We start from the raw sequence: 108,362 nt of genomic DNA on the forward strand, positions 1-108,362 counted from the left end.
GGGAAACTCGATTGGGGTGTCAACGGAGATGAGCTGAACAAGCTCAGGAAATCTGCTTCATTTGGGTTCAGAAACAATGGGGTAACTGCTTCGCCCATGGCTCAGCACGAACATGTTGAGCCAGATGTGTCATGGGTTCATTCGTTGGTTAAGGATGTTCCTTCTGAGAGGTCGGAGATGTTTGGTGGTGATCTGAGTAAAGAGATGCTGCCACCATGGGTGGAGCAGCTGTACATAGAGCAGGAGCAGATGGTAGCATGAGCAAGGGCTGCTGCCATGGCAATGCTGACAAGTTTATTTATTTATTTAATTATTTAATTTATTTGAACTGCCACTACTATCCAACATTACACAGTATAGTTAGTGATAGAACATGTTGCAAAGAACAAAGTTCAGGTTAATCCACAGATTTGAACGGAGTTCCAACTTCTAGATGAGGGAAGAAGACTTGGAAGAAACGTTGAAGAAAGGATGCTGAATTTTTTATTGTATAATATAGTTTATAATCAATTCCCCCTATTTCTCTACGGGTGGATGATGTATTATTTTCTCTATCAATTGGACCCAAACTATTTGTCATTATTGATTAAGTCTCACAATTCTTTCTATATATATTATGCCATTTCATCAATACTTATCCATTCTTTCAACTACTTTTCCTCTCAATTTCTTATTCTTTCCGACATAAAATACTTGATTCCTTTATAAACAATCATGCGTCAAATAGGTGGATGTGGGCGGCGGCACCAATGAGCTGCTCAAGATTACAACCATGAATCGGTCAAATTATTCACAAATGAATCTTGTTCGTATTAAATTTAATTAATTCACATTTTATTGTCAGGCCTTCATTGTTATGATATTTTATAGATTAGAATTATTTTTTCCTCGTGTTAAAACTTGACTTGACTAATTGTACAAGTTAATGATCATTGAAAATTCAGTCAAAGATTATGGGGATTTTTTCTTATCAAAGGGGTAAAATAAAATATAAAAAATGTAAATTGACATTATATATTTGTCCTGCAAGTTGATTATTATTATTATCCCTGTTTTGGAAAGCTCTTTTGCCAAAAATTCCGGAATTGAGAAGTTGTCAATGGGTTATTTAATGATTAACTTTTAGAAGTATAGTAATTAACAAGTGATAAAACGTTTGAAAAATAATTTTGAATACCATATCTAAGGGATATAAAAGAAAAAATAGAGTGATTGCCCCTTTAATTGGTTGTAGCAAAACCTAACAATTAGGAAAAGAGGTTGCTTCCTTTTCCGGAGCATTGGTTGACACTTGGAATGCAACAGAGAAAAAAATAAAAAAAAATAAATACATCTCATTAAATTGCAGTTAGTGATTTTATAAGAGTCATGCATGACGACTGAAGAAAGAAAATGAAAAAGAAGGTGTGGAATAAGTCTTGTAAGGTTTAATTTATTAAGAAAATGAAGGCATATAAGAGTTGATTGATGAAGGTAATGTCTGAAACATTGTTATCCAGATTAATAGGTTGTGTGGCGGAAAGGAAGTCCAATGGTCCCCTTAAGGTTGTTGAATCCTTGGTTGAGTGAGTTGGTTTTGGTTTCAGTTCGTTGTATGAGTTCAACAACCCACGCGCTTAAATTTCTCAAGGATAATATTCAACCATGTTACCAAAATATCAAAGATTAAATAAATTACATTTATAACGATATATATATTGTATGTTTATTTAAACTGATATGTTTTTATTTTTTAACTTTTTTTTGATGAAAATTAAAATGATTTTTATTTTAAATCTTATTTTAATTTATACTTTCAACTTTAAAAATACATAAATTTAATTATTTTAATTAAATTTTATTTAATATTTTAAACATATTTTATAATAATATTTGAATTATTTATGTTAAATAAATTCTTGTTTTAATATTAATATAAACATGTTTAAAACGTTAAATAAATTTAATAAAATTTGATTTTATCATATTTAATCTTTCACTTATAAAAGTTAGATAGTTTAGATTGTGAAGAAATAAATTTTAAATGATTTTTTAAAGGCTTAAACCCTTATTTGGTCCTCATATTTGTGTGTCAATCTCAAGTGGGTCATCATGTTTTTTTTTGTCTCAATCGGGTCCTTAAACTTGTTAAAATGAACCAATTAAGCCCTTTCCGTTAATTTATCAGTAACGCCGTTTGCATTTGCTTACGTGGTGCACAGATAATGAACTGAGTTTAAAAATTGAAATAGGTGGATAATAGTTATATGAAAAAAATATATACATGGCAGAGAATACGGGAAGTAGTTATTTTGAGTGAGAATTTTTTTTAAGTTAAACAGAAAAACTGAAACGAGAATTAAGGATTTCATGAGTTAGGGATTTTGCTGTGGTGAGTGAGTGTGAGAATTAGGGCTTGGTTGACTTTGCGAAGACGAAGACAATCACGTGGTGGTGGAGGAACGAAATTGAAAGTGGATGCCAGTTACAGTTAGTATCCTATGTTTTACGCTTTTCGCCTTTGCGAATATGTAGTTAGGTTGTTTTGTTTATGCTTTCTTGTGGTCCCGATAATGGTATGTCTGTGTGTTTAGGTTATAGTTGATTTGGTACTATTATTGTGTGATGGGTCCCGAGATTGGTATGGGTTATGGGTCTCGAGATTGGTATGTCACTGTTTGTTGAAATGTGTAGAGTGTTGTGGTCCCAAAAGTGTCTTTATGAATTGTTTAATAGTTGTGGTGACGTTTTCTGTCTGAGTGTTTCCTTAGTGGGGATGTTAGTTTGTTCTTCTGTGTCATTGATGTCTGACTGTTTGCTTAGTTAGTAAATAGTGACAAATAATAATATTTCCCCCCCAATGTACAAGTGTTAAAAGCTTATGGTTGAATTATAATATTGCATGGCTGAACATATTAAAGTTTTGGTCCATCATTGTGGCCATTTTGTTAGTGATGAGAATGGAAATTTAAAATTTGATGGCGAAATAGCAGAATGGTCTTGTGATCCAGACCTGTGGTGCTATTTTGGAATATTAGCTTCAGTGAAAGACTTAGGTTATATAGACATAAAAGAACTTTGGTACAGTTTAGGAGGTCAGTCAGTAGTGCCAGATAGGTTAGAATTATTGACTGATGATAGGGGTGCTATGCATATGCTGAATATAACAATGTTAAATGATGAAGTTCATTTGTACGTGGTTCATAATACCATGGAACCACAAATAATAGAAATGATTGATTGGGTTGATGGTGATGTTAATGATGAAGTTCATGTTGCAAGAGAGGTGGAGGGTCAGCCTGATGAAGTTGGTGTTGCAAGAGAAGTGCAGGGAAACGTGAGGGTGAGGTTGATGGTGATGTTGAGGGTCACTGTGAGGATGAGGGTGAGGTTCATGGTGATGTTGAGGGTCACTGTGAGGATGAGGTTGAGGGTGAGGGTGAGGCTGATGTTTAGCCTGAAGTTGGAACAGAAATGGAGGAGGGTCACTGTGAGGTTGAGGTTGAGGCTCAAGTTGGAACATAATTGGAGGAGGGTCACTGTGAGGGTGAGGTTGAGGGTCAAGTTCGAACAGAATTGGAGGAGGGTGAATGTGAAGTTGCAAAACAAATTGAACATGTGGAGGATGGTCAAGTACATGACGTAGATGAGGTTGAGGTACATGATGTAAATTATTTTGAGCTGGAAGATGTAGAAGAGGATGAGATTGAGGATGATCATGTGGCTGAGGAAGAGGCTGGAGATGATGGTGAGGATGAAGAGGTTGGAGATGATGGTGAGGATGAAGAGGCTGGAGATGATGGTGAGGATGATGAGTCTGGAGATGATGGTGAGCATGAAGAGGCTGGAGATGATGGTGAGGATGAGTATGTGAGTGAACATGGTGAAGATGAAGGTGTAGATGAGTCTGGGAGCGAAGATCTAACAATGGAAAAGAGTTTCTTCTTAATGAATGTTACACTACCAAAGAAATTTTTCATGAGACTACTTGTGTTTCTACTCCCCAACAAAATAACATTGTTGAAAGGAAACATCAACAAATAATTAATGTGTCGGCCTCTCCTCTCTCAATAAAAAATTCCAAATATTTTTTGGTCTTATTCCATAAAGCCCGTCATTCATATTATTAATAAACTACCAACATTTTTCCTTCAAAATATATCTCCTTATGAAATGGTCTATTCCGTCAAATCAAATTTTTCAAACCTGAAAGTCTTTGGGTGTTTATCATACTTCAGCTCTGTTATTGCAGGTTACACAAAACATGATTCCATACGTAACAAATACATTTTTCTTGGATACAAGTCTAGAAAAAAAGGTTTTGTGTTGTATGATTTGCTTTCACATTCTATTTTTGTATAACGTAATGTCATTTTTCATGAAAACATTTTCCCTTATCATACTTATTTAACCCCACTTTCCTCTCCTTTAAATGTAATTTCTGATATTACCATTTTTTACTTTCCAAATATGGTTCTTGTTTCCCATGTCACATATTACACAACAAATAATAATTCTAACATTAATTATGACAACACTATTGTTCATATTGTTGGACAAAGAGTTTCTCTTAGGAACAAAAGTAGACCTAAGTACTTAGACCATTATTGTGGTACTACTTCAAGCATCTCATCATCCCAGACTACCCCATATCCTATACATTTGTTCCTTTCTTATGATAATTTTTCTTCTAACCATGTTTCTTTTTGTCACAATATCTTTGCACAAGTTGAACCATCATCCTTTAAAGAGGCTAGCTAGTTTGAAGGTTGGCAACAAGCTATGAATTTCGAACTAAATGCTTTTAATAGAAATAAAACTTGGACTTTGATCAATCTCCCTACTGGAAAGAAGTCTATCAGTTGTCGTTGGGTTTACAAAATTAAGCATAAAGTAGATGGTTCCATTGATAGATATAAAGATCATTTAGTGGCAAGAGGTTTCACTCAAACTGAAGGCTTGGACTACATGAAACTTTCTCCCCTGTTGTTAAAGTCACCATTGTACATCTTGTTCTTGCCCTTGCTGCTGCCAAGTTGAACATGTATAATATTCATGTTTACCTTGAAAGAGGATGATAGAGAGATATTGAATTTCTTCTTCTGTTTTTCTTGTCTTAACTGTTAATTTTTGTTTCCTTTGATTTGTATATAAACTCTTTTTGCTTCCGCTTTGTACACATTCTATTCTCTTCAATAATATTGAGAAATCTTCTTTTAAGCATTGTCTCAAACACTATCATTCTTGTTTCATCTTATAGTAACATATTCTCATTCCATGTCAACCTAAAATTCTCTATCTTAAGTACACATTCAATGAATTCATATCAAACATAAACTGAACAAAAAAAGAGTATAATAATGAAATAGTTAAATCCGCCAATAACAACTATTTTCATTTTAACTTATCAAATTCCTTATATATTCCAAAATTTAGACACTACATGAAATTCACATTCTTCTCTAACCAAAATTTCATGTGGAAATTTCAATCAAGATAAACTCAAAACACCATTAATACGGTTTTCTAAAAACACTTCATCAACCAAGACTCTAACTCAAACAATAATCCAATAACCCAATTAAATTTAAAGTTACTTGGAGTTTGAATAACCCCTCACAAAAGTCTGATATCATAATCAGAATTTTTCTAGAATAAACACACAACTCTTCAAAGAGTACACTATATTAATCTTGATAGTGTTGAGTAGCTGTGAGAATTATCAAGTTGGTTACATGATTCTAACTACTGGTATCACTTATACTTTGTTAAAAGTGTATGCCTTTATCTCTTAATATACTAAATTGCAACTCCTCATTCTATAAATATGTATATGTCTTTAACCATTAACTTTCATTACATTAAATTCATCTATTTTTTTATGATGTTATGTTAACGAACTTATCCTGCTGCTGAAAATACTGTGAAAATTTTTAGTGTTCAAAAACCCAAAGCAACTTTCATTATAATTCAATATCAACTATGATACTTAGAAGAATTATTACAAGATTAAACTTCAATTAATTATAAGAAAAACACTTAATCCAATATATTATGTTCTACTTTAATATTAATTTCGCATATATGTAATTTTTTATCTATATTCCAAACAATATAATAATAAAAATAACTATTTAAAAAAAATATATTTTTCTTTTTCTCATTTTTTTATTTAGTCAAAGAAAAAAACTTTATATATTTAAAACATTTTTCTTCGTAATTATGTCTTTTAAAAGTCTCAAAATGAGTCAATACGATTTTTGGCTCATCTCAAATTAAACTAAAAATGAGTTCATTTAATTCAGTTTACTTTTAATGAGCTAAAAATTTAGTAATTGATTCATCACGTATTAATAGATAAGAAAGATGATTCATTTAAAAATATTTTGTTATTTTAATTTATTTTATTTATTTATTGTATATAATAAAAGTGAATTGTTTCTACTAATTATTTATAGAAATTATCAAAGTGTTTACTTTTCTTACCAAATATATTATAAAAATAATAACTAAAAGTTAAAGCATAAACTTATATAACTCGACAAATAAAATAATTAATATGAAAGGTCCTTAACAGTTGGTATATGTCAACTAATCTTTAATTTTGCTTAAATTGGTTTAAATCACGAATTAAGTGGTCTAGATTTATTTTAACCAATATTTTTAAAAAATATTTTTTTCTTTTCATAATACTAAATCTAAAATATTTTCTTATCTATTTTTTCTAAAAATAAAATTCAATTACATTTCCCATTGTAAATTTTTAAAACAACGTTTTCTAGTACTTAATTAAAAACTTTCTATTTTCCAATATAAAAATACTTAATGTTTAATTTTCATAAAACTTAACTATATTTAGTTATCTAAACTAAAATTATAAACTCTTAGCTCCTTATTCATTTTAATTTTATCAGTAGGCTTGAGTTGTACTAAATACAATTTAGATAATATTATAGTTATTTCTAAATACAGGATGACCGAAAGTCAATTTTTAAACAAAAAATCGGTATTTAAATCTGTATAACACGTTACAGGTTATTTAAATATTTTTTAGTGGAAATAGTGCATATATATATATATTATATGACTTTTTACTTTTTTTAGAACTGTCTGCTATACGCACACACACACTGAATTTTAAAGCAATATTTTTTTTTAATTTAAACTAAGAATTAGCCGCATTTCAATAGAAACTTTTATGAAAAAAAAATCATAAATAATAATACTAATCACAGATATAATTGTAACAAAATATATTCAATTAAGCTTGATTAAAATATTTCTTTAATTTGTTAAAAAGAAAGTTTATAACTAATACATGGTCCAAAATAAAATTCTAATATATATTTTCTTTTATTAATTATTTTTCAACAAATAATCCTAATAGTAATTATGGTATTTAAAAAAATATATTCTTTTAAAAAATAAAATTAACAAAAATATATTCACGATTATTATCATGATTGAAATTTTATTTTTTTACCAGAATTAATCTGTAAATATTCTTTTATCGTTGGATAAAAAAACACACACAAAAGTATATCATTTAAAGTACATAACGAAGGAATTCACAAACTGTTAAAAGGTCAATCTCTCAAAAAAAAAAAAAAATATATATATATATATATATATATATATATATATATATATATATATTGTCACGGATGAAGTACTACCTTTAGTATAAATAAAGAAAAAAATACTAGTAAATGATTTATAGAAAGTCTCGTTTTCTACGATTACCAAGAAATCCATTCTCTACCCTAAATCTAAAATATTTTATACTCTCCTTCAAACCAGTAAGCAATTATCTATACTCTCTTTCATAAACAGTAATAAACTTTTCTATTCATTCTTTTTCTCTTGAAAGATTAATGATTCTTTCTAATAGTAATTTGTTTTCGTGTTCGGTATTTATGTGACCGTTCGGTTCACCTTTCAGAATCATTACCTCTTTATTTAAACGTCACCATCCAGCTCCTTACTCCAACATAACCGTTCGGTCGAGTTGCAACCGGTCAACATTATGGAGAGTCTACCTAAGTAGCTTAGAGGAAACCTATCAGTTTAATTAAGGTTGTTTGGGGATAGGAGAACATGTGACTCTACCTGAGACTTTGAAGATGTCATGAAAGAGTTGTTTTCTCATTGGTTCTTTGGTATGTCTTAATTTTCGAGCACGAAAATTTTTGTTGATGGTGAGAATGTCAAACCCTTAAAACTTACACCTATAAGGGAGGGACAAATGTCTCAACTAAAAGAGATTGAGCATTTTATAGAATTTCTCAATACCTCAGCTCATCTCATTTTTCTCTGAAGTTGTATCTCTCTAAAACTCAAACCTCTTATTTTCTCCTCCTTCTCTCTAGAAATTCTTCATCTCCTTTCATCTCTTCTTCAACCAGCCACAGTCTAAGAAATTTTGGGAGTCAAGATCTTCTTTTCCATCAATCAAAATCAAGCTTAGAGCTGGTAAGTTCATCCTCTTTTTAGAAATTCTATTTCCGGGCACATGCAAGCCAAGTTTCTGGTTGCATGTGTTCATCAGTTTGTTCTTCTTAATTCTGATCACTTTTCTGGTAATTTGGGTTGGTCTTTCCTCACTAATCAGTGAAATATAGGTGTTCTTGGGATTTTCTGCGGAGGAAGCAAAGTCTGGAAAATAATAATCGTTGTTCGGTTCGGTCAAGAGGTAAGGGAAGCTAGAAATTTAATTATGTTTTCTATATGAGAATTGGTTGTTTGAAGGAATGCATGTTTGATTGAATGACTGTGTTAATAATTTGTATGTATGACCGAAACCTGTGAACTGTTTGGTTTCTGCTGAAATAATGTTCGGTTTGTGCTTGGTTGGAGAAAGTGAATGAGTGAAATTGAGAAGTTGAAGCTAAAAATGAAATTAGGTAATGAATTGTGTCTGAGCATGTTTAGTTAGGCTGGTTAGAGCCTTTAAGTTCTTCTGTAGGGTATGAAAAGTGAGAAATCTGACTTTGGGTTCTTATTTTTGTGTAAATTGAGGTGAAATATGTCATGGAACTCTTTAGTTTGGTGTTTTTGAAGTTTAAGTATATCTGATTAGGTGTGAATTGATATATGATTCAAGTTTTGAGGATTTGAAGTTAGCCAAAGTGTTTAGAAATGGTCATGTTGGGTGTTGTTCATAATTCTGCAGAATTATGTAGAATGTTGAAATGGTTAGTGTTGACCGTTCGGCCTTGTTCTACTCTCGGTCATAACTAAGTCAGTCTCTTTAGAGACTCTTTAGTTCATGACTGTTCGGTTTCTTAAAGAGTGTTCGGTCTTAGATTGATACTCGGTTTCTTAAAGAGTGCTCGGTCTTGTACTAGCCATTAGGCTAGTGATAGCGCTCGATCTTGTACTAGCCATTATGCTAGTGATAGCGCTCGGTCTTGTACTAGCCATTATGCTAGTGATAGCGCTCGATCATGTACTGTCTTGGTAGTGCTCAGTATTGTACTAGCGCTCATTCTTGGTAAGTGCTTGGTCTAGGACCAGCGCTCGTTCAATATAGTGCTCGGTTTTGTACTAATATTTATGAGTGTTAGCGATAGTATTATTGAGTTGTATGGTGTCTTATGAACGCTCGTTCTTATACTAGTGCTCAATGTCGTATTTGTACTAAGTTAATAGTGTTCGGTCTAAGCCAATATTGTTCGTTCTAAATCATAAGTGATTGATATAAGTTCAAGTGTTCGACTCCTGCTTGAGTCTTATTCTCTAAAAGACCGCTCGGTCATGTTCTCATATTGGGAGTACTCTCCCGTTCGGTCTTATTCATAGGTTATGTTGATCTTTCACATTAGGTCTTGTTCAAAGGTGGGATTATTGTTTTACTGTTATATGTGATATTTATTTAAAGATGTGATGGATGAGGAAATATGTTGTTAATGAGGTATGGTATTTAAAATGTGATATGAATGGAATAGTATGAATATGAAGAAGTATGATGTGATGGATGTGAACGAGTGTTTAAAGAGGAATATCTCAGAAATGGTTATGGAATTGTAAAGTATGAATATGGTTAGACTAAGCTGTCGTTCATCCTAACATTCTAATGGTCACCGAGTCTCAAGTAGAGAATGGTGGCACATGTGGTGAGAATAGCAGGAGGCCTGGTTGCGTATAGCTTGGGGTTCCAACTATCGGACTAAACTTATGTGTAGACTTGGGTTTTCAGCTACAGTGAGGGATGAAGGGCTAACCTCGTGTGGTGGCTTGGGTTTCTAGCTATGGTAATTCTAATGGTTTTCCATATTACCTTTCCACGAGTGCAAGAACGTCGTAGTTACATAATTCATACAGTCTGGATAGTCAGAGTAAAGTGAACAGTCATTGCATGCATTGTTGTATGATTATGGTTGGTAATGTATGATTGGTTGTTGCATGATGGACTTATTGATTTATATAAGATTTATGTGAGTTATCTATTTACATAGTTAATTAAATTACACTAGTTTACCCTTATTTTCCTGTCTTGTTATGTCGTCCGTTCAGTCGTACTTGTCCTTGCAATGATTACCCTTGGTTGTGAGCAGAGTGTGCAGAAGATATTCTGGAGCAGGCGCTGGCAGGAGAGAAGAGATTCCGCTACGAGTAAGACCGTTCGGTCTTGTGCTTGTTTTTGTTTTTAGTATAGGACCGTTCGGTGTAATACACCGTTGTAGGACGTTCGGTTGATAATCCTCTTGTATGACTGATTAGTCTGTTTTTATGATTTGTACCAGTGTAGGTTTATGTAAAGTTTTTAATTTATGATTATTTTAGGATAACTGTAAATTAAACTTTATTTTCTATAACTGTTTTATTTTAAATGTAAGTACTAGTACTCTTGAATATAATTTGCAGCTATATTTTTGGAATGTTATATATATATATATATATATATATATATATATATATATATATGTATGTCAACACTCAATTTTGTCCGGGTTGTAAAAAAATATGTTTTTATTGGTTTTCTATTATTTTCATTTTATTTCATTTTTTATCTTTTGTTTTATTCTATTTCACTGTATTTAGATCTTTGCTTTTAATTTAATTTCTATTTTATTGTTTTTATATTCATTTTGTTTTAATAGAGTTAATTAGTCAAAATAATTGAAAAATAAAATTAAAATTAAAAATAAAGTAAAAAAAAATAATAAAATAAAAAAAATAAAATTGAAATAAGAAAATAAAAAAAACGTGGGGAGATGATGTATGGGATGCATGTCTGGAGTGGGGGGACAAGGTGGTTAAGGAGAATTTTTTCCAAGATTTTTGGAAGAAAAAAAAAGGGGAGGAGGATTTTGGTGGAGAGGGGACAGAGAAAACAGAGGGAAGGTGGTTATGATTCGGTTTTTGGCGGAAGAAAAAAGCACAGAAAAGCAAAGGGGGCCTTCATCTTCGTGGATGATCCATTGCTGAGGGGGAGATTATTCACAAAAAAGAGACGTGAGTGCAAGGGTTGGAAGAGCGGAGGAAAGGTGGAAGCAAGTCCACAATAGAGGAAGGAGGGGGCTACTCGTTCATTGAAGGTAAGTATCCCTAACTTATATTAGCTGCATCCATAGCCATTACTGATGTACAAATTTTCGGTTATTGTTTCATTCACTGTTTCATTCACTTCCCCCAATATCACCCCTTATTCACGCTCGCCTCACCTTAATGCGAGTTAAGTCGGCCCATTGTCTTCCTTCGGTTTCTGACCGAATAGACTGCTACTCGTAGAGCTTTTGCTCCAGCTTCTATTTGCATCTGCATCATCAACAAAAGCACACTTCACTTTCTTCATTCTCTCCCATCATCTTCAACCCATGTACTTCGAGCCTTTGCTCTTTCTCTGCCAACGCCGCTTAACCTCTGAATAACCGGACCCGTTGGAGCTCACCTCATCACTATGTTACGAAGTGGTCTGGCCACAGCGGTTCGAGCTCTCGGCTATCTCGAGCGAGTTCACCACTCCAACACCATAAACATGGCTTTGCTGTATCCCTTCACCCAAAAAGCAGAGAATCAAATACAGTAACCACAAACTGAGTCAGACCATGAAACTATGCCTCTTTCCATCTCCAACCATCAAATGAATTTGAATGTAGAATGGTTACTCACCAGAAAATCATATAACAGAAAGAAAATAACCGAATAATGGTTTCATCTTCACTGACTCATCCCCTCCTCCCTCATTCCCTCCATCACCATAGCTGTATTCACACTCACGGTTATCACCATCCCTGTTCCCAACCAAACAAAGACAAAGTATATTACAGAGACATGCAGAGGTAGAAGACGGTGGTTCGGTGGTTTTGGGAAAATCCTTAAGGCACGGAGAAGTCGATGGTAATTTGGGAATCGTTTAGGTTGTTTCTTATAGGTTTGGCGTGGTTCACGGTTGTCGGAGGCTGAGTTGCCTGGTAATGGGTAAATGTTGAAGGCAGAGAGGAGGGTCCGGTGGTTGAGGATGATGATGATGATGGGTGTCGTTGGACTCGAAGGGATCGGAGATGAAGGCGGAGGGAAACCCTTCCTTGGGGTCACCGTTTTCGAAAGGAGAAAGAGGTGGCCTGGTGCGTTAGCTCGGACGACGGCTCCGGCGACATGAATCTTTACTGGCGACGCCATGGAAGGCGGTTCACGGTGGTCGATTTGAAGAAGTGTTGGTGCGTGTGCGACGGAGGAAGACCCTCCCTTGGGCTGCTGTCCTCGAAGCGAGAGGGAGAATAGGCAGATCCGAGGCCGTGACCGCCGGCGGCCTAGGTGGCATCGTCGGCGAAGTGTTGGATCGGATAGAGGGCCCTCCCGCGGTGGCTGTTTGGGCGGTGGCTGGGGCATGGCCGTTGAGAGAGACGGAGGTGGGCACCTCTGGGATTTCTCGCTCAGAGAGAATGAGACCCTGGGTCTCGTTTGAGTGAAGCTGTGTGATGCACAGAGTGAGAGAACCCCTAAGGGTTTCTGAGCTGGAGAATGAAAAGGCCTTGGGCCTGTTGCTGACCCAGCTCCCTTTGCGCAACCCCCATTCTTCACCCGCGCACCCCCATACATCCTCGGGCCAGTGCTAGGCCAAGCCCAAGAATAAAAAAAAAACCTTTCTCCTTCGCGCAATCCTGTTTTCTCACCCGCGCACCCCCATACCACCCTCGGGCCAGTGCTGGGTCAAGCCCAAGAAAAAAAACTTCTTTCTCCCGCGGCCCCTGTTTCTCACTTATACACCCCTTTCAGTTTGGGTTTAGGCCCATCAGTTTATGAAAGGAAAAGTAGTTTAGACAATTTTTTTTTCTTTTTTTTCATTTAGGCACCTCCTATTATTTACATTATTTTTATTATTTATTTGGTTTGTATTTATTTCATTTATTTTGTTCTTTTTTTTTTTCTCATTTCATTTGGTTTTTATTATTGTTTTATTTTATTTTATTTATTTATTCTATATATCTACTTATTTTATAATATATAATACATAAAAAAATAAAATACCAAAAAATAATATTTTAAAGGTTAAGCACACGTGTGACCGCTCGCGTCGTCCTTGTGCTAGAAACCTCTTTTCTTCCTTATATAAAATTTACAAAAATATGTTTTAAAGGTTAAGCACACGTGAGACCGCTCGCGTCGTCCTTGTGCTAGAAACCTTCCCTTCTTTCTTAAGTAAAAAAATTACAAAAAATCGTTTTAAAGGTTAAGCACACGTGAGACCGCTCGCGTCGTCCTTGTGCTAGAGACCTTCCTTTCTTTATTAAATAAAAAATTACAAAAATATGTTTTAAAGGTTAAGCACACGTGTGACCGCTCGCGTCGTCCTTGTGCTAAAAACATTTTCTCTCTTTTAAATAAAATTACAAAAATATGTTTTAAAGGTTAAGCACACGTGTGACCGCTCGCGTCGTCCTTGTGCTAAAACCTTTTCTCTCTTTTAAATAAAATTACAAAAATATGTTTTAAAAGTTAAGCACACGTGTGACCGCTCGCGTCGTCCTTGTGCTAAAAACCTTTTTCTCTCTTTTAAATAAAATTACAAAAATATGTCTTGAAGGTCGAACACTCGTGAGATCATCCGCATCGTCCTAGTGTTCAATACCTTTCTCTCTTATATACATAATTTTAAATAATGGTATGAGTACTCGTGTGATCGTTCGCATCGGCCTAGTGCTTAATATCGTTATCTCTCTTTTCAAAAATAATTAAAAATATTTAAATATCATTTTAAAGGTATGAGTACTCGTGCGATCGTTCGCGTCGGCCTAGTACTCATTACCTTCTTTTTCTCAAAAATATTAAAAACATAAAAATCTCCAAAAATTAAAAACATCTGCTTTTCCAAACAACAAACAATCTTTTAACTAGAACTACGTAACCCTGATTTCTCATTTTGAATGAGAATACGTAGGAGCAAGGTCAATCCTTGTCGGGCCCAAAAAACTAAAAAATATGTTTTGTTTATTTAGAATTTTATTTTAGGGGATAATTAAACATTTTGAAAAACCACATCATATCCGTGCATTTAGTTAAAGGTACTGCTTTAGGGCAGACGTTGTGGGGTGCTAACACCTTCCCCACGCGTAACCGACTCCCGAACCCAATCTTTGGTTTTCGTGGACCGTGCTTTATCGTTTTTGAGGTTTTTCCATAGTTTTCCATAATAAACTATGGTGGCGACTCCAAATCTCTTTTTAAAACCCGTTTCTTTTTGGATCGTTGTCCCGTCGCGATTCCGGTTGCGACAGATGGCGACTCCACTGGGGACGCTTAGAGAGTCGAGCCATTTAATTAGATGCGCGAATTTGGTGTGGTTTTGCTTTGTGTTTTTCTTTCCCTTTTCTCTATCTATGCTTGATATTTAGAATAACTGCAATAGCTGTGGAATATTGAACCCTAGGGTAGACAATATGTTTATATCTGCCTGGGAATTTTTCTGGTTGTTTTGCAGGTGAGGGTTTGGGTGTGCATAATTTTCTCCCTTCACACACACACTTTTGGCATACCATGAGTGGGGCCCTATACCCGGGTCTGAGCGTAGCTTAGAATTAGAGGAGTTGTGTAGCGGTGTCACTCTGGGATGTACTTCCTGTTTGGCTATCGTGAGAACTCCAGCTAGAGTCTGTTCTCTTCATTTGTGTCTTCACACCTAGTTGATTACTCGACTGTTGTGGAAATGCTATGAAGGGGGCCATAGCTCTAGTAACCTTTGACCTTTAGGTTCAGGGAACCATCCTTGGGAGATTGCATATACTTGACCTTGAACTCAAAGCAGTGAACCTTTGTTAGGGCACGATGGGAGAAATATGTACTTCTGTAACCCTCACGCTGTTCGTTTTTTTATGATATTACATTTCATACCATGCATGTGCTTTGTTTCGTCATGTTGTTTTATTATCATGCATCATATTCATACATCATTTAATAACATGTTAATTTTAAGGGAAATCACAGGTACCTACTTGACTTCATACGAGATGGATGTTAACACAAGATCCGATGCTACACGGCACACCGATTCTTCCGATTTAAGAAAGAAGTATAGTCTAAGGACCCATGTGGGAAACTTGACCGAACTGATAAACTTGGGCAAAAGGCTTAAGACTATAAGGAGAGAAACCTTTCAGAGAAGATATGGAAATTTGTTGAATTTAATGGAGGTTGAAGTACAAATACCCGTTATCACAGCCTTGGCACAATATTATGATTCTCCGCTTCGATGTTTCACATTTCAAAACTTTCAGTTGGCGCCAACCATAGAGGAGTTCGAGTATATCTTGGGTTTGCCATTGGAAGGCACCACTCCCTATCAACATTTAGAGCATCATGCCTCTATACCCACCATTGCTACCATCATGAAATTACATCCCAAGGAGCTTGAAGACAGGATGATGATGAGGAATCAAGTGCATGGGTTATCACAGGGATATCTAGAGCAGTATTTACATCACTTGGCTGATAAAGAGGATTGGGAAACTTTCATGGATGTATTAGCCCTCACCATATATGGCATCGTCTTGTTTCCAAAAATAGAAGAATTTGTGGATTACACCGCGATAGACGTCTTCGTGGCGAGTAAAACCAGGTCAGAGAATCCTGTAACAGCAGTTCTTGCGGATGTTTATGGGACTTTGAGTTTTTGCCATGAGAGAAAAGGAAAGAAGATTCTTTGTTGCTTACCGGCGTTGTATACATGGATGACAACGCGCGTGTTTAAGGAAATGGTCGACGTTAAGAGTCTATCGGAGACTTTGTCACACCAAGGGCTTAAAGGTAAAGGAGGAAACGATTGGGCTCGATTCCTTGCTAGCTTGAGCGAAAGAAGTATAAAATGGCGCCTTCCTTGGTTCGGAAATAAACTGGCTATACAACATTGTGGTAGTTTTCCTAATGTACCTCTCATAGGTGTCCGGTACTGTATCAATTACAACCCCCTTTTGGTGCAAAGACAATTTGGGCATCCTATAAAAGGGGCACCTTCATCAGATTACCTTGCTACCCTATTCATTTATTACGAAGACGGGCATTTCATCGAACTGTTAAGAAAGGTTAAAAGCGCCTGGGAAAATGTTGTTCGAGCAGAGAAGGACTTGAGGGATGGAGTAGTGGATAGCAGTGTTAGTTATCACACCTGGATTCTGGAGAGAGTGAAAGTAGTCAAGTTGCCTTTCAAGCCAATCAAGGATCAATCAGCTAGTGAAGGACCATCTCAAGCCCCAGAAAGTGAAGAGGTGCAACAATTGAAGGCTGAGATGGATAAATTGAAAGTGAGAAATGCTAAGTTGGAAAACGAATTACAAAGGGCGCGTAATGATCTTGTGGATATGAAAAATGATAATGAAGAAAAGTCGCGGGCTTATGAAAACCTTGTCAAAAGCCAGAAGGCTGAGAGGGATTACACATTTCGAGTGAAACAGGATCTGGCAGCTGCGAGTAAGGAATTATCCATGAGGGTAAATGAGAAGAAGGTGGCTTTAGAAGAGGGAAAGCAGTGGAAGCATCTCTACGAAGAAGCCAAAAGAGATAAGCGAGAAGCCCTGAAGAGACTAAGAGAAGCGCAGGTGCAGGTAGAAAAAGCGGGGCATGAGATGAAAGAGATGGCCATGTCGTTTGAGGCGGATATGAACCGGGAGCGTTGGAAGCTAGCAGAAGCAGAAGAAGAGCATCGAACTCTGATAAAACAAATGGAGGAATATATTGATGAACAGGAGGAGCGATGGAGGTCGATAGAATTTGAAGAAAGGCATCAGGCCTTGATAAAGCAAATGAAAGAGCACATCGCAGAGCAAGAAATGGCTGTAAAGCACTGGAAGGAAAGCTTCGCTCCGTTGGCTGCTTTGGCAAATGGGGCAATTGAAGACATCTCCAGGATGGTGTCGAATGCTGAAGCTAGTACTTATTTTCGTAATTCACCAGCGGAAATAGAATTGTTTATTAATCATTGTAAATGGTTGGTGGGAGAGATGAAATCTTTCATTGCCCGGGCGCGGGATTGATCTACATCAGAATTATGCGTTTTGTTCCTTAGACTATGTAATGGATCAAATTTTATTTAAATGAAAGATAGGGGATGTTCGTTTGGTATCGGCTTGTGTTAATTTTCCATCAGTATTGTCATCGTTATCCTGTGATTTCCACTTATCACTAGCATGCATCATGTTTTCTTTTGTTTTGCATTTTTCATCCTTATCTAATTTAATTTAATAAAAAAATAATCAGCAGTATAAGTGAGAAAACAACGGCAAATTTTCCACGACATCCGTACAGGACCAGAGCTAACTCGAAGGTCATGGAGAATTGGGAGCAGTCACACGAATCTATTAAGGCTGATGTCAACCAGTTGAAGGATCAAATGGCCCAGATTTTGGCGGCTCTCGAAGCCCTGAAGACTACGGGAGGGGCGACGTCTTCGCAAGTTGAGGGAAATGCTCAATATTACCCTCCGTTGTTCAATGCTGGGAGCCAATCTGTTTCGTTCCCAATGTATGGATTACCTCCAGGTTACACCCCACCTGTGGGAGAATACACAGAAGGGGAGCAGACTTCATTCTCTTTCCCTACCACTGCCAACGTACCGCCAATCAGTATTCAGGGACCTGTTATAATGTCCGCACCTATGGTAAATGAAGGAATGCATGCAAACATGTCGGATGGAATACGAGTAACTCCGGTGCCGCCTGTGATTACCGGAGAGGGCTTTTCTATAGGGGCTGCGCCACATACTTTGTTTCAGGGGGTAACTGGTAATGTCGATGGGGCAAAGGATAAACTTGAGAGCTTAGAGGCAAGATTGAGGGCTGTGGAGGGGTATGAAAGTTATGGATTCGGAGATGTTGCCAGATTGAGTTTGGTTCCTGGCGTCAAAATACCACATAAGTTCAAAGCGCCAGATTTTGAGAAGTATAGGGGAAATACATGCCCAAAGAGCCATCTGACCATGTTTTGCAGAAAGATGGCTGCATATGCTTATGACGAGCAGCTGCTCATCCATGTTTTTCAAGATAGTTTGGCTGGAGTGGCATTAAACTGGTATACCCATTTGGAGCCGACTCGGATTCGTTGTTGGGCAGACTTGGCTGATGCTTTTGTGAAACAGTACATATACAATACACATGTGGCGCCAGATCGTTTACAGCTGCAAAACATGTCAAAGAAGGACAACGAAACTTTCAAGGAATATGCCCAACGGTGGAGAGAGTTAGCTGCACAAGTCGAACCACCTTTGTATGATAGAGAAATGGTGGCAATGTTTGTGAATACTCTCCAGCCACCATTTTACGAGCACATGGTCGGGAACGTGTCTGCCAATTTCGCTGATATCATTATAATAGGCGAAAGGATAGAAATTGGGGTTAAAAGTGGGAAAATTGCATACAGTTCGCCCGCAACTGCAAATTACAAAAAAACCAATTTCAATGCGGGAAAGAAGAAGGAAGGGGATGTGCATGCGGCATCGACAATGCCTGTATGGAGAGGTCAAGCTCCCGCTCATAGCTTCCGACCATACTTGGGGCAACCCCCTCTTGCAGCTAATGCGACGTTCGCTCATCAAGCCAGGCCTCAACAACAACAAGGGTATTATCAACCGCCATTGCCCCCAACTGATACTTGGAGGGCTGGGGCAATTGCAGGTCCAAATCAGAATGCGGGCCAAAATACTTACCCAAGAAGGAACCAATTTGTTAATTTCACCCCTATCCCTACAACTTACACAGAATTGTTACCCCAACTCGTCCAAAGGGGTTTGGTTGCTATTTGTCCAATGAAGCCCATGCAACCTCCGTATCCCAGGGGTTATGATGCAGAGGCCAAATGTAGTTACCATGGGGGAGGTGTTGGTCACTCAACTGAGAGGTGTCTGGCTTTTAAACACAAAGTACAGACTCTAATCGACTCTGGGTGGTTAAAGTTTCAAGAAGATAAACCCAGCATTGAGACTAACCCACTTTCTAGGCATGAGAGTGCCTCGACGAATGCCATCGAGGATGAAAAATATGAGTTGATAAGGGACGCGGGTGGAATCCGAAGTTCCAGAAAGTTTATCTTCAAGGCACTGATAAAGGTGAGCCTTTTAAAAGGTGATTATGACGAGGATGTAACATGCGCGCTTCATCCGGATGATGGACACTCTATTGAGGAATGTGGTGAATTTGAGTATGTTCTGCAAGACCTGTTGGATCGGGGTTTGATGCAAGTATGCTACAAGGATAAGGAGGGGGAAGTGTTTACACGATTGGTGGAGAATCCGACGTAACTCTGCCTGAGCCGTTGGTGATCCATTTCACTAGAACACCCCTGCGCCAGAGGCTGAAGAAAAGTCGTCTGTCATCATCCGGGCGCCGTCTCCCTTTCCTTACAAAACGGGAAGGCTGATGGAAGAAAGGAGAGAGCGCGGTCTAGCTCGTGTAGAAAGGCGTGAACCCAGGGTGGAAAAGATTCGTATTCATGACATCAAGGAGAAATTTCGTAGTGCTGGTTGGATCAACGCGGGCCATATAACAGCCGTAGAGGATGAAGATAGCTTTGAATGCTCAAGTTTCGTGCGGGCCGGCTCCCCAGATGCACCACTCAACAATTGGAACTCTGCGTTTACCCGTGATGCTTAATTTGAATAAAATGTAATAGTTTTAATTAATCCTATAGCTTCACCCGGGGCTTTAGGATTCATGACCTACGGGTTGACGTTTAGTTTTGTGCTCAGCGTGATAATCGAATCGTGTTTGTTTCTATCATTATTCCGCATTAGTCATTTTTTTTTCTTTTTTGTATTTATTCCTTTTTTTTTTCATAAATATAAATAATGCAGACGTGACAATGAAAGTTTTGAAAATAACAATGTCGATATTCCTAATTTTGAACACCCTATCGATAATACGGAAGATGATTATGAAGATAATCCGGAACCCTCTCCAGAGCTCTTGAGATTAGTGGAACAAGAGTCTAAAGAGATAAAACCCCATCTGGAAGAGGTTGAAGTACTCAACTGGGGAGAGGAAGAAGAGAAAGGAAGTAAAAATCGGTACTGGCATGAAAAAGGAAGTGAGGAAAGGGTTGCAAGCCCTATTGAAGGAGTTTAAGGATGTGTTCTCTTGGTCTTATAATGACATGCCAAGTTTGGATACCAATATTGTGCAACACAAGCTCTCACTTAAACCGGAATACCTTCCAGTCAAGCGAAGAACTAAGAAGAATGAAAAATGCATTCGACAAAAGGGTGCATCCCAGAGAATTCCACGAGGGTGAGCTGGTGTTGAAGATGATCTTGCCTGTACAAAAGGATCATAGAGGCAAATGGACCCCGAATTATGAAGGGCCATTCGTAGTGAAGAAGGCATTTTCTGGTGGGGCACTAATTCTCACAAGGAAGGATGGAGAGGAGTTACCATTACCGGTTAATTCGGGTGCAGTCAAAAATTTTTACACATGATGATTCCGTGATAGGGGATCAATATTAAGGGATATTGACATGATCTTTAAAGTTTGTTGTACTCTGCGTTATTTCATTCAATAAATACTGCATGGTTTCATTCATAATTTTTGTTTGCACGCTTCTTGAAATATTGCATGGCGCGCTGAGCTTTTAGGTAAATAAAGGAAAATAAAGGTAATGATAATTAAGCACACATGAGTAAAAGCATCACGGGTATATTCGGTTGGCACCAGCTCGTTCCTGAGGGATGTCGTGAAAGACTAAAAAAGGAGAGAATAAAAATGCACATGTTGAATTCATTGTCAATTAGGTTGTCTAGGGCATAGTACGTTCAAAAAAAAAAAAAACACACAATAACTGGAAATGGCAAAGATGCAGAGTCTTCTCCTAATTCAGAGTTTCGGGGGTAACCTGTGTTCATTTCTCGTTAAAGCATCCGCTTTCTTATTGCGTGAACCCCTAACCTTTTCATTTCCCTTCAAAACAAAGGATTGTCATGGATATAACACTGGGGCAGTTGTCATCATTGTACCCATGCCCAATGATTCGCGATCGGGGAGCAAAAATAATAAAAAATTTGAAAAAATGAAGTCGATGTATCAACTGCTACAGAATTTCGTCTCATGGTTAAGGTTGTGGAAAGCAAGTCAAGCAAACTTCAGGATGACGTGTGGCCGTTTTCTTTATCCAAATGATAAAAGAGGTTTAATCAATTGCACCCACTTTGAGCCGTAAGTCGTAAACATTTTTCATTACCCTAGACAAGAATCATTAGCATATCGACGTCAACTCAAAAACATACATCATAAGCATCCAAAGTTGAGGAGGAAATCTCTAAAAAAAAAAAAAAAAAAAAAAAAAAAAAAAAAAAACAAAACAAAAATGAAAAGGAAAGTATCATAAAGGACCACAGCAGGGGCAACAAAAAGATTGATCCAAAAGGAAAGAAAGAAAAAAACAACAATAAAGGATGCCTGAAGTTCAAATCTCTAAAGACAGTTGACTGGGCACCTTGCAAATGATTCTTGTTTCAAAACTTTAACCGTCAAACACTTATTTGGGCCTTCATTATCCATTTCTTGCATAACCCGTTTGCCTTTTAGCCACGTTACAAGCCGATTAAAGTCCACACCGACTGAAGATTGTTCGTCCTGGTCTTTCTTACGAACTTAACTCTGGGAAGGAATGATGTAGTGACTGATAACATCACTAGAAGAAAAGAAAGGACATTGAAAATGAAAAGTGAAAATACAATGTAAAGTCTCCCCGTCAATCGTCATGTCAAGAAGGAATCCTCAACTGGGGCAATCCTTCCTACCCAAACCTTTTCACCTCCCCAAATCGTACTTTTTGTGCACAACAAAATTGGGGCAGTCTTGTGGGCCCTACATGTTTCTATGTTAACCATATCTCCCCAGATGAGGAGAACACAAATGTTAGCTCCACATACAATCATTCAGCTATCTACTTCTCGTCCCTATTTTTCCCTCACCTTCTCGGGTTCAGGCCAAATTGGATTGCAGGAAGCGATAAAGAGAACTTGAACTCATGATTACACCCTTCTCTTTCTCATTAGAGGGCTCACTGTCTCCTGACATTTTATGATTACGTTTTGAACGTACATTAGGTTTGACGACAATGCTGACAATGAGTTTCAAACATAGGCAGTCTAATTAAAAAAAAAAAAAAAAAAAAAAGCAAAGGTTTCATGTGTTTATTCATTCATGCACCCTCATGACATTACATCATACATTTCATAATAAGCAAGGTATTTTGTTTGAAAAAATCCTTTAGGCACAAGAGAAGTTGTGAAAAAGTTAATACAACATTTGCTTTTAAGTTTATTCGATGTTTTGCTAAGTGTTTACCAACGTTTCAGAAAGTTTCAAATCCAAGTTTTCTTCTGCGATACCGACCCTCTGCTTCGCAATGGTCGAATTCAAGTTTTTCTCCTACGATATTGGCCCTCTGCAAGGCATTGGTCGAATCCAGTTTTCACTTTATGGCCCTCTGCTAAGCAATGGTCTAATCCCATCTCGTTGTTGTATTACTGGCCATCTGCTCGGCAATGGTCAATTTCAGCTCGTTGCTTTGTATTGTTGGCCCTCTGCGAGGCAATGGTCAAATCCAGGTTTTAGTTTTCTGTTATCGACCCTCTGCGTGGCAATGGTCGGATTTAAATTTCTGTTCTGTGAGTTTGGCCCTCTGCGAGGCAATGGTCAAATCCAGGTTTTAGTTTTCTGTTATCGACCCTCTGCGTGGCAATGGTCGGATTTAAATTTTTGTTCTGTGAGTTTGGCCCTCTGCGAGGCAATGGTCAAATCCAGGTTTTAGTTTTCTGTTATCGACCCTCTGCATGGCAATGGTCGGATTTAAATTTCTGTTCTGTGAGTTTGGCCCTCTGCGAGGCAATGGTCAAATCCAGGTTTTAGATTTCTGTTATCGGCCCTCTGCATGGCAGTGGTCGGATTTAAATTTCTGTTCTGTGAGTTTGGCCCTCTGCGAGGCAATGGTCAAATCCAGGATTTAGATTTCTGTTATCGGCCCTCTGCATGGCAGTGGTCGGATTTAAATTTCTGTTCTGTGAGTTTGGCCCTCTGCGAGGCAATGGTCAAATCCAGGTTTTAATTTTTTGTTATCGACCCTCTGCAGGGCAATGGTCAGATTTAAATTTATGTCCTGTGAGTTTGGCCCTCTGCGAGGCAATGGTCAAATCCAGGTTTTAGTTTTTGTTACTGATACTTTACTTGACATTGGTTATTTGGGCATCATGACTTGAATTATTTTGTTCGTTTTATTTCATGATTGAAACCCGGACAAAATTAGTGTCTTTATCTTTACTTAGCTTTACTTAAATAATACGAAAAGATTAAATTTTCATATTATTTAGTAATATCTAAGTAAAGAGGGGCAGCTGTCAACACTCAATTTTGTCCGGGTTGTAAAAAAATATGTTTTTATTGGTTTTCTATTATTTTCATTTTATTTCATTTTTTATCTTTTGTTTTATTCTATTTCACTGTATTTAGATCTTTGCTTTTAATTTAATTTCTATTTTATTGTTTTTATATTCATTTTGTTTTAATAGAGTTAATTAGTCAAAATAATTGAAAAATAAAATTAAAATTAAAAATAAAGTAAAAAAAAATAATAAAATAAAAAAAATAAAATAAAATTGAAATAAGAAAATAAAAAAAACGTGGGGAGATGATGTATGGGATGCATGTCTGGAGTGGGGGGACAAGGTGGTTAAGGAGAATTTTTTCCAAGATTTTTGGAAGAAAAAAAAAGGGGAGGAGGATTTTGGTGGAGAGGGGACAGAGAAAACAGAGGGAAGGTGGTTATGATTCGGTTTTTGGCGGAAGAAAAAAGCACAGAAAAGCAAAGGGGGCCTTCATCTTCGTGGATGATCCATTGCTGAGGGGGAGATTATTCACAAAAAAGAGACGTGAGTGAAAGGGTTGGAAGAGCGGAGGAAAGGTGGAAGCAAGTCCACAATAGAGGAAGGAGGGGGCTACTCGTTCATTGAAGGTAAGTATCCCTAACTTATATTAGCTGCATCCATAGCCATTACTGATGTACAAATTTTCGGTTATTGTTTCATTCACTGTTTCATTCACTTCCCCCAATATCACCCCTTATTCACGCTCGCCTCACCTTAATGCGAGTTGAGTCGGCCCATTGTCTTCCTTCGGTTTCTGACCGAATAGACTGCTACTCGTAGAGCTTTTGCTCCAGCTTCTATCTGCATCTGCATCATCAACAAAAGCACACTTCACTTTCTTCATTCTCTCCCATCATCTTCAACCCATGTACTTCGAGCCTTTGCTCTTTCTCTGCCAACGCCGCTTAACCTCTGAATAACCGGACCCGTTGGAGCTCACCTCATCACTATGTTACGAAGTGGTCTGGCCACAGCGGTTCGAGCTCTCGGCTATCTGTAGCGAGTTCACCACTCCAACACCATAAACATGGCTTTGCTGTATCCCTTCACCCAAAAAGCAGAGAATCAAATACAGTAACCACAAACTGAGTCAGACCATGAAACTATGCCTCTTTCCATCTCCAACCATCAAATGAATTTGAATGTAGAATGGTTACTCACCAGAAAATCATATAACAGAAAGAAAATAACCGAATAATGGTTTCATCTTCACTGACTCATCCCCTCCTCCCTCATTCCCTCCATCACCATAGCTGTATTCACACTCACGGTTATCACCATCCCTGTTCCCAACCAAACAAAGACAAAGTATATTACAGAGACATGCAGAGGTAGAAGACGGTGGTTCGGTGGTTTTGGGAAAATCCTTAAGGCACGGAGAAGTCGATGGTAATTTGGGAATCGTTTAGGTTGTTTCTTATAGGTTTGGCGTGGTTCACGGTTGTCGGAGGCTGAGTTGCCTGGTAATGGGTAAATGTTGAAGGCAGAGAGGAGGGTCCGGTGGTTGAGGATGATGATGATGATGGGTGTCGTTGGACTCGAAGGGATCGGAGATGAAGGCGGAGGGAAACCCTTCCTTGGGGTCACCGTTTTCGAAAGGAGAAAGAGGTGGCCTGGTGCGTTAGCTCGGACGACGGCTCCGGCGACATGAATCTTTACTGGCGACGCCATGGAAGGCGGTTCACGGTGGTCGATTTGAAGAAGTGTTGGTGCGTGTGCGACGGAGGAAGACCCTCCCTTGGGCTGCTGTCCTCGAAGCGAGAGGGAGAATAGGCAGATCCGAGGCCGTGACCGGCGGCGGCCTAGGTGGCATCGTCGGCGAAGTGTTGGATCGGATAGAGGGCCCTCCCGCGGTGGCTGTTTGGGCGGTGGCTGGGGCATGGCCGTTGAGAGAGACGGAGGTGGGCACCTCTGGGATTTCTCGCTCAGAGAGAATGAGACCCTGGGTCTCGTTTGAGTGAAGCTGTGTGATGCACAGAGTGAGAGAACCCCTAAGGGTTTCTGAGCTGGAGAATGAAAAGGCCTTGGGCCTGTTGCTGACCCAGCTCCCTTTGCGCAACCCCCATTCTTCACCCGCGCACCCCCATACATCCTCGGGCCAGTGCTAGGCCAAGCCCAAGAATAAAAAAAAAACCTTTCTCCTTCGCGCAATCCTGTTTTCTCACCCGCGCACCCCCATACCACCCTCGGGCCAGTGCTGGGTCAAGCCCAAGAAAAAAAACTTCTTTCTCCCGCGGCCCCTGTTTCTCACTTATACACCCCTTTCAGTTTGGGTTTAGGCCCATCAGTTTATGAAAGGAAAAGTAGTTTAGACAATTTTTTTTTTCTTTTTTTTCATTTAGGCACCTCCTATTATTTACATTATTTTTATTATTTATTTGGTTTGTATTTATTTCATTTATTTTGTTCTTTTTTTTTTCTCATTTCATTTGGTTTTTATTATTGTTTTATTTTATTTTATTTATTTATTCTATATATCTACTTATTTTATAATATATAATACATAAAAAAATAAAATACCAAAAAATAATATTTTAAAGGTTAAGCACACGTGTGACCGCTCGCGTCGTCCTTGTGCTAGAAACCTCTTTTCTTCCTTATATAAAATTTACAAAAATATGTTTTAAAGGTTAAGCACACGTGAGACCGCTCGCGTCGTCCTTGTGCTAGAAACCTTCCCTTCTTTCTTAAGTAAAAAAATTACAAAAAATCGTTTTAAAGGTTAAGCACACGTGAGACCGCTCGCGTCGTCCTTGTGCTAGAGACCTTCCTTTCTTTATTAAATAAAAAATTACAAAAATATGTTTTAAAGGTTAAGCACACGTGTGACCGCTCGCGTCGTCCTTGTGCTAAAAACCTTTTCTCTCTTTTAAATAAAATTACAAAAATATGTTTTAAAGGTTAAGCACACGTGTGACCGCTCGCGTCGTCCTTGTGCTAAAACCTTTTCTCTCTTTTAAATAAAATTACAAAAATATGTTTTAAAAGTTAAGCACACGTGTGACCGCTCGCGTCGTCCTTGTGCTAAAAATCTTTTTCTCTCTTTTAAATAAAATTACAAAAATATGTCTTGAAGGTCGAACACTCGTGAGATCATCCGCATCGTCCTAGTGTTCAATACCTTTCTGTCTTATATACATAATTTTAAATAATGGTATGAGTACTCGTGTGATCGTTCGCATCGGCCTAGTGCTTAATATCGTTATCTCTCTTTTCAAAAATAATTAAAAATATTTAAATATCATTTTAAAGGTATGAGTACTCGTGCGATCGTTCGCGTCGGCCTAGTACTCATTACCTTCTTTTTCTCAAAAATATTAAAAACATAAAAATCTCCAAAAATTAAAAACATCTGCTTTTCCAAACAACAAACAATCTTTTAACTAAAACTACGTAACCCTGATTTCTCATTTTGAATGAGAATACGTAGGAGCAAGGTCAATCCTTGTCGGGCCCAAAAAACTAAAAAATATGTTTTGTTTATTTAGAATTTTATTTTAGGGGATAATTAAACATTTTGAAAAACCACATCATATTCGTGCATTTAGTTAAAGGTACTGCTTTAGGGCAGGCATTGTGGGGTGCTAACACCTTCCCCACGCGTAACCGACTCCCGAACCCAATCTTTGGTTTTCGTGGACCGTGCTTTATCGTTTTTGAGGTTTTTCCATAGTTTTCCATAATAAACTATGGTGGCGACTCCAAATCTCTTTTTAAAACCCGTTTCTTTTTGGATCGTTGTCCCGTCGCGATTCCGGTTGCGACAATATATATATATATATATATATATATATATATATATATATATAAAGGTTAAGGTTTGAATACTTAGAGAAATTTTTGTTCGCATTTAATCATTTTGTTTAAAGGAATTTTACGTTATTGCTTAAATAGTATATTTTAAGCTTATTTATGTTTTAAATCCTTGATAAATTTAGAAATTTTTAATTGAGTCCCTAATTTTTGTTTATTAAATATGGAATGAATTTATATTTTTTAATTAAGTCTCCGCTATTAATTTCTTTTAATTGGGTGATTTGGCTGTTAGGTGACTTATAAGGTTTATTAAATATGAAATGAATTTATATTTTTTAATTAAGTATCTGCTATTATTTTTTTTTTTAATTGGGTGATTTGGCTGTTAGGTGACTAATATGATTATTATCTTTTTAATTTGCTAAATTATCCTTATGTGTTATTTTATTATTTTAAAATATTATAATTTACAATTTTATAATTTTATAATTTATAATATTGTAATTTATAATTTAATAAAATTATACAATTATAAAATTACAAAATTATAAATTTTAAAATATAAAATCATTAATTATAAAATTTTAAATTATAACATTTAAAAATAATAAAATAACATATGAAAACAATTAATCAAAAGTGCATTACAAAATAAAATTTCCAAATCACTCATAACAGAAAAAATTAACAACGAGGTTAAATTAAAAAAAAATATAAATTTATTAAACATTTAATCGATCACAAAAATTTGTTAAAATCTTAATCCATTAAATTTATCAAAGATTTAAAATATAATTAAACTTATATTTTAATGATAAAGTATTATGAATTCAATGGTAAATTAATTTTTTAAATTACAATTTTATAAATAATTTATCACGTAATTCAAAATATATATATATATATATATATATATATATATATGGTTTGTAACTTTTATAAAAATTTAGTTAATAAAAATATATGATGAATTTTAAATTTTAAAATTAAAAATATTAAAATAATTTTTTATTTTTTATTCTAAATTAAAAATAAAAATTATTAAAATATGGACGCATTTAAAGTATGTATTTTTTTATTAAAGATTCTTTTGTTAACTAATTTTTGATACTTTATGAAGTATAGAAGTTAACAAACCCCTTGATAATTAACTTTATATTACTTTAAATTTTTAAAATAGATAGTAATTTTCAGAAAAATATACTTTTAAATTATATTCATATCTTCTATAATTTTAAAATAAACATTGGACTTGTTTATGCTTTTAAATAAAATAACGGGTTAAATATGTTTTTGGTCCCTTAACTTTCAGCGAAAATTGAAATTAGTCCCTCTTCAAAACTTTGGCCTAATTTAGTCCCTAAACTTTAAAAATGTATGAATTTAGTCCTTTTAACTAAATTTTGTTAGGTTTATTTGATGTTTTAAGTGCGTTTCATGATAGCATTTGAGTTGTTTATCCCGTTTGACACATTTTTGCTTCAATGTTCACTTATAAATGTGTTTGAAACATCAAATAAAGTTAACAAAATTTGGTTAAAAGGACTAAATTCACACATTTCTAAAGTTTGGGGACTAAATTAGTCCAAAGTTTTAAAGAGGGACTAATTCCAATTTTCACTGAAAGGTAAGGGACCAAAAACATATTTAACCCTAAAATAACAGTTAATATCTTTCTAAATTTTACATGGATAACACTGTCTTTCAGGGTTTTAGTGAAACTCATCTCTTTTATATGTTAATAAAATAAAATAATCAGTAATTACATTTCTCATCCTTTTAAAAATAATACACGTCTTTAAACTTAAATAAACAAATAAATACAATTTAAAATAAATAATTTTCATAAAAAAATAAATATAGCAGTTGTTTTTTTATTTATTATATTTTAAAATTTTACTTCACAAATGCCATATTTTAATGAAGTTTTACTCAATATAATATTTTTAAATTAAAATATAAAAATATCAAAGTCTTTACTAAAAATTAGAAAAAAATAGGGTCTCCCTATTATATAAAATTGGAAGATCAAAGAATTTTATTAAAATTAGTAAACTTAACCTAATTAGAAATTGGCATATAAAAGAGGCCGTTCTGCATCTGTTTCACTCTAGCAGCCGCAGCACTGAGAAACCCTAGAGAGGAACTTGCAGGAACCATCCACCATGGTTAGAGATCTTTTCTTTCTCCTTATTTTCTGCAATTTCATCGAAGCCCTTCTTCTTCCTTTTATCATTTTTTCATTGATCTTTTTTCCTACAGACGTTCAAGCGCAGGAATGGAGGTCGCAACAAGCACGGTCGCGGACATGTCAAATTCATTCGTTGCTCCAACTGTGGCAAATGTTGCCCTAAGGTTTTTATTTCACTTTTCTCACTTTCTAACTTCCAATTTCCAATTTCGAATTCCATCCATTTTGATTAATAACTTTTTTCGTTTTATGAAAATAATAAAAATAGGACAAGGCAATCAAGAGGTTTCTCGTGAGGAACATTGTTGAGCAGGCTGCAGTCAGAGATGTGCAGGAGGCTTGTGTCTATGAGCGTAATACTAAAATTCTTTTCCTTCTATTGTTTCCTATTTTGTGAAAATTTCATAGTTTTTGATTTATTTTACTTTTCATTGTTATTACGTGTAGAATACACACTTCCCAAACTGTATGTGAAGATGCAGTACTGTGTTTCGTGTGCTATCCACTCTCATGTTGTTAGGGTTCGATCCCGCACTGACAGGAGGAAGCGTGAGCCTCCGCAGCGATTCATCAGACGCAGGGTAATATAAGTGTTATTTTTTGCTTGTTTTACCCATTTCCATTCTGTTGTTTTCAATATAATTTGTTTTTGTTTTGTGCTGTGTTTTTGCCTGAATTAAGAATAGTTTTGATAAACTTGTGATCTGTCTGGTGTTTCATCACTTGAATGTTAAGAAAGAATGAAGCTATACACCTGTTGATGATTTTTGGAAGTAGAAAATACAACTTGGTTTTGTGTACAGTTTGAGTCTTTTGATTGAATTTTTGATGTTCAACCGTTTCGATATTATAGAAATACTTTTCATATTAAAACACTATATCGCATGTTTCTAAAACTTGTTTTGTACTACCTTGATGGAGTTGAATGTTACCCTTCGCATCTCTTGGTCATATTGATATTGGAGTATGTAGTCAATTTTATTCTTGAGCTATCAATCTCCCAATAATCTGTTCTTTAAAGTTGAAAATACTAATCAAGGAGTTCTAGAAGAATTAGAAATAATAGTTAGTATTCAAATTTGAATAAAGCCTTTAGATTAGGCATTCATTTCGATGATATACATCCATTTAAGACTACAATGTTGGATATTCAGTACTCCTGGATTATATAATTACTTCGTTTTAGGGCTTACTTAGGAAAGTAATATTTCAGGACCAAAATCAGTTGGTTTATTAGTTTGACAATACTTGAAGCATCTGACATTTGCACCTAATCATATCAGACTGATTTTTTTTTTTTACTTTTACATTTGAGCTTTGTGATCCAGAACTCATTATACATCTCTGTATCTGCTTTTATCTATTTTGGTGAGAAATTGATGGAGACATGCATACATACATATCAACGAGTTCGATAATGTTTAAAAGAAAATATATTCTCTCTTTTGAATGAACAAAGTGATATAGTTGCATTTGGAAAATGTGCTATATTTGTATGCATAAAACTGGTCATTTGGATGTGAAATTATTGTTCATGGCTGATTAATATTTATTTTGGATCATGAATTAATGTGGACATGCTCTTGTTGGATTGTTTTTGATGAGTTTGTTTGTACTTTGCCAGGATGATGCACCAAGGCCTGGTCAGCCTGGTCAAGCACCTCGTCCTCCTGTTGCAGGAGCTCCTGTCCGAACCTAAGAGCAAATACTAAGAAATGTCTTGATGTTTTTGCTGAATTAATTTCTTTCTTGGTTAATTTTGAAAATCAGTTTTGTGGAGGGATATTTTGTTCTAATTATCTGCTTTAGTAGTTGGATAATATCTTTCTGGTTATAACTTCCCGGCGTTTATGATAGTGGAACCTGATATATATGATGACTTTTAGTAATTTGAACATGATATCTTCCTTTATACGTGATTTGGTTTTTATACGAAAAATTTAACAATTTGATAAATTCAGCAATTTGATAGTTCTCGTAAAGTTTTCATTGCATACGGGTGTTTTATCATAGAAGTGGAACCTAATATAATACGGTAAGCTACAGCGTTTTGGAAATTAGAAAAGAATATTTCCTGTTAAGTTTTCTGTCTCCTCTGGGTGTTTGCATCATTAAAGGGGAACACGACATATAGGTATGTTTTTGAAACTGACATCTTTCGTTATGTTTTCATCTGATAGTTTCATAATATTTTGTCTCCTTTTTCTTATATGATTTACTGAATTCCAATGTTTTTGAAATCTTCCAAGGTTTGGATGATATAGGATTGAACAGTTCGTATAATTTTAGCTTTGAATTTGATTTAATTCAATTCAAGGTTTTTATATTTACCTTAATTTATTTGAAAAGAGATATCATCTGTTTTCTTTATATTGAAATTGTCTTTTTTTTAATTTTATTTCGTTTTGTTTACTCCTTATATATATATATATATATATATATATATATATGCATATTTTTAAATTTGTTTTATTCATGGTCTTACTTTAAAGTAATTAATTAATTAAGTTTTTTTATTCAAGTTATACAGTCTAGCATGGTAAAGGAAGATATATAAGGGTATATTTTTCTAGAAATTTTAAAATTTTAATAATGTTTTTGAAAATTTATAACCCATATAATTTTGGAATACATTATTTTGAATGTAAATTGCATAATGGAAAATCAAGTGGAAAATGTAAAAATCTAAAAAATGGAGTATTAGTGTTGATAAGTGTATTAAACTAATGAGACTGAATATTTTATTATAAAATAATCTTATAATATAAATAGAATTTTCTAAGTTTGTCTCATTATTTAAAACATTCTTTATCTTTTTAAAACTTCTCTTGTTTCTTTTTACTTCTCTCTATAATTTCTTAATAAGTTATCTATTTAATTATTAGGAGGTATCTAGGCGATTCTTGAGTTGAGGACTATTTATCTGACCAATTAGTTTAGTGATTAGAGCAATTAAGTTTCGTTTATTTTTCTTAGTTTTCCTTTAACGTGTTATCATGCAAATAATCTCTTATTGCATGTGAAGAGAGTTCCTCTTTCTTGATTCTTAGCTCAATTTAGGTTATAAGATTGGTTTTCCCTCACCAATCGGTGATTTTTAGGTTTTCTAGAGTTTTCTTGCGGTGTAAGCAACTGTTGGTGTTTTGTAAAACTGTGCAGATTCGATTGAGGTAAGGGAAGCTAGAAGTTTGCTTTGTTTGATATCAATTATGTATGTTAGAAAATTTAAAAATCTTGAACTGGTTGATGAAATTCTGCCTTAGGAGTAGATGTATAGTAATTAATTGTGCGTTTTGATTATGTGGTGATGAAATGTGATTATGCAGTGTATTGTATGATGATTTGATTGTTATTGAATGTATAAGATGGTAGAAATCTGTTATAAGATCGGTTGATTATGAGTAGGTGCAATTTCTCATTATTTAGAGCTAGTTTTGAGGAATTGGAGTAGTGAAATTTTGTTTTGGAAGTTAGGCACTCAAATGGTCAGTGATGATGATCTTGGTAAATCATTTGGGACTTGTTAGAGTCCCTAAAGTGGTTGAAACTATGTCAAAAAGTGGTAGAATGCAATTTGGGTCTATAGGTTGAGTTTTGTTAGATTTTGAAGTTCAATTTGGTTAGTAAACACTTTAGAATGAGGTTAGGATGGGTTAGACATAGTTGGTTAAACTTAATTGAGTATATAACATGATCCAGGAGGATTATAAGTTGGGAAAATTTTTTTCATTTGGTCATTTTGGTGCAGGTTGCATAATTCTATAGTTTGGTGCTGCAGAATTATGCAGACTCGTTGAGCGAGTGAAGTCGCTCAACGAGTGGTTGTAAGGTCTGGTACACTATTTGTGTATTCGCCTAGAGAGTAGGGTCGCTGAGCGAGTGGTTTAGAGGTCTGGGCCACTGTTTCAGGTCTCAACCAGCAAATTTGGGTCGCTAAGCGGGTGAGTTGGGGGGTTTTGCCAGTGTCTTAGGTCTCGACCAGCGAAATAGGTCGCTGAGCGAGTGAGTTGGGGGTGTGGACTCTACTCTCGCCTAGCGAGTAGGGTCGCTGAGCGAGAGTGTAGGGTCTAGGACCACTGTGAGTTTTATTCGCACAGCTAGCGGGTCGCTGAGCGAAGGGTTCGAGGTCTGGGAACATTGTTTGTGTATTAGCACAACGAGCCAGGTTGTTGAGCGAGAGAATCCTATGGTCGCTTAGCGAGAGTGGTCGTTGAGCGACTGGTCCAAGTTAGTTTACTCTTTCCTTCTTTGTTCTTAATTGATTATAATTATGCTTTGTTTCCTTGTGGATGATGTATAATTATGTATGCGTGTATATGATTATCATAATTAGATGTTGAGATTCAAGAGTGAAAGTATGTGGTTTCCAAGTATGGTTTCAAAGTTATGTAAGTAAGTTCCAAAGTGGAATCTCTTGGTGAGATTCAAGTATGTTTATAATGAATGCAGGGAGTCCAGTCTTGGGGGTTATCTTGAACTCCAATGGTCTTTCATTCTCAAGTAGAGAGGATTGACACATGTGGTGAGGAGTAGTATGAGGTCTTAGTCTTAAGGGCTTCTAGTATGCTCCAAGGCGTGGAACAAACTAACATTGTGAGTGTGGTAGGGTGAAACCCGTTGGCAATAGCTTTGCAAAGTAGTAGAGGTCGCCTCAAGTGCACAACCTGTCATAGCTCGACAATCATTCTAAATCCAGACAGTCAAGTCTAAGTCATAACATGTTTAGGATGTTTGAAATAGTTGTTCTATATGCATGAGTTGATTGTGCTGTAAATTATAATAATGTATAAATCTTTTTATATCTAGCTTACCCTGTTGTTTGTGATTGTGTTTTGTATGTGTGGTGTTATCTTTCTTTGCAATGATCATCCTGTGGGTGTGAGCAGAGGGAGATGATGTTTTCCAAAGCAGACTTTGGATGGAAATGATGTGGCAGTATAGATTAGTTATAATAGTATTGTACATAATTTTGTAGTAGATGGATTGTATACAAAGTTTTAAATTTTATAGTTGTTTTTGGATAACTGTAAATTTATACTTTATTACTCTAATTGATAATTGTTCTATCATATTAGATTTATATTTTACGTAATATTTTGTTATATTTTTAGGATGTCAGAAGAAAGGACTTACAAAATTAATCATATTAAATCCCTCATGTTGAATTAATTATATAATTTAATGATTTATAATTATATATTATTGTATTTTTGTACTAACTAAATTTACATTTTTGTTCAATTTAAATATTATGTTGAATCTGATAATGAATATAAAGGACTTTTTAGTTTACAAAATGAGCTTTTGTATATTTACTTTCAAATTGTTAATATGACAAAGAAACAACAATGTTTGAATTAAAATATAGAATATGAAAAATGTGTATAAATTGTCAAGCTGCCATGAAAAAATAACTGGGTTTTCACTTTTTCATGTTTTAAATAAGCAATACTAAATTAAAATACTGTAATACTGATTTTATTATTGTTTTTTCACTATTTAATCATTTATCTCAATTTATCTTCAATGCTTTATGCATCACTTATTGGGGCTTATTATATTATTATAGCGGACCAGTTTGAAAATTATGCTCTGTACCCAAGAATTAAATTACAATTTTTTTAATGATTATATGTAAATTTATTAAATGGGTGTATATATATAATTTTATTCTTTAAATAACTATTATTTTAATTTTACTTTCTAACTATCAATTTAAATTTAATTATTTTATAAATAAAAATAATTATTTTACTATTTAACTTTTTTAAAACACTATTTATTTTACAACAAAAAAGGAAACACTAACATTTGCACTAGTTTATTATAATTAATTTTTTTATTAAAAATGATGATAATAATAATAACAATTGAGTTTACAAAAAAAGTATGCAAAACGTACGTATTGACGAAATCAATAAGTCATACAAACAATCATAACTGCCACCATTTACGATTTTCCATTCTTTTAGCAAGTTCAGTTGCCATGGATGCAAAGTCTTGCGCTCCATTTTGCAATTCCTCAGTGTGTTCGTTGAGCAACTAGTTAAAAAAAGGGGAAAGAAAAATAAATAGGCACATTTGGAAGAAATCCAGCTAACTTTTAATTCATAGTAAAACACTTTGATTTCCTGGCAATTTAAGGAATATTTTTTAAGTATTAAACGATGTAATTAAAAACAGAAGTGATAGTTTCATTGTTAAAAGGAGAAAACATAGGGAGTTTTGCAACTCCTCAAGAAAAGGTAGGTCTGTCAACAGACTTCAATGGTAACTCAATCATCTTAAGATAAACCCGACACTATCGTCTACGTGTTAAAAGTAAAACAAGAAACGTCTGTTTTCAGAGTCTCGTTAAAAATGGTTTTTTTGTGGCGATTCAGATTTTTATGTTTTTTGAGGTTTGAAATTAAGTGTTATGAAAAATTATGATGATTAATTGATTTTGTATTATTGACCAAAAACAACATCCAAGTAATGGAGAAAGGAGTCAAATAATAATAATAATAATAATAATAATATACCTGGAGCTTTTGTTGCCGCTCTAGAAGTTTATCCCTTGCAAGTGCAGCTGCTGCGGAGGCATCCTGAAACCAGTGAAAAGTCAAGACATGTGAGTAAAATGCGTAAATTACAGGGTTTTCAGAACTGCGATTTACCCCCGTCCCCGTCTTTCTGTATTTAGCTTTAATTTCTTCAGTTGTTCTAGCTCTTGGTTTCGAGTCTGTGCTTGCATCTTCAAATAGTTTCTGCTTGTCCGTTGCTTTCCCTTTATCATTAAATAATTTCAGTATGTCTGTTCCTTTCCCTATATCAAATAATTTCGGTCTGTCTGTTTCTTTCTCTTTATCTGCAAGGCGCCTCAATATTCAAAAGATAAATCATATAATACTTTCGGGAGAAATGAAACAATATGATGTACCTCTCTTGTCAATGTCGATTTTCTTTGGAGATGAAAAGACTACAACTTCATCAATTTGAATGTCATCTGTAAAAGATAAGGTACCATTTTAAGAAAATAAAGAATAGTTGGCAGTAGAAAATGTTAAGGACAAACCTATGTCAAGGGAAAAAGGATCTTGGTTATCTACTGTGCTTGAGGAAGACTTTAAGAAAGGAGGACTAGAGAATAATTGTTTCAAATTTTCCAATCTATTAGTTTGAACTGCTTGATTTGCATTCTGATCTGCTATCCCCGCTTTAAAGTTCTTAGCTATATTAACAAAGATGCCAGATGCTCCCTATAGCAAGATAAATTGAATTACAAGTCTATAAAAAAAACAATGGGAGAGAACGGCAAGCCTGAAAAAGCTAGACCTGTCTTTCAGTTTGGTTTTGAGATAGACTTGCTGTGGCATCTACTGCAGCTGCAAGAACTTCATCATGAAGACATGGAAAAGACTCTGGAATCCTACAAGAATTTCAAAGCTCATAATGGAAACCGAAGTTCTAATTACTTGTGAGACTGTATACGTATAATTTTCACAAGCATTCTTTTAAGGAGGTTGTTGATCACATTCGCAAACCACCTATCGGTTGTCCCAGGCTCTTTTTGGTAGCAGCCCTCAAATTTGATTTCAATTAACTTGTTATAAAAAGTTTTTCTATATTGAAACGATTTATGAATGGTTCAAATATTAACGATAGCTATAAAAATTGGGGTTAAGAATTGATTTCTAATTTCTCAATAAAACTTATGGTCAGAATAGGGAGGAATAATGAAGTTACCAGAGCTCATTTTCACAGTTCAATAGTGATATGCAGGCAGTTTCATTCTCATTGACCTGTAAAACAAGATAGCCATGAGTTTGATTATAAAAACAAAACAACCTTGAAATTACTTCATTTGCAAGAACAGCAGGAGTTGCATGCAATAGCCATTATTTAAAGCACGGGGAACTAGGCCACTTAGGTGGTGCTCGAGTTCAATATTTCTAATAAATTGCATTCCTTTCCCCTTAAATTACACTGCACTCCCCTATAAATTACACTGTACTCCCCCTATAAATTACACTCTCGTCAGTTCAGATAAAAATATACTATGCTTTCATTTTGATATGAACAAACCTTTCAGGGATAGTGAATAACTATTAATGAGCTTTTCAGTGGCATTTTTCCTGTCTAAATTTCAGAGTCAGTGACAATTAATTTTAAAATTATATTATTAAGGTATAATACCTATTTTGGTTGGAAAAATTCAAAATGTTCCATTTTTTTTTAATATAGTCTTAAAAAATGTAAAATGTAATTTGTGTGATTCTTTTAACAAACACCTTCTAAATCATTAGCGGAGATGTTTAGATGTGCAATTATACAGTAAAACAGGCTTACGTGGAGTCCTGTCAATTGGCTTTATTATTTTTCAAATTGTAATTAGGATTTATTGAAATTAGGGACGTTGGCGCAATTAGAGACGATGAAGGGGTATCATTCTGTTCTGTTTCGCAATTTTGGCTGGTTTGGTTTTTGCCTTGCAGGTTCGCGTGAAGAATGAGGAGACAGGCTCACTATGGAGAATTCGCAATTAGGTTTTCTTTTGTAGGTTGCGCAAGGAGGAAGATGAACTTCTATTGTCGCGATTCTAGGGTTTCTGCACTGTTTTAGGTTTTTTGGGTGCAGGTTTTTCATGGTGCGGCTATTGTGCTCGATAGAGGATGATGATGATGAATATCCATGGCGGCGAGAACTGGATTTTGCGATTTGGACTCTTTTCGTGCACGAAGGAGAAGTACGCGAAGGTGGAGATGATCTGATGATCTGGAATTCACCTTGCAGGTTTCGTGATTTGGATTGCTCGTTGATTTGAGTGTTCAGACTTCGCGGTGGTTTGCTTCGCGAAGAAGAAGATTGCGCGAAGCTTCGTGGTGGTGCTTGGTGGTGGTTGGACGAGGAGTTGATGGTGGTCGACGACATGGAGGATGGTGGAGAAACTGTTTCGTCACGGTGGCCTGAGCGGCGTTGATGGTGGCCGACGCAAGGTGGTGGGTGACGCTGAAAGGAGAAGGTTAGGGTTTGGTTGGTGATAAGGAGAAGAAGATGCTGAAGTGGCCGAGGCAATGATGTGACACAGATTTTAATCCAAGTTTAACCCTAATTTCAATAAATCCTAATTACAATTTGAAAAATAATAAACCAACTCACACGTTAACAATTTAGACGGTGTTTGCTATAAAAAAAAAACACAAATTACATACATTAAACAACAATAAAAAATTGAATTATTTTGAATTTTTTCAGACCAAAGTAAGTATTATACTTATTATTAATTTAAGGAATTTAGAATAAATGAAATTTAAAAAACTTTTGCTACGGTTTCGGAACTTCACCAAAGTCTTAATTTCATCTTTATGAATCCAAAAGTCAATAATATGGACTCAATAATAGTTGTTGAAGATGCAGAGAATCAGAGAAAAAAATATCACCCATAAGAAGCTAAGCTTTAAAATAGATCAAAGCGTACCATATATTAATTTATCATACGAGAGTGAGTGTATTTTTTCAAAATAAATAGAAGGCAGTGTAATATATACTTCTCCTAGGCCTATTGGCAGGGACATCATTTACCCATATATATTTTTTCTTTCTTTCACTATTTAGGATTAGAATAAGGGTAACAAGGATCTAACTTCTAAGTTCTAACTAGTTGGTCATATAGAGATTGACTCTATATGAATGAATTTCCCCTATGATTCAAAATGCTAGGTGAACGTTCATAAACAGTTTTATATCTAACATGAACTATTCAGTGTAATTAGATAAATCAGGTTATATTTCATAAGTTGTTCTACTAGTAACTGGTGAAAAGCATGAAAGCTAGGTATTTAGATCACTGCTAAACTGGAACATTAGTTACCTTGCAAGAAAATCTGAAAAAGGAGGAAAAAAATTAACAATAAAAGCCTTATCTCAGAAGGGGAAAATGAGCAAACGGAGTAAACTAGAGAATTTTGCTGTTTACTGTTTCAAAATGAAAAATCAGTTTACTATATTTCCTCCATGATAGCAATCAGCACAGAGTAGAAGAGATAAAAGATCCACTCATTATACGTGATACAATGACCTCAGTCCCAAGTCCCAAATTCCACCTCTCTCCCCCCTCCAACACGTGCTCACCTCCCCTCTGTATTCTCCCCTTTTCTCTCTTCAAAACAAAAAATATTCCTCACCAGATCCCACCCCCAGCTCACCTGCTCCTCAGCAATTCTGTTAAAATCCCCAATCATTGGGCGTGTGCTGGTGGATCCCAAGAAATAGGTTTCCACTTCTTCCTTTCATACACCTCACTGAACTTTCCACTTTGCCCTTTTTCCTTTAAACTTATACTCCTACCAACTCCATCCCCCATAATTTTCACCTTGTCCTCAAGGTGAAGTTCAAGGAAGTAATTCCCATCTTTTCTAGAGATTCTCACAAATTTTCACATGATGCCATACCCTTCCATTTCACTAACACCTCCGGAGCCTTGCCTTCTCCTTCTCTAAGAGCTAGAATCTTTTCTGGTTGCATTTCCAGCTCACAATTCTTAGTTATACATAGAGGAAGTGACTGCACTGTTACCTCTATTGACACATTGGCTTTAATAAGGAAACATGAAAAATAGGATGGACCTTGCTACCTGCAACTTCAATTTATAAGCTACCTCTCCCACTCAACTTTTTATTAATTCTCTTGGCTAATTTTTTTAGCTTATAAGGTTGGATCTTCAAATAAACCCAATCTCCAATCTTGAATTCCACCTTTCTTCTATGCTTATTTGCTTGTTGTTTCATGCGGTTTTGGGCTTGCAATAAGTGGTCTCTAAGTTCAGTCAACATCTCATTCCTCTCTTGCCTCATGGAGGACACTTCTTCCATGGGAGTACCTGGCACACTTCTTCCATGCAGAAAATGTTCCTCACCAGATCCCCCCTCCAGCTCACTTGCCACTTAGCAATTCTGTTAAAATCCCAATCATTGGGTGTGTGTTGGTGGACCCCAAGAAATAGGTTTCCACTTTTTCCTTTCATACACCTTACTGAACTTCCCACTTTGTCCTTTTTCCTTTGAACTTATACTAGTATCATTCCATAATTAACTGTTTGAATATCTTTAAATGAAAAAATATATTGGTTAATTGCACAATTGTTATTGTAGATTAGGAAGAAAGTTGTGTTTTCTCCATTCCTTGATCGAATATGAATTACAAGGCAGAAATATAAAACAAAAACTATACACTAATGTAGGAGACTAAAATGCAACTTTTCCCTAATCTAAACAAATCAAAAAAAGTATGGATTTTATACACAAAAAATCTCTTTTAAGGTAAATAAAGATGAAATCTAGTCCAAATCCAACTAATGGGACCTAGGAACACAGAATCTGTCAAATGCCCATTACAGTATATTTTTATTTTCTTAATAAGTATCCAACAGATGCGTAAATATTTTAAATTTTCTCAGACATGAAATGACATATCAAGCTTAAGACAACAATAGATCATGTAAGTTTTGGCAGGATATAAGAAATAGCTTCATTGAAAACAAAACAAAAAAAAAAATCAAACCAGGATAATTTTTCCATTTGACGAAGAACATATTGTCTTCTCCATGTTAATTTCCAAGTTCCATCTGAGTATTGACATTAAAGAAATTTCTCCTAACACTTCCAAAGCTGGCAAGGACCTGCTCAGAGATAAAATCCATCTAGACTATCAAAATAAAAAAAACAGGGCGAGTGGGGAATATAATTAAGTGGGCCATGATAACCCAAAAAGCTTGAATGATACAGCAATAACACCGCCAAAATTGTTCTAGAATAGCTACTACATATTCAGAGCCCAAATGTATACGATTTCTCCTACAGCGTATAAAGAAAGTATAATCAATCAGGATGAAAAATTATTAAAGATGCTCCATGCAGCAAACTGGGACTTTAATATTGCGATGTGGGGTAATCCAAGGCTCAGTAAGAAATAATATAAAATCAATGAATCTCCACTATAATACTATTTATTTGAAGGATAGCAAATCAATTTATACAAATCATCAAAAAATTCAATTTTTACTTTAAAAGAAAGAAAGTCATAAATTTCTTCTTTTTGATGGGTGGGGTTGCGTTCGCTATTTTCATTTAAATGTGGCTTCACTCATGAACTGCATAATGTTACCAGAACAAAGTATAAGAATAATACATATTCATTGTAGTATCGGCACTTCACCTTAATTCAATGTCCCCCCTTTGATACAGAAGAACCAGAACACACTCTTTTTCATTTTTCTTAAAGATTGTAGTCCAGCAGCATCGTTGAACAAGGTCCACCTTGCGGAAGTAGTTACTACTACCCTGTTACTAGGAAATTTCATTAACCAGTAGGAAGGAATGGATTGAAATTTGAAGGAAGATTGGAGTGAAGTGCAGCACCTCAAACACAAAATTTAAAGTGTGTATGCTCAATTCGCTCTCATAACAAAGTAAAATGAGTGAGTTCGATAATATCTGCCCAAAATATGAATTTTCTACGGTAGTAGCAATTTCAACTTCAAGTTGTGCATTTTCAGATTTGACGTTAGCTTGCATTGCAGAATCACTCTTCTGAGGCGAGTTGGGGGATGATTTTTCAGCCGGTAGGGTATAAGTGCTACCGTCTGAGATAAAACAGCAACATAAGTAATAAAACTTTCAACAGATTATAATATCAAATTCTATCATAAACATTACTTGCCTATAATATACATTGAAATTGCATTTGATTTTATTCTGGGGCTAGTGGTCCTACTGCAAACTATATTCCCTGTCACAGCATCTATTGCAACAAAGTGTGCATCCCTTGTCACAACATAGACTAGCCCCATTCCAGGATTGTCAGAAATATCAGATACAGAGTCCTGTGTATTACTCGAGCTACTGTCTGAAAATATTGCATTCATAGAAACAACTGCCGAAGAAGTGTTAGATTCAGTTTTCGTGAGAAACAAAACTGTTGATGAACTTATATCAAGCATAGCCACCTGTAAAGTGGATTAGAAAAATATAAGTTGGGAACTCGGTAGTGGTTTAATTTAAATAGCCACTCAACAACTCGATCAGGTGACCAAAAATAAATAAACCATTTCCTTCAAAAGGGGAAAAAATGAATCGATATCTCACCTGCCCATGTTCATATCCAACAACAAGTCTTCTTCCATGGTTTGCAAATTGTAAGCCGTATACAGCAGAATTTTGAAGGGTAAACACAGCTTTGCAATTAGGTCCATCCCCTTGATGCCTGTCATGAACTGCTGTCCCAATAGAAAAAACCAGGTTAAAATCTGGATTTATAAAATATCAAATCATTTTTTTAGCATAAGGTAACTTAGGTAATTGTCAAGCAAGCTATTCAAATTCCCAATGGCAATCAGGGAGCAAATCGGAAAAGCACCTTTTTTTTTTTAATTGATATGGCTTACTGATTAGTATCATGATTATATAGAAAAAGGCTATATATACATAAAGAAGGACCGAACGATCCCAAAAGTAATTTCATAACCTTTCATTTTATTCTAATCGATCAATAAAATGAGTTACGGTTTAGAACTACTAGATTAAAAGAAAAGAAAAGGTTAGGATGGGGAATAACTCTTTTAAAGTTAGAGTAACTTGATTCCTCCCATATATTTTTTGTGTTTCAGACTGATTACTGTTCATAACAGCTCAAATTCTGCATCAACATCCAAAAATCATGGGAAGGATACGGGGACAGAGGAAACTCCATCAAGACCAGTTGAGTATTTGAAACATTTTGGAGTTTAAACCCGAGACTCTATTCAAACTTATATTAATGTAATCTTTCTCAATCAACTGGAGGCCCGTGAATCTAACTTAACAGTTTTTACCTGTCAAAAAAAAGCTTGTGTAATGTCCTGTACTACACCTTTACTAAACAGCTTATTCATAAACATAAAAATGCATTACGATTATAAGCTCGCTGTAAAAAATACAAGTATTAAAAAATGTCATTCTTCCTCGTACTAGGTGTGTTAGGTTCATGTTTAGTGGGTTCTGTCCCCTTGTCTAGATTCTCATTACTCTTGTGGAAGCATTTTCCGTGCAGAAAATAATAGATGGTAGGCTTATGGTAAACCAACCATATTAATATTTTGCTTTTCTTGTTTTTCTTATGACCTAGCAAGTGAACTTCAAGTTTAACATACCTCATGTTGAGAATATCAAGTATAGTCATATGAAAGTAAATTTTAAGTCTAATTCAAATTTACATACATAACAAATCACATTCTAATGCACAAGCCATGTTCAATCTTGGATATCCATGAGCATGGTCAAGGACCTCCATTGACCTTCATCTACCCATTCTTACTCTGATGAAGTGAGAGTTTCATGGTCCACGTGATTGATTCATTGCCAGAATTGTATCCTAAATTAGAAGCTTGGGTGGAGAATGTGTTTATGGAGGAAGGAAATACTACTATTCTAACCCTCTTTGCATGCCTCACGACTGTGTTGCATAGGTGGCTCAGTCAAATCATCGCAACGAGCTTGGTGTACCCACACCACTCTAGTTCATCTTGTCCTTCCCTATATAATCTGTCTTTTAGAGTTATAGGTCCAACAACCCTCATTAGAATAGCTTCACATGTGTTATGATACAATCTTAAAAGTGAACCTGAAGCCTTTCAACCTCACAAAGCCTACTTTATTAGATGAGGTTTTGTACCCTCCATATTATAATTTTAGTTATATCTTTGGTTGATAAGGATCTCCAACAACTACAATATAATTAGGTAAATATACTTATCCCATGATAGGTAAGGGAGCAAAGAGCTCAAGTTAAAATTTCTCCTTTCTAGCATTAAATTCCAAGCAGGTGCGCAGTACTCCGAGCATAACTGCAAAGTGCCTCATTCTCCTTTGTCACCCACAAAACTTCGTAAAAAAGATTTAAAAACTGATCTCCAAAATAGGCAGACATATGTCCAACACTCTTCAAACAAACCCAAACTTTTTCCAGTACACTTGTCATCACAAGATGGCAATGGAGCAAGGTATATAAGGATTAGTAACTGTAAAAGCGACTCAACACTTGAAACAAATTGATAACTCTCAGTATTTGCATATTTTTCTAGATTAAAACTCTTTTATTAAGATTCTTTAGCTTTTAATTCTTTAGAAATAGAATAGATTAGTTTATATAACTAGAAATAGCTTTTAAATAAAAATTTGGTTAATTTTCTCTTTTTAGGCAAATAAAATAGGTTTTTAAGTAATTAGATTTTTTTTTTTTAGAAAAATATTTTAGAAAACAAACTAAAAACAGTTTTTAGAATAGGTTATATTTTTAGTAATTTTTGTGTTAGCTCTCTAATTCATTTTTTATATTGTAGGTTTTTTTGGGCTGAAGTACATTGGGCCATTGGCTGATTAATTGGGCTGGTCTGCCTGCACTGGAAATCTGCTGTGCTTCAACAATTTATTTGGCTGATTCTGATTGAAATGTGGAGAGTGGGCCGGTGCTTGGAGCTGATTGTATCAGAAGAGTTGGGGCGCTGGATTGGGCTTGCGTCTTGGTTGGACGGCGTCGTTTCAAGGATGGAATGCATTGCTACACTGGTGCTGCTACACTTAGCATTTCTTTTGCTTCTGACGCTGCTGGAAGAATGAATTGGGCTGGATGTTACGCTAAATTGGGTTGTTGGTGAAATTACCTGGACTTGCACTTTAGTGAAACGGTGAGTTTTGAGCATCTGCAGTTTTTGGGGTCCAATGTTCGACACTCATTTAGGAGAAAAGAATTCCCTCAAGCACTTTCATTTGGAGAAAACTCAAAGCTAGGGCAGAGCGAGTGTTGAAGAGAGGAGCGCGTCACTAACCTGCCCGGACAAGCTGACCGGAGTAACTGGCAAGTGACCGGAAGAGGAGCTGAAGCGGTAGAGAGGTTGGAGATGATCAGAGGGCTGGATATCAAAGTAGATAAAGAAAGGTGATCGTTCGATTAGAAGCTGGAAGCGTCGAAATCAAGTTTCTTTCTTTACTTTTCCTCTCTCTTTTCTCTTTTAGTTTTCTGACCCTATAAAAAGGGCTTTCACCTTGTAAATAGGATACTTCATATACTTTTACAGACTTTGAGATACTCTCTGTTCATAGTTCTAAGCTCTTTAGGTTAGGGTTTCTTTCCGCTTTGGTAGAAGTAGAATTCTCGACTTTTGGATTTTGTTGAGACGATCGCGAGGGTGACAGGCCGCGAAAGTCTTGGTGATTTCCGGTAGTTTGTAAAATTTTTTTTTCATGTTAATAAAGTTGAGTTTTGTGTTTTTGTTCTGTTCTCGTTTATGTTTCGATATTGTTCTTTGTTTTTGATTTCTGTACTTGTTATGTGTTAAGAAAATGATTTGGATTCTGTAACTCTGCAATTTTATGGTTCCGTTTGGAATTAAATGTCTCCGTAGTGAGCATTCTTCATCGAGATGTCTTCTTGAGACAGAGAACAGTCCAATGCATAAACATTGATTCAAATATGTGTTTCTTGAATTTGTTTGTGAATTTTAGATTGATGAATAGGTTACTGAACATTGATTGGATAAATTAGTGGAAAGAGCCAAATTTAAAGTTCTGAAACATGACTTAGAATATCCTGGATTGGAATTCATATTATCAGGATGTCTTCCTGAGAGCTCTAAGCACTCTTTTATTCAGTTCAATGTGCAATACACCTATGAATTCAATTCTGTTTTTTTTAATGTGATATTGCTTTTGATTAGTTAGAATTTAGGTACTGTTCTTGATTTGTTTCAATTCTAAATTCTGTTATTGATTGATTTCTGGTGATATATAGATTAGGATAGAGTGATCTGTATTGCATTTTATTTCTTACTTTGATTTTTGTTTTCCTATGAATAGACTAGGTTTAGTAGATTAGATGTTGAACTGTCTACTCTTAGAATCTTGTTCAGTTTTAGTTTTAGTTTCCTTGTGCTGTTAACTGTTAGCATTCACAGGTTAGTTTTAATTGCATTCATTTCTCATTTTAGTTTAGGTTCTGTTCTGTTATACATAGATTCTATAGTTTAGTTTAGGTTTTATTTTCTTGCATTTTATTTTTCTTCTTTTCTTTTTAAAACAATTTTCGTTTCTTTACTGTTTTCTTTTAAATTTTCTTTGTTTTAATTTCTTTCCCCACCTTGCATTAGTAGTTAATAATTAGTTAGTAAATAAAATACAAGAATTAATTCTACACTTTAAGCTTAATTTTAGCCGAGTCTTTGGATTGATACCTAGGTTGTCCCTATACTTCATTAGTGGGGAAACTTAGTTTGTTCTGGTTTTAGGCGACAAAAATCAGTTTAACACAAATCAAGAGAAAATTTGTTTGCAATTCAAATAGAAAACAAAAAAGAACCAAACCTTCAGTTCCATTTTCTGTCACTAAGTGCACAGATGTGGTATTTGAGCTTCTTATTAGAGCATATAGACGTACCTACATATGTTCATAGCATACAATTACCAGGCATTTGAGGTCAAGACTACTGAATAAAAAGAAAATGAATAATTCTAAATACTAATGTATCTTACAACACCACTTTCATCACCAACAGAGAGATGTAGAGTATCAGGGCAAAAGCCCAATGCTGATACTGACGCACTTGCATTGCCAATTTTAACATCACCAACCTGCCAATTAAAAATTTTTTTTCTTCACGATTGACAAACATGTCTCCAATATGAGTTTCAATAAATATTCAAATGCAACAAAGGTGGAGGTGGGGGGAAATCACCACTGGATAAAAGATTGTAGATTGCAAAATAAGCTGATCACTAACCTCAGATTTTATATTGTAAGCAATTGACAAAGCAGGATACGTGGCATCCCATATCTGAACAGATCCATCTTGGTAACCAGCTATGTATATTTGAATGATAGGATGGTTTTCTTTGAAAGGAAGACCTGGAACACCACCAGTCAAAGGCCACTTTGTACCAATACTTTTCTGATTTTGTATTGAATGATGCTTTCCAGCTTCAAGAATCTACACAGACATTGTATGCTATTAGTGTTGAGTTGACACTGCAAGCTCAACATTATACAATATTGACAACAGGGTTAGAAGCTAGACACGGAAAAGAAAGAATCTTTAGATCTAATACATCTACATTACCTTGAACAAGGCTTTAAATGACTTTACATCTTGACATACCACATCAAGCCTTGAAGTTGTCATGTGTGGTTCAAGAGTGGGTACGAGGATGGGATACTGCACTGTGGGAACAGAAGTCTTCTTTTCTTTCTGGGACATCAAAGAAGACAGACAATCATTGTCATAAATATCCAGTTGTCCAGGACTTGTCAATACAGATAGCACATTACAAGTTCCCTCAGTATGGCAATCACGACATAACAAGGCCATATCAGCAAAAGAACCATGAAGAGTAACATCAATGCGGCCGGTACACCTTAGATTTTGAAGTCCACCGGACCAATCAATGCTCAAAACCTGTAAACATGAAAAGACCATATTGTAGTGACACATTAATTATCTACATAAAGTTTATGAAACTCAACAGCCTACTGACACTGGCAACATGACATGCCCAATTTTCAAATCTAATGTAGCAAAAGTGAAATACTAATTATTGCAACTATCAGTTTCAACAGAAGTTGTTATTCAACAAAAAATAAAGAAATAATGAACAAGAGATGAACAGTGTTTACTCCATAAGTTCTCCTTAACTTTATCAGGATAACAAGATGTATACTGAGCACTTATAACCAAAAAAAAAGCACAAAGAATAAAAAAGCACAGACCAATATTAACTTATTGTATTAATCTAAGACCGTTTGCTTCCTTTCTTTTTTAATGTGGCGTGTTTGGTAGGAATTGGTCTATCTAATCCTTCAATTGAAGGTCTGAAATCAGTCTTTTTTACAAAGGAACTTAAAATCCAGGAACATTCTCAAAGTTGGCATAGATAGATCCTTGACAGTGTTTCTCTAGCCTCTTTAATCACCGGGATAAAACCCATGCTTTTCCTACCAAGATACCCACCTCGCACAATCTTCCATCCATAACCCACTGAAACATTCAAAAGACTACCTTTCTAGGTAAGATCTTGTGACTACTTGAACTTGGTGCTCATTATTATGGCTTTTTTTTTCTGGTATTACATCCAAACACCACAACTATAACTAAAAACAAAGGAAACTTTTTATCATCTGCGCTTAATTTCCTGCAAATGTTAACATCATGATGTTTTTCAATTATTACAATAACTATTAAAGAACTAAAATCAAATGGCCACTATGCATATGAAGCTTACCGTCAGAACTTCTTCAGACCCAATCTCACAGCCACCATAGACAAAAAGTTTCCCCCCTTTGTTATTGGCCAACCAATGTAGAACAGTAATAGGGAGTCTTGTGTCAGCTGACAATAATTGAAGCTTGACAACATCATTCGACAATGTTTTGACTTGTTGATCTTTGGGGAAGTCAGCACTTGACAAATCCCAAAACATTATATCACCATCGACATAACCAACAACAACAACTGATCCATCATTAGATGCCCAAGATAGAGAGCTTATCTCCTTTTCCTGCTCTTCATGGTCTAGTTTATCATTAGAAAGCTGAGGCCTAGGGCCATTTAGATAACTAGCCACGATTTTTCTCTTTAATTTGATATCTTTGTGGTTTCTCATGAGAACAATTCGATCTTTAGAAGCATCCCAGAGTACCATCAAACCATTTTCATATGCAATTAGAAATCTGCAAAATGACAATTTCAATTAAATAAACTAAAACATGAACATACCAAACACATTATACGAAAGTTAAGTTCCCTTAAAATTCATGAAAGTATATGTACGTTTACTATGTATACATGTGTAAGAATGTATCTTACGTGTTAATGAATGTTAAACATGTCAAATTAATTTTGTGATGCTGTCCTCCATATAGTGCCAGCAATTAGCACTGAATTTGAAACAACAAGAAACTCGGTGTTGAATTATATCTGGATTAAGTTTATTCTTCATGATGTATATTTCAAACAAAAGGAAACTCCGATCATTTGAATTTGAAAATCCTAAGTACAGTCCATTGCCGCACTACAAAAATGATTAAAATTTTTCTTTCCCCTAAAATCATGGCTAAAATATTGCATATATACTTCATCAAAATCATTATGAACGAAATTTTTGTCCTATGGTTACATGTTAGCCATGTTCTGTGGTAAAATCTATCTGAGCTCAAACTTACTCCCACTCATGATTTAGAAAATGCCTAAATATATGACTATTTAATAGAATAACCAATTAGCCTAATCTGAAATGCAAAATTACCTAAAATTCACGTCTCACAATTTCTTCATAGAACATAAGGAAATCAATTAGAGAAACTTTAAGTATGTTCCTGTCTTGCCTGTTTCCATCAGAACATGGTTGATGGAGAACTCTGACAACTGAAACCTGATCAAGTGACATTCCAGCTGCTTCTGCAAAGGTGAGAAACAGTTTGCAACAAGTTAGCTGTTAGACTTTCAGAACTATTTGATTAGCCATAAAAAACTCTAACTTATATATTAGCAACAAGCATGTGGCTTGCTAGGAAGTACGAACTTATGCTAGATTTATGACATACCAAAATAATCTGCTCCACTAGGGAGATTTCCTTGAAGATTATCACAAGGTTTACTAAGTTGGTTAATAAGGATCTATAGAAACTTATAAATCCTCAATATGATGGAATATATAAAAACAGGTACACAAGAAACGTCGGCATGAAGGACTACACCATTAGCGTAAGAGTTAAAGCTTTTACACATTTTGGTCAAGCAATTCCTTAACATGGTATAAAAGCCTCTGAATAAACCATCAAAATATTATTTCAACATAAGATAGTTTTGGATCTGACTTTAATTACAGCTCAAGCCTAAATGAATTTTGCATTAAGAAGGGATATATCAAAAAAACTCTTTTGTCATCACCTAACAGCTTAAAGATTGAAGTCAACTGGTTACAGAACATCTGTACAAAACGTAAACATACATAAATATTAGAAAAAGTAGTAAATGAGTAACGATAATATATACTTACCAGATATAACATTTGTGGGAACATAATAGGGCAATATTTTAATTTTTCTGTCTTCAGAATCGAACATCAACACATATACCATCCCATGCTCAGTTCCAACGTACCTGAATTTCGATAAGAGAGGGTGAAATTTTTATACACCCATTTACAAAGACTTTATTAGAAAAAGTAGCATTCAAATGCAGACAGAAAATTATCTACACAAGTATTTTACATGTAACTGGTGCCATAAATAACAGAGAAAGCAGTTATGATGGATTCCCACTGCAAGGCAGAAGCAATTTGTTTGCTTTTTAAATCCCAAACCTGCCATTGGCAGAAACACACTAAGCAGGTTAGTGAATGAAACAGATGAAAGGAGAAAATGAGAGTACGGGGAAAAACTTGGTATAAAAGTTAAACATTGTTAAACAAAAGCAGTAAAGGAAAGAACGCTCATATGGAATACCCAAAAAAAAAATGGTAACATACGTTTTTCACACATCGAAATATCTCGAAATTGCTTTTTAGTCACTTAAAATTTTAATGATTATGTCATCAGATTGACCAAAGTGATCTGGTTCTAGTCCCTCATCAGCAGTAAAAAAACACATTTTCTGTGAAAATGTAAGGACTGGTAACGAATTACATTTTTATAAGGATTAAAATAGAATATTAAAATACTTTGGTACATCAAAAACATATTTTTCTCCAAACAATTACAAAGCATATTCGGAGGGTGCCTGGTTATAAAGCAGTTTAAAAGAACCCTACTAAACTTGTAAGTTACCTGTATTTCATTATCGTTTGAGACGCTGGCAAGGAAACCTTGGTTTTCCAAGAACTGTGAGAAAAGTTCAAAACGATGAGATATAATATTATTCATGAAATTCCTCAAAATCATTCCATTGGATTTCTAAACTTTAGTTAATGTACAACACTCATTAATAAACATGCAAATAAATGCCATACCCACACATAGCCAAATATACATGGATTCCAGAGATGCTAATACTCAGCAAAAATGCAAAACAATATCGGGGTAATATACAATACACCATTAAATGATTGATGACACTCTTTAATTTCAGGTATCAACATTGGTTCAAAATTACAAACCTCTAAATTCTTGAAGGGTGCTTGCTTGGGAGAGATCAGAATCCCTTCAATATTGTTGCCACCGCACACCTTTATCCTTCCATCGCTACAAGAGGGAGGAAAATGCCAAAGTCAACTCAAAAAGCCACTAATCGAAACTGTCTAGCTCTCAACGTCACAGTGCTGTAATAAGTGATTACTAGTAATTATTGTCTAGCTCTCAACGCCACAATGTAGTGATAGCTACTGTAATATTCTAAAAAGAAACAAAAATATTCCTACATCTAAGCTAATAACCCTCAATCTTCACAACACTGGAATGATGAAATTATGAATGGTTAAAAAAAGAGACATAGTTAAAAATAATATTTCAGAACATACAAAATTCCCTTCAATAACAATAACAAGATAAAGTGCGCAAAGTATTATTTCATCAACTAGTTCCAATAACATCAAAAATAGACTGTTGTTTAACAAAGGAATTCTCCATTGCGATATCATTCGAATGGAGAATTCCAATAAGGCAGAAAACATGGAAAGAACGCGTTGTTCCAACGCAAAGCCAACAACACAATCAATAATAACTCACAGTGTTCCCATTGCTAATAGGTTTTGGAAGTGATCAAAAGCAAGAATAGACGCGGTAGATGGAACGCCATAGTGAAAAACAACTTGCGGATCGAAATTCGCCGACGGAACACTGTCGTGCACCACGTCCTGCTGCCCAGCGACGCGAAAAAACGTTCAGAAACAACATCAGTTTCAGGATTTGTGGTCATAAAGAAATAGAAACTCATATAATATGAATGCACTAGTCAACAAAAGAAACAAAAAGCTCCTTAACATTGTGCACCGGCATTCGTAACCACTACAAGAAAAAAAAAATCGAAGATGCTGAAATCTGCAATGAACGTGAATAGAGTTAGTTTATGGCGGAAATTGAGCACGTACCTGAGGATGTTGTTCCGGTGGTGATTTGTTGAATAATCGAGAGAACATTGTTGACGACGATCCAATCTAAGAGCTTCCTTTGGTTCTTGTTTTTCGATTTTCTGTTTCTTGGTGCTTCAGGTGCCGTGTGAATCACCAGTATGGTGCACCGTGCATGTGTAATCCTCCCGGTTTTCTTATTGAAATGGACGGTGATGCTAAGCCTCGAGGGTCACATGGACCGTTAGATCTCAACCTTTAAAGTTCAAAGATGATTTGGGGATCTGATCTGAACGCCGGAACACCAAGTAGTATTAGTTACACACGAAATAATTCGAAAATTAAGATCGATCCACAGAAGCCACTTTGCTTTTTTTCTCTGCCCACCTCTTTTTTAAAAAAAGAATAAAAGAAAACATGTCTTCTTTAAAAAGTAAGGTTAGATACGCATGTTAATATAATTTTCTTACCGTACTTATATTATTTTCATATAATTATTGTATGATAGAGTAAAAATAATAAACAAAACATTATAGATATAATAATTATAAACTAAAAAGTTCTATAATATAACTAGTATATTATTACAATCATCCATATTATTACATAGAGATAATTATATAATTAAATTAATAGAAACATATAACTAAATTAAGAGAAACTAAATTTCAAAAAGAAGAATATTATATATAATAAGATCACCTTAAAACTATATTATCGTGCATACACCATATCAACAACGGTTACATTATCCGCTCCACATTATTAAGATCATCATTGCAAACAAAGAAAACGTATAAACAAAAAAAAAGTAAACTAATATGCGAAAAGAGTAATAATAAAACAAGTATAAAGATATTCTCACATATAAATTATTCATAACAACAATCATATTATACAAAGACTCATTAAACTTAACAATCTAGATACATGTATTGATATCAAACACTAGTGAGTTATGAACTTGTAATGGCCTCTAGTACTATGCAAAATCATTGTCAATGGATTTCACTCTATCACATACTGTTAGTTTGTTAACATATTTGGCCAAGGTAAAACTCCTAAACTAGGATCTCCTAATCCTTTCACCACATACCTCACCATTCTCTACTTGAGATTGGATGATTATTAGAGCGATAGGGTAATTCTCAACTCCCAATACAGAATCTATATATCAATACATACACTAATGAAATTACTACAAAAAAAAATTCTTTAAAATTCCTTCAAAAATATTTACCACACATGTTCAAACCAATATTATCACCTAATAAAATACCTTAATACTTTTAATCACACATAAAATTCATGGTAAATCTATCTAAAACAAGTTAAAGAAGAAGAAAATTCTAACATACACATAGACGTTCATAGATGGCGCTTAGTATCAAGTCATTCATAAAAGGTGATGCTCAACGACAGTCCTAATGTTCAACGACATTCTTCTCGCAAAAGTTGATGTTCAGTGACACTTTATGCCACTCAATGTCCTGTAGTTAAAATGCTCCAAACCTGTAGTACAAAAATGACACTCCACGATACCTTGGTGTTGTTCAATGCCAAAGCGTTCACAATTTTAGGTGCTCAACAGTTTGAAACTAAAATGCCTCCAGACCTACACAATGAACTAGAGCTCAATGTTAGCTTGACCCCGCTCAACGCCAGCCTGTCACCGCTCAGCGCCAGCCTGCCACCGCTCAACGCTATATCACATGTTCAAATGATCAAATTAGTATTTCCTTCTTAGTACCTTGGTCAAAAACAACTTTTAATGTCAGGGCACACACAATTTGGCTTAATTAATCAGTTGCTAAGTTCTCTAATTAACATAACTCAACTAAGACAATCAACAATACAACATCCAAATTCAGCAGATCAAACTTCCTCATACAACTCAAACATGAAAATCACAAATTTCATGATATTTATAACTTAAACACAATGCAATTAGCTTCCCTTACTTGAAAAATAAACCAAACTTCTCAAGAATCCTAAAAACACCTTGAGGCACACAAGAAGCTCTATATGCTCTTACGAACAACACAAACACGATCAATACACACAATTAGGATCATTGATAAATATAAACTCTTATAGAAAGCTCAAACACTACATGAGAAACAAGATGATTCACATGCACAAAAAGAAAACTAAGAAAAAGATAGAAAACCAATTTACATTATTAAAGAAATTAATAATATTGTTAGCAACAATATCATATGTTATTAAACAATACGTTTGAATTTGTTCTACATTTCCATTTTTGAAAGTTGGTTTCATTATAAGTGTATTAAACTATTTCTTCGTAATTTTGTCAATTTGTTAGCATTAAAAATAAGTTTTGTTTTGATGTAAAAAATGAAAGAAAAAGATGAATAAAACAAACACGGAGTCAGAGATGCATGTCCTTTGCTGCCATGAGAGATGCATCTTTTCCTCACAAAAGAAAACACACAAGGCTGCCACTAACTATCACCCCTAACTCTAAACCTGCATACCTTTTAAAGCTACCATTTTTTTTATGCAAATCTGCCAAAGATTAAAGCAATGGGGTTAGACTCATATCTCTTCATTCAAGATATTCTATGTCACTGTTACTTGTTTTTTGTTTATTTAACACTGACTGTTAGACGCACCAAACATATTACTTTTAAAAGATGACACACAATGGTTTTACAAACATCTATGTATGAAGGAAACATCTCCTCTAATTAATTTACTAAATTAAAAGGATGCAACTGCACAGAGCAATATTGCGCTTCAATTGTAGTGTACAAATTTAAATAGTTGCAAACTGATTAACGTGAGGTGGTGGTGGTCTTAACAGTGTTTGAGAGAAGAAAAAATATAAATAAGTAAACCTTATTATATGTATATAATACCTGAGGAGGATAAAATATTATTAATATATTATTATAAGTTTCTAATTTTAGCCTAAGTTTATGTAGGTCACAAACATTAAACTCCTTAGTATCACTTTCGTCTCAGTATTCACATTATTATCCATTAATTCAAGTTCATTATGAGAGACAATTCCTTATTTTATAATAAAAAGTAAAACATTAATATAATCAATAATGTCAAATTAAACCTCCTCAAATGTGAATGTTTCTCTTAATCGTGTTGGCAATTTCCATAAGCTACATTAGGTCATTAATGCGTTTAAAAATATTCCAACCCAAATTCCCATTTGTTTCAATGACTGCCAACCAATACATCGTTAACTAAATTGTCTCATTTGGAACCACGAGGACGAATAATCATTATGTTAGCAATAAAACCTTATCAGAGTCGTGGAAAAAAGCAAATAGACTGCTCCATCACACGTGTGAAATTTTCTTTGTTTCCCATATTCGCACGCTCCTTTTCATCAAAATTAGCTCAATATATAACAACACAACGAGGTCCAAAATTTTTCACACTGTCGTTATATTGTACTATTATTATTCTCTCACGTCATGGCCTCTTCAACTCAAGAGCAACAACACCAACTCCTACCGAACCTTTATGGAGGCGCCACCTCAGCTCCGCCGCCAACACCAGCGGCGCACCACGACAACCTCCTGTCCTCTTCTGAAACCGCCGACGCGCTCTCGCGCCTCCTCCACCGCCTCCCGCCCACGCTCTCCCTCCCCACGCGCCGCTCATCCTCTTCCTCCTCCGCCGCCACACGTCTCCCTTCCCTCTCCTCCCTAAAAGACATCTTCTCCGGTGTCTCGCAACTCGGTTACGCGCAACTCACAGATCACTCGGTTCCCCCCGAGCTCGCCAACGCGGCCGAGTCGGAAGCCCTCGCGCTCTTCGACCTTCCTCGCGACCAGAAAGAGTCTCTTATCCTAGAAAGCTGGCCTCTCGGCTACGGCCGCGGCGACGAAGACGACGACGAAGAACTCGTCGAGTCATTCCGCTTCGACTCCGCGTGCTCGACTGAGTCGACCGAGCTCTCTCTAGCCTCTCTGCGCGAGTTCGCACGCGCGCTGGAGAACCTGGGGTTGAAGATCGTTGATGAGTTAACCAATGCCTTGGGATGCGAAAATCCGACGCGGGATGACCCGACCCGCTTACGTTCTCTCCTATGGATTTCGGAGTCTGTGCCAGGAAACAAATCGGGTGGGTTTTACCCGTTTATAATCGGGCTACAGTACCAGATTAGGAATCAGAAGTACTCGATGCTGTCGGATTCGGGATGGGTTTCTGTGCTACCACACGTGGAGTCGATTTTGGTCACTGTTGGTGATATTGCTCAGGTAAACTAATTATTTTTTAGGTATGTTTTTAATTAATTAATAAATGTTTTTGTGGCTTGTTAATGTTATTAATGACCTGTGAGCTTTATGGTTTGGATATTTGTTAATTATGTTGTGTTATCTTCTTGCTTTTGAAATATTTTATTTATTTTTTTGGTTTCTCCTACTTAGTGGCTTGGTTTCGGGAAAAAGCTTATAAGTAAGATTGTCAGTTTGTCACGTAATCATGTTGGCTATAGTTTAAAGTTAGGTGTGAGTTGTAATTACTCTAGTGTCCTCCAGTGCATGCATAGTTTGATCTTGAAACTTCCATAATTTGAAGTTTGAAAAAACAGCTGAATATTTGAACTATGTTATTCCAGCTAACGAGGCAGCATTTTAGCTATCTGACATGTCTTTTCCTTTTTTCTTAAGGTTTAATTATTACTTATTTTAATTAACATACTTGTTTAAGGAAAAAAATTATGATTTTTATATAAAGTCAAAACAGTAAAGTACAAACAAATTAATATTAATCATTTTTTTAAAGTGACTCTTCTTTTTGTTGTTTAATAAACGAGGGAAATGTTTTCTTTGGGTGTTGTCATTCTACATTATTTGTAACTTTAAGAATGATATATAATAATTAAAATATGTTTATTACGATGGTATAAAATGAAATAACCATTATTGTTTTCAGTGTACATGTCGTAGAAATCCTGATTTTGAGCCAGCAGATAATTTATGTTGGTTGGGCCCCTTCTTTATTATACCCAAGCAGCTCATAATGCAGTGGTTAGCAATGTCCCTGTGTCGGGATGTGCCCTAAAGTTGAAAAATCACCAATTGAGCTCAGAAAAAGGGGACGAGGCAAAAGCCCCTCAAATCTCAAATGCTATATCATGCATAGGGCACCCATCTCCTCCAATATAAAGAAAAAAGTGAAAAGAGAAAAACCATAGTGTCCCCAAGTGTTTTTGTGTGTGTGTTGTGTCTTTATAGCTTCATACAATTTTCTATAATGCATTGACGAAATGAGCTACTATATGAATTTAAGCAATATTATTGTCTAGGTGTGGAGCAATGGGAAGTTGAAGAAAGTTAGAGGCAGACCAGTTGCAACAGTGGGAGAGGAAAAAGGTTCACGGAGCATAACAATGTCGTTGCTGATAACTCTTCCGACAGAAAGCAGAGTGGCTCCACTTGTTCCGAAAGCAAGCTATGAGAGAAAGGAAGAGGTTGAAGAAGAAAAAGAGTGTGGTGATGAAGGAGAAGAGAAGGTGTTCAAGTCTTTCGATTTTGACGACTACGCTTGGAGGGTATACCACGAACTCATCCTTTTCAATGATCCATTGGATAGGTATCGTGTTGCTTAGAAGTTGCAGATGAAGTTGTTGTTCTCAGCCATCTCTTTTTGTGAAATTCATTAATTTCTGATGTCAGTGATGTTGGTCCAGTTTTAGATGGGTGAAAGGACTACAATAATGAGATGTATATGCTTCATTTATTTATTGGATTGATTTTGAAGTTAGAGAACTGTGCCCCTTTCAATCTATAATTCAGTGTGTGTCAGTTTGGGTACAATTCTGCCATCACCATACAGTGCCTTTCAATTATATCTTTCAGTGAAGTATTATTAAACATTGAATATAATATCCATCTATCTATCTATGAAGAAGAGTAGAGGAGGAAGAAAAACTAGTTTTTGTTATATTACTTTAAAAGTAAGGTTTAAATCCTTTTATCCACCTCACTCGTATTTGTTTGTTGGAAGTGAGTTTTTATTTTTTAAATTATTAAAATTAGGTTCATATATTTATAAAATTAAGTCAATTTTCGTTTAAGTTTTCATAAACGGCGTTAAATAGATATTGAGTTGTATTTTTTTTAAATGGTGTGACATTGTGTGTTAAATTGAATGACTTATGTGTTGTAGAATCAACAATTCTACGTGGAAAAGTAAATTCTTACCATCAGAAATTTCCATTCACAAAAAAAAACTCTCATTCATTAACTTCGTCTTCTCCATAGAAACCTTAGTCGTCATTAACCATGCGTCGCCACCATCCTCGCTAGTACCACCACCGTGCTACACAACCATCAACACCGTTAAGCCACAACCTTCCATTGTCAACCTCGCCGGATCCACCATCTTCTTCTAACCCAACCAGAAAATGCGCCACCAAAAATGGAACCCACCAGGGAACCTTCTTCTCCATCTTCGTCAACCTACAAACTCAAACCAAAGCCAAAAAAACTTAAATCCCAAGCCACGCCTCAATGATTGCCACGCGAAGCCTCCATCGTCTTCCTCGCGAGATCATGAAATCACAAACCACTAATTCGCCTTCATCGCATAGATCGTGTAGAAGCCTCACGCCTTCATCAACAATTCACAACATTGCGACCTACAAACCCATAAGCAAAAACTCCTTCACACCTTCTTCACCGATCCAACTTGAAAATAAGAAATTACAGAACCAAACAAAAGGAAAACCCTTGAATTGTTAGTCCACCGTGGGAGCTTTAGCCGCAAATCGAACCTGCAAATAAACCCTAAAATCCAAAATCGTGAACTTCAAATCAGCACCACCACTTCGCGTCTCAAGAGCCACCATGAAAAATCATCACCAATCTTCGAACCTGCTAAGTAGTCCCACTACTCAAATTTCAAAAACCCAAGACTTTATCAAAAAACAAATAGCTTTTTTTATTCTGTTTGAGAAGGTTTAAAATTTGAATTTCGAATTCGGCATTGACCTAAGAGTGAGTTCGAGAAGAAGGGCTTTTGAGTGCAGGGTTTGCAATGTCGAGCCCACCCAAAGTCCGATCCATGAACTTCGCGGTCGCCGACCCCGACGCGCGTCCAATGCTTGTCCCGGCAAGCAACAAAGTCCGACCTATAGTCGACGGATGCAAGCCGGTGAAGAAATTGACGCCGAAGACAGAGAAGAAGTCGGTGGCGCTTTCAAACGCGCCACCGCAATGCATCTCCGCTCCTCCTCCGTTTATTTTGCGGCGGTAGGAGGTCACTAGGCACAAACCTGGCTTCGATGAACAATGGTCAAGCGGCGCATCGTCAAGCGGAAAGGTGGCTCGTCGGGTTAGTGTGCAGTTGAAGAAGAAGTGTGGTCCCAAGAACATAAAGAATTTACTTTTCCATGTGAAATTGTTGATTCTACAACACATAAGTCATTCAATTTAATACACAAGCTCAACATCTGTTTAACGTCGTCTGTGAAAACTTAACGAAGAGAATCCAATTAACTCGATTTTACACATATTTGGACCCAATTAACTTAATTTTACAAATATATAGACCCAATTTTGACAATTTAAAAAACGATGACTCATTTAAGATTCTACAATAAATACGAAGATAATCCCAATGTTTAAACCTAAAAGTAATGATAAAAGAACATTAATGCTCTGTCCATTTGGAGTCATGGTACTGTTTACAAATATTAGCACATATGGATTTGGAACTGTTTCCATGTTCACTTAAACGTATTTAGAAGTAAAGAAAAGAGGTGATCTGGGGATGGGTGATTTTTTCCATCTTCGTTGTGCAAGAGAGATTTGAGGATATTTGAATTCAAAAACCTTTCTTGCCCCTGCACGTTTGTTTTCTTTGCCCTGTGAAGCAATAGTTTCATGACAAGCTAAACCCCTTTTGTTTTTGCAAATTTATTTAATAATAATAACAAAATAATAATAATAATAATAATAATACAATTTTTTTCATGTTAAAAATTAATTTTTATTTTTTCTCTTCTTATAATAATTTTTACAATTATATATAATATTAACCATTACAATTTTATATTACTTTTACTATTAAGGATATTTTAGTAATATTTAATTTATATCAATTAAACAAATTTTTTTACTTATCACATTCATCAAATTCTACAATAATTTTTGTAAACTTTACTTTCAAATCCGCTCTCACTCCACTCCAAATCTACTCAAATAAAAAACAAAAAAGTTATCCTCAAATCTTATCAAATTCATCCACTGGTTCTCCCCAAATCATCTCCTCCAAGTGAACAGAGCGCTAGAATCTAAATATACTTGTATTTACTCTTAAAAGTATAACTTCAATTATTATATTTTAAATAATCAATATTTTTAATAAAAATAATTTTATTTTTATTTGATTTCACTTTCTCGGATTATCAACGTAAATTTGTTTATATGATTAAACTTATTTTAAATATAAATTTTTAAAACAATTATGATAAAGTTATTATAACCAATAAATACAATAATCCTTCTAAATAGGGCACTACACTATTCTATCTAGTTTTTTGTTTTATCATTTTTATTTATAATCAAGTATTTTATTAAGTTTGTAATTCTTTTACGAAATATTAAGGTTCACAAACTTAATGTTGGTATTACTATATAAACTATTACCTTAAGATTTATTATATTCTCTTTAATATTCATTGTTAGACTATATATTTATTTTTATTTAATTGTGATAAATAAATTTATATTATATGCGATAAATATACTTTAATTTATTTACTGATATTGAATATAAAAGAAATTAGATATAAAATTAACTCTTTCACACAGGGTTTGTATTTATGATAAAAAGAAATATTGGCTAATGATAGAAAAAGTTAATAATGAAGAAATAAAAGATATATAAAAGATAAAATATAATATATTTACTACTCTCTTAAGTTTATGTATACAAAATCATATGTATCAAGTTTGTTACAAATATGATCAATTATCAGTTTCCGTAAAAACTTAGTGAAAATATCTACTAATTGATCACTTGAGTTAACAAACACAATCTTGATATCTTTAGATACAATCTTCTCTCAAATGAAATGACAATCAATTTCAATGTGTTTGGTCATCTTATGAAAGGATTAAAATTAATATGAAGAGCAACTTAATTGTCACACATAAGTTTCATTTGAGTGACATCTTCAAATTATAACTCTCTAAGTAATTGCATAAGCCAAACAAGTTCACAAGTGGTTGACACCATAACTCTATATTTTGTTTCTGCACTAAATCTTCGCACAACACACTAAATCTTTCCACAACACTTTGTTTCTTTCTCTTCCAAGAGATCAAGTTACCATAATGGAGATACAATACTTGGAAATAGATCTTACATCAAAAGGAGATCTTACCCAATAAGCATATGAATAACAAATAACTCTTTTATGGTTATTGGAACCATATAACAAACCTTTTCATTAATGTACTTCAATATACAAATGAGTTCATTTCGATGATCTTCACATGGGGAACTGAGAAATTGACTCACTACACTAACTACAAAGGAAATGTTAGAACAAGTAATTGTAAGATAATTCAATTTTCTAACTAATCTTCTATATTGCTCAGAATTTGAAATAGGCTTCGCTGTTGGTATTAAGATGGGTGTGTTAACAAATTTTGAATTCATCAACCCAATTTCCTCCAAAATATTCAATGCATACTTCTTTTAAGATATAACGATATAATTGTTGGATTATGCTACCTCAATACCCAAGAAATATCTAAGTTTGTCAAGATCTTTAGTTTGAAAATGGTGATAAAGATATTGTTTCATATGGGAGATGTCATGGTGGTCACTATCTGTAAAAACAATGTCATCAACATATACAATCAAATAGACACATACAACACTTAAGTGGCGATAAAAGACTGAATGATATGTCTCACGTCGAGTCATACCAAATTGTTGAATAACATTGTTAAATTTTCCATACCAAACCTTATGAGACTATCTTAGACCATATAAAGATCTGTGAAGAGGACATATCAATTCAAAAAATCCTCCCTGAGCAACAAATCCTAGAGATTACTCCATATAAATCTCTTCCTGCAAATCTTAATTAAGAAAAACATTTTTGACATCCAGTTAACAAAGAGACTATTGTTGAAGGACAATCATAACTATAAATAAATGAACAAAAGTCATTTTTGCTACTGGCCATAAACGAGCTTCGAGGTGATCAATAGTACCATAAGAACTTACTTTGATAGCACAAACCTACTTGTAACCAACAATAGATTTTTCAAACGGTAATGAGATGAGCTTCTAAATTTCACTATTTTGAAGAACACTTAATTCATTAAACATAACCTAACACCAACTAGGATGGGCTAAGACATCCCTGACAGATTGGAAATTAGCATCAAACATACACCTCACTTCATTCATGATGTTTGTACACCTCAATTCCTTCATCATAAGATTGATACATCCTTCACGAGATTTGTACACCTCACTTTTTATATCCATAGGCTTGGTACATCTTCATAAAGTTTGTACATCTTACTTCCTTCATTCATAGGGTTAATATACTCTTTCATGAGGTTGGTAGACTTCATTGTTTTTTTCATCAAATTTACTTAAGTTTAAAATAAGTAGAATATTTTGATGAGATTTTGAAATAAACCTTTGAAACTTAATGAATGTTAAAAAATATTTCCGTTACCTAAAAATCCATGAGAGGTTAATTAACCTCTGATAAACAATTTTTTTTATGTCAATGTCCTCAAAATTAGTAATTTTATTAGGAAAATCTAACATATAATGACTTTGTAATGTTTACACCAGAAGCGTAGTTAAGTTAAATTTAGAACAATCTACTATATTGAAATTGGAATTTGTTTTGCTAAAGATTTAACCCTCCAACAGAAACCACGTCCATTTAGCAGGGCGCCAAAAAACTGATATCCAGAAATGAAAATAGGCCAGTTTCTTTTTGCACCTACATAATTTTTTTTTCTACATTCCCATAAATTATTATATTCCGAAACTGAAACAAAAAATTTATATTTCGAAATATACAATTTGCAATATAATTTTAAATTTATATTCCAGAATATATTATCTCATACAAATTTTCGTATTTGAAATGCACAATTTAAAATACAAAAAACTAATTTTAAATCATATATTCTAAAATATATAATTTAAATATATTTTATATTTTAAAATATATATCCAGAATATAAATTTTTTATTCCGAATTATATATATTTCGGAATACAAAATTTTTTGAGGTGTAGAAAGAAATGGCATGAAAATAGAAATGTGAAAGAAAGAAAGGGCCGAATCTAATCGTTGGAAGGGCCTTGCTCAAAAATAGAATAATACGAAAAACTAAAAGAAAAGGAAAAAGAAATGTTGGTGAGCATGAAACATGATTCATCCTTGGACTTGGACCACGTACGTTGTTTTTTGTTTTTTTGTTTTTTTTTTTTTAATAGTGCTATTTTCCCTTACATTATTCATTTTCACATGTTAGTTACAATTAGGTGATCACCTTCCACATATTTATGCAAGGGTCGTTAATGCTTTTAGTTTGCTTTGACACCGTGATGTTGCCGTTTAGCTAATATGATATATACATCTCAAAGTTAATAAGATGTTTGCCTTTGATGCTTTTAGAAGTTTATCTTTGAAACTGCTTCTAATTTTTATATATATCTTTCTCTTGTCCCACTAAATTAATCATCACCATACCAACTTCTTAGGGAAAAAAGAACGCTCTAGTATAATTACGTCTTAAAATAAAATTAGCATAAAATAGTTCAGCTATATAAAAACATTGGTTTAAATTACTTTATGATATATTAAAGTTTTGCCTTAATAATTCGGATAATAAATATTGATATTAAATATAGGATTAAATATGTTTTTATCTTAAGTGAAAACTAAAATTAATTCATTTTTAAAACTTTGGATTAATATAGTTTTTCATTTTTAAACTACATCAATTTAAGTTTTTTAACTAAATTTTTAAATTTGTTTGAAATTTTAAATATATTTCTTAATTAATATTAAAAAAATATCAAACAAGGTAATAACTCAAATGTCATAAATACCTTGAAACATTAAATAATTTAATCAAATTTTTTTATTATAAAATATGTTTAAAATGTTAAATAAACTTAACAAAATTTAATTAAAAAATTAAATTCATATTTTTAAAATTAAAAGACTAAATTGATCAAAAATTTTAAAAAGAGACTAATTTTAATTTTTACTAAAAATTAAAGGAAAAAACATATTATTATTTATATATATATATATATATATATATATATATATATATATATATATATATATATATATATATATATATATATATATATATATATATATATATATATAAGCGTTCAGAAGGTGTGGTTTTCACATGTTTTTGGCTAACTCTTCAACTGCATTCATTTTCCCCTCTCTTTTATTTTATATATTTTGTTTAAAAATATGGAGAGAGAGAGAGACAAGTATGGAATTGTCCAAGAAATAAATAAAAAATTCAAAAGCTTGAACAAGTCATTCGTGACAAAATTGTTGTACCGTTATAATTGATGTTAGCAAAAGAATAAATTTGACACGGAATTGAAACCAAGAAGAACGTATTAATATAAACAAAATACTATTTTATTAAGAGCAACTATGTGAAAGGATTCAAGATCTTTCTTGCATGAGAAATCTGGAGGCAACGATTGGGTCAATCTTCATTAAATTATCAAAACATTAGGTGATGTAAGTGATAGAAAGTTCACAAATCTAGATGGCTAAGAATATATTCAATGCATTTATTATATTTTAATTATTTATAATTAAGTCTTAAAGAGTTTCTATACATTTAACATAAAAAATTCTTTTATATTTTAACTTATTTATTTTTTCTCTTTACATTTGTAGATTGAAATTATTAATTTTTTATGTTGTGTTAAAGGTTAAATAGTTTTTTCATGCTCAAAATATTATTAAAAAACTTATATTTCATCTCTAAATAAATTATAAAATAGTTTATCTTCACATTATATGTAAAAATTATTTTATAATCGATGGTGAAATTCCTTTTTCACACGTGAAATATTACACATACCATTTAGCTAAAAAAGTTTTACATAACTTTAATAAAATGAAAAAGAAAAACTACATACTTTGGATAAATATATATTATCTCTTATTCAACTACCCAAATACTATTCAAAGTGTGTTTACTGATTTAATTTTTTCTTGGTCAAACCGAAATTTAATAATATTCCAAATGGATAAAATTGAAAAAAAAAATCATTAAAAAATCATTTAGCCAAAAACTTTTAATGCTCCTTTTCTTCTATCTCTTATTTTTTTAATTTTTTATTAAGTAATTCAAAAAGTATTCTTAGAAGTATATTAGGCAATATAATTTTGTTTTCACCAATTCATTCTCCTCTTAACGGTGTAGAGCCTCTTCAGTTGTATGTTCTATCTCACCTTTAAGTTTGGTCTAATGCATATCTGTTGAAAAGTGTACCTTTTTACTTCTCAACATGTTTGGATTGTGGCAGACGAATGGTTTGTCATAATATTAAATTATCCAAATCAATGTCTAAATTTATTATTTAATATCAGTACCTTTTAAGACGTGATACATATTTCATAATAACTCATTCAAAAATCTGTCATTATTTCTATTGATGCTCATACAACATCATATATATGTTATGTCTATTTCCCTTTATAATAACATTATTGTTTGTTCATATATTATATATGTCTGCAGTTAAATTTCAAAATTTGTATGGTAACTTTACAAATTATGTTATGGCATTTAAAAATATTAGTTGACTTATATAGATTTGTTGAATCTACACTCAACGCAACGACACAACACAAAAGAACACAACACAACTCTCTCACCATCAATTAAAGTTACCTTAAAATCTGAAGAGTGAAAACCGAAAGACAGCAACATTGTGTCCACCAAAACTCCAAAAACCACCACCCTTTGCCACTGACTGTGATTGCTACCAACTTTCAAGCTGCCTTTGAGATCACGTATTGTCCTAAACACAAGAACAACCACTTCCATCTTCAAACTCAACTAAAATTACAACAACAATAAAATAAAGCAAACTTTTTATTTTTCATACACATATTTATAAGAAAATAGATCAACATATATAGATAATCCTAGCTTGAGAATTGAGAAAGACAACTTTCCTCCACCAATAGCCTCTTGTATATTCTTGAAAGACAACACCATTTCACCAAACCTTAATTAAACGAACAAACCCAACCTAATACTACAATTTCAATGTCTCTACTTCCTCTCCTGCCTATATCTCTACCTCTCTTTGCATCTTCTTTGCTCAGAGATTACTGTCATTGTTACTATTTTTCTGATATCACTTCTTTCTTCTCTCTCCCCCATGCAGCCTCTTCGAAGGAAAACTCCTCTATTCACCTCGGAGATGGGGGCAATGAAGGGTCGAAAGAACAACAACCTCTCTATCTTCGTGGTCGTGTTTTCGATATTCCTCTTTGGTCTCTTCATGTACAACGAGGACGTTAAGTCCATTGCCGAGTTCCCATTTTCGAGTCACAAAGCGCGTGAAACACAGGAAGGAGTAGGGAAAGAGGTTGATTCTGTTGAAGGGGGAGCGAGAAAAGAGGTGGAAGAGAGTGGTGTTGTTCAAAGGGAGGCTGAAGACACTGTCACGGTGACGGTTTCGAAGAGTTCAAGGGCGCAACTAGAGAAGAGTGGCGGAGAGGATGAAGATTCTGATGAGGCACAGGAGCGTGTTGATTTGAAAACTGTTGTGGAGAAAGAGAAGAAGATTGAACTGCCACGTGCGGAGGAAGAGGAAGAAGTGGAAGAAGAAGAAGAAGAAGAGGAAGAGGAAGAAGAGAAAGTTGAACTGCCTCCAGAAGATTGTGACTTGTATACTGGCGAGTGGGTTTTGGATAACGTGACACACCCTTTGTATAAAGAAGATCAGTGTGAGTTTCTCACTTCACAAGTGACATGCATGAAGAATGGACGACCTGATTCTTTGTATCAGAACTGGAAATGGAAGCCAAGAGATTGTTCTCTGCCAAAGTATTTTTCTTTCTGTCCTCAATCTTCTAAGTTTTTGTCTTTTTCTTTTGGTAGTGTTCTTATGTTGTTTGCGTTTTTATGAAATCGTTAAGGTTCAAACCGAAGCTTTTGTTTGAGAAGATCAGAGGGAAGAGGCTTATGTTTGTCGGAGATTCGCTGAATAGGAACCAGTGGGAATCAATGGTTTGTATGGTCAATTCTGCGGTTCCTTCGCATAACAAGACATGGTACAAGACTGGTTCTCTTGCCATCTTCAAAATCATGGTTCGTAATTGCGTTTCTCCTTTTTCTCTTCTTGTTCAAGTATGACAACTGGGGAAGACATTATATTATGGGAATGAAAGATGAGTTTCTCCGTCAAGTCCTACTGAAAAATAAGGAAAAAATTAACATTACGTAAAAGCTAAAAAAAGAACTTCAAAGAGTTAAATTTAAATTAATGAATTTGTAGTAAAACTCCTCCAAATAAACATGTCGTTTTTATAATGAACTTCTAGAAAAAAACTCCTATAAACATGTCTTGTATAGATGTTGTTTGAGTGTGAACTTTTGTCGGGTGAGTTTTCCAATGAGGAAGCTAAAAATACTTAGATATTAGATGGAAATTTATTGAGATTATAGTTATCCCAGCTGCCCCATTTGATAATCAGAATTCATAATTGCATATTGTTAGAAAATCCAATTGAATAAAGATAAAAAAAAAAGTTTATCTTAAAATTGAGTTAAAAATAGTGCACTCTCTTAAGTTTAGCTATAGTTTTATTATTGTTAAGCTTTTTTTAGGTAAATTTCCCTCAAAAGACCATCACATATATTATATTATTTGACTGCTCAAGTGCTACTTTTTCTTCATTAATTAGACTTTACCCTTGTGAGCTAGAGCCGGTGCAAAGCTGAAAATATAATCATTTGGTGCATGAGGGTGGTGGGGCACTGCATTTGATGACCTAATATGAAGTTTTTTAAGTTCCAAGCTACCTACTTGTTTGGCGTTTGTGTGAAAGTTCTTGTTTTGGGAGATTGTGGCTATCTCTTGGTAGTTAAGAAAGCACACATTTTGTCGGGAATATTGGATTAACATGTCTTAGAATGCACTCTTGCTGAGTAGTACTATGTGGTTGGTTATTTTTGTGTAGGAGCCAGAGCATGTTACAACTGTGGAATTCTATTGGGCACCATTCCTCGTAGAGTCAAATTCAGATGATCCAAACATGCACAGCATATTGAACCGTATAATCATGCCTGAATCGATAAAAAAGCATGGAGTGAATTGGAAGGATGCAGACTTCTTGATCTTCAACACCTATATTTGGTGGATGAACACTTTCACTATGAAAGTCCTGTAAGAACAAATGATAATTAATTTTTTTCCCTTTCTTTAAGGTTTCGTAATTTTGAAGGAAATTGTTGAGTTTGCGGATTCTTGTGTGATGCAACAGACGAGGATCATTCGATGAAGGGTCCACGGAGTACGATGAAGTTCCTCGGCCAATAGCATATGAGAGAGTCCTCAAAACATGGTCCAAATGGGTAGATGAGAACATTGACCCAAATAGAACCAAAGTTTTCTTCAGCAGCACGTCCCCTCTACACATCAAGTAAGTTTTCTTAATGCTTTTTCATATTTAAATTACAAGAATCAGCAGGCATTGATTTTTATAATATGAAACAGTTATGTAGACGCAACATAGATAAAAGACATGAAAAGGTACAATAAAATTTAAGTAATGTAAAAACTCTATAAGAATCTTCAGTGACACCAGATAGTACCAAACAGTTTAACCCACTTGCAATTTTCTGTCAATCAGTGAAATTTACAGTATGCAACAACACATTTGCTACTTTTTTTTTATACCCTTTGGATTGAAATTTACATATAAGCATGTGGTTATGTAGGCCTGAGAATTGGAACAACCCAGATGGAATAAAATGTGCTAAAGAAACGACTCCTGTGGTGAACATGTCAAGCCCATTGGATGTGGGAACAGATCGTCGACTTTTTGCAATTGCCAACAATGTGACAGAAACAATGAAGGTGCCAGTGTACTTCATTAACATCACTACTTTATCAGAGCTGAGAAAAGATGCACACACTTCTGTTTACACCATACGCCAAGGCAAAATGCTAACTCCGGAACAGCAAGCTGATCCTACTAATTATGCAGATTGCATCCATTGGTGTTTACCAGGATTACCTGACACTTGGAATGAGTTCTTCTATACACGAATAATCTCTCAATCTTGACCCGCATCAGACTACCTATAGAGATCTTCACACATACTCTTATTTCCTTAATTGTTATTATTTCTCCTTTTTCCCTTTAATGCCTCGGCATTTGTTTCAGTTTTTGTAAGTTTTAGTCACTTTTTATCGACTTTTTTTTCCTTTTAGGAATTGGACCTTTTTACCTCCTTTTATTTACTCATGTTTCTTTCTTAAGCCATTTAGCCAAGTACGGAGGCACAGCAAGATCCTTAAATGTACAATGAACCCTTGTTCCTTAAATGAAGAGAAAATAAAGCACGAAGGTTTTCTTTATTTTCTTAGAATAATTGCTTCAATTTTCAGTTTCTAAATAGTCTTTTGTCATTTTTTTAAATAATTGAATACTATGATCCTTGGCCCGTGCATGTTCGAAAATATGATACTTCAGAAATTGCATTTAATTTTCACTCAAATAAACCGAGGCGCTGTCCATAAAAAATTAGACCAAATCGAAACCTGACTAACATCAAATTTACGATCAGTTTGTTAGTAAACAATTCTATAATTAGATAAAAAAAAACAATTACTTAGCCATTGTTTATTGATCAAACTACTTTTTTTATATACTGTTGGTATTTTCTTTGAGAAAAAGTTTGTGCAGGACACATTGAAACATTGTCTCGTTATGAAGCACCTCATCCATTAAATTTAATTCCCTCGGTATTAAACTTTTTTATTTTATAGAAAGTACCATTTAAAAAATTATCTCATGTTCTTTATCGAAAGCTACTGGGTAATTTTTAAAAATAGTCAATAAGCTTTCATCAGATTCATGTTTTTTCAAATATAATTTTCATTTTTTGCCTTTTAAATGAAACTTTTTTTTCATGAAAAAAGCTAAACAAATGAACTCTTAATATCACCTAATAGAGCCATATTAAAAATAATAGAACGCACCTTGATGTCCATTAAATGAGATGCATAAGACTTGAATGTAAAAGTTTTAAAATGTAAGCAAAAAATTGTAGATACGTATGAAGCCTATGAAAAAGTACTGGCTAGTAATTGCACCCCTGCAGTGTAAAACTACTGTACATTAATATTTGTCAATCAAAAGATTAAAATTCACATCTTTATCATCATAATAATAATAATAGTAATAACAATAACAATAAATGTTACAGCTGATCAACAATCATGACAAACATCTATCTATTTCACTGATCACACGAATGTGAGTTCTTGGAAAAAGCAGACGCAAGAAGGGAACTGAAGATGACGACATAAGCTTAGGTTTAACTCTATCTACAGTCGTCCTAATTACAGATGATGCTGGTACATCAAACCACTGAAGAAACCACGACAGAAGAATTGAACGTTTATCTTGGGATTCTCCATCAGGCCATTTTCCCAATTTCAAGTAGTTATGGAAATCGTCCTTCAATTCCTGGGAACAATTTAAGAGCTCTTCCACCTGCTTCCGAAGCGAACCAACAAATGTTGATTGAACAATTCCTCCTTTTGGGGCAGACAATTTTCCATTCATCAGTGCCTCGATATAAATTAGAGCAAGCTGCAAGCAGAAACAATTACCATCGAGTCACAAACATGCTTATAAGGAGTGGGCCAGAGGGTTCGCACATATGAGGGCCTGGATTGGGTCTACCAACTTATCGACAGGTGAGGCAGACTTTAGTCATGACCAACCATGACATCACACACACAAGCAAACAATCTTCCATTGCATCAAGACTCGTCCTCGTGCAAAAACTTAAAAGACTTAGAGAATTAAGATTTATTTTATTTGAACAAATCACAATTAGTTTAAATCAGACTTTAGGAGTCACACATTGAGTGAAATAAACTACTTGATGTGGTACTTAAGCCTTGAGGTTCTCCTATTTAATGAACTAGTATTTTATGTATGGTTCTCCTCCTGCGGTTAAAATATCCTAAAAATTATTGATGTTTTTTGTTCAGAGATGGTTTATGAAAAGAGCTGGAATAAGGTGAAAATAGCAAACCGATTGATCAGTGAAACCATCAAAGATAAAAGGGGTGCTACCGGATTAGAGTCGTAGAGTGATGTTGGCCATTAAAGAGGGTGGCAATGTGACGAGTCTCAAATCAGAACAAGTTACTTGATGTAGTACCTAAACCTTTGAGGTTCTCCCATCTAATGGACTAGTCTTTAAAGTTGGACTCTCTTACTGTACTTAAATCCTAGCAAAGATCACTATTGCTAAGAGAAAAGATGTGTACCTAACGAGCTGAGCTTATAAACCAGTTTAGAGATAGATTATTACTTAAAAAAGAAAGTACAATCATCAAGACCAAGCATAGAACTACCTTAAAACCAGATATAGAGAGCGAATCACTAAAACCAACGGCACCCTTAGTAACTTGTTCGGCCATCGATTCAACAGTTGTGTACAATGACAAATAAACCTGCATAACAAAACCATCATTAAAGCAGAATATCATAACATTCAAATTTTAAAAAGTGCAAAATCTCATTATCTGAAATGGGGCATGTATGATCAACATGGAAATGCAACCGGCATAGAAGGTTTTTAAATTGGACCATCACTATTTTTTTTAAATTTAGCATAACAAACCTTCTTGTATATTACCTGTAAAAGAGCTGGTCTATCCTTGCTCACACACTCAAATAATACTTGCAAGCAAAATTCCTTGAAATCAACATCAGATCTGCAAGCATTTTCATCAATTTATTTAGAAATTGCACCTTTACAAAAAAAAGAATGTCATACAATCCGAAGTCTGCATAATTATTTATACTTGAATCTTCATTGACTCATCATCTATCATCTTCAATGTGAACCCCAGGAATAATAGAATGTAAATGGTTTAAGAACCAAAAATGAAAAAAAGAAAACAACCTTGTTGAAGGAAACCCTCAATCAGGTATGCATGCGTTAATATGATACAAAGATAGATGAAAGTGATCCAACACTCTGGATTACTTTTCCGCATGCAATGTATTGTATCTGTGAACTATAGATAAAAATGAGGCTCCCGTACATCCCAATCAATCAATCACAATACCCAGCTATGACCTGATCCAACTGACAAAGTTTGTGCTTTTATCTTGGAAGTCAATTTGAATATTAATTTGGCTATCGGTATTTCAGGTTTGAAGAATAATTTGAAGACTAATTATGCCTCTATATTCCCAGAGGTGTAGCCTATTGAATATAGGATTATAAGAAATTTTATTTAGCAAGGTGCTGGGGATGATATAATTCATTCAGTTAAACGAGAGATTTGTTGCAGACAACAACAAATATGGATTATATCTTGGTAACCAGCTGTCAAAAATTATCGCCAAATGTTTGATGGAAAAAGGTACTTGAATTAAGGGTAAAATATTGTAAAACAGATTTGGATATTAAGGACAAGAGAACAGTAGACTAGATAGTGGAGGAGAAAAATCTCATTCTGTTAGGGAGTGGAGAGTTTATGAGAGGAGAAGGAAGAATGAGTCCTAACGGTTTTAAAAGTAGGAGAGGCGGGAAGTTAGTACTCTTATGAATAGAGTTTCGGTACAATGTATAGGGTAGCTTTTGAATACTCTTTTGTAGAGAAAGGAACTTTTATCCTGTGGAGAGGGATTAGGCTCCCGTATATTGGTTGTACATGTACTTTGTTGAATAGAAATACAGAAACACATTCTTTTTACAGTTTGAGTTCTTGAATGTGAGTGTGAGTGATTGTTTTAGATAGGTTTCATACCCAAAAACCTATCAATCGGTCTGATCTACCGGATCCATTTGGGAGAGAAAGGAGAAATGGAGGGGAAATTGAGCGCTTTGGAGGGCAGAGTAGACGGGAGGTTGAACGTGGTCGAAGGGCAATTGGAGGCTATGGAGATTGCGATGGACGGGTTAAAGGCAAAGACGTCAATGATGCGTAAGGACTTGCAAGATGTAATGCGAATCTTGGGTGGATAAACCAGAAATCAGGAGGGAAATTCAAAAGGGAGCCAAGTGTTTGTCAACGAGAATCGAAGGGACAGGTGAGAAGAAGTGGAAGGCGAGAGAGAAGTCAAACGCAGCAACGGGCAACCCAGTTGGAGAAAGAGAGTGGATTTACCCATCTTTGAAGGGCTCGATCCGTTGAACTGGATAAATCGGGCCGAAAAATTCTTTGAAATCCAAGGAGTGACGGAGCAGGAGAAGGTGCGGCTGGCTTACATCACTGTGGAAGGTAGTGCAGGTTATTGGTTCAAGTTCTGGAAGGACAAAGCCAAGAACTGAAGAAAGCAATGATCATAAGATTCGGAGGTAGGAACAGGGACACCATTTTCGAACGATTGGCGACAATGAGGCAAACCAGGACAGTGGAAGAGTATGTTCAAGATTTCGAAATCTTGGTGGGTCAGACAAAGGGGGTTTCGGAAGAACAATTGTTGGGGTATTTTCTCGCTGGTTTACAGGAGGATCTCAGGAGCCAAGTGAGACCTCATGATCCTCAAGAATTGATGGCGGCTATGAGGATCGCAAGGGACGTGGAGGAGGCGCACCGCGGTGCGAAGGCTGAGGGCTGGAATGTGACCAAGAATCAACCATCTTGGGGCATACGACAGGAGGTGGAGGAACGGTGACGCGGTCCGAGCCCAATCGCAATATCCAAGGACGACAAGGAGTTTCCGAGAGTGTGGGTTCAGTAAGGAAGGAAGGGAACATTGGTAGTGGTACGACGAAGGTTGGAAATACGACGGGGAGCGATAATAGGGGGAGGAACACGAGAAATCTGCCATACCCAGAGTTCTTAAAACGAAGGGAAGAAGGACGATGTTTCAGGTGCGGTGGGTCGTTCAGTCCAGGCCACCATTGTCCGAAGAGAAGTCTGAGAGTGGTTATATTGGGGGAGGACGAAGAGGAAGAAACTGAAGGGGAAGTGGCAGAACTAGATCAGAAACAAATGGAGTTGTCAGCATTTTCGGTTGGAGACCTCACTCAACCGAAAACAATGAAACTGCAAGGAAAAGTAGGGGGAAGGATTTTGCTGATTCTGATTGACAGTGACGCTAGCCACAACTTCATTGGCAGAGGACTGGTGGAGGAGTTAGGATTACCAATAGAAGACACACACCCTTATCAGCTGAGTCTGGGAGACGGACAAAGGAAAAAGACTCGAGGTTGTTGTAAGAAGGTCGTGATTAATATAGGGGAAACCGAGATAGAGGAGAGGTTCCATCTTTTCGAATTAGGAGGAGTTGATATAATATTAGGAGTGGAGTGGTTAGCCAAACTGGGATAAGTGACCCTGAACTGCGGTGAATTGACGATGGTGTTCAGACAAGGGGAGAAGGTGGTCATAAAAGGGGAACCCAAGTTGGCTAGAAGATTGGTGGAACCCGAAGCTTTGTTGAAGATGAAGGAGGTGGAGGCATGGACATTGGTGTGGAATGTAGGACGGATAGAAAGGGGAGAGGATGATGATAACTGGCATGGGTTAATAGGGAGGCAGTAGGAGGAATTGAAGCAGGTTCTGGAGCTTCATTCAGAGGTTTTCCACGAACCCAGGGAATTACCTCCAAACAAAGAGATGGTGCATCAGATACCTCTCAAAGAAGGGGCTAACCCTGTGAATGTGCAGCCATATAGGTACCCACACGTGATGAAAGGGAAAGTAGAGAAAGAGGTTGCAGAAATGTTGAAGACAGGAATCTCAGACCTAGCACAAGCCCCTATTCTACCCCAGTTATATTGGTCAAGAAAAAAAATGGGCAGACTGAAGTTTTAAACAGAATTTTGGAAGGCTATTTGAGGTGTTTCTGTTCGGAGCAACCAAAAAGTTGGAGTTCCATACTTCCTTGGGTTGAATACTGGTACAATACAAGCTATCAAAGGGTTGCAAAGTGCACTCCCTTCGAAACGGTTTATGGCAGAGCTCCTCCATCCCTAGGGAAACTCTTGTAAAAGCAATAGCATAGGAATTGCAGACGAGAGATGAAGCCCTTAAGCAACTCAGATTTCATTTGTCATGAGCTCAGGATGTGATGACAAAATACGCTAATAGAAAAGGGAAACTAGCAGAGATTAAGGTTGATGATTGGGTGTATCTAAAAATTAGACCCCATAAACAGACTTCTATGCCCTCTACACTACATCCAAAGCTCTCAGCAAGATATTTTGGGCCATTCAAAGTCATGCAGCAAATAGGGGAGGTAGTTTTTAAGCTGCAATTACCAGACACATCCATAATACATCTTGTATTCCACGTGTCTCAACTAAAGATGGCAGTGGGTGCGAAGGGCGTGGAGAAGGAACTGCCAGCATACCTGCAAGAAGATGGGCCAATATTCTGGCCCCTCAGAATATTGGACAAGAGGCAGACACCACAAGGGGAGGAAATGGTACGGAAGATCTTGATTGAATGGCAGGAAAGAGGGAGAGATGGAGCTACCTGGGAAGATGCCCTAACTATCAAAGACCAGTATCCAGACTTCAACCTTGAGGGCAAGGTTGATCATCAGACGATGGGTAATGTTAGGGAGTGGAGAGTTTATGAGAGGAGAAGGAAGAATGAGTCCTAACGGTTTCTAACAGTAGGAGAGGCGGGAAGTTAGTACTCTTATAAATAGAGTTTCGGTACAGTGTATAGGGTAGCTTTTGAATACTCTTTTGTAGAGACAAGAACTTGTCTATGGAGGGGGATTAGGCTCCCGTATATTGGTTGTACATGTACTTTGTTGAATAGAAATACAGAAACCCATTCTTTTTACAGTTTGAGTTCTTGATTGTTAGTGTGAGTGATTGTTTTAGATAGGTTTCATACCCAGAAACCTATCACATTCATATATTTCGGTGATACAAGTGCATATGTACTAGATATTTACAGCTCAAAAACGATGATAAGATGGAATCTTGTATACAATCGAAATGAAAAACAACACTGGCAGAAACGGTTATAGCAAATGATCAAGGCATTGTATACTTGTGATCTGCCTTTATAGCATATTATTTCCCCTTTTCTATAAAAGTATTGTACTGTTTGATAAGTATCCAGGCAATTGGGAAACCATCCCATAAAGGCAAGTTGTTAAGATAGGAGAACCAAATCACTTAAGTATTCCGCGAAACATCGTATTATGCTATTCGACATCTAGCTTAGACACCTCATAATACTCAATTCCATATCTTAGCACCACTTCTAAGTCACACCACACTCCTTGACTCAGCCTCTCCATAGGTTGCTTTTTATGAGGCACTAAAATCAACTTTGATATAGTGATACCAATTAAATAGTAAGCAAACACTCAGGGAATGTTAGTGTTAGAGGTCCTGTACGTTCCAGCAGAATACGGAATTAACCATTGTGTGGCTGGATCAATGAAGCACAACGATTCAGGAGGTCGAGAATTAGAATAAGCCCGATAATGACAAACATTGGCTGTAGGCCCAAACTTTAGACAGAGTTGACACTGGAAATTAGCAAATTTGCCACCACAACCTCTAGAGGGACCACCAGTACCACGAGAGGATCCACGAAAGCCACCTCTTGAAGAATTAACTCTGGAAAATTATCCCTGAGTGTAATTCAGTGATGGTTGAACTAAAGTTTCTATTTCAGTAACATGTCGCTTGAACCTAATTTCGTGACCATACAATAATGCTTCAATCTCAGCAATGGATGGTGTGCGTTTTTTGCTCTCAATAACAGATACAACAAGAGCATAATCAGCTGCCAAGCCTTCAAGAATAGCACCTACATGCTCTTCATGGCGAACAGGAACTCCAACACTAGCCAGTTCATCTACATAAATTTTTATCTTCAGTAAATATTCTTCAACAGTCTTGGAATCAATTTTGACAGCTCTCGTAGCAGCTTGCAATTGTCTTGCCCGAGACTTAGTCTAAAGACTGAAATATTCATGTATCTTTTCCCAAACCTCATAAGAATGAATACAGCCAAGAACACGGGAGAGAACAGATTTCGGAAGTGTAGACCATAACCACACCAACAAAGTTTGATCCTGAACTTCCCAAGCTTCATACTCCGGACTAATATTCTCAGTAGCTCTGTCAAGTTCAGTAAGGAGCCAAGGGGGAATGACTGGATTAACCACAAAGCGTTGAAGCTTATGTGATTTTATCACTGGTTCCAACATATTGACACCAGTATAGATAATTCGAATCATCCAATTTTTCCGCAATAGAGATAGGAAAAGAATTTGCAGCCATAGTACTTAGGAAGATGATAGGATCTAAGGTATACTCAGGAACCTAACAGAAGATATCCGATAAAGAACAAGCAATTTATCAAACAGAAGATAAGCGTCAATGAAACAGTGAATACTGAAGGCAATAGACAAGCAGAAGCTAGCACTTCAAAAGGCAATATAGAAGCACTGCCAAACCACAACAAAGCACTTGAGCGAAAACAATTGACTGCCAAATAGCGAGAATGAGAAAAGGAAGCCAACACATCAATCAAAGTCACTAACAAGAATCAAAGACGCAAACAAGAACAGACTCGCAAATGAGAACATAGACAGAAGAATTGGCTGAAGAACCAGCACCGATCGCAAAACTGTCCAACAAATACGTCAATCACATTCGCAAACAAGAACAGAGTGCAAAGGAGAACAAGACAAAGAGATGCGCAGAACCAGGATCAAGAAAAATAGCTCATGATAGCACCTGAGTAAATGGAACAGAGAGGGGAGAAAATAAGATGAATGAATCCCTGTATTATTCAATTACTTACTCAATAGTACACTAATTTATGAGTCATTTACTGACAGCTGTCTAATGTTGACAGCTGTACAAATACACAGAAAACACTTGTACAAAATACAGAGAAAGTTCCATAGTATATTACATATCAACTATTTAACTGTAGTATACTAACCCTAACAAAAGGTAGTTGTTGAGGGGAAGAACCAAGGTAATTAAGTACCCACCAAATATCTCATATTATTTGATTTGAAACTTATGAACTCCTTAAAACCCAAGCCCCAGTCAAAATGTACAAATAAATGTTTTTCAAAGTATTTGTCAAATAAAAGTTCTTAAATAAAAAAGTTATACTCCATCTGGCACAAAATACATTTTATAGTATGGATGAGCAATCAGTGTTCTCCTTTCTTGACAATTTCTTTCCTTTTTTAATTTTCTACACAGATAGTTCAAGTATGCATATGAAAACCCACACTTAGATTTGTTCCTTCTGTGCAAGTCAAATAAAATGAAACTGTTAATTATTCATCAAAAGATTTAAGAAATATTACATAAATCAAACAAGTAGAATGGAAGACACATAAAAACATAACCTAACACAAACAATCTACAAATATGAGCTTACCTATTATACCAAGAGGGATCACAGCAGAGTTGAGCAAAAGCAATCAAACTAGGATCAGATGAGAAGGTACCAACCAACTGATCAACTGTGATAGAATCAGATCCATTACGAATGTCCCTGATTGTATCAGATGCTTTCAAACTTGTCAGGCCAAACACCTAGATCAAGCAATAAAATAAAATGGGCATATAACACTTGAATAAATTATAAACATGTCTAGCAGCATCATACAATATGTAATTTCAACCTTGTGCATTGCACGTGATAGCAGTGACTGACATCCGATGGGATCATCAACATATGAACAAGCTCCAACCTTTCTTTTGATAAAAAGAATACCAGAATTAAATGGATTATTCTTGTCTCCAAAATTCCACCATGGTTTATCTGTTATTCAATGCGCAATTGGAGTTACTTGATTAAGAAGTATATAATTAACAGATCATATAAACAGCAAAACAGTTTATGTGTACCTTCAGGAGTAAAGTCTATTACTTGAGGCCAGTAGCGAGGCCCACAAACACGTATCCTTTTCAACTGTAACCACCAATGCCAATACAAATTAGTTGTAAAAGGCTACAAATGTTTTTCTTTGCTTCAACAATAGGAAATTTACAAGTCCAAAGTATGCAAAATAAGACTTATTTATTATTCTCAATCATAAAAAATACATTCTGATACTTTCTATTTGTAATAATCTAATTCTCCTAAAAATGGAAATAGGGAAACTAGGAAAGTAAAATAAAGAGAAATAGGGAAACTACGAAAGTAAAATAAAATAAAGATTATATATCTATTTCCTCTAATTAGGAAGATTCTAAAGATATTATCTCAAATTACAACACTCCCCCTCAAGCTGGATCATACAAGATTGTATGAACCAAGCTTGGAATAGTCAAACTCAATTGTAGAGAACGTCAATAAACCAAATTGGACAGCAATGGACGAGGGCGAACTAGCACCATGAAACTTCAACTTGGACAGCAATGGACGAGGGAGATTTCCATCAAAAATGGATGATGACTTGCAGCAACAAACAGCAACAAACTACAAGAACAGATGAAGGGCCTCCAGTGGCGAACAACAACAAACTGCAGGGACTGGATTGCCATCAATAGTGGCAAACAACAACAAAACTTCAAGAACATGATTTCCATGAGTAACATATGGGAGGCCAGCCACAAACCTGTAGGGACTTAACTACCCTAAACAGCAATAGACCTACAGGGATTACACTACCCTACAACGGCACTAAAAGGCTAACCGCCACAAACCTGTAGGGACTTAACTACCCTAAACAGCAACAAACCTTCAGAGACTTAACTACCCTAAACAACAACAGACCTGCAGGGATTACACTACCCTGCAGCGGCACTAAAAGGCTAACAGCCACAAACCTGTAGGGACTTTAACCACCCTGAACAATAACACACCTTAAGGGACTTAACTGCCCTAACAACAACAAACCTTTAGGGACTTAACTGTCCTGAACAGCAACAAACCTGCAGGAACTGAACTGCCCTGCAGCGGCTAACAGCAACAAAACTGTTGGGACTAAGCAACAAACCTGCAGGAACTGAACTACCCTGTAGCAGCTAACAGCAACAAACCTGGGACTTAACCACCCTACAGCGGCTGAAACTTTTCTTCTCCTCACGACTGAACGGCATATGCACGTCAATGACAGAACGTGAAGGTGGAAGAACTGGTGCGAACCGATCTGTACTTGGGGACAAATCTGAAACCCCTAACATCGAACGAGCCAAATCAGTGGGCAGTCTCATAGAACAACTCTCAGTGAGCTGTTACAACAAGGCATTAGAACAACTCTCAGTGAGTTGTTACAACAAGGCATTGGCAGAAACCAAAAACAACAAAGATTGGGACTTATGATGGCATCAAAAGGCCAAAGACAGGTTGGAGGTCCAAAGTTCTCTGTTGGACTACTCCTAAATGGTGATACTTAACACTGTATCACAAGAAGTACGGGCTAAAGTCTAGCCCAAGAAGGAAGTTCTCTGTCGGGGCTGAAAAATATTTCTCCTCACGACAAACCGCCGGCAGTGACAAACTGCAGAGGTTACAACAACTGACTGCCGCGATGGCGACTGACTGCGCCAGCGCCGACTGTGGTAGCAGCAAAACGAAGCATTGTTGCTCGAGAAACAGAAACGAATGGAGAGGTAGAGAACCCTTCGTAATGGAGAGGAAAGAATTGACGCGATGGCGTCGAAAGAGGTCTCCCTGTTGAGAGAGCGGGTCATGAAGTATATCCAGCGATTCAGTACAGTGGCGAGATGATGGCGTTAAAGTGACATATCAAAAGGAGCAGATTACAGAGATGTTGGTCCAGCGACACGACCGGCAGTGGCGCGGTGTGATTCCGACACCGGGAGGGTACGCACCCGAGACCAGCTGAAGAATGGCGGCGCGTGGGAGGTGGATTACCAGGGTTGAGTCGCGCTCCTTGAGGCACACCCAACCCTTATCTTCGCCGGAGAAAATGACGACAGCGGCGGCGACGACTATCGGACTGATTTGGCGCTCGTGGCGGCGCGTGAATGAGAAGTAGCCATCAGAACCGGCGCGGTTGGCCGTCGCTCGAAGAGACGATTCAGATCCGTTGGTCACCGGTCGAAACTGCAAAGGTGGCCGGCAGCGGACGGTGCGGTGCACAGCGGAATACAGTGAACGAGGATTCTGATTGGAAGTCAGTGAAGATGCCAACTTTGGGCATTACTTAAACTACAGGTGCAGCTACTGGTCTAAGGAATCCCATTCTGAGACAAATTATGGAAGTATAGCTTATAGCTAGGTCAGATTCAACTCTCTGGAAGTATAGCTTATAGCTAGGTTAGATTCAACTCTGGAGGTATAGCTTATAGCTAGGTCAGATTCAACTCTCTGGAAGTATAGTTTATAGCTAGGTCAGATTGAATTCTGAAAGTATAGCTTATAGCTAGGCCAGATTCTGGAAGCACAGTTTTGTGTAGCTGTTATCAAAAGGACAGACGTGTTGGTAATGCTGGAGAAAAAGCTAGAATTCTAAGGTAGAACTTGACTAGGGCAATTGGAGCCCATTAAAAACATATGTTAAAGAAGAGACTTTTAGGGAGCCGTCGGCGGCCATAGCGGTCGCCGCCAGCAGACAGCAAAGACAGCGGAAGCGGATTAGACAAGCTCTGATACCATATGGAAAATAAGACTTATTTATTATTCTCAATCATAAAAAATGCATTCTGGTACTTTCTATTTGTAATAATCTAATTCTCCTAAAAAGGAAAATAGGGAAACTAGGAAAGTAAAATAAAGAGAAATAGGGAAACTAGGAAAGTAAAATAAAATAAAGATTTTATATCTATTTCCTCTAATTAGGAAGATTCTAAAGATATTATCTCAAATTACAACACAAAGCTATCAAATAAAAGTGAATTCAATCAAAAACAAAAGAAATGTGAAACAAAAAAAAATTAACTGAATAGGACAAATTAAAGCACCCCACAGATTTCATTCATAGACAGCACCCAGACATTCATACTTACAATTGATCTTTCTGGCAGAAGGCAAGGGGTGACCTCACAAAAGCTGGATTCTGCATAATGCTCAGTTTCTCTGACAGTTACCTCAAGAGGAGCATAAACAGGCAGACCCGTGTCAACATCAACTGTTTGAATCCATCGTGCCTCTGTTGCAAGTACATATAGATGGCGAAATGCCTTCCAAAAAAACTCTTTTCAGAAAATTATTTCCAACTGTAAACTAATGAACATATAAGCTTTTATCACAAGTTACAGTAGTTCCACCAATCTTACATACCTGAAGGTGGCATCTGTTATCATTCGGACCAGTTGGCAAACGTGGATATAAAGTAATTAGCAAAGCAGCAATGGAATGGTTGGTTGTCGAAAATGTTCTCATTCCACCACCAAGAAACAAGAAACCAGTAGCTAAGCTTACCTAAGACAACAGGTTTACAAAAAAGGAAAAAAAGAAAAAAGAAAAAACAGAAGGCAATTAGAGGAAAGCTAATTATCAAACTTGTATGAAAAAGAAATAATTTGAGCAAATACAAGATGTCGCATGAATATAGATCATGTAATGATGTAAAAAAAATGTTTTACCAAATGAAGTACAGGAATGTATGAATTCCAAGGAGACATTTGATATTACTATTATAATAAAAGCTATTTGAATCTCCATAAGCCTTTGTCTATTGATGATTATAATAAAGCACAAGCAGAAGAAACTTAATATACATTTAATGATTACAAAGCATAGACTTTTTGGTTCACCAGACACCAAATGATTGAAGAATACTTTTCACTGATTCTTCTAGCTAAAGCACAATTCTATATGTCTAAAACATAGAGAAATATTCGTATATACAGAAAGACAGAATACTTGCGGGCATGCAATAAAAAGACATATTGAATGAAGATCAATAGCTGTTTTAGCATGATGGTACCAAACCACCACCTAAGGTAGGGTAGTTCAATACCCAACCCCTTTGATATTCGCTATTTTATCTCCTCAAATAAAACTTACAAAACAGTAAGGCAACTTGCAGAACTTACTGCCATCTGAATGCCATAACTTGACTGCCCATCTGCACAATTTCTGCTCCTTAGAAATCTCAACAACCGAAAGGTCTGTAAATGTCCTGACCCAGCCATCACCTAGTATACAGAAGTTTAAACATAGAATTTTACACGTGATATTAATAAACAATTAATTGACACTGGCAGAAGGAGAAAGCAGGCACCACAGATAGAGATAGAACAATAAGGTGAAGGCATGTTTCCAATGTGCCCCTATCAATGTGGTGAGAGAGTCCGCTAGGGAAAACCTTTCCACTTGTAGTAGATACAGGCTTGATCTGCAAAACAAAATATAAACCATTTAGAACCAATCATTTAGCTTGCATTGGAGAGTTAGGTTACGTAAATCTGTACTGACCTCATTAAGAAAGTAAATAGCAAATTCATAAAGTAATTCCTGCGCATTTTCATTTCTTGTGCCAGCAAACACCAGTCCTAACACGGTTAAGAATACACTTCAACACAAAGACCAAACAGCACCACAACCAGAGTGGTAAGAAAGATAGATGGAACTTTGGATAAGAAAATATATCTAGGACAATAGAAGCAATGGAGATTTAAATAATTTCATTCAGTAGCATGATTAATGTTTTCATGCAAAGAATTTGTATGATATCAACATACAAGGACTCTCTTAAACTTATCATAAAATGAGTGTGAAGACTAATGAACACATTACCAAGTGATATACAAGCTCCAGCTATTATATTAACATAGGCCTGTATAAAAGCCTCAGCATCCATATCGTCAATGTCATTGTCATCACCTCCGATCCCTTCAACAGCACATCTGACAATCTCAGGAATCTGAGACCAAACCCAATCTTTTGAGGGATGAACCCTACAAAACATATGCAGCAAACATGGATCAAAAGGGTGTCAAACAGGTTCAAGTAGATTGTTGCAACAACCTAAAGAAACTAGTACAAACCTGCTCCACATTATTAAATTTCGAGCAATGACTCTGAGCATTATAAAGTCAGGTCTCACATACTGCAAATCAAAAAATGTATTGGGAATTGGGAGCCTAGACACAATAGCCTCAGATTCTGTCTGTCCAAAAGAATACAGACCAAAGTTAGAAAGTTAGGAAGCAACTTAAATTGCAGCAGATAAAGACTCCGTTGCCATATCTATTACTTATTGTAGAGTGTGTTCATCAGAAGCACCTTCATAAACATCAAAGCAATGGCAATGATGGCTCCAGGTGCTGTGACATCAATATTGACCGTTGTCCCATCCATCATCTACAACAAATACAAATGTTTAAAATAATTATGCAAGAGTGTCCTAACTATAATAGCTCATACAATTTTATTTCATTGTGGAAAAATAAATCATGAATTGAATTCTCTGAACCTGTGCAGAGCCACGACATTCGTCCATTGAGACTGTTGAAAAATGAGGTCTCTCCTGTTGCAGAAGTAGTTAATCATTATATAGAATTATACACATTATTAGTCCTAAAGTGCCAGAAGACAGGATCACAACCGCATGATATCTTGCATACATTCAAAACTAAGACTCATTTTAACTGCTAAAGAACAAAAAGACAGAAGTTCTTGGAAAGGAAGGAAAAAAAAAGATGGGAAAATCTGTGAATTCCATTACATTGTGTACTTTGTCACCAATGTAGAGAAACAGGCAATTCACAAACGTGTCAATGAAACCAAGTGCATCTTCCCCCCGTCCTTCAGGCAAACATATTTTGGTTAGACAAACAACAGAAAACTGAAACCAAAATCCAAAACCTTCAATTTATTTAAGCGCTAATACCCAGTGCAACAAGACCCAGTGCAAATCCTGCAGAAACAGCATGGCCCTCTCGCTCTAGAACATTATCACCTCCACTTCGGCGCCCAATTTCACCCTGAAAAATTACAAATAGATGTAGGGGAAGACCAGTTGAAAGAAGAAAATAAATAGAAACATAGGTCACAAACAATTTAGTAGATAAGAAACCCTGCAAGCCCTAATCAACCAGTGAAGAGATTGATATTATTATTTAGTGTAAAAAGGTATTATGCAAAACAAAAGAAAATGGAAAGAAATTTATGAACTGCTATTGAAAAATAAGAGTATGTATATACCAGACAGATTATGCAATCTGTTAGGTACCTGGGTTTGGAACCTAACAAGAACACACTCAAAAGATAGAAACAGTAATGGATGAATGGGTTTTTCTATTATTCACAGTAAAAGAATCCTCTTTACAAAGAATGGGTTGGGAGCATAACCTCCCTGGTTGAGAGCATAACCTCCCTCTACAGGCTAAAGACCTGACTTTACACAAAATACACTCAATCCTCTCTACAGAGTTACAAGAGCTCTATTTATAGCAGCTCTGACCCGCTCCCCTTTTTACAACCGACACCCGCACACCCTTAACTCCTAAACCCAATCTATCCTATCATCCTAACACAATCAAACAAATTTGATAAACCAAGTCCTAAACACACTAGTGCACAAATGATAATGAATTAAAAATATATCAAAACTCAGGTTGCATTTAAAGGAAGGGGAAAGAGGCAACAATGACATAAATCATACCCACTGGTTAAATGGTCCAAGAAAGCAATAGAATTCAGCATAATTAATAGTAATAGTACAACTATAATCTACCTTCATGTTGACTTTATCTTGATGGCATGCAAGAATAGAATAATTCAGGTATAAGTTCAAGCATTGAATAAACGGACAATGAAGATGAGAAATATAGTTACCAATAAAACCTGCATTGTTTGTGGGTGAGCTGAACCTTCATATAAAATCCCCAAAGACATTAAAGCAGCTGACTGAAAAAATATAACACTTTCAGCATGAAAAATATCGTTGGGTGGTGATAGAAGTATAGCATGCAAATTGAATCTTATTAACAGAATAATGAATTTCATCAGGACATACAAGTAAGCAAGCAAGAGAAAGGCACAACTTTGAGTATTTACAACTCCTCTTCTGATTTTAGAAAGAACCAGCACAGACAGAGGGAAGGGGTGAAAGAGGCTAATCTAAATTGAACAAATAAAATAAACATAAAAGATACCTGGAGCAAGGTTGGAACCTCTAACTCTGGATAGGAAGATGGATGTCGTACAGGAATGTGAAAATAAAGTGTCTGTTAGAGGATAATTTTATCAGTTCTCTAAACATAGGAGGAACAAGAGAGAAGATAGTATGATGCATTCATACAATATGATGATCTGGTTACTCTAAAACTAACAGCACACAATATGTGCAAGATACATATCTAAAAATGTATAAAAATTCATAAAACATAATAAATATATAACTACAATTGTACAAATACAAACTAAAAACATATTTCTTACACATTTCCAAAACTCCTTGTCATATAAATTACTTTATATTATTTATATATAGGAATAACACTTTTAATCTTTCAATCTCATTTCATTTTTATACAATTCATACATCTGAAACTGTGATCTAGCATTTAAGAGCAGAGATCAGCATCAATTTCATCAGAAAAGTTGTGCTTGATAATACCTTTGATATAGCTGGATGCATAGTGCCTCCATAAGAAGCTGCAAGACCAAGCATCAATCCCACAGTGGTACTTTCATGCTCCTGAACATACATGAGAAAAATCACTGTCGTACAAAATGGAAAAGTTGAAAACATGACAATATAACATAAAAGGAAAGATCTCACAAATTGTCCTTGAGATCTTTGAAATTAAAAGAATTATATTGCATCAACCATTTTGTAGTGACAATAAGGCCCTCATAATCAAATATTTCACCAACTCAAACTTTTGTAAATTCAGGTTCCAACTTATGTTTAGTTGATTGAATTTAGTTATGACTCCAATCACTCTCATAAGAATATTTCAGTTTAAAAAGAACTCTCAAAACTCTAAAATAACACTGTATTTTCCATCAGCGACCTCAATTGTCTACTTGCACCTTTACCAACAAAAATTGCCAACCCCCCACCAAAAAAGAAAATTTGTTTGAAATTGGATTGCAGGCACAACAGACAAGACACAAACACACTGCAATGCCGTTCCTTTAGCTAGGGGCAGCAGCAATGCAAGATTACATGACTGTAGCACTTGGTAACTAGCACCAAAAACCTTAAGTTTAGCAGCTTTCAACCAATAATTAGACACAATTTGACTAGAAAAGTAATTATAAAAAGGGCCAAAAAAGTAAAGATTGAGCTCATAGCAGCAGCAACATATAATGCATGCTATGGAACATATTATTTTCAATAGAAATTTAAGATTAATTATTTCTATTTCGTAACAATAAATCATCACCCTTAGAATAAAATGAAATGCTAGTAAAGCATTAAAGAATTAAACCTGAGAAAAATACTGGTAGATGTCAGTAACAGCTAATACACGCAGAAATCCATGCAATCCTAGTGCAAGTAGAAGTCCAGCGTGAACAGAATTTGGCTCCTCAGGTCTGTTATACAAAACCCATGTTCTTGACATTCTTCCCTGCAAAAGGGATTTATATGCAATTATAAGAAATATGGAAGCTAAAATAATAAATACTCAAACCAAATGCTTTGTTAAGTAAAAACGTTGCTGAGACTAAGCTATTGCTTTAAAACACACAGACGCCTTTTAAGCTTTTGTATATGCCTCTAATATCTGACACATTCCATTAACAATCATGTTTGTTTGGTAAAAAGAAAAGACCAGAAAAAGCACCAAAAGATAAATAATCCGCTTAGTTACTGAAATAATCCAAGTTCTAAACAAAATGAAGCCCAAGGATAAACACAAAACTCAATTTGTTACCCACCAATCCAGGTGACAAATTTCATCCACAATCTACCACACAAAGAAAAGGACCCATTACACCTTCCCTTTGGTTCTGGAAGTTGGGATTAGGAGGGAAAGGAAAGGGTAGGAAGAGTAAATTTTTCATTTCAAAATTCTAATACATATTTTCTAGGTTAAATTACTGACTAGGTCCCTGAACTATTTGCGAATTTTCAAATAGGTCCCAAATTATTCAAATATTCAACCAGGAACCATCAAGGCAGGAAGAGTCCAATTTTTTTATTCATGAGGTATTGGTAAAGTCCTTGATGGTATCATTGACAAAAAAGAACCTGTGCATGTTAGCAAACTTCAAGTCTCGTGAAACACAAAATTGGGTTGACAAACACCATAAAGACATTGAGTCGCTAGCGGAGAGGAGCAAGGATGCGCCGCCACACACTGTAAAACAACGCATGTGGGTGACTTTTGGAGGTGCATGAGAGCTCCAATGAAAGCGTCGTTGACGGCACGTTTGGTCGAGACAATTAAAATCGTTTGGTTGAGAAAATTAAAATCGTGTGGTCATCGGTCTAAACTGGAACCCTAGCGATGTTAACACTGGCAGACTGCAGTGGAGGCAGCCATTGGAGTGGCAGAGACAACGAAATTTTTCTAAAACATAATTTAGGCTCGTGATACCATGGTGAACATAGTGAAAAACAGATTTGGGATTAATCTCCCTTATGTAGAAAATATATATAAGGTACTGTATTTATAATAAAGAAAACATAGACTAAGCCAAAAATATAAATAAAGAAAAATAACAAAGTAATTAAAGATAAAAGATGAAGATAAGATATATAATAATCTAATATATCTAACCAAAACAAATAATCATAAACTATATGTTTTAGTTTTTTACTGTGTTGTTGTCTTTGATTGCATACAATCATTTTACTAATTAGTTCAAATAGTGATGGTTAAACCATAGGAAAAACAGACAGCAAAGTGAAACCATGTGTTTTTAAGACAACACATATGCTTTATTTATGTATAGAAAAGCTAGGTATAGGATTTATTCCTCTTGTGTAGAATATTCATCTAGAGTAATGTATTTATAATAAAGAATCATACAAGAAATAGGATTAAGCCCAAATACAAATGATATTATATCTAATGACATCTTAACAATACCTAACATCCTCTAATAATAAAGATATGGTAAATGTTTCTAATAATACATATATAATATAGATCATTTTTATTATATAGGATCTGCTACTTATTTCTATAATTATAACAACAAATTGTGAGAACGAGCAATTACATCAATTTGTATTCGAAAGATGTGCATACTTGTGCCATTGGTAAACTTGCCAGTGGAAGCTAACAAACAGTCCACCCAAAAGTCACAAAATAGGATTGCCTTTTGTTAGGCTCTAGATACCACTATGAGAAGAGAATGCAGAGTGTACTATTATGTATGGTAGATAATAACTACAGAAAAATAATTTAGCAATTACCATAACTATGCAATCCTAGAATTGACTAATTACAATAATTAATGATATCTAACAATATCCAACAATTGTCAAATTACAATAATCAAATATATCAACAATAACCAAGCCTTTTCAAATATCTAGGAGTGTCCTTGTTAGATCTCAAGAGATTGGCAAGTTTTGCTGTTCGTTTCTTAGTCTATTTATATTTTTTATTTTAGAGGTTGTATGGTTTTAAACATTGAAGTTGTATCTTCATTTTGTATCTACCTTCCTTTCATAATAAATTTCTTTCTTATAAAAAATAGTAATTTACTGGCAGAAACAAAGTTAAACTATTCAAAACTATGTAACTTGAGGAACAATGTTAAACCTGAAGAGGGGCTAGTCTAAGTCCAGCAGCAACAGCATTATGAAATTCAGGCCATGACCTGAGTTCTTGTATGTTCCTGATGTTTGGATCAAGATTAACCTGTGAACAGACAAACATGACTCGTGTCAACAAACACAAAAAACTAATAAGCTCTACAAGTCAAAACAAGTATTACAGAACACAGATATTGTCATGAATGATATCCACTTACAGTAGCATTCTGTTGGGCTGGCAACCGACCAGCTAATACAAGCTTCGGAACAGTAAAAGCCTAAGATTCAAGACATAACTGATCAGAAAGAGTATATTTCCAGAAGTAACTTCAAATTTCTCAGTGAAGGCAAATAGGAATTAAAAAAGAAGTTTAATGTAAAGAGAACCTCGGTTAAGAGTGTATATATGGTTGCAAGAGTAAATGCCCCACGTCCAAGAGGAAGTGAAGTGGTCCTTTGTGCAAGATGCCACAACTGAGCCTTCATAAAAGTAAAAGAAATTAATCAAAAGAAGATTTTGAAATGAAAAAAAAAAAACAAAGTATACCCATTCAACTATAGAAATAAATTATAAACAGGGAGTAAAGATAAAACAAAAGGTGAAAAATAAATAAATAATATTTTCCTTTAGTACAATTAAGACTATTAATTGCTGTAACATTCATAATTAAAGATAAAACTCATGATAGTGAAGTTCAGAGTACATTAATTACTTTTTTCTTACCTAAATAATTATTAAATAGTACGACCTCATATATAAATCATAAATGATGATATAACAAAATCAACTGAACATGAAAACTCCCAAGAAATACAAATTTATGACAAAAAATTGAGGGGAACAAACAATCAGATTATGCAACCAAAGACACGTAAGAAAATCCCAAGTCTATGTAAGAAAACCAAAATATCAATACCATCCAGAAGAAAAAGTTATTCCGCATAAAAGTGGGTTGTGAAGATCTTACTTATTTTGCACTGCACCAAATGGGCAAGAGTTCCAGTTAAAGTTAATATGACAGTACATAACAGCAAATTTAATTTTTGAGATACATGCATGTCACAATCACCAAGGTCATATGCAGTGTGTATATCTATGAAGCTCACACATGCCTCAGAAATAGTGTCCTGTGTCTGACACGTATCGAACACCGACACGCATACGATACTTGTACGACACACGTATTGGTAAAGTGTCCAATTTGAAAGACACTTTTTTGTTGCTGACATGATTTTGACATGGCTCCTCACAATGTTAATAACCACAAATCCAGTTATTTTTTTTAAAACACCCATAACTTGTAAACTTATTACATAAGTTTCTATTATGATTATAAAAATAAGAAACAAATCTTACATGATCATTACTTTTCGCTTTTTAGATATTAGATAGATAGATTAGACCATTTTTGTGTTAGTTGACAGTTTGAAACTAATATGTATATACACGCTATGTCCCGTATCCTATACTTTTTTGATTTAGCCATATCTCCGTATCCATATATTTTTCGATTTAGCCATATCTCCGTATCCATATATTTTTCGATTTAGCCATATCTCCGTATCCATATCGGTGTCCGCATTCATATCTGGGCTCCATAGGTGTATATTAGAAATTTGAAAAAGAAGGAAGGTTGCAGAATGAGACTTGGCAGCATATGAGGCGATTGAATAATCATATTACAAAAAAAACTGTTAACACAAATAAATCAAATACCGTGGGAATACATACCTGCTGGAGGTCCTGATCAGAAGCACTATGGTTAATAGATGTTTGAATTGCCACGGGTCTTGAAGAACACAAAAGGCGTCTAACCTAGTAGAAGTAGCAATAGCCATGATCAGAAAATGAAGAAATAAGTTTGTAAACAACTTCTGCACTAGCACAACATGCACCAATCACTTTAAAAGTGGACTAGTGAAAAACGTTAGTTTATGATAAAATACATGTATTAATAGTGTTGAAAATCTCACATCAACTGAAAATATGATCAAGTATACAAATGGACACAAATCTTACCTTAGAAATCAATGTTGTGAGGTTATGATATGCTTCAAGATAGTATCAAAAGTTATGTAAGTGAGATTTGATCTATTATGCTACCTGCTATAGGACCACCTATAAATATTTATTTTCATGCTAGAGATGTCCAATCCTCAATGTGAGGGGGTATGTTGAAAACCCACGTTAGACTAGAGATATGACCAAACTATAATGTATAAGTGAATAGAAACCTTACCTTTCAAACTAGTTTTATGAGGTTGAATTATGTTTAAAATTCACTTTCTAATAGCATACATTGACCAGAGATATGATTAAATTATAATATATAAGAAGTGGGTGTAAACATCATCTTATAAACCAATTTTGTCACGTTAAATTAAATTTCAAGTCTACATCTTAAGATGGTATAAGAGTCTATTTTAATAAGATTTGTTAAATCTAATGTGTCATCCACTATTGAACCATCCACAAATATCTACTCCTGTAGTCGAGATGTAAATCCTCAACATGAGTAATAGAAGTGAGTGTAAATCTCTTATCTGTAAGACTATAAGGCACCTGATGTCATATGAGAATATAAGAAGGCTTAACATTAGAAAGTTCTATAAACCACGACGTGTGTGCAAAAAATCTGGATATTCAAATCCGATCCATAATATTCAAATCACTTTAAGTTCATTTTAATGGATCTGTTTGAAATCAATTTCGGATTTTAAATCCAATCCAATTAGTTGGATACAAATTGGGCATTTTTGTTGAAATGTCAAATGTAATATTTATTTATCTTAGGAGGTTCCTAACTTGTCTAGGAGGTGCCTAACTTGTGTCTTTAGGATGTGCCTAACTTAGGTTAGGATGTGCCTAACTATTAGGTACATAGTTCTATAAATAGGTAGTATGTTGTAATAAGAAATATGGAAGTAATATAGATTTCATTTCATTTCACATGGTATCAGAGCCACTTCTCTGAACCTCTTCTGGTGGTATCTGTTGTCTGCCAGCGGACGACCACCATGGCCGCCGGCAGCCCCTAAAATTTCAGTGGGCAGCCCTTTCTCTTCTTCTTAAGTCTCTGCCACAGTCATTACCAGTCGTCTCTGCCGTCGACCATCGCTAGTCACTATCCGCCGCCAACCTCTGTCTGCGGCCGGCCACCGTCGCTGCCGTCGCCACCGCCGGCCACCGTCACAGTTTCGACGGGTGACCTGCGGATTTGGACCGTCTCTTCGAGCGACGGCCAACCATGCCGGTTTCGAGAGCCACTTCTCAGTCACGCGCCGCCACGCAGAGCTTCTTCCGGCCAGTCCGCCGTCGTGGTCGCCGAACGTCGTTTGCTCCGGCGAAGTCAAGGGTTAGGTGCGCCTTGAGAAGCGCAACCCAACCCTAGTGGTCCCGTCCTCCAAAGCCTCCGCACCAGCTGTCACGTGCCGCTTCTTCTCGGCCAGTCTCGACCGCGTGTTCTGCACGCGCCGCCTTCCAAGTGTCGGAGCTTCACCGCGTCACTGCAGATCGTCTCGCTGGAGCTTCTTGAGTGTGTTTTTTGTTCCTGTTTCTCCGTTTTGTTGGCTTGGGCTCATACCTAGGGTTTTCTCCCTCACGTTTTTGGAACCCTAAGTCCCTTTTCTTCTCTAAGTTTAAAATGGCTTCTTCTACTGGAAATCTGTTTCACTGCTAAGGATGTTGATTCTAGCAGTGGGTGCTACGGAGAAAGATATGGCTAGAGATGAAAAGTCTAGGTTTGAGAATGTGATCTTGAGCAAGATCGACTCAAAATTTGATGTCCAGCAGCCGTTTGTCGCTGTCCAGGCACCATTTTCCCTGTCCAGCACTGTTTGCCGCTGTCCGGCACCGTTTTGCCGCTGTCCAGTCGTCTCGCCGGAGCTTCCTCTCTCTGTTCTGACCCTCCATAACAACCATTGTTGTCATCTTCGTCTGTCTTCATAACATCTTCATCTCGCCGCACTTTCCGCATCGTCGGACCTTCCTCTCGCTTCTGCGATTCTGTGCTTCGTCTCAGCAGCTGATGCCGCTGATGTGCCGACTCCGAATACTAATCAGTTTCTGTTTTGAAGAACCTGAACCAGGGTATTGTTGTTCTCAACAGTGATGTTTTGATGTTGTTGCTCCGTTGATTCAACCTGTGACCAAGCCTGCTTCCATCATCTCCTTCTCCATTGAGAAGGGCTCTCTGCCTTCACCAATGTGAAGGGCTTCCTGTCTCTACCATCCTCTTCCGCAAGCACGCTCAAGTACTGAATCTTGTGTTGTTCTTCAACAACTCACTTTGACTCGCCGGGTTGATATGTTCAAGGTTGGGGGATCTCATTCAACCCCAGACCACCTTTGGACGCCACTGCGTCACTTCTTTGGGTCTTTTTGATGCTATCATAAGTCCCAATATTTGTGTTTTGGTTTCTGCCATGTGAAAGGATATTTGCACCGTCAGTCAATGCCTTCTTTGAGATCGACCGCTGATTTGACTCGTTCTATGTTATGGGATTTCAGATTTGTCCCTTGTACGGATCGGTTCTCACCTGTTCTTCCACCTCCGTGTGAGGGGAAGTTTCGGCCGCCACAGGGTAGTTTGTCCCTGTAGGTTTGTTGCTGTTTCAGCCGTTGTAGGGTGGTTAAGTCCCTACAGGTTTGTTGTTGTTAGCCATTGCAGACAGTTCAGTTTCTGCAGGTTCGTTGTTATTAGGGCAGTTAAGTCCCTAAAGGTTCATTGTTGTTCAGGGTAGTTAAGTCCCTGAAGATTTGTTGCTACTCAAGGCAGTGAAGTTCCTGATGGTTTATTGTTGTATAGGGTGGTTAAGACCCTACAGGTTTGTGGCTTTTAGCCTTTGAAGGCCTCTCATGTTACCGATGTCTTCGTCTCCACCGTTTGCCGCTGTCCACCACCGTTCGCTGCCAACTACCGTCTCAGACAGACGCAACTGCGTCAGTTCTTCTTGGGCTAGAGTTGAGCCCGATCTTCTTGTGATACACTGCTAAGTATCACCACTTGGGAGTTGTCCAACAAAGAATTTTGGACCTCCGACATGTCTTTTGGATCTTTGATGCCTTTGTTTCCGCATTGTAGCTTAATATTTTGTTTTGTTTTAGTGGTCCAGCAACTGTGATATTTCACATTTCCGCCGTTCACACTAAGGGGGAGTATGCTTCCAACCACTGCAATATGCTTCCAGCCACTACAGGCCCCATCAGTTAGTGATGGCAATTTAGTCTCTGCAGTGAGGGGGAGTATCGTTCCAAGACAACACTGCAAAAGAAATGTCAGTCCACCATGGGTGTAGTCCCTGCAGTTTTGTTGTTGTTAGCCACTACAAGTTTCTCGATGGAAATCTCTTGTGTTTGAAGACTTTCCAAGTTGAAGTTTCTTAGTTCTTATCCATTGATTGGCCATTATTTCCCACATGATGCTGAGGAGTCTCTTGGGCTACACTTGTCTATGTGTGCAATTTGGTTTATTGATGTTCTTTCCATTTGAGTGTGTTTATTCCAAGCTTGGCTCATACAATATGTATAATCCAGCTTGAGGGGGAGTGTTGAAATGTCAAATGTAATATTTATTTATCTTAGGAGGTGCCTAACTTGTCTAGGAGGTGCCTAACTTGTGTCTTTAGGATGTGCCTAACTTAGGTTAGGATGTGCCTAACTATTAGGTCCATAGTTCTATAAATATGTAGTATGTTGTAATAAGAAATATGGAAGTAATATAGATTTCATTTCATTTCACAATTTTTTATATTTTAAAAATTCTAAAATCAATGTTCATCACAAGTAATCGTTTGGTCAAAACAATCTTTTGTAAAGTTTGGCTGACACAATTTTTATTTGATATGCGAAGCTCCACTTTGATTCGAACCATAACCATGGCATTGTCAAGTTGGCCATAGATGGGGTATCCTTGGCTCAACTTTGGCAAAGATGTCCTCAACTTGACCTCGACCAAAGCATTAGTGACATAACCTCGGCCCCAACCAAGGCCTCGTGGCTCAACCTCGACTGGAGTGTCAATAGCAAGGCCTCGATCAAGGAATCCTTGGCCTCATCTTGGATGTTGTTGAACTATTCACCTACTATAGGCCTTTTTTTAGCCTATGTATGACTTGTTTAAAAGTTTGGTTTGACCTAAATGCGTGCTTACAAAGCCAAATTAATAGAAAGACTTACAAACAAGTTGATAAGCTTAACTAGGCTAACAAGCCTACAAAAGTCAACAAGTTTTGTTCATTACAAACTATTCTTTGTTTTTCAAAGACTCGGATTGAAAGAGACACGAAAATTGCAACTCATTTTAAATTGACAGACACATAAAGTATACATAGGTACTTACTTTGGCATAAGATCAAAAAATGAAAAAAAGTTTGACGAGCAAAAATAATTAAGCAGTGAGAAAAAGTAATAAATACACAAAGGAAGAGGATGACAAACATCAATTAAATTCACCGAACACTTATTTTCCTATTTAACCATATTGCTATTAGTCATTATACTTGATTACTCCCTTTCCTAAACTTAATAATTTAATTTTATCTTAATTATTTAGTAAACAAATATAACAACCATGGTAGTTAGAATCGTATGAATCACACGATAGTATCACGATTCGGTTCGAAATTCTTCTTTGACTATACATATCAGAAGGTGAATCGTTTAATACCTTGAATCTTGACATGAATTGGATTGGAACATTAAGATTCGCGATTCAATTTTGTTACATCAGATTCAGCCATGCATACACTTCACGGAATACACACTTCAAGAAGCAGCACACACTACTTATGCTTCATCACACGGGAAATAAAGTCTAAAGGAGAAGAGAAAAAAAGAAGCTTATACGAGAGATGAAAATAAAATCTGAGATAGCAGTGGTGGAGAAGAAAACAAGTTGGAGAATAGAACATGTTTGCGTGTCCCCCTCACTGTCTCAATCACATACTAACAAGTTCAAACTTAGACATATTCTAAATCTATCTCAACAGCACACTTACACAGTATTTTAATCTCTCACTTTTTGTGAAAGTTTCTACATTATGATTTTAATAATATTTAATTGATTCTGAAGCAGCAGCACATTCACATCAACTTTAATCCACATCAACTCTAATCCCACTTTTTCTGAAACATCTAGAATCTAGATCATGTGATCTTTTATTTTAACTCTATATCTTTTTATTTTTTTATCTTATATTTTTTTTATATGCAAAATTATTCTTTTGCAAATATTTCAATGAATATTTTAAAATAGGTATTGTTTACTGCACTGCATTATTATTATTTGTTATTTTTTTATACAAAAAGGGAAAATTTAATATAAGGAAAGTGCCGAAACTAACCTCATTCAATCTAAGATCACGACCATAACGCAACTGTGTGCTAGAATTGAATATATGCTCCATACCATCAGTCATAGACCCATCAACTGAATCTGTATCCTCAAACTTCGCTCCTTCCAATCCAATTGCATCAGAAATAGTAGAAGATATTGTCACTGGATGCAGATTTAGCATATAAGGTGTGGACATAGAGATTAAATTCACATTGCTTGGTGTTTCAATGCCCCTGTACTTGCATTCACGAGCCAAAGTTGACATTGCTAAATCTTGTCGGCCGAGAAGTACGTAGGCAGCAGCTGGCCAGTCATTGGGAGGTGAATCACGGCACTTATCTAATGCCTAGAAGGCATGACAGCAATCAGACATAAAAATGCTCTGGAAACATGTCAAAACTCAAAAGACATTATGCTCAAAGCGATCAATTATAGTAGCAAGCAATTACATGTAGAAAACTTTACTGTCTCAGATGCGAAAAAGTTCAAAATAAGAAAAACAGTAGGCAATTCCTGATACCATATAGATGAACATTAAAATTTTTAAGATAACAGATAATTTGAAATGTTGAACATACTCCATAAATTAGTAAAATGATTTAAATTAACTTATATAAAAAGTTCTCAAACTCTGACAGACTGACACCAACATTCAAACTTACATGACGAAGTGGAAGAGATACACCAGAAGGTAGTGAGTCCAGTTGTTGAAGTCCAAACCTTTCACCAACCATTGCTAAAACAGTAAGCTCCTCCTTTGAAGAATGTGATCCCATAGTAATGCTACAGTAAACACCAGTAGACAGCTTATTTCCCAGCAATTTGGCACCAGATAATATGCTGTAAAAGCAAACTACTTTCCGGGCTACACTAACCACAGAACTTCCTTCTTTACACACTAAAGCTGGAATATCATTAGTATTAGCACAATGACACCCATATTGCAAGCAATTTTCAAACCATCTGAATAAACTCGGACAAATTTTAGGCGAAATGGACATTCCTGGCTTCAGAAATTTTTTACTGAGACCAGGGAAATCACGAATATAATGATCCAAGTAGTTTTCCTCAACCAGAAATTCAGCAATGTTGCATAAGAGAACTGAAAGAAGCTCCAAATCCCTGCAGATCATATGCAACAATTATCAAATAGAATCAATATTTTATGACAAAACTAGAAGTGGGAATTACAAAGGAAGCTACAGCCTAAAGAACACAATGAAATACTTAAACCAGATGGTGGAACAATATATGAAAACCAAAAGACAATCAAATTAACCTTTTAGCTGTGATACTCAGAAAACAGAAAAAAGATTTTGTTGGTCACATGACGTATCATTGGGCAACCCTTCACATTGCTTCCATTTTAGTGTTTCACAAAAGAACCAATTACAGAGACATCAACTATTTTGTTAGCAAGAAGTTGCTGCCCAAGGAACTTAGTACTAAATTTATTAGCTCTAATAATCACCTTTTGGACGTTTTAACTAAGTCTTCAAGACAGCCTAAAATCAAGCGTGCATGTAATTTATACGCACTAGCATGTGAGATTGATATGCTAGTAATAAAATCAAGATTCAACCAATATACAGAATTAAAAACAACAGGAATCAAATCTAAAAGTTCCTAAAATATCTCAACACTCCCCCTCAAGCTAGTGAATGAGTGTTCTCCATTCCCTGCTTGGATATAATTCCCTCAAAGTTACTGTTGTTCAGTCCCTTGATGAATATGTCTGCAACCTGTCCTTGAGTGGACACATATGGAATGCAAATCAAGCCACTGTCAAGCTCTTCTTTCATAAGATGTTTGTCTACTTCAAAGTGTTTGGTTTTATCATGTTGTACAAGGTTGTGAGCTATGTTGATTCCAGATTTATTATCACAATATAATCTCAGGTTTATCCCACTTTATCTTTAAGTCTTCCAGTATAAAACAAACAGGGCAGCATAACGAGCCATTTAAAGCTGAATTTACAGCTAAAATTAATATTGATTATTGCCTAAATTACTAAACTAAACACTGAATTTACACATAAAAGTAATATTGATTATTGGCTAGATTCACTAAACCAGCCAACTAGCTGCTTCCAAACAACAGGGCAGCATTACCAAACAAAACACCTAATATGATACAAGTAAGAGATAACCAGAAAATGCATAAGCTAGTATACTAGAGACTAAAATGAAAAGGCAACCTAAATATATAATTCACGAGATTAGAGACATACCTTTTGCGAAGATTATCAAGTTTAAGGCTTTCATAGAGTCCGTGAAGAGATTCCATACTTTCCCTTAACAGATCAGTATAGAATGGCTTTCCAGAATTTTGTGGGTCATCTACAAATGACCTGTCGAAATTTGATTCCTGCTGATCAAGTGACACTGCACAAGGCATACCAAATATGGAGTTTACCTTGCAAAAATTATAATGAAATTGGCTAGTAATAAGGAAGTCCCATGCAGAATGTGGCACTGAATCAGATCCCTTTTGACATATAATTTTATTTTTTCTGCAAATTTGCAAAATTACATGACAAAAGGAGTTCCATTCTGAATCAACAATGGGTTCAGCTTCTGGTGAATGAGCTGGATCACCATCTTTCCAGAGAAGACCAAGAAGATGTCTGTAAAAACTAGAACAAAGCCCCTCAGCAAGTGCTGTGATGCAATCATTGGCTAACACTGATGAAGGACTCTCACGTAAAGCACATCTAAAGATCTGCATATGCAAAGCAGATGCCAAAAGATGTAAAGAAACAGATTATGCCAACTGCAAGATAATAAAATGAAAAGAGATCATCTCTGAATACAAGTCATCATACCTGCCTGTTGTTTACTATCACGTTGACTCTGCCCTCAACAGCATCAGCAAGGCCAGTGATCTTTAAGTCATTGCGAAGGGAAGATTCTTCTGAAATCTCCAGATCATGCAAAATCTTGTCTTTATTTAAGCAAGGTAAAACATATTTGCATAGGCACTGCTTCCCAGACTACAATATAAACACGACATATCATCAAATAAAGCTTTATGCTTTTGCAATCTTGATGGAATCATAAAAGTGAATTATCAGAGGACAATGGTGACAATCTGAGAAAGATTGTGATAGCAGTAAAAAGTATAAAAAATATTAAAAAAAATTACGGAACTTGTTTAGACGAGATTCTCCAAAAGAACATCTCAGAGAGAAAACATGTGAAGAGAAAAATGAATTTGACCTCCCCATAGGTAAAAATTAGCTTATACATAGTTAAAAATAAAGTTTCTGAGAAATTATGAGAAAGTTTCTACAAATTACCCTATGCACAAACTAAAATTTAACTTACAAAGAAGTCAATTTCATTTTCTTTTTCTTTTTCTTTTCTAGAAGTCTTTTTTGAGCAGCTCATCCAAACAAACCAAAATAAATCTGCCACGCTTATAGCCATATTTATGAGAAACCATAACCGGTACATATCAGGGAACAAAAACGTATGTCAGTAAAAACTAATACATATCTACAACATCAGTTATATGCCAATCAATACACTATAACCACAACAGTACTAGGAGGAATACAAAAATTTAGCATTAAACATAAAGTAAACTTCCCTTCAAATATTCAATGATAAAAGAATTAGATAGAAAGAGAGCAATTTTTATACAGACGCGTTAATTGGAAGTTGAAACAAAGATAAAAATAAAGCAGGAGTCAGGAACCCTACAAAGCCACAGCAGCAAGCAAAAAACAAACAATACAAGCATCAGCTCAAAAGACGTATCAAATCCACTGTATGCAAAAAATAATAACCAGAACACAATACAATGGAAAACACGTGCAGAGAAAGGATAGTGTATAGACTTAGACAAATACCAGGAGTCAGGAAGGACACCAAAAAGATATGAAGAATGACTCAATCAATATGTGTCAATTTAAGTGCAGGCTTACATAGAGAAGCAGACAATTTTCAGGAGACAAAACCATTATGTCGGAAAATGGAAGGATTCCTACTTTGACCCTGGAAAACATAGATTTGAACAGAACTTAGAAATTATGCCCATTACTATAAAGTCAATGCAGAAATAGATGGGATATGTACCTTGGGCGGGTTACTGTTACAGGTGAAGCTGCAATGGCATGTATGTTCCATCCCATATCAGGTTTAACATCGTACACAATCTCATTATTTATTTCAACCATCTGAAGACTAAGAGATAACAACTTTTTTTGTTCTTGGTGAAAAAAGCAGACAACAGGAGTTGCATCGTCATCAGTAGCCATGAAAACCTAGTAGTCACTTGAAGAAAGAGTCATAAGGAAAGAAATAAAACTGAAGTGTATAAACTAAATGATAAGTTATCCAAAGACGAAAGGAGAATTCAATCCATCCATCCAGCGATCTAATTGACTAGTAGTTTCACTGTTCTAAGTAAAATCAAAAAGGATCTAAACAGATTTAGATTGTGATCTAACTGTATTTCATTTCATCGAATGATAAAGATTTAGATAAGTACTTGAAGTGTACAAACATAAATAACAGTGCTGACTGACAGCTGTTGTAAGTAAACCAACTGCTGTGATAGCTAACTGGAAGCAAGTCTATAACACTATAACAACACAATATACACTGTTATTCTGAACAAAAGTTAGAAACATAAATGAATAAAATAATTCCTCAAACAATAACATTGACATATTTTGGATAATATACATACTTACACAAAATATCATTAATGGATTAACCAATTAGCTTCTTTTAAGTTCAAAATATCTTACAATACCATTCTTACCAATGTTGTTAAAACATTAAATAATAGTTATTATCAGTCAAGGGAGAAGTGGATTCCAACAAAATATCTTACCATCTTTTGCAGAGGACACCGCCTCCAACAAAGTAAAACAACCTGTATCCACCTCAAACAAACACCCCCATCTGTGGCAACTGACTACTTCGGTTACTTAAGTTACCTCTTTGTTCATGAGGCTCTGTTTCTTTGATCCTTCCATGATTCTTTGCTTCACTATTATTTTCACCTCCATTTACTTTTCTGTTTTCTATATTCATTCTTTGTCTGAACTTTTCTTTCAATTCCTCTGTTTTGAGTCTCTCTATTTCACCTTCAGTGAGTTTTGTTTTCTCTGAATTTTGCCATGAGGCTTATAACATTACCTCTTAAGTTTGTGCGATGCATAATCTGTACTTCTGTGAATTGTACTTTTCAAAATGTGTCTAGTTTGTTCTTGACATATTTCATTGTTTTAATTTATTTATTATATTCTGAAGTGTCAAAAACCATGATTGACGTGGTAGTAATTGTCGTGATATATTTTAGGATGTTTTATATTTGATGGGCTGTATTTATGCAACAGTTATGTGCTGCATTTATTAGGTTTATTTATGTATGATTGATCCCGTAATCATAGGGATCTGTTTCTTAGAATTAACAGTCTGCATTTCCTAAAATATGCAGCTAACCGATGTATATTTATAGAGGTTAATAACCTCATAATGAGAATAAGAAAGAAATAATATTCCTTCTAAATTTTAGATGAAGTTTTCAACAATGCTATTTAGGTATATGATATATTTTATTTTGGCTGCCTTACTTATACCATAAGTTGCAGTTCCATTTGCCAGATTAAGGCAGATTTTTGTCTTGCCACCATCTCCCAATAATAACATTAAATCTTACGATGCAAATTTTTTTGAGAGGTGGAGTAACATTTTCACAAAAAGTGAGCAATCCAAACATTCCCTAAAAGGAACTAAGTAAAAGTCATAGAAGTAGGATCTTACTAAAAAACTGAAAATTTACACAAATGTGTTAAGAATGTGCAAAGCAAGATGGAATGAATCCACAAAAGCCAGATGGCTGAACAAGTGAGAAAGAATAAAAAGGGTCAAGGCAAACGCTACCACAATGTTGTATATATTGAGTAAAGGTCAAGGAGCACCACCACATCAAGGTGGTCTGCTTCTATAAGCATATTAAAAATCAAATCAAATATTGAATACACGTGAATAATTATTTTTACTAAATATGTTCAACCGAGAAAATTCAAATTGACACACTTTTAATTATTAATTAATCATCACCTATGCTAGAAAAACAGATAAACAGCTTTGATGTCATATAAAGCATCTACATTATTTTCACATATTAATATTTGAAAACCACAGGAAACAACCATCTCATTAACTGATGAATTGCATTTCCCGTTTAAAACAAAAAATGCGCAATTAAATGTACAGATGAATTATAGCCAGCAAATTATGAAGAAGTCTTATAATAGACTATGACAAACCTTACAAGCAGCTGTCTGAGCACCTTTTCCCTGCCATATTTTCCGAAAGGACAAATGTTTTGGCAATACACTCATGGGATCTACAGGTAACAAACCTCCAGCTGAATCATCATCAACATTAGAATTGACAATTTCTGCAACCCACAAAGAGTGCTGCATCTTTCCTGAATTCAGAGTAACACCATCATAAAAATTAGCAACACAACTAGCCATTCAGAAGGAAACCAGGATCTGATTGTTAGAACTTCAATGAAAGACACCTTTATTGTAGGATGCCATGAGTGGGACTTGATCACTTGTCCAAATTGTCTTTTCATCATATTCCTTCATCATGTTCAATTTTCCTCTTTCTTCAATAAAAGTTGGCTACAGTGACAGTAAAACAATGTCAGTGAGTGATAAAAAAAAGAAATGCCAAGAAAGAATTTATAGAAGTAAATATGTCACAACACAACTAAACAAGATAAAACCTAGAACGGTGAAATTTCAGCAACAATCTGTAGATTGTTATAACGTACTCGGTGTTCATCCAGTGGATCCATCAAAATGAGATGAGAGGATACTGAACTACCCTCCCCCTTTTGGATAAGATTAGATGCACTAAGAAGCATATCACGCGTACTAAGCAAAGCACTTGGAGATGAAAAATGAAGACGCGAAGGTATATTTGCCTCAACATCTTGTTGGAGTAATAAACCAAAAGGAAGAGGCCATATAGATGTGATTGTACGAGGAAGTGGAAGTGATACCACTTCACCTATAAAACAGGAGAAAATTTCAGCCACTATATCACCAGAAACAAAAATTGAAATCTTGAAATATTGACAATCTGATATATAAGAGGCATTACTGGCTAATGTTTGTTCACAGAAATGAGTAATGTTTATCTGACATTACTGGCTACTAAACATAGCACCTCAGCAAACATCTGACACTGATAATTTTGGCAAATGGAAATGACCAATGTTTAAATGTCTTTTTCATGTATGTTTGTGGGAAAAGGCTAGATTGTCTTGTTGTCATACGTGTTTTTTTCTCCTTCTGAATGATGGTTGAACCTCATTTATTACTCACCAGATGTATTATAGATGGTCAAACGATCACTTTGTAATATACATAGAAGAGCTTCAGCAATATGATTGAGACGGCACCAGCACACCTAAAATTTGAAAATAATTAGTTATCAGAACTGCTCAGTAAATGCAACAAAAAAAAGTATCAAATTTACTACTAGTGGAAAGAAATAAACAAATTTGAGACTTGGTCCTCCGCTGTTGCACTTTCTCATTGCATGGGCAATGAGGCAGCCATTGACCGATTGGATAAATTTCAACCTCCTTAATCTTTGAAAACCCAAAGCCAAGTCCAGAAACAATGTTTCGAAGGAAGACTTTATTATGGGGAAAGAAGGATTAAAATGGAAGAAGATAAAGCAACCTCCTTAGCCTCAACTCCGAGGTGACCTGGACTTTTGAAGGCACGATGAATTATTTCAAATAGAATAGAAGTCCCACAAAAAACAACAGAGAGGAAACGTCCACAAAGAAAGTCAAAATATTCCTCCATGAACAACGTTTAGTTCACTCAACAAAATTTAATAGCACATAAGTTCTAATAGGAGGTTAAACAGTCTCGTTTCAAATTCAAAGCATGGAAACTCAAAACTCGTACCTTAACAATGTCAGAAGGCAAGGTAAATCTCTTAAACACTCTCGCACCCGTCGACCATGTAATCCTACCACAAAAACAGCACCCACGTTAGATAAAGAATTCAATGTGACGCTCCAAGCGTGCAGCCTCAGACGAAGTAGTAACCATGCGGAGCAAACGAACATCAGCAAAAGAACACAATAAAAAAACTTCGCTTATCTTATTCCTTTAACTCCATGTCCGCACCTTCGGAAGTAATTAAGCAGAGAAGCGAGGGTTTTGTGATAAATTTACCGATTGCCGCGGATGAAAAGCTCATGATCGCCACAAGTGGTCGGTTCCGGAGAAACGTTATCGCATTCATCTTCGGCGTCTCTATCCCGCGCGATTTCTGGATCGAAGAGGAAGTAATCGTACTTGTCACTGACAGTGCCAGGGGATTTGCCGTCCAGAGCTTCAGCGACGAGGCCAAACGGTTTGAACTCGCCCAACACAGTTAGGCACCGTACTCCAATCGACATTTTCTCGGAGCTCAGAGCAAGTTCCTATGGTGCATAAGTTTGGTGGTAACGAGTATGGAGCACAAGAAGAGTGAAAGGAAAATGTGTTGCAGCAGAACTAAGCTTTAGGCTCCCGCTCTTTATTTTTACTTTATTTTGATTTTTTATTTCAGAATAGGAAATCCCCAGAAGAAAAACGGGTTTGGGCTTTAAATATTTGAACCAGGGTCATTTCTTCCCGTAGCTATATAGTTTTCACTTTCACTTTCATAAGTTTTCTTGTACTTTTTAAAATTTTTGGTTATACATTTTAAATATAAAATAAAAAATACTTTGAATTATATAATTTAGAATATAACTAATTTTGAATTGCATTTGAGTAAATTATTTGTTCTAAATTTAGAAATTATATTTTGAATTATTCGTTTCATACAAAATAAAAAAATAGCATAAGTTAAATATTTTTTTAGTTAATTTGTTATTATTTTTTATTTATATTTTAGGTTTATTTAGTTTATATTTTTTTTATGATTAAAAAGATATTTATATTTTATATTATATAATCTAAATTATAAAAATTAATGGAAGTGAAAAAAAAGTTATGGAAAAGTATACCTAAACTAGGCAACTCCTTTTCTTTTCACTCTCAAAATATTTCTCCCACTTCATGAAATGTTTAAAATGTTCGTTTCTATATTTTAAAATAATAAAATTTGAAAATAAATTATATAATATATAATTTTCTTATCATATTTAATAGTTTCTCCATCGAGGTGAGGTCTAAACCAGTTTAACTTATTTTTCTTTTATCTTTTGATGTATTTTAAAAAACAAAACTATGAGAGAGCTTTAGTTTTCAAAGCAAATAATACCTTAAGAATGCTTTGGTTGACCCTAGAGATGATATTCGTCAAACTTGGGTTTAAACACATTAGTGTCCATTATATGGTCAATCCAAAGTGAATAATGTCTTAAGAATGTCACTTAGCGAACTTGAGATCGAAACGTTGACACCCACCGTGAGGCCGATAACGAGGTCCTAAGACGAACCATCGGTCCATTAAGCATTTCATTAGGGATAAACAGTCATTCTCCTTAAACCTCGACTAGGGGGTTATGTTTTGGTACACCCAATAGTCTCACATTATTTAAAAATCAATACCTAAGGAAGTTCAAATACTATTTCCTCATTCCATCCTTTGAGACACGTTTTAAGGACAAAATAATAATGGAGCACAAATTCCAAAACGAACAATACTTCAGATGCATAGTGATTGACCTTAATGATATCACTCGACGAATTTGGAATCAAAACATTAGTGTCCATCTTGGGGCTTAGGTACAACTTTATCATGCCTCCACATTTTATAATCCTCACACATAGCCATGATCGCATTGATGCACCCAATTCACATGACAATATATTGGTATTTAAATTATAACTTATATTATTTGGTTTTTTGTTAGAACCAAGCCAAATGAACTTGAGTACTTGTCAAAATTGAAAAAGGTAATAACACTAACGTGTTTATTAAAAATAGTACATGTTGTCTTTTCCTCTCTTGTCGTTAACTATATTAGAAATGCAAAGTTGTGGCCCCAACAATCTACAAAACATACAACATCTTCGAGGAGAAGAAGAAGACAAATATGGAAGAAAAAGACATTGTTGTCCCAAGTAAGGCTCTCAATACCTTATTCAAAAGGCTTGCACCAAAAATCGTGTACATGCTTCCATGATTGAAATTTTGTCCCAAATCGGCAACCTGTTGTCATTAATTTCTGTAAGCATCTCACTACCTCTAAGGTAAAACATGTCATAATTTAGGCATTGTGCGTGGATAAACTTTATCATAACGATAGTAGATGAAACTCCAACGAGGACTTTAAGGTCATGACCATTTCC

At 35.4% G+C, this 108,362-nt stretch overlaps 7 protein-coding genes across 14 annotated transcripts in view; 5 read left to right on the plus strand and 2 right to left on the minus strand.

The window, feature by feature from the left end:
- Positions 1-582, plus strand: part of LOC124848018 (zinc finger CCCH domain-containing protein 29-like) — a 2,999-nt gene extending 2,417 nt beyond the window's left edge. Inside the window, exon 2 of the mRNA XM_047325621.2 lies at positions 1-582. This exon is cut by the window's left edge and continues 1,783 nt beyond it. Coding sequence (XP_047181577.1) covers positions 1-261 — 261 coding nt within the window. The 3' untranslated portion in view covers positions 262-582.
- A 29,042-nt stretch (positions 583-29,624) lies between these two features.
- LOC148204540 (small ribosomal subunit protein eS26y-like) lies at positions 29,625-31,669 on the plus strand. Its single transcript, XM_088093554.1, has 5 exons — positions 29,625-29,749; positions 29,844-29,936; positions 30,041-30,125; positions 30,220-30,353; positions 31,397-31,669. Exons 1-5 carry the CDS (start codon positions 29,747-29,749, stop codon positions 31,469-31,471), a joined length of 390 nt encoding a protein of 129 aa, XP_087949680.1. The 5' UTR covers positions 29,625-29,746; the 3' UTR covers positions 31,472-31,669.
- A 3,929-nt stretch (positions 31,670-35,598) lies between these two features.
- Positions 35,599-53,209, minus strand: LOC124842875 (transducin family protein / WD-40 repeat family protein). Of its 8 annotated transcripts, none has more exons than XM_088093568.1 (24): positions 52,860-53,206; positions 52,498-52,628; positions 51,930-52,014; positions 51,601-51,654; positions 51,046-51,137; positions 50,832-50,935; positions 50,158-50,230; positions 49,056-49,503; positions 47,897-48,232; positions 47,561-47,767; positions 47,313-47,411; positions 47,145-47,217; positions 42,897-43,027; positions 42,472-42,757; positions 42,171-42,394; positions 41,968-42,092; positions 41,314-41,431; positions 37,501-37,556; positions 37,090-37,183; positions 36,830-37,013; positions 36,695-36,760; positions 36,432-36,622; positions 36,297-36,359; positions 35,599-35,814 (listed from the first exon to the last, which is right to left on the minus strand). In XM_088093568.1, exons 1-24 carry the CDS (start codon positions 52,905-52,907, stop codon positions 35,707-35,709), a joined length of 3,396 nt encoding a protein of 1,131 aa, XP_087949694.1. In that variant the 5' UTR covers positions 52,908-53,206; the 3' UTR covers positions 35,599-35,706. The 8 variants fall into 8 exon arrangements, with proteins under 8 accessions (XP_087949694.1, XP_087949705.1, XP_087949701.1 ...); XM_088093579.1 differs by having other exon boundaries at positions 42,897-43,024; positions 52,498-52,625; positions 52,860-53,205; XM_088093575.1 differs by having other exon boundaries at positions 42,897-43,024; positions 52,860-52,922.
- A 3,041-nt stretch (positions 53,210-56,250) lies between these two features.
- LOC124842876 (2-oxoglutarate (2OG) and Fe(II)-dependent oxygenase superfamily protein) lies at positions 56,251-58,656 on the plus strand. The gene is made up of 2 exons (XM_047319471.2): positions 56,251-57,085; positions 58,138-58,656. Exons 1-2 carry the CDS (start codon positions 56,297-56,299, stop codon positions 58,438-58,440), a joined length of 1,092 nt encoding a protein of 363 aa, XP_047175427.2. The 5' UTR covers positions 56,251-56,296; the 3' UTR covers positions 58,441-58,656.
- An 8,412-nt stretch (positions 58,657-67,068) lies between these two features.
- LOC124821737 (xylan O-acetyltransferase 1-like) lies at positions 67,069-70,474 on the plus strand. The gene is made up of 5 exons (XM_047293669.2): positions 67,069-67,935; positions 68,028-68,199; positions 69,072-69,277; positions 69,375-69,533; positions 69,832-70,474. Exons 1-5 carry the CDS (start codon positions 67,265-67,267, stop codon positions 70,178-70,180), a joined length of 1,557 nt encoding a protein of 518 aa, XP_047149625.2. The 5' UTR covers positions 67,069-67,264; the 3' UTR covers positions 70,181-70,474.
- A 741-nt stretch (positions 70,475-71,215) lies between these two features.
- Positions 71,216-106,610, minus strand: EMB2771 (E3 ubiquitin ligase). The gene is made up of 37 exons (XM_047293667.2): positions 106,251-106,610; positions 105,978-106,041; positions 105,381-105,465; positions 104,825-105,063; positions 104,567-104,672; positions 104,307-104,470; positions 102,100-102,287; positions 101,949-102,018; positions 100,845-101,012; positions 100,251-100,741; positions 98,683-99,142; positions 98,028-98,366; positions 92,416-92,499; positions 91,071-91,163; positions 90,902-90,961; positions 90,691-90,789; positions 88,402-88,542; positions 87,582-87,662; positions 87,118-87,189; positions 86,798-86,869; positions 85,851-85,944; positions 85,686-85,765; positions 85,434-85,487; positions 85,244-85,321; positions 85,006-85,127; positions 84,755-84,915; positions 84,434-84,510; positions 84,240-84,353; positions 84,052-84,153; positions 83,294-83,434; positions 83,020-83,193; positions 79,951-80,014; positions 79,725-79,864; positions 79,478-79,635; positions 72,775-72,853; positions 72,491-72,589; positions 71,216-71,714 (listed from the first exon to the last, which is right to left on the minus strand). The coding sequence occupies exons 1-37, from the start codon at positions 106,475-106,477 to the stop codon at positions 71,337-71,339; spliced, it is 5,418 nt and encodes a 1,805-aa protein (XP_047149623.2). The 5' UTR covers positions 106,478-106,610; the 3' UTR covers positions 71,216-71,336.
- LOC148204541 (uncharacterized) lies at positions 74,170-75,438 on the plus strand. The gene is made up of 2 exons (XM_088093594.1): positions 74,170-74,618; positions 75,047-75,438. Exons 1-2 carry the CDS (start codon positions 74,430-74,432, stop codon positions 75,425-75,427), a joined length of 570 nt encoding a protein of 189 aa, XP_087949720.1. The 5' UTR covers positions 74,170-74,429; the 3' UTR covers positions 75,428-75,438.
- Positions 106,611-108,362: the final 1,752 nt, after the last annotated feature.

This window comes from Vigna umbellata, chromosome 1 (assembly GCF_029865625.1).
Source record: "Vigna umbellata cultivar VRB3 chromosome 1, Vumbellata_1.0, whole genome shotgun sequence".
Lineage (NCBI taxonomy): Eukaryota > Viridiplantae > Streptophyta > Magnoliopsida > Fabales > Fabaceae > Vigna > Vigna umbellata.

Bases quoted from the DNA above. Each gene is read 5' to 3' on its own strand.
- LOC148204540 (XM_088093554.1), top strand. The intron at 29,937-30,040 runs GTTTTTATTTCA...TAATAAAAATAG, and splicing joins GTGGCAAATGTTGCCCTAAG to GACAAGGCAATCAAGAGGTT. The intron at 30,354-31,396 runs GTAATATAAGTG...GTACTTTGCCAG, and splicing joins AGCGATTCATCAGACGCAGG to GATGATGCACCAAGGCCTGG.
- LOC124842875 (XM_088093558.1), bottom strand. From the start codon at position 52,907: ATGTTCTCTCGATTATTCAACAAATCACCACCGGAACAACATCCTCAG. The intron at 47,768-47,896 runs GTAATGTAGATG...ATGTCTGTGTAG, and splicing joins CATTTAAAGCCTTGTTCAAG to ATTCTTGAAGCTGGAAAGCA. The intron at 43,028-47,144 runs GTTTGGTTCTTT...CTATTGGGACAG, and splicing joins GACAGAAAATGGAACTGAAG to CAGTTCATGACAGGCATCAA.
- LOC124842876 (XM_047319471.2), top strand. From the start codon at position 56,297: ATGGCCTCTTCAACTCAAGAGCAACAACACCAACTCCTACCGAACCTT. The intron at 57,086-58,137 runs GTAAACTAATTA...ATTATTGTCTAG, and splicing joins CTGTTGGTGATATTGCTCAG to GTGTGGAGCAATGGGAAGTT.
- LOC124821737 (XM_047293669.2), top strand. From the start codon at position 67,265: ATGCAGCCTCTTCGAAGGAAAACTCCTCTATTCACCTCGGAGATGGGG. The intron at 68,200-69,071 runs GTTCGTAATTGC...ATTTTTGTGTAG, and splicing joins TTGCCATCTTCAAAATCATG to GAGCCAGAGCATGTTACAAC. The intron at 69,534-69,831 runs GTAAGTTTTCTT...GTGGTTATGTAG, and splicing joins ACGTCCCCTCTACACATCAA to GCCTGAGAATTGGAACAACC.
- LOC148204541 (XM_088093594.1), top strand. From the start codon at position 74,430: ATGATCATAAGATTCGGAGGTAGGAACAGGGACACCATTTTCGAACGA. The intron at 74,619-75,046 runs GTGAGACCTCAT...GAGGACGAAGAG, and splicing joins AGGAGGATCTCAGGAGCCAA to GAAGAAACTGAAGGGGAAGT.
- EMB2771 (XM_047293667.2), bottom strand. From the start codon at position 106,477: ATGTCGATTGGAGTACGGTGCCTAACTGTGTTGGGCGAGTTCAAACCG. The intron at 86,870-87,117 runs GTATCTTTTATG...ATATTTTTTCAG, and splicing joins AGGTTCCAACCTTGCTCCAG to TCAGCTGCTTTAATGTCTTT. The intron at 72,590-72,774 runs GTAATATACAAG...TTTGTTATGCAG, and splicing joins ATAGACCAGCTCTTTTACAG to GTTTATTTGTCATTGTACAC.